This window comes from Enhydra lutris, unplaced genomic scaffold (assembly GCF_002288905.1).
Source record: "Enhydra lutris kenyoni isolate GAN:26980312 unplaced genomic scaffold, ASM228890v2 scaffoldscaffold21, whole genome shotgun sequence".
NCBI lineage: Eukaryota > Metazoa > Chordata > Mammalia > Carnivora > Mustelidae > Enhydra > Enhydra lutris.
In genome coordinates this window covers 23,998,496-24,142,674 of record NW_019154105.1, presented here as the reverse complement: position 1 = coordinate 24,142,674, position 144,179 = coordinate 23,998,496, and the positions used below count along the sequence as shown (strand labels likewise).

Genomic DNA, 144,179 nt, shown 5'->3' with positions numbered 1-144,179 from the left:
GGTGTTGCACAACCACAGAACATAAGATCTCCATACAAATGAATTCCTTAGATAAACCCTATTATTTCACAAAATACAAACATTTTTTAAGCCACTACTGCTAACTTCAGGATGTAAGGGAAGATTTTTGGCTTTCTGATAGACATAAATTTGGTGTTGATTTGCATTTCCTTTTATCAAGGTTTTTCATAAGTACTATATTCATAAACAGTTTTGTAAATCTGCTACTTTCCCGTTTGTAGGTATTTAGCCAATTGATGGTGGTGTGCCCACCTGTAGTTTACAGAAACAATCTCTACTTGGTAGTAATGCATGGTAAACTTTAATGACCATAAGAAATCACCTGGGAGATTTGATTTTAAAAAAAGATACTCGGGGCGCCTGGGTGGCTCAGTGGGTTAAAGCCTCTGCCTTCGGCTCAGGTCATGATCCCAGGGTCCTGGGATTGAGCCCTGCATCAGGCTCCTTGCTCAGCAGGGAGCCTGCTTCTCTCTCTGCTTCTGCCTGCTGCTCTGCCTGCTTGTGTTCTCCCTCTCTCTCTCTCTCTCTCTGACCAATAAATAAATAAACAAAAACAAAAATCTTAAAAAAAAAAAGATACTCAAGATTCCTTTATAGTCTAGAAATTCTAATGTGGTAGGTCTGGAGTACAACCTATGTTCTTAAAAGGCTCTCCAGATTATTTTGACGAGGACTACACTGCAAGAAACACTGTATTTGAGGCTAAGAGCAAACATTATTTATTTAGTTTTTTTATATGAGTAATGTCTGTGAATGATGGAACAGAATATGTTTTATGAAATATTAGGAAGTCTAAATAATTTCCAATTTTCAGTTAGTAATTTTATACTACCAAGATTTCTTTCTTCCTTGAAGAATACCAGTATAAATTCTATGTTCTAAATTAGATAGGTATCATTACAAAGGATGTTAGTGAGGAAGATGGCAGTATTATATATAGCAAACAACCCCATCCCTGAGTGAACAGTGAGAAGGCCTAGCATTTGTTGTTATGAATTAATTAAGTGATCTTAGAAAATCACTTAATCTCTACCTCCAGTTCCTCATTTATAAAACAGGATTAACTTATACCTACATACTTCATAAAATGTTTTAGGGGAAAATATAATATATAACAGTGATTTTAATTGCTCATGAGGAAGATATTTTATAAATAAAGTATTGGGATTTTGCCCTACTTCAATAAACCTGATGCTGAGAAGCAGAGTTAAAAGCAGGAAAGCTCCCATCAGAATAACTCTTCAAACTAAGTAAGCCTGCCATAATTTCTCGGATGCTGACAGAAGATATGTGACTCTTGAGTCAGAGACAAAGGACATTATTAGTTGCAGCAAAGGGAATCATGGGAGTAGCAGTATGGTTGTACCAGTGCCCAAGTCCCACAGGGCAACATGAAGGGCCCAATGGAGCCTGTATATGCAGAGCAGTGGGTTCCAGGGGAGAACTTAAGCTTAAGGAATCTGCTGCTTGTATAACAAACAATAAGCAAGCCTATAGGTCTGGGAGAAGATCAGATGTAATACAAGAATTGCAATGTACAATCAATCCAGAGACGTGGCCAGATGTCAGAACAGCCAAAGCCTTGGGATTTTGGCACAAACAGCAAGACACACAGGAGCACAAGAGGCACATATTTGACTCTATCCAACATACAGGGCAAAATTTTAAAATAAGGTTCAAAGTTTATTTAAAGAATTATGATTCTAGTTCCAAAGGAAGAATATGCAAGGAGGAAATTTTACCATGCTACATTTTTCACTGTCTTTGGAAAGAAAATCACAAGCTTAAAATGTGAAGACTCCTTTCTATTCTATTGTTTATTCTAGTGTTTCTTCCTATTGTTTATGTTAACAGGGAACAACCTGAAAAACCACTGCTTGAATCTGAAGACTGGAAAAATGATTAAAACTTGCTGAAGTAACTACCACATCACAGAAATATCCTCAAGAGAATGGCTGGTTTCTACGAACCAAAAATAGGAGAACAGTCGACAGGACCACCATGGAATCATGAAAATGAAGCCAAGAAGAAGTATGGGGTGGAAAAGGAAAGAGAAGTCCTGTGGAATGGAGAAGCAATATATGGATTACAAGTGGTATAATAGAAAAAATCTGGTTTCCAAGACTCAGTTGCATTTAAAGCAGCACAGAAAGAGCAGGAGGATCCACATCCTGTCTTCTCCCCTTTACATTGTGAAAGGGTGGATGAGGGCCAGTCATTCTCAGCCAGCTTTTGAAATAATGCATCATTTGGCTGCCAGATGCCCATTATACTAATTGGATCACCAGCCTCCTATCTCATTGACACAAGGATTCCGGGGCACCCATTTCTTTTGCAGCATTAAAATTTAAGAATACCCACCCATACAATAAACTATAAAATATTCACATGGGTCTGTACTCTACCTTTGTATTATAAAGTAACTCCAGAATGATTCCTCAGTAGCCTGCTTGAGTGATGTGAAGGAATGCCAATACTAAACAGGATTTCTCATGCTAAAACATTTAATTTTATACTTCTGTATAAATACTTTAAAAAAAACTTTAAATACTTTAAGCATTTGTAAATATCTACAGTTTTATTGAAATCATCATCTTTCTTAAGAATTTCTTTCTTGTTAAGCCTATTCATACGATTGTTCTAAGTCAACAAATACAAAAATTAGAGTATTTTTTGTTAGGAATACAAAAAGAAAGATGTAATACCTTCACAATCAGAAATCAAAATGTTGGGGCGCCTGGGTGGCTCAGTGGGTTAAAGCCTCTGCCTTCGGCTCGGTCATGATCCCAGGGTCCTGGGATCGAGTCCTGCATTGGGCTTTCTGCTCAGCAGAGAGCCTGCTTCCCTTCCTCTCTCTCTGCCTGCCTCTCTGCCTACTTGTGATCTCTATCTATCAAATAAATAAATAAATAATCTGAAAAAAAATCAAAATGTTTATAAATGTATGCATATGGCCATATAGGTATATTGTATATCGTACTCTAAGAAGAATCTATGAATATCACAAACTAGTTATAGATACATTAATTTTGTTTTATCCTCTATTTAAAAGGGTAAATTTGAATAAATATTAATATCAATCTTCATTGAATCAACTGGTGCTTAATGAAAGTAACTTTCCATAAAATTTTCTAAATATTCATGATTTATAAAATGAGACTTTCCGTTAATGCAACATCATTTAACTTTTTCCAAGAAAGACTCACATACACACTCTTAGACTAAACAGAGTTCTGGGTTGCAGACAACAGAATCCACTCTGATTGGTTCAAGAGAGAAAGGATTTACTACAGGTGTTAGATAGATTTACAGAATCTTTGGAAAGTTTAGTAAAATAGTTTCTAAGCCAAACATCCAGGAACAACTTGGTCAAGATGCTGAACAGATCTCAGATCCATACTGTTCCCACCAGTCAGGAAATTGGAGCCACCACATCTGAACAAAGAATCATGTGGTTTTTGCCAATTCCTACAGCACCAAAATGGATGCCCCATGTCCTACCTTTTCCCCTACATATATTAATTTCATGAAAATTTATCTGTTAGAATCTGTATCATGTATCTTTACTCTAAAAGAAAGGTCAGGGAAGGGGCTGCAAAAGGTAGGTTTTTGCTTTGTTTTGTTTTAAAGGTTTTATTTATTTATTTAACAGAGAGAGAGAACACAAGTAAGCAGAGCAGCAGGCAGAGGGAGAGAGAGAAGCAGACTCTCGTCTGAGCCTGGAGCCCAATGTGGGGCTCGATCCCAGGACCCAGGAATCATGATCTGAGCGGAAGGCAGCTGCTTAACCAACTGAGCCACTCAGGCGCCCCCTTTTGTTTTGGTTTTATATTTCTCATTGAGATGATGGAATTTACATTATTGGGGACTATAAAAATGTAACCATTTTAAAATGTAGTCATATTCAAAAGATTGTACACCACCTCAAATTGTAAATGTCAACTTCAGATTTTTATGACAAAATTTAAGGTATTTCATAATGTTTTTCTTATTCTAGATAAATAAATAGATTGTTCTAGTGGTCCAGTCATTTTTTATTGTTTTTTTATTTTGCTTATAATAAACTTTGTTCTTTATCCTATTTTCAGTTTCAGTCTCCTTTAGATTAGCTTGAAAATTCATCATTACATTACAGAGTTCCAAGCACAAACCCCAAACCACTACATATTTCTTTTGGTCAATATTGAATTTGTAACATGCCTTTTGTATCTGAAGTTTTGTTAACCTCTACATACCATTAAGGGTATAAGTAAGAGCATAAGGGCAGCAACCCCATTAAGGGATTGCTAAGACCTAGGTAGAACATTTTTGTGTCGCTTACTCTTGATAGAGCGTTTGTCTGCCAAAGTTGGAGCTGTACTTCATTTTGCAAACTATGAAATGACCTATTCTTCTTTAGATATGGCTGAATCTTTAAAAAAAAGGAAAGAAAGAAAATAAATAATAGCTTAGAGAAGGGCTAAAAGAAAATGATTATGAAGCTTTATATTAGCTCAGATCCCATCAAAGTTTCTGATAACCAAAACCAGAGTAGTTTTTTACATGTTCTCCAAAGTTTAGCCATTTTTTATATGGTAGATGTTGGCAATTATAATCTCCCTTATTTGGGGGGTATCTGTGACTCATTCTGACTCTTGATTTTGGCTTAGGTCATGATCTCAGGGTTGTGGGATTGAGCCCCATATTGGGCCTCAAGTTCACTGTGGAGTCTGGGATTCTCTCTCTCTCTCTCTCTACCCCGCTCCCTTCTCTAAAATAATAAATACATAAATCTTTAAAAAAGAATCTTCCTTATCTGGGTTCATGAGAAATTGGTATGATCTTCATAGAGCAAAACCTCTCTTATAGAAGGGAAGGAGAAGGAGACATTCATGGTGAGGAGATGGTCTTCACAAACATTCATGAAATTCCATGGTATTAGGCCCCTACCTCTTTGATGAAACTGGTAAGGAACACATCAGAACCTAATTTGCTCACCAAAGTAATCAAGATAAATCATAAGCCAGAAAAAATTAAATCTAATGGTGCCTGGGAGTTTTTCATTGGAAGATATTAACAGTGAGAAATTCAAACCTGCCTTTTTCCCCCTTTTCCAAAATATTAGTTTTTAAAATATGCATTAATGGGGCACCTGGGTGGCTCAGTGGATTAGAGCCTCTGCCTTCAGCTCAAGTCATGGTCTCAGGGTCCTGGGATTGAGCCCCACATTGGGCTTTCTGCTCAGTGGGGAGCCTGCTTCCCCCTCTCTCTCTCTGCCTACCTCTCTGCCTACTTGTAATCTGTCAAATAAATAAATAAAATCTTTAAAAAATAAAAATAAAATATGCATTAATATTGCATCTGTCTGGGGCGCCTGGGTGGCTCAGTTGGTTAAGCAACTGCCTTCAGCTCAGGTCATGATCCCAGGGTCTTGGGATCGAGCCCCATATCAGGCTCCCTGTTCAGTGGGGAGCCTTCTTCTCCCTCTCCCTTTGCTGATCTGCCTGCTTGTCCTCTCTTGCTCTGTCAAATAAATAAATAAAAATCTTTTTTAAAATATTGCATCTGTCTTCTATCTTTAAGAAAAAACTATAATGTGACTACTAAATCTTTAAAATGTTTGCATTTTCAAAAGGTCTAAAAAAGAAAGATATGCTCATACCACCTCATACCATATACAAAGATTAGCTCAAAATGGATCAATGACCTAAATATAAGACCTAAACACTATTAAACCAGAAAACATAGGGGTAAACCTTGGGTGTGGTAATGGATTATTAGATAGAACACCAAAAGCGCAAGCAGCAAAAAAATAAATTGGGCTTCATCAAAATTAAAATTTTTTTGTATCAAAGGACATTATCAAGAAAATGAAAAGACAACACATAGAATGGGAAAAAATATTTGCAAATCATATATCTGACAGGGTTTAATATCCAGAATACATAAAGAATTCCTATAACTCAGTAACAAAAAGACAAACAAGCTAGTTCAAAAATGAGTAAATGATTTGAATGGATATTTCTCCAAAGAAGATATGCAAATGGCCAATAAGTATACAAAAAGATGCTTAACATTTTTAGTCACTTGGAAAATGCAAATCAAAACCACAATGAGTTAGTATATCATACTAGGATGGCTATAATTTAAAAAAGAAAAGAAAGTAAAACAACAAGTGTTGGTAAGGATGTGAAGAAAGTGAAAAACTGGAACCCTGGGCATGCTGGTAGGAATGTAAAAAGGTGCAGCTGCTGTGGAAAACAGTTTGGCAATTCTATCAAAAAGCGATAGAATTATCATATGACCAGCAATTCCACTCCTTGGCTAACCCATTCTCCAACTCCGAATTCTGTCAACTGCTGATTTGTTTTCTTTCCCTATGGTTTTGCCTTCCACAATATCATGTAAATAGAATCACAAAATACATTGCTTTTTCTGTCTGACTTAGCAAAATGCATTTAAGATCTGCTTGTCTCGTGTGAATCAACAGTATATTTATTTTTATTGCCTAGTTGTATAGAGGTATCAGTTTATCCACTCACCAGCTAATCCATGATTTCATGGATAAATAACTTTGTATAATAGAGTTTTGATACTATCAGGCTAAAGACAGAAGTCTAAAGACAAAATATTGGACTCTAGTTGGTAAGTATGTATGTCACATAGGTCCAGTTCAGCAATTATGAAACTATTTTCCACACATACTAGAGTTGAATAACTAAGTAAATATATTGTAGATAATGACTGCCAGGTTTGTGAAACAAAGAATCTGTGAAACAAAGAAATTACAAACAAGCAAAGGGGAATGCCAGAATAAACCCTGTAGTAACAGGCTGAAGTTAAAGATACCAGTGTGAACAAATGTTTATTTTAATATATATACACAGATGGAGATATAAAGAGATAGATACGTGTACACATACAAACATTTGCTAGCTCTACGCACTGAAGGGGTCTAGAAACAATGACTCTCTAGTGGCAACAAGAACACCAAGAAGCCAGATTTAGGTTTCTAAATACCATTCTCCAATCAGAGGATCCACAATTCTTCAAAAAATACTGATTCTTGGGCTAGGACACAAAAAAATACAAAATAAGAGCCAGGAGGAGTATCTTATAGCGCCAGAAAGTAAGTGCATAAAAAGAAAATGAGAGAAGAAAGAAGATATGGGTTCCTCGAATTGACACAGGAACCAACTCTTAAGAGCTTCTGCCGGCCAGAGCTGGGATCATTTAGGCAATACAATAAACAATGATAGTAATTATACCCCCAAAAAGAAAATAAACACCCCTAAGTCAATAAATATCCATGAGACCATACTGATATAAATAGACAAATGAATGAACAAATGAAGAGGCAATTCTTCCTACAGAAGAACTATAATTACAGGAACAAAGAGGAAAATAGAACATCATCATTAGAGTACTACTGGCCTTCAAACAAACAAAAAATGAGCCGTTTTATCAGCAAAATTAAGCTTAATCAAAAGTAACAGAGAATTACCATGCAGGACAAACAAATTATGGAGAACCAAAGGCAAGACCAGAGAACAGAAGAGAGGGGTTTGCTTTTAAGGAGGAAAGGAAGACGTTGAGAGGGGCTGTTTCAAAGAATTCAGGGTGGTAACAGCTTCTCATTGGAGGAGTGTGGCAGTTTCCCAACGGCTGGCCCGTTGCTGAATGAGGTGAAATTCTTCCTTCTTCATACTGAGGTATGTAAAGTAAGTTTCCTCCTGTTTAGGGTTGTTGAGAACTTCCCCTTCAGGATTTCTGGACTCCATCTTTAATAAGGTTTCCATTATTTGTTTTCACAATACCAAAGTAATAATTGCTGCAGGCAACATCCACTGATGAATGCTAAAATTTGTGAGTGAAACTTTAAAGAGGAACAGGGTATCCACATTGACTCATAATATCTCTCATCTAATATTTATTAATAACTGTGGTGTTTTCAACATATGTCTTCAATTTCTTAAATACTCCTTCCAGGAGATGGATCTCAGATCCCCTAGACTGGACTTAATAACTCTAATGGTCCAGACTTAGTAACTTACTTCAAAAGAACAGAGTATGGGAAGAGGAAACTTGTAACTTCACAGCAGAGAGACCTAGCACACAACCTAAGCCAAGTGATCAAGGTTAAGATCACCATTAATAAGATCTATTGATCTCATTGTACCCCAAATCCACAACCTCAGTCTTATCATGTGGAAAAAAAGGCAAACCCAACCTGATGAACATACTACAAAACATCTAACCAATACTCTTCAAAAGTAATTAAAGATAAAAAATCTGAGGAGCTGTCACAGATTAAAGGAGACTAAGGAGACACGACAACTAAAGGCAGTGTGGTATCCTTACCTGAACTGTGGAACAGGGGAGAAAAAAAGTTATTTAGTGGAAATACCAGGGAAACCTAAATAGTCTGCAGTTAATTGCGTTTGTTGAACTAATCTTAATTTCTTAGGGTTTTTTTTTTTTAAGCTTTTATTTATTTATTTGACAGAGACAGAAACAGCGAGAGAGGGAACATAAGCAGGCAGAGTGGGAGAGGGAGAAGCAGGCTTCCCGCGGAGCAGGGAGACGGATACAGGGCTTGATCCCAAGACCCTGGGATGGGACGGGGCTCAACACCAGGACCCTGGGATGGAGCCTGATGCGGGGCTCAATCCCAGGACTCTGGGTTCATGACCTGAGCCAAAGGCAGACGCTTAACGACTGAGCCACCCAGGCGCCCCTCTTCGTTTCGATCACTGTAGCATGACTACATAGAAGTTGGGTACAGAGTATATAGGAACTGTCAGTACTATCTTTAAAACTCTTCTGTAAATCTAAAACTATCAAAATAAAAAGTTTAATTTTTTTTTTTAAATTTCAGGTAAACTCAGGGCTTACACTCAGTAACTCGGAATTAGTGGGTCTCACTTCCAGGTGACTCAAACCAAAAATAAAAACATACCACCAGTAACCCATTATTACTATCTACCTGTGCAGTTTGCATGTGCAAGTTGCCCAAACTGAACTCTCGCTGGCGTCGGGCTGGGGTAGCTATCTGAAGGTTGCTCTGCGAGCTGGCCCTATCGCAACGCACCCAGCTGCAGACCCCAGAGGACACTACAGACAATCAACCCGTTTCTCCTCCCAGACGCTGCGACACGGATGTAGATCAGCACTGGCGGCTGGATGGGTGGTGCATCCCACTGAGGGGGGTGAAGCAAACGGAAGCTGGTAGCTGGCACTTCGTAGAAAGGTGGTTAAAGCACAAGGAATGTAGTTATGTTCACCTCGGGGCTTTCTCCTTACCTAAAATGCACGTGGCATTCAGGTACACATCTACCTTTAGGACCATGTAGAGAGGCTATTCTCTGGTTTACAACCCTTTTATTCCCTGAATTACTCCTATCTGATTCTGTACAAACTACTCATCCCTACCAGTGTCTTGCTGACAACAGCCAGAACAGGGATTTCCAATGTGTCACTTCTAGAGCTAGTTAAAGAATTAAAAGGGGTCTAGGGGTGAGTAGGGATTTTTTAACTTTGAATATTTCCAACGACCTAATGAGATCCCAAATGCCCTGTAATAAAGCTGCCCAGAAGATTATTACTCTTATTTGCTGGCTGGAATCATGGCAACTTGGCATGAACCAAAGTGCTGATTGACAGATACATTTTTTTTTTTTAAAGATTTTATTTATTTATTTGTCAGAGAGAGAGGGAGAGAGAGCGAGCACAGGCAGACAGAATGGCAGGCAGAGGCAGAGGGAGAAGCAGGCTCCCCGATGAGCAAGGAGCCCGATGTGGGACTCGATCCCAGGACGCTGGGATCATGACCTGAGCCGAAGGCAGCTGCTTAACCAACTGAGCCACCCAGGCGTCCCAGTAAAATACATTTTTGATTTGGAAAAGCAGAGAGCTAAATTAAGTATTAATAAATAAATTTGTTAGTAGGCCAAAAAAAAAAAAAAAACCCACAGGGGGTTCATGGGAGGCAATGATGAGGAGCTAGTGTGCTACTTAGTTCATAAGATACACTGCCCTCAGCTCTTGACCCTACAAGTCACCTACCATCAGAATTCTCATCCCCCCAGCACTTTTTCCTACCCTGAAAAACCTCTTCTGGTGATGTCTGCCAGTACAAGTGCTCGGTAATTTAATGTCATCCTGACTGCTTTATGCATATTCAAGAAACTATATACTTCATAGGATGTCTATGATTCATAAAGAGTGGAGTAAATATAGAGCCTATTTTTATACCTTCAGGAACATATTTCTCCACTTAAAATAGGTTCCATGAGAAAGATAAATTTAACTTCCATCATGTTTGTTTATACTACTTTTTCCAAGTTATAAATTCACTATTGAGGACGATCTGTACCCACACGAGAATTTCAGCTCTTAGTAACAAGAGCTTCCACGGCTATGATATTTACTAGGGTTAGATCTTCCCAGACTAAAATGGCATAGGTGGATTCAAGCTAATTTGACAAGCACAGAAAATATTGACTTTTAGAACTGTCTGATGCCAAAGATGATGAATACTTATAATACAGCACTTTATTTTTTAGGATACTCTGAAATGCTTCATATCTTAAAATGTCTAAAAATCAATACCTCTTTTTACTTTATAGCTGGTTTACAAAACATCCTCTAAAGGCTAAAAAATGACAAATGTAAATCCAATTTACCTAAGTATATTAAAATTTTAATAGAAGCAGAGAAGGTCCACCTAATCTCTTAGAAGCAAAAATCCATATCTATGTAATAGATCACTAAAGTTTGTTCAAAGATAAGTAAATTAAAATTACAGAAGACATTTTAATAGGCTTAAATAAATTTATTTATACTCAAAATCAATTATTTCAAATATAGGCCTCAAATGTAATACACAGTAGCACCCTAATGATAAATATTTCTTTAATCAAGGGATAAAATAAATGAAAGAAAAGAACAACTTCATCAAACCAAAATAAAATATAAACATTCCAATCCTCTTTATTTAATCCCATTTTGTTTTGCACAACCCTAAAACTAAGACAAGGATTAGAAGAGTAAAAATATAAGAAAAATAATTTGGCATTATGCTTTTATAGTGTTAATCTGCATTTGCTTAAAATGATAGAAAAGCATAATGGATAACATTAGAATAATCTATTCATACACTGGAATAATCATATATCGAGGAAAAAATCTATTTCTTCACCTCTCTGAGATTTTCCTTCGTTTCTTTAAGTTGAATGAACAACAGTGTTTTCAGCTTTTTAAAAATCTTTTCTCAGTAAAACAAAGTATATTTACATTGAATGCATTCTACCTGGTCCTATAGACCCAATTTCTTCCAAAAATTTGGGCAGGATCTATAGTCTAGGGAACATGTTATGTTTATGTAATTTTAACTTTACACATAAACTTTGTTGAAATAACCTTTAAAAGCAGATTTACTTAAAAGAATTGAAGTACCAAGTATGGAATTCACTGATATTATAGATAGACACGTTTGATTATAACAAAGACAATAAAACCATTATAGCAAATTGAGAATTGCTTGGATGATGAAAAGCTACTTGAATTATGGATATGAGTCACCCTCTGAATGTAGATGAATCTCATGTCAACTCAGTTAAATAAGGATCACAGTCACCAAAAAGACTCCATTAACCTATTCAAGAGCATCAACAGTCCTTTTGGCCTAGGGAATTCAATTTCAAAATAGTGTTACAAACTAAGGATAATGCTATAAGGTGAAATGCAACTCAGTTCAGTTGAGTTCATTTATCCCAACAGAATATGTTTCTTTAACATTTTATTCCAGGTCTTAGGCATTAACATGAAACAGTATGACTGCCTTGCAACATCTTGATATCAATTTACTCTTCACGTCCCATACCCAATGATGAGAATCTGAATATAGATCTAAAATACTCCTAGCCTTATTCTGATAGTTTGTTTGCTCTTATTAACAGTAGTAGTAGTTATAACAGTAATTATTAAGCACTTAGTATGTTTCAAGACTTATTCCAAGCATTTTGCATGTTTTAACTGAGAAGAGCAGTTTACATTTTTAGGCTCCCTATATAAGGAGGAAACTCTCCTGGTTATTTAACATGCTATGAATGACATACAGAATTTGCTGACTTAATTCTCCTGGTTTTTAGCAGCTATTTTAAAAAAAGGAATCCATGACAGCAGCACCATAGTCTACCAAAGTCAAGGAACTTTGCTCCACTATGCCTCCTGCCGACATTAGGTACTACATTGTACAATGTGAAGCAAGTTAACACTCCCACCTTGGCTAGCACTGTTCTAATGAGATCTCATAATATTATTCACATGAGCCCATAAAAAATGAACTTTTAATCAGTTTAACCCTGTAATCTCAAATGAATACCAGAAACCAGAAAAAAATTACTGATATGATTAACATGTAATAATTTAATTGCACCAAATTTTTTTAAAAAACAGAGAAAAGTGAATTGTTTTATTTGATGTCAATATATTCCCCCAAATACACTTAGGAATTTAGCTCTGAAAGCATAATAAACTGTAATTTTCAGAAATAAATTTCACTCTGTGATATCACTCTGTGATATCACTCCGTGATATAAGTAGTAAGCTCAAATTATTTTTAATATTAAATATATTAAAATTTCAAACAGAGCTATGAAACACGTATCATTGTGAAAAGAGCCAGTACATTAATATGCATACAAAGAATGGCGGAAAATATACCAAATTGTTACAACTGACCATCTGTCTGTCATCTTGAAGACAGACCTTTTAGTCATTTTTATTTTCTTCTTTATAATCTTACTGTAACTGCCAAATTTCCTACACCCAGCTTGTATTATTTCATTTTATTTCAAATTTTTAAAAAGCTACACTTCTTTCTGATTGTAGAAGTAATATATTTACATTTAAAGTGAAAATCTAGCAAAATTCTACTTACCATTATTCACCGCCTCATCAAGTCTGCGTTCAGCTCCCTTTGCATGCACTTCAACCACAGTTTCTATACCATTAGCTCTGCAATGCTAATGCTAATGAATGTTTAATTGGCTGTCTTCTTTCCTATACCATAAACTACATGAAGACAGGGACCAACTATATCTGATTAATTCTTATAGCCCCGTACCTACTACAATGCCTAGCATAGGTAGGCACCCAATAGTTGTTGAAATACGTTGTTTCCTTTAAAAATTATTAACTATAATAGGATCAACATTCCTGCACATACAAAGTTGTGCACTTATCCAATTACTCTCTGGAGTAAATTTCTAAAACTAGAGTTTCAGATACAAAGGTATGTACATTTCAAATCTGAATATACATTGTCAAATTGCCTTCCATAATCCCTGGAGAAATTTACATTCCCACCAACAATGGATGAAAGTGTCCATTTCCCCACATCCTTGAAACACTGAATATTGCCACTGTAAAAACAAAATTAAAAACAAAAACAACACACTTTTCTGAAGGAGATATCATTACTCTCCATCACTTTTATATTAGAAAAAAATTAAGATATTGCAGATTTTGGCTAATCTTAAAACTAGTTATTAAAATGCAGATAAAAAATACTAAGCAAATTATATTTAGAATGATTGCTCATGCTGAACAGTAGTTCATTAGTGGAATGATTCTTTATGTTCAAGTAAAACTGCTCTTCTGCTCTTCTGCTCAACTCTCTTCAATGTACCCAAAGGGGAGATAATAAAAATATGTAGGAAAAAATATATAAGTTAGAGTAAACATGTAAGAAAACAATCTACCATGGAGATCAACTGACTGGAATAGAAGATACACAGGTTCATGCGCAAGTTAGGATCTGGGAAAAAAACTCTAAGGTATGGATTCAAAAAACAAGGTGAAATGGGTAACCTACTGTGAAGGTGTTACATGTTGCTCTGAAAAATGAAGTTGGAAAATGCTCTCTGTCTTCCTGCTCTAGAACTGCATTTCCAAAAGCCTACTGTTAAGGTCCACAGGAATGCTTACCCCAAACTCAGTGTGTCCAAAATAAAACTCATCTTCCTCCTCTATTCCCCAGAACATCTAATTAATTTTGGATGCAGGCCATGATGCTATATCTAGACTGGCACAGTCCAGAATGTAAATCGGGCTGGTCCAAATTGAGGTGTGCTATAAATGTAAAACACCCATTGGATTCCAAAGACTTAGTATAACAGAATGTAAAGTATATCATCAATAATTTGTATATAGATTACCTGTTGAAAGGATCACATTTTGGAGATACGGGGCTGAAAATACATTATTAAAAATAATTTCACCTACTTCTTTTCTCCCGTTTTAAGTGTGTCTACTAGAAAATTTAAAATTATTTAAATGGCTCCCATTTGTGGATTGTGTTATATTTCTATTGGGCAGAAAGGATCTAGACCATGAGGTCAAGGGCCAGATGAAGTTAAGCATCAGTTGTTGTGCCCTAAGAATCCTCCACAAAGTAGCAAAAAAATGAGAGGAGAAAGAAAGAAAGAACTGGGCCTGGCTTGGATATCAAAGAACCGATGGAGATTTCTAGGCATGGGAGACAGTATAGAAGCAGAGCAGGAGTATAAAGCAAAGACAACAAAACTATGTTTTGATGCCAGATCATCTAAAACAATTGCTCTCATTTTGTTCTCTCTGTGTTGCTTTTGCCAGAGTCTCTGAATATTCTAACCACATTTAACTACACCACAAGGTAGCAAACTGGGATGAAGGGTTACAATGGGAAAGCATGTCTCTCACACTCAGGAGTGACCAAGAAGAAAACCAAGAGGATGATAACTTGAAGGACAAAAATCACCTGCCCCACCTACCAGGAATTTCCCTTTCTAGTGCTATCCTTGGAATTCCAGGCTTTGATGGTGAGTTTTACTTATATGTTTTATTTGGGTTGTGCATTACAAGGATCACTCTCCCAAGGCCTCCTTTAACCTGTAACAAAATCCCAGACTGGCCCAATCCCAAAGTTTGCCCGAACCTTATCTGCATTCGCCTCACACTTTGGAGTATGTGTCTTGAATGCCAAAGTTGTCACCAGAGTCCAGCTTTGTACTTTGTATCTATTTCCTTTCCCCTGAGCAGATGGCACCCGCTCCCAGTTATTTCAACTTCCCCCATAGAAGTTTCACGGAAATCTTCATATGCCTCACGCCTGGGTATGCTCAACAACTCGGTGACCCAAACTGCAAGATTTCTAAGGTCTTTGTCAACCTTATATTACTATAACAAAAGCAAATCAGTGATTGCCTGGGGGCAGGATAGGAGGTATTACAAAAGGGCTGAGGAAACTTTGGGGACTAATGGATAGTTTCATTATTTTGACTGTGATGATGGCTTATGGGTATATAATGGATCAACTTACCAAATGTACACTTTCATTATGTCAACTATACTTCTACAAAGATGTTAAAAATACTATCAACATGTTTCCTTCTCATAATCCATTTCTTCAATCAAGAAACCAATGAACAAACATTTATCTATCACCCACTCTGGCTATCTGCATCCCTGATAGGAATAAAGTATTCTTCCAAACAGCATCTCAGGGAAGTCATTCATTCTATCATTTCCTTTACACAAATAAAGCACTATTTTAGCAGCAAAGCTTCCATAATATATTTCGTTATGTTAATCAAAAGAGAAAGTCATCTGATACAGGTTTGAAACCAGTGGATTGTCTGTCTTTCCAGAGAAAAATACATTCCTAGTGAATAAAGAATAAAACTGTGAAAATTTTACAACCCAGGGTAGCAGAGTAGTTGTGTTAGGCTGGGTTTCTCAGAAACAGAGCCTGAGATGATGATTCTTTTGCAAATGATTTGCAGTTCTCAAGTAAAAACCGTAAGTAGGGTAAACAGGATAAGGAAAAGGGAAAAGCAAGGCAAAGATGTGGGTCCAACTGCAGTCCACCCCAGCCTGATCCACAGGAGGCTGTCTAGCACATGGCAAAAGGGCTCCTCTTTAAGGCAGAAGGGATGGTACCCCAGGATCTGTCATCTTTTAGCCACAGGCCACACCTGGGAGTCTTGGGGTGTAACCTCCTGGGCATTTCTTGGCAGGGCAGCTTCCATCAACAGGGAATTCTAGAGAGAAGGTACAGCTGTGAGCTGTTGGCAGCCCGTATTCATAGCACCTGGAGAATGGGGAATCCTACATACCTGAAAAACTATCTCAGTTTTCCTGGGACTGAATGAGAGCAGCTCTAATGACAGCAGCTCTTTCATATGCTTGTCAAAACTAAGTACTAATGGATGAAAGTATTCAGAATGCCATTTTATATTACATAGTGTATGTAATTCACTTAGAATCACACATAGCACATAGTAAATATTGCTCAATAAATGTTACATTACTGTTGTTGCTGTTACTATGTCCTCAGAAATACCTGTACCAGGTGTCTCATTGCCCAAGTGCTATCCAGGGGTCCACAAAGTGAGATTTCTATTCAAACATTAGTTAAGGGCAACCTAAAGATTCCACATCTAGGTGACTGCCTAGATAAATGTGCACATCATTTTTATCTGACATTTTCTCCAAGTTCAAAATCAAGTAAGTATAACCTTTTTTGTGCCTGTTATTAAAGAATAGGGATTGGTGTGAAAAAGAGAGAGCTTTTCCTCTAAGATCAGGAAAAAGACAAGGATGTCAACTCTTGCCACTTTTATTCAACATAATATTGAACATCTTAGCTGTAGCAATCAGACAAGAAAAAGAAATAAATGGTAATAAGTTGGTAAGAAATAAGTAAAACTCACTATTTGCAGATGACATGATGCTATATATCAAAAACCTTAAAAACCTCACCAAAAAAATTCTAGAACTGATAAGTTCAGTTACAGGACAGAAACTAATATATAAAAATCTGTTGTATTTCTATACACTAATACAGCAGAAAGTAACACAAAAGAAATTAAGAAAACAATCCCATTTATAGTTTCCCCAAAAAAGAACAAAATATCTGGGAATAAACTCAACCAATGAGGTAAAAGACTTATACCCCCAAAACTGTAAAATATTGATGAAAGAAATTGAAGATGACACAAATGAATGGACTGGGAGAATAAATATTGTTAAAATGCCTACAGTACCCAAAGCAACCTACAAATTTAATGAAACTCTATCAAAATACCAATAGCAGTTTTTACAGAACCAGAGAAAACAATACCAAAATTTGTATGGAACAACAAAAGACCCTGCCTGAATAGCCAAAGCAATCTGAGGAAGAACAAAGCTGAAGGTATCACAATCCCAGATTTCAAAATAAATGACAAAGCTACCATAATAAAAACAGTATGGTTCTGGCACAAAAATAAACACTAGAACAATGGAACACAATAGAGAACCCAGAAGTAAATCCACACTTATATGGCCTATTAATCCATGACAAAAGAGGCAAGAATATATAATAGGAAAAAGACAGTCTGTTCAACAAATGGTGTTGGGATAACCGGACAGCTATGTGTAAAAGAATTAAACTGGACCACTTTCTTACACTATACACAAAAATGAAGTAAAAATGGATTAGAGACATAAATGTGAGACCTGAATCCATAAAACTCCAAAAAAAGGCATAGGCAGTCATTTCTTTGCTGTCAGTTGTAGAAACATTTTTCTAGTTGTATCTTCTCGGGCAAGGGAAACAAAAGCAAACACAAACTACTGGGAATACACCAAAATAAAAAGCTTTCACATGGAAACCATCAACAAAACAAAAAGGCAACCTACTGAATGGGAGAAGATATTTGCAAATGATATACCTGATAAAGGGTCAATACAAAAAAAATACATAAAGAACTCATACACCAAAAAAGAACTCAACACCCCCAAAAAAAAAAAAATTTTTTTTTATTTTAAAAATGGGCAGAGGAGCTGAATAGATTTTTTTCCAAAGAAGATGTACAGATGGTCAAAAGACACATGAAAAGATGCTCAACATCATCAGGGAAATGAAAATCAAAACCACACTGAGCTATCACCTTACACCTGTCACAATGGCTAGAAAAAAAGACAAGAAAAAACAAGTGTCAGCAAAGATGTGGAAGAAAAGCAACCCTTGCGCACTGTTGGTGGGAATGCAAACTGGTGCAGCCATTGTAGAAAACAGTATGGAAGTTCCTCAAAAACCAAAAACTTAAAAACAGAATTACCATATGATCCAGCAATCCCACTACTGGGTATTTACCCAAGGAAAAAACAGAAACACTAACTCCAAAAATTATATGCATCCCTATGTTTTTGCAGCATTATTTACAAAGCTAAGATAATGGAAGCAACCAAAGTGTTCATCCATGGATGAATGGAGAAAGATGTGGTATATCTATACAATGGAATAATACTCACCCACAAAAAATGAGATTTTGCCATTTGCAACAACACGGATGTACCTAGAGGGTATAATGCTAAGTGAAATAAGGGAGACAGAAAAGGACAAATACCATATGATTTCACTCGTTTGTGGAATTTAAGAAATAAAACAAACCAAGACCCAAAAAAAGAAAAAAAAAAAAAAAAAAGGAGGATGACTCTTAAATACAGAGGAAAAACTCCTGGCTGCCAGAGGGGAAATAGGAGGTATGGGTGAAATAGATAAAGGGATTAAGAGTACACGTACCTTGATGAGCATTAAGTAATGTATAGAACAGGTGAATTCGTAGACTGTGCACCTGAAAGTAATATAACACTGTATGTTAATTATATTTCATTCTTTTTTTTTTTTTTAAGGGAAGTGCAGCTGAATAAAAGAGCGGGTACTATCTCCACATTGGCTGAGATCTGCTTTTGCCGCAGACCCTCACTAGACGTCTTCTTCGCCTAGCTCCTAACGGAAAAACCAAAACCAAAAATAAAACCCCTCTCTCACCTATGCTGAGTGACCGCAATCACAAGACCAGAGTCTTCCTCAAAGGTTTCCACAAAGCTACACCCCATACTTGGAGGGACACTTAAAATCAATCCCAGGGGCCAGATCTCTGATTCTCGCACTCTCCAGAGGCAAATATAGAAAATCTGGACTCTTCTTTCTCTTCCACCTCCTAGTTTTGGAAACCAAACTGACCTCTTAGTCACAGCTGACTCAAGAGGGTGGGAAGGGTCTGTGGCGAGTAGGCACGTTCCCCCGCAGAAGGAAGGCAGCGATTCTCCCGCCCGGGAATGCCAGCAAGTCGAGGAGGGGGCGGGCTTCGCCGCGACGGCCGCTTCCCCCCGGGTCCCCGTGAAGGAGCCGCGCGCTCCGCCCGGCTTTCGGAACCAGCACGCCAAGGGGAGTCCCCACGGCAGAGGCGGCCCTGGCCGGGGCGGGCGGGCGCCTGGGCGGCTGTTACCTTTTCGTCTACCGGGTCAGTCCGCAGAGGAGTGTCAGGGTCCCGGCCCCCAGCCCGCCGGAACTTCCCTCTCGACCCCGCAGGACCGGGACCCGGCCGTTGCCACTCGGGAATCTCGGCGCTCGCCCTCCCCGGGGACGCCGGCGTCGGGAGGGAGGGGGCGGGGCGCCGAGAGGACCTGCCTCGGCCCCGCCCCTCCGGCTGAGCAACGCTTTAGATATCCTCCCCCCTGGGCTCCTCGGGTTAGGCTGCCCAACAGTGAGCCCGGGATGGGGAGGGAGGTGCTAGCGTGGCCACGCAGCGTGCATAGAGGTGGGGCAATTTGAACCTTTACTTTTATTTGGAAACTACTAAGGGTACACTGTGGAGGTAGATGTAGTATTTACATTCGTTCTTAAAATAATGTGACTCTAAAATAAATTTTGCGGGAGTGAGGGAGACCCTCAGGGTGGCGACCAGCAAAGAGGTGCCCTCACGTGCAAGTTTGAGAAGCGGCGTTGGGTACGCGGGTGTTTCTTTTAAGCGCTAGTGCCTGCCTGGCTGGAGCTCACAGGGTCGGGCTCTAGGACACGCCCTCCTCTTGGAGCCTGGCCCCCGCCCCGCAAGCCCCGGTCCCCAGGGGAGCGCGGACCCCCCCCCCCCCACACACACACACACAAGTCAACCTCCTCTGAGGGGAAGTTTGAATCTGGGCCCTAACGGAAAGCTCTGGAACGGTGGGGGATAAAAAAAAAGCCATAAAAGAACTTCGTGGAAGTGGGCGGTGCAAGCCAGAGTCTTTACTTGGCTCCGGGATGAATGGTACTGACGGCTCAAAGGGGCCTGGAGGTTCTCTTCCTAGGCTGATTTATAAGTTACCGCTTATAGTTTTGATGGAGCAACTTAACAAAATTTGCTTTCCATTTCATGGGAAACGAAGTTAAATACACTTTGGTTGTTTTTTAAGTACCTATAATGCCATCTAGCCATGGTCGCATAATGAGCTGGTCCCCCGCGGTGTTCCCGGGGTGTTCTGTTGGAGAGGCCTCAAAACAGAATCATGCCAGAAATGGAGGGAATGGCGATGGCAACGTGCTTGACCGGGAGAAAATACACATGTAGAAAGAGGTAGCCTTTTTACGTTCCCTTGGCAGAAAGGAGTAGCAAGTTTAAAGTTTCATGAAGAGTGAAGTGTCTTTTCGAAGACCCTCCAAATGCGAAGAGCCTTAGGAGAGAAACACAGTGAACTGGAGAAATCTGTTCTCCTCCTGTATCTTCCTCCTGTGTTTCTCCTTTAGGACTCACACAAAGCACTTCATATCTGGTCACCAAACGTACAGAGGTTTTTTTCTATATCAAGTAATTCTCGGTGACGCAGGCTGGGAGACCTACAGTTTAACGGGATTTGAGCACTATCTATGTGGACACGGTGTCAGATCCCACAGTTGAAGGGCTCAGTTCCACAACACCGGACCCTACTTCAGATGCCCATTGCAAATAGGGCAACAAAATCTGTCCAATCTGGCTGCAAACTGGAGTTTCCATGAGCTCCTTCCCTTTGGATTTGATTATTTGCTGGAACAGCTCAGGGAACTCAGGGGGAAACTTACATTTACATTTGCTAAAGGGTATGATAAAGGATACAGATAAACATTCAGATGAAGAAGTACAGGGGGGAGGTCTGGAAGGGCGCTGACCACAGCAGATTCTGTGCCAGTGGAGTTGGGGTGCATCACATTCCCTGAAAGTTGCCCAAATCCTATGCTAATGGCATTTTCATGGAATGTGTGGGCACAATCGATTATTAACTCCCATTTCCACCCTTCTCCCCTGTCTGGAGAAGTGGAGGGGAGGCCTGAAAATTCTAAGCTTCTAATTATGGCTTGGTGCTCCTTGGGACCAGCCCCCATCCAGGAGCCATCTAAGAGTCCACTCGGAGTCACCTCAAAAAAACAAAAGATGCTTCTAGTGCTCTTAACACTTAGGAATGGACAGGTTTTAATGAGCCTCGTGTCAGGAATGGTTCTGCATTGGCCTGAGGATCAACTAACTCTCTCATTAGATTTTAAAGGCTCTTTCTAGTTGGCCTCACTCCTTCCACTTTCTTCTTTAACCTCGCCTCTTTTTTCCCTCCCTGCTTCTCCATCTCCTGCCACACCTCCTTCCCAATGGCCCTTGTTAAAATACTCTGATTTCCCTAGGTATAGGAATGCCTCTTTGAACGATCAGCCTGAAATGCTCTTTGGGCCTTTTTTTCCTGGCTGGCTCCTACTGTTCCATCAGTAGGCGATTTTCTCCAGGGAGTTTCCCAGGCTCCGCTCCATAGGCTCTTAGAACCACACCGGCCCTCCACCACACGCCTATCACACAGTATTGTAATTGCCCATTTCCCCCTATTTCACCACCAGACTAAGCTACTAACCTATGCCCAAAAGGAAGCTGCACTTGTAAAGAGCCTGAGCTTTCAAGTCCAAGAGCCTAGTTTCAACCCCAGTTCCTGCATTCATAAGTTGTGTGCATTTCAGTCAGTTTCTAAACCTGTCTGAGTGTCTGTTTCCCGTCTGTAAAGAAGGAAAATCACTATAAAGATTACTGAGAATTCATGTGAAGCATTTGCATACAGCCAGGCAATTTAGTAGATGCTCACTAAATAGTCGTTATAAATCGCAGCAGTTCTGTTCCAGAGTATCCTCCCTAGACTGAACTCCTCTCAAAAGAGTGGACACCTTCTCATCACCACCAAGTGGACAGAGGGGAAGAAAAAAACTATGATTTTCCTGATTCCCCCCCAAATCCTCATTAGCTATATATACTTACAGAGATTACTTGGTCTTTCATTCCTCAGTTTCTTTATCTGAGCATGCATAATTAATACCATCATAGGATAGACATGAAAATATTTTGAGCAGATACAGCATTTTGAAACAACACATTTTTTTCCCTATTTTTTTTTTTTTTTTTTTATTGAAAGCAATGGTGGTTTTCGAACTTTAAACTAGTGAAACCAGTTGGGGGCTAAGAGACCATAAATAATGTAAAACAGCAAACTCCCACTTTCAGCTATGACTCTTAACATTTTCCTTCCTGCATTTTTACCAGAAAAGAAAAGTTGTAAAACAAGTTGTTGGGAACTTCACCACACTTTCTGCCCCCATCTACCAAGATGGTAGTGAGACAAAGCAAACAAATGAGCAGCTTGTATAAAAAGCCTCAATAGTCAGGAAAATCTGTATCCTGCATAACATAGCCTTAAATCATTGAGATCTGATTTTTTTTTTTTTTTACAACTCATCATCCATCTTAAACAAACTATTAGAAGTGAAAAATGCATTAGCATCCAGGAGAAAAAAAGAAGATCAAGCACACACATACCTAATTTTGCTTCTTCTAATTTCTATAAAATGCTAGTAAAAAGGTTGTTTTAAGACACATGAGATAGGGATATGTAGGTGGCTCAGTCGGTTAAGCATCTGCCTTCAGCTCAGGTCATGTTCCCAGGGTCCTGGGATTGAGTCTGGCATCCGCCTCCCTGCTCAGCGAGGAGTCTGCTTCTCCCTCTGCCTGCTGCTCTCCCCGTTTGTGCACGGTCTCTTTCGCTCTCTCTCTGACAAATAAGTAAAATCTTAAAAAAAAAAAAAGAAGAAGAAGAAGAAAAGAGACACAGGAGATAAAAAGAACAAGAGAGGAAACAGGCAACAAGGTCTAGGAACTAGAGAACAGTGAATGAGTGGTAATTGACTCAGAGAGCTGACCTAGACTGAATTACTAAGCCTGCAGAGAGAAAGTTCAGAAGCAACAACCTAGTTCCACTACAGAATCCCAGAAAGATCTAGAATTGGCAGCAGCAGCTACCTCTGAAAGTCGGGGCAAAATTGGACTATGGGAAGACTGAGTAATGACTGTTTCAGGAGCAAGTAGATCTTCAGATCACTTTCTCCCACTCTGTGCAGCAGATCAAATGTTTCTCTACCAGCCTATCCAAATACTGGAAGTTTACTCTCTGGAGACGGATAGTAGAGTTTCTGAACAAGGTGGCATTAGGCACAGATAAAGACAGAAGTATTGTAACCAAACCAGAAATATTAACAGAAATCTTATATACCGAATATTGTAAACGCCCTGTACCCCTGTCCAATCTCTCTCTCTCTCTTTTTTTTAAATGAGTTCTGGAATGAAGTGAACCAGGGCTATATCTTTCAAGTAGGGAATTAGAAAATACTTCTTTAGGGAACGTGAGTAATCCAAATCAATATATCTAAAGATACCCACAAAATTTCCCTGCCAAATCACCCTGCAGTGAATTCCATAGTCAAAAGCCCAGAGATTCCAATCAGTTCAGGGCTCTCAAATATGAGCAGATGGCCAAGGATTACCAAATATCTGGAAGAAAGCCCTGTAGCATAAAAGTCAGGTAAAAACAAAAGAGAGACAATTTGGAGAAGCAGAGACCACGTAGGTCAAATAGTGACATAATAATTATTATTAATGTGCTCAAGTAGAGAAAGTTATTTTACCCATACAAAAAGAACATGACACTATTCCACTTCAATACTTATGATAAAGTTATAGTAATAAAGACAATGTGGTATTGGCAAAAAATAATAATAATAAGCAGTTATATCAATGGAACAAAATAGAGAACCCAGAAATAGACCTCCATAAATGTAGTCAACTGATCTGTGACAGAGAAGCAAAGATAATACAGTGGAGCAAAGATAGTCTCTTCAATAAATAGTGCTAGAACAACTAGACACTCACAGGCAAAAAAAAAAAAAAAATGAATCTAGACACAGACCTTATACCCTTCACAAAAATTAATTCAAAATGGACCATAAGCCTAAATGTAAAAGACAAACAATGAAACTCCTAGAAGATAACATAGGAGAAAACCCAGGTGACCTTGGGTAAGGAGAGGCCTTTTTAGGTACAACACCAAAGACAAAATCCATGAAAGAAATATAAGCTTGATAAGCTAGACCTCATTAAAATTAAAAACTTCTGCTCTGTGAAAGACAAGATCAAGACAACAAGAAGACAAGCCCCAGACTGGGAGAAATGAGAGAAAATAATTTGCAAAAGACACATTTCATAAGGAGCTGTTATACAAAATACTTTTATAAAAAAACCTCTTAGGGGCACCTGGGTGGCACAGTGGGTTAAAGCCTCTGCCTTCGGCTCAGGTCATGATCCCAGGGTCCTGGGATAGAGCCTCACATCGGGCTCTCTGCTCAGCAGGGAGCCTACTTCCCTTCCTCTCCCTCTGCCTGTGTCTCTGCAGACTTGTGATCTCTGTCTTTCAAATAAATAAATAAAATCTTTTAAAAACATATATATCTATAAATAAAATAAAAAACCTCTTAAAACTGACAATAAGAAAACAAAAAACTCGGGGTGCCTGGCTGGCTCAGTAAGTTATGTGGCTGCCTTCGGCACAGGTCATGATCCCAGGGTCCTGGGATCAAGCCATGTGTCGGGCTCCCTGCTCAGTGGGGGAGTTGGCCTCTCACCCTTCCTCTCCCTTTATCCCTCTTCCCTGCTCATGTTCTATCTCACTCTCTACCTCTATCTCAAGTACATAAATAAATAAATAAATAAAATCTTTTTTTAAAAAAACTCCATTATAAATAGGCCAAAGACCATAACAGAGACCTCACCAAAGATGATATATAGATCACGAATAAGCACATGAAAAGATGCTCCACATCATATGTTATCAGGGAAGTGTAAATTAAAACAATGAGATACTACTGCCATCTATAAGAATGCCCAAAATCCAGAACACTGACAACACCAAAGAATGTGGAGCAGCAAGAACTCTCATGCATTGCTGGTGGGAATGCTTACTGGTACGGTCACTTTGGAAGACAGTTTGGCAGTTTCTTATGAAACTAAACCTACTCCCACTATATAATCCAGCAATGGTGCTCCTTAGTATTTAACCAAAAGGGTTGAAAACTTATGTCCACCCAAAAACCTGCACATAGTGCCTATAGCAGTTTTATTCATACTGTTAAAACCTGGAAGCAACCAAGATGCCTTTCAGAAGGTGAATAGGTAAATAAACTCTGGTACATCCAGACAATGGACTATTATTCAATGCTAAAAAGAGATGAGCTATCAAGCCATGAGAAGACATGGAGGAAACTTAAATGCATATAACTAGGTGAAAGAAACCAATCTAAGAAGGGTATATACTGTATGATTCCAATGATATGATATGATATGATATGATATTCTGGAAAAAAAATCAGTGGTTTGGGGTGGGTGGAGGTTGGGGTGTGTGGGGAGAGGAATAAGCAGACCACAGAGGATTTTTAGAACAGTGAAAATACTATGTATGATATTACAATGATGGATACGTGTTATACATTTCTCTAGACCCATAGAATACGCAGCACCAAGAGTGAATTCAAAGGTAAATTATGGGCTTTCGGTGGTTATGATATGTCAATATAGGATCATCCTTGGTTTAAAAAAAAAAAAGGCACCATTGTGGTGAGTGAGGGGTGTTGATAGTGAGAAAATCTATGCAGGTGTGAGAGCAGGCGCTAAATGCGCAATCTGTACCTCCCTCTCCATTTTGTCACAGGCCTAAAACTGCCCTAAAAAATAAAATCTTTGAAAAAAAGCAATCTTTAAAAAGAAAGAATAGGATATTCTTTTTAAAAAGGAACATTCAGAAAATCAAAAGTTTTTGGAAATTACACGTGTAAGAACAGAAATTAAAACTCAATAGAAGGATTGGGAGATGAAATTTAAAAAAAAATACCACAAGTTAAGCCTCTGCCTTCGGCTCAGGTCATGATCTCAGGGTCCTGGGATCGAGCCCCGCATCGGGCTCTCTGCTCAGCGGGGAGCCTGCTTCCCCCTCTCTCTCTGCCTGCCTCTCTGCCTACTTGTGACCTCTCTCTGTCAAATAAATAAATGAAATCTTTAAAAAAAAAATTCCACAAGGTATAAACAAAAATACATAGAGTGCTCATTTCAGCAATATGTATATTAAAAGGGTTTAAATTTAAATATAGGGAACAGCATGGCCCCTATCAAACGTAACAATACACAAATTCATAAAGTATTCCAAATAATAATGATAATGTTAATGGCAACAAGTTCTAGTGAGGAGGTGGAGAAACCAGAATCCTTGCGCACTCCTGGTAGAAATTTTAAATGGTGGAGGCACTATGGAAAATAGTCTCACAATTCCTCAAAAAAGTAGACCACGGAGCACCTGGGGAACTCAGTTAAGTGTCCGACTCCTGATTTTGGCTCGGGTCATAATCTCAGGGTCATGGAATCAAGCCCTGCGTTGGGCTCCATGCTTAGCACAGAGTCTGCTTCTCCCTCTCCCTCTGCTCCTCCTTTCGCTTGTGTTCTCTCTCTCTCACATAAATAAAATCTTTTTTTTAAGGTTTTGTTTATTTATTCGAGGGGGGCGTGAAGGGCAGAAGGAGAAGCAGACTCCCCACTGAGCAGGGAGCCCCGAGCAGGACTCTATCTAGGACCGCAGGATCATGACCTGAACGAAAGTCAGACACTTAAACAAGTGAGCCACCCAGGCACCTGCAAATAAATAAATAAAATCTTAAAAAAAAAAAAAAAAGTAGACACAGAGTTACCATATGCCCAGCAATTCCGCCTCTGGGTATATATCCAAAAAATCTAAAAGCAAGGACTCCAACAGATATTTGCATACGCATGGTCATTACAGCTTTATTCACAATGTTACACATTGTGTAAACAATGTGTAACAAAATACAAAATACAAAAGCAACCCAAATGCCTGTCAATGGATAAATGACAAACAAAAGGTTGTGTGTGCATGCAGTGGAATATCATTCAGCCTCAAAAAGGAAGGAAATTCTGACACATACTACACCATGGATGAACCCTGAGGACATGATACTCAGTGAAATAAGCCAGACAAAATATGATTCCACTTACATGAGGCACCTAGAGTAGTCAAATTCCTAAAGACGGAAGCAGAATGGAGGTTACCAAGGACAGGCGACAGGTGGTAATAGGAAGTTACTGTTAATGAGCCACAGAGTTTCAGTTTGAGGTGATGAAAAAATTCTGGAGATAGATAGTGAGGACGATTCCACAGCAATATGAATATCTTTAATTCCACTTCACTGTATACTTAAAATGGTTAAAATGGTAATTTTTAAAATTATTTTTATTAACATATAATGATTTGCCCCAAGGGTACAGGTCTGTGAATCATCAGGCTTACACATTTCACAGCACTCACCATAGCACAGACTGTCCCCAGTGTCCATAACCCAGCCACCCTATCCCTATCCCCCTACCCCCCAGCATCCCTCAGTTTGTTTTGTGAGCTTAAGAGTCTCTTATGGTTTGTCTCCCTCCCGATCCCATCTTGTTTCATAAAATGGTAAATTTCATGTTATGTATATTTTGCCACAATTTTTAAATCTAGCAATTCAACATATAACTTAGAGCTACAGAGACAAATATTAAAAGTAACAACTCTGAGAGTTGAAAGTGTTTTCCTCTGATCTTAGGAAAAGGGCAGGGGGGAAGGGGAATGGGACACTGGTTTTCAAACAAGCTTTGTTAAATTACTTATCTCTTTAAATTATGTGCATGTAAAATTTTGATAACACTGTAAACAAATAACAATCAAAATAGTTTGAAACAATTTTACTGAAGTCTATTAACTTTATAGATAAGAAATCATAGGGTGGGTAGGACCATTGGCCAAGGTGACCTAAAACAGTAAGTAGCAGATTAAGAAGTTGAACAAACATGTTCTAAATCAAAGTTCAGCTTCTTACCACAACATATTGCACCCCATAATAGCATCTTCCTGAATGTCCTAAAATAAACTTCTGGGAGTCCTGCCTTAAGCCTTCTTAAATTACGTTTCTTCATGTTTTATTAAATGCCTAATAATACTACAGATTTTTCCATTTTGCCTAGCACTATTCGTTAAAAACGAACTTTTTTTCTAGTCCAGACACACTTCTGAAGTAACATACTCTTCCCAATTTTCTTCTCTATCTTCATAATTCAAAGTGAATGGAATTTTTGAGCAGGCACTTAATATCACTCCTTGAATCGTTGGAGAGTCTTAGTTATTGATGACGAAGACACTGTCCTTTATTTCTTGTGTGCAGTATTTTGCATTGAGTCTAAAAGCCTAACCATGGTAACCTTTATGGCAATAGAGAGCATTTCCATTTCAATTCAATGCAAGTCACCAATTTAATATTAATTTTACTGTCATTTTTCTCCTTTAGAAATATGATATCATTATAAAGAGCAGTTAGACTAAGCAATGATACATAATTTACCATGCTTCAGACTTTAGAATAAAACCCTGTGTAGACACTTCTTCCAATAATACTCCATTAGTTATAAGTTGAACATACACTTTGCATCTATACAATAATTTTTTAAAGAACTGTAAGGACCTGTCATAAGCATATTCTTCAACACTGACAAAGTGCTTTTTCCCAGAATAATGTGCTTGACAAGTCATCAATCTTAGAACTCTAAATAGAGATTTATTATGCTTTTAAGATAGCACTCCCTATCACAATAGTGCAGATTACTATGTATGGATTCTAGTCTATGCGATGGTCTCAACCAGGCTGTGTGCTTCCTAAGGTCAAAGCAGCACGGGGCTACATACAGAATAAATGCTCATTAAGCACTGTAATAACTAAGTAATGAATCAGAGTATGGGATCATGGAATGTTAAAGCTGGAATGGGTCCCAGGGATCTATGGGTCTGGCTACCCTTTTTGTACAATTGAGGAAATACTAATGAGCACTTGACTGTGCACTTGGGTCAGACATTTCATGCATATTTGCTCACAGCAGCCCCACTAGACGGACAAAGAAAGAGAACTAGAGACTTCAAGTAATGTGACCAGGATCACACACCTGGTCAGTGCTCACACTGAGACTCGAACCAAGGTGACAGGAGACCAGAGTTTCTGCTTTGATGTAGCACAGAGACGGACGTTGACTGATTTACATGTGATCATATGGCTGGCTGCTGACGTCAGGCCTAGACTTCAGATTGGCTGACTGCCCAGTATGGTAACTTGTTGTCAGATCCACTAGTGCAAGTATTAAGTTAAAAATGAGTTTTCGTCTGCTGATGTTCTTTACTATAATTCCTTATTTTTGTATAGTGAAATTTGAGAAGGCCATACATGTACATTATATCTGCAAAATTGTTTCTCTGAAATGCATATCTTAGCATGGAAAAACATCAGCTCTGGTTCTCTTTCATTTCTTAAATAAAGCAACGGAGGCTCAGAGAGATGAAGAAACTAATCCAAGACCATGCCCAAAATGCCACAGCTGAGGAAAGACAGGGAAGTGGAACGAGGTCTCCTGCCTCCTAACAAAGGGCTGCCCCTCCTACACACTCTGGTTCCATGTGCTGACGGAAATCTGTTTCCCATGATCTATAAATCCATATTCCAGATATATCCTTCTGGAACTTCCCATTTCTCCAATGATATTCATTTGTATTTACAAATATTTCCAATCTCCGGTTTACTTCTTACCCAATACTCTCAGTATTCGGGTCTAATTTGTACTCCTCCTCACGTTAGTTCTCTGCCACTTGCCACTTGCCACTTGCTCGGTGGAAAGTTCCAGCTACCTCCCCCACTGCCTCTCCTCCTCACATTGCTGAATTTCTCCTTCTTGCAAGGGGAAAGACTGGAACTGGCATGGCCACCGTCATGCTCAGAATCGTAGCAACCATGGCAGCTCCAATACCAAATCCAGTCTTCGCAGATTCAAAGACAAACTCTGTGCTGCAAAGCATGAAAATATGAATTTCCCATCAGCTGTCTGAAGAGGTCAATTAACACAACAAAAATGGGACAAACTTTTTACAGATGAGAGTCAAAAGGAAGGAGGGAGCCAAGAGATAAATTCATTTCCTTTCTTTCCTAGAACAAATTGTCTCATGTACAATGGTTCCATAAAGCCTATCTGAAGACATCCTACTCCAAGTACAAGCTGTGTTTCTTTTTGAAGCTTTGTCCAGTGTGGTAACATTCTACCCTCCTCTGCCTCACGCTCCTTTCCCCTCACTCTTGCTGCCCTGGGACTGCATTCCCAAGTAAAACATTCTCATGAACACTTTGTCTCGGGTTCTGTTTTCTATCCCACTCATACCATAAAAGCTTAATTTTTGAAGGGATAAAGCTCTTACAAAGTAAAAATATCCTTTCACAAATTAATCTGGAAATTATTTAGATGAATACTCTTTTCTGAGATCTCCTGAGTCATGGCGATGGGGAGAGGAGACATATAGGAGGAAGCAGAAGAGTTCGTAGAAGGTGAAGGTAATGCCCATTTAGCCTTATGTTTCTCTCCACTTTAAAAGTAGTTAAACATCTCTGCTCTCAGCAGACACGTGGTATTTACTAATGAACCTAGAGCTTTGAAGATCTTCAAGAGAGGTGAGGAAGTGGATGTGTACATTCCTCTAAAATATCTAGAATATCTAGGCTAATGGAAATTCTTTGGATTGTTGTTAAGTTCGATGATAAGGGCCAGAAACTCCCTTCCCTTTGAAACCTGGATATTAGCTACCCGCTCTGAGCTTGGAGGAAGAAAGAAGTTTAATCTATGGGAAGAAAGGCCCAGAGAAGCAGTTGGCAACCCTCAGAACTCAAAAAACACCAGCCTAGGGTATTAATCATGATTTTTATTTTCTTTATTTTATAATGTTTGGACATTGTGGGGGTCTTGCAGATGTCCCTCCTAGGGTCAAGCTGATTTCTAAGGACTCTTTTTTATTTTTATTTTTTTAAGATTTTATTTTTAAGGAATCCCTACATCCAACATAGGGCTAATCAAGAGTCTCGTGCTCCACCAACTGAGCCAGCCAGGTGCCCCCAGGTTAGTTAATTTTTAAAGATAGCAAACAACTCATCCCTGAACATGCCCTCATATGCAAACCAACCAACTCATGGCCCACACCCCAATCACTTTCTTTATCATACTCTCACTCACCAAGCCAATATTCCCCCCGCCCTAAATCACTCCAGGGCCAGGTACTTGATAGCTAGAAACCACTTCCCATAGCCCAGAGCCTATAGAAACGATTCAAACCATCTGATCCTAATAATACGCCCTGCCTTGCTTTTCCCGAAGATAACCATAGCAAAGCTTTGTACCCATGCTTTCTCCTCCTCCTTCTGCCTCCTGACGCACTCTGGTGCTTCCCATGTTGTCCTGCATGGAATGCTATGTCTCCTTTCTCCAGAGGTCTGTGAATATGAATTTCTTCCTTCATGAAAGTCATGTCTATGTCTTTGTGTTTTGCCATACCTGATGAAAGACAATCCCAAGTACACTGGGGTGGGGGGGTGTTAAATTTTTATTTATATTTTAAATTTCTTTTCAGTGTTCCAGAATTCATTGTTTATGCACCACACCCAGTGCTCCATGCAATACGTGCCCTCCTTAATACCCACCACCAGGCTCACCCAACCTCCCACCCCCGCCCCTCCAAAACCTCAGATTGTTTTACAGAGTCCACAGTCTCTCCTGGTTCGTCTCCCCCTCCAATTTCCCCCAACTCCCTTCTGAGTACATTTTTTTGACACCAGCCCAATAGCACTCCTCCTCAGAGACCTGATTTTCGGCTGCATGGGGTCTCTTCTGTAAGTTTCTAAGTTTTAATCATCTCAACCTCCTTCCTTTGCTTCGCCAGTCCTAGAGGGTGGTGGTTACTTTCAGCAGCTGCTACATCCGGGACACGGTGCTTCTTTTAACTTTTCAGTTGAAGATTCTTCTTATCTAGTCAACAATTCTTCATATTAAATCTTCTCTGTCAAAATAACTGTTGTTTTCCGTCTCTTGACTAGACCCTAATGAATACACAATTTTATGGTTAGTCCTGGCACTCGGATTTGCATCAGAGCTTAATAATTAATCAATAGCTCATGAGATATTGCCAAGGTAAGGGTAAGGTGCGTGTGGCATAAACCCAGCCCGCGAAAATTCTGGGAAATCAAAGAGATTCAGATCAACTTATGATGTGTCATTCTCAAGAAAATAATGCTAAATTCCTCACACTTGCCAATTCCTCATCTCAGGCAGCAGTGAGGTTCTAAATCTTCACCTTTTATTAAATCAATAGAGGAGATATATCCAAGTCTCTATCGTCAACAAAAGTCATGATACATTTCTGATCTCATGAAGATCAAGAGGGTTTCAAAAACATGTCTTTGTCACTGGGCCTCTGTAACAAAATACTATAAACTGAGTGGCTTATCAACAAACATTTATTTTGCACAGTTCTGGAGGCTGGAACTGTGAGCTCAGAGTGCCAGTGTGGTCAGGTTCTGGTGAGAGCTCTCTGCTGGGTTGCAGACTAAAGACTTCTCTTTGTACCCTCACATGGAGGAAAGAGAGTAAAGGATCTCTCTAGCCTCCTCTTGGAAAGGCACTATACCCATCATGAGGGCTCTACCCTAATGACCTGAAGAGCACCCCCAGCCACCCCACCTCCAAATACCATCACATTGGGAGTAAAGACTTAACATACGAATTTGGGACGTAAGCATTCCGTCCACAACAATGTGTATAATAGAGAACAAGACCTTGCCCTGTGACAAACTTCTCAATGACATCCTTATGTTCCTAGCACATGAGAATCACTCAGTTATGCCACCTATTATTGTGATGATGGATAATGGGAAATAGAGGTATCCCAGGCTTATCAAAAGTTTGCATTAAGCCACTTTGATTTTTATGAAAGACCTACATTATTGCCTGTTTTTGTTAACTGAGAAAAATCCAAAGAGCATTTCTGCTTTCATGCAAAGGGGGTGAAAGAAAAACAGAACGCAGCAGTTTTTGCAGCAAGCCATTACAGGGGCAACGCACATCTCAAGCAGCAAAAGCAGAACCACCAAGCTCGTTCTCCAGGAACCACACTCAGCATCTCACCTTCAAGCTGAGATGGTTCCAAACGGTGCCTGGGAGCATCTGTGCTTTATCTTGATTTATTTTGTGTATCTCCCAGCAAGTCGTGTCCTAAAGTTAAGAATGCCAACAAGAGGCTTTTGGGGGGGAGGGGGTCTAAGAATGCTCCAAAATTTTCCCATATAAATTAAAAATTGCCTCATGGCTTCTCACCATTTGGCTCATGAAAGTTTTCATAGGCATGTTCCACTTTCAGACAGGGGAAAGGCGTGCTCTAGAGCGGAGGCACAGTACCTGGGTTCTAATCCAGCTATACTATTGCATACTGACTTGAAAATTTGAAAACCTTGGGGAAAACGTGAATTTCTCTGAGCTTCAGTTTCTTTATCTGTCAAATGGGATTATTAACACTAAGTATTCCACTTACTTTACAAGCTTACTCAATTCACTGAAAAGTCATAGATCATCTATAGGTAAGATCTTATTTAAGGCATTCCATGATATGCAGAGAAGTAAAACATGTTCCCTGGCCTCAAGAAGTTTATAATCCAGTATTTGTCTATCATTCAACAGTTGTGAAATACCTCCTACCAGGCATTGTACTAGGAGCTAAGAATATAGAGATGTCTAAAATATGGTTCTTTCCTTCAAGGGGCTTAAAATCTGATAGAGAGATAAAACACAGATAACTAGAACAAGAGGTAGAATGGACAATGAAAGGTTGAAAAAAATCAGCATGGCAGTTAAAGGAATCGAAGTCTACACCTAGTTGAGAAGGTCAGGAGAGGTTTGGTGGCTCTGGTGCCATTTGAATAGACCATGAATAAAAACCTGAAAGAAGAAAAGATGAAGGAAACGAGCAGAAGAGTGAGGCAAGTTAGCTGTCATAAGATCCTGAAGTGGAGTGGAGGTGGTAGAAATCAGAGAGAAGGAATGAATGTAAGTGATATTAGATGAACAATGCTTGGAAATCCACATAGGACAATTATAGTAGTAACTGAGAGTTATGGATGAGGATATAACGGTGAATAAGGTGAGCGCGGTCTCTGTTTTCAAGAAACTTCAGATTGGTTGGGAATATAAAATGATTTTAAATTTCCCCTAATAGGGTCTCTGTTTTAAAATAGAGTTTAGAAATAGAACATGGGAAGTTCAGTATGGCTGACAGATAAAGAAACAATGGCCATTGAAAAGATGGTTTGGTACATTCGCAGGCACCAAGGGGAGGGGCCATGCATGCCAAACCATAGGGAGACGCACGAAGAAGCCCTGGGTTCTGTCAAGACACAGAGGAAGAGGGGGAACGTGTGGGCAAGAGTCTTTATTGTGGTTTGCACAGGGAGAAATGGGTGAGGCAGGGTAAGCAGGTTTGGGATTAGCTAGTTTGATTAATTTCAGTGGCCTCTGGGGTTTAGGAGCTGTCCACAGATGCCTGGGACTTGGCCCTGGGTTAATTACGACAGGTGGGCCTGTGTAAGAGAACCTGATAAGGAAGGTGATGGGATTATGAACCACCCCGCCCAGGGTCAACAAGGCGCCGGATGTCAAGGCATCACGATACAAAAAATAAAACACATCTTTCATACAATCTCCTTAAAAGTGGAGAAGTTTAATTAGTTTTGTATCCCTGGCACCCACCACAATACTTTGTACAGGAAAGACTCCATAATGTTTGTTGAATGATCAGGTTAATATATTCCTTCTTTGACTCTTTCACTTTATTGATGTTGGATGACTCTAGCACATCCTTGGGCATCAGCTGGGTGGTCACTTTGTTCTGGAGCTGGAGGTCTTCTTTAGATTCTTCAGACTCAGCTGGGTACCCTTGGAATGGGTACTGCCATGCATTGTCCCAATCCCCCTCCAGCGAAGGAGGGCTGTTAGCAAACAGCCTTCAGAGATTGCCCTCAGGAGATTGTGAATAAAAGCTAAATAAATAAATGATCCTTTTGAAAATTAAAGATACTATGAAAACCAAAAATGAAAAGTGAATAATATTTCTTTTGTGGCAAAACTACTTTATATTCTGGTTAGTGTTCTTTCAATTTCAAGGGACAGAAATCCAACTTGAACTTGCTTAAGAAAAAGAGGGAATTTATTGGTAATATGACTGGAAAACTGTCTTTAGTCATGGCTGCTCTTCACTTTCCTTTGTCTCTCCTATCTATTTATCTCTATGTATGACCTCATCTTTTTTTTTTAAACTGAAAATAGCCTCTCTCTGTTTGGTGACAATGGCCTCAAACAGCTCCAGCTTATCTTATACTTAGAGCTCTTGATCCAGTAAGGGGAGAGAGAAACCATCTTTTTTTTTTTTCCCCCAGAATCTCTACATAAATTTCAGAGGGAACTATTGAGTCCAGTCTGGAGATGGAAAACACACTGGTTCCTTGAACAGGGAACAGGTACAAAAAAGCAGTTACTAACTTGAGACTAGGATGAGTGAACAATAAAATACTAAGGACTAAAGGAGTCCTCTCCCCATCAAGCATGAGATTCAGGCCTTTTGAAGGGGGCGTGGCTAACACAGGAACCAGAAACTTACTGGTGGTGAAAGAGACTTACCACATGGTGCTGGCCAGGGCCAGTCTCCAGAAGCAGCTTGCCATGGTGGGAGAATGTGGACAGGCTGCAGCTGATTTGTAGAGGAAATAAAGAGCTGCCAGAAGGTATCAGAAGCTGCTGATGGGGAGAGCATGGCCCAAGGGTACACTTAGAATTCCCCTGTGTAGCCACTAGGTTTCCATCCTGGATAACAGTAATAATAGAGAACCAGAACCTGGAAGGGACTTACCTTCCTACTGCTATTGCCTTGCAGGGTCACTTAATTGTCCTCTGCCAATGAAGTTTAACATTCCACTAGGTAGCTGGTGAAAGAGATATGTTTACAGGGGCCATCTATAAGATCACAAAGCAAGGCAAAGAAGGGTAGATTGGGAGCTGAGAGGCAACCGGTGAGGTTCTGTCCTACTTGGATCATATGCCCAGCCCTGCACCAATCACTGTGACCAGGGGAAAGAGTATTCTCATTAGCTAAGATGAGGCCAGGGCCATGTGCTCGTGCCTGTGCAGTGGTCAAGCAAATGGCAGGGGAAAGCAGCCCCACTGCCACACGTGGAATGGCTTCTCCATGGAGAAGATGGATTCTTCCACCAGAATAAAAGAGAGTGCAAGGCAAAGAGAAAAAAAAAAAGAAAGTAGATTTCCTTTGTATATTGTATGTTGACCTGTAATGTCCAGTTCCATTTGGAGCTGTTGGTATAGCCAAGGGAAAACCACGGCCTTTCCCTAAGACTGATAACTACATTTTCATTCATTTAAGAGACATTTATTAAGAACCTATTAAGAGAGGAACTCATCTTACTGTCCCAAACTACTGGCATTTTTGTGGACACAGGTTGAATTCAAAGTTCTAAAAATGAAAAGGCTTTTAAAAAACAGGTTGAGACAAGAAAATAAGACCTTTACTTACAGATTAAACTGTCCTAAGGAATTTGTCTACAACTTCATAGCAAAGTTTTAAAATACTATTCATGTTCAAGTTGGAACAAGGCAGTATGGACTTGTGGTTCAGAGCACATATTATATAGCAAGACTGCCTGCGTCCAAATCCAGCTCCGCTACAATGTGAGATTGGGCAAAGAACTGACCACTTGTGTGAAAGTCTTCTCAAACATAAACCTGGAATAACAGTAATACCCACCTCATAGGACTATTGGGGAGATTAAAATAAGCTAACATCTATAAAGTTCTTAGAACAGAAGCTGGCACCTAGTAAGCATTATACAACTATCATGCACTTATTATGAATTGGCTATTATTAGTTGGATATCAAGTAATGTGTGTTTCTCTCTATCAACTAATTTGAAATGGCCTTATCTCCAAAATATGAAAAAAACTTGCTTAAAAACATCTAACTGCTACATATATATACATATATACGAGCACCCATTCTATAGAAATAATTTTATTTTTACTACCTTATGGCATTGAGGTATTCTCCTTTTGAACACAAGTCCTATATTCCATGGAATCAAATTAAGGCAAACAAAAATTTGTTCTTGGTGTTATTCTGCAGCATTCGAAGAAAATAGAAAACTTTTCTTTATAACCTTTCTTTAAATGTTTGCAAAATTGTATGAAAAGATGAAATCTTCCCTATAAATAAATTTGTGTATATAAAAGAATACTTTTTATAAGAGCACTTTTAGGATTTCTTTTTCTTTTTTCCCTTTTAATAGGAAACTGCCTTCTATAAATCCAGTGTTTTAAAATGACACTAGAACATTCCAAGCAAGAAATGTACTCCATCTCTGGCTGAGTCAGAGAAACCCGTTCTTAATGAGGACTCTGGCACTGACTGTGAACCACTGAAGCCTTCCTATTATGACATATTCTGCAATATTAGTGATAAACTGAAGTCTGAAATATCAAGTATCTCAGCAAGTCCTCATCAGGGAGTGTTAGAATGTCGGAGAAACTCTAACACCATCAGAATGGTGGTGGGCACCATCAGAAGGAATTCTATTTATTTTCCTTTCAGGGATAGGGCTGTATGCTCTAATAACTCTTGCAACAGAGTTGTGGGACTATATGAAGCATCGATAACTGGGAAAAAACAAATGGAAACCAGAGAAAACACTGGACAAAGTACATCTATTTGGAATTTATCCTAAATCATCAAAATGTGTCCGTGTGCATGCGTGCGCACGCGCGCACACACACACACACACACACACACACACACATACTGTCTTAGTCCATTTGGGCCACTATCACAGAATACCATATATTGGGTGGCTCAAACACAAAACATTTGTTTCTCACAGTTCTGGAAGCTTGGGAAGTCCAAGATCAAGGCACTAGCAGATTTGGTGTCTGGTGAGAGCCTGCTTCCTGGTTCTTCTCCTCGTGTCCTCCTCATGGAAGGAACAAGGGAGTTCTCTCTAGCATCTCTTTTATAAAGATGATCCCATTCATGAGGATTCCACCCTCATGACCTAATGAACTCTCAAAGGCTGTACTTCCTAATTCTATCACATTGGGAATTAGGATTTCAACTTAGAATCTGATCTACATTCTAGATCATTGTGCACTCACGTACACACACATGCACACACAGTATTTCTAGACTACAGTTACCAAGAACCTCTTTGATTAAAGAATATTTCTTGGATTAAGTAAAATATGATCTAATACAGTAATGGAATTTTTATGTGTATCTTCTTTATGTGTAAAAAAGATTAAATATTTTCATACTAACATTGTCCTGATTCCTAAAAATGAAAGTTTAAGAAATATAACACAGAATGGGCAGTTTTCAATATGTATGTAAAATAACATTAAAAGTATGTTCAGGACTCTCATAATGAAAAAGATTTGGTTACAATAACATATTATTAATAAGATATTCTTACCAAAGTTAGAAGCAATAAATATGGGACAGAGATGCATTACCCTTCTTGTCAAGCATTAAGGGGGGACTACCATGTTTCCACAGAATACTGTCCCCTCCGAGGGAAAATGGAGACAACCATGTACCTACCTCTTAGCTTTATTGGAAGACTAAATTAAACAATGTATATTGTAATGGCCAACACTTAGAGTCTCGAATTGATTAGTGCTGATAAATATTTTCTCTTCTCTCTTGGAGGACGTTCCAGGACTTAGTGATATGAGGGCATACACAACCACAGCCTTTTGCTTAAACAAAAGGCCTCAGAGTGTGGGTCTAGAAAGAAGACACAGTTGGGAACTAGCCTGTATTCACAGTGTTTACCACCACTTCCTCATGCACCTTCAGAGCAGACTTGAGAAGAGCAGAACTTTGGTCCACAACCTCTCAGTTAAGCCAACTCTTTAAATCCAGGGAACAATTACTCTTAACCCTGAGCTCTGTGTAAGCCTACACTCCCATAATTTGTGAACATGCAAAAGAGAGAATAATGTTATCTCTTGTACACATTATAATCCTGTTATTATGCACAGGTAGGACACTTACTCCTAGGTACCTTAAGCAAATAAATTATTCTGTGGTTGCAAGAGAATGTAAAATTTTTACAGTCTAGGTTGGGAAGTGATTACAGCAACACTCCGAAACTGAAAATTGAAAGAAAAATAGTTCCTTGATATCTGGGGAAAAAACTATGAGAATAAAATAGATCCAGACGGTTTATAGACTTAGAAATTATAGTCCACTCTTCTAGTTGTTGATTGTGTAGAATCCAGGCTTCACTTCCCCCAATTAAAACAAAAGTTAATTAATCTGTGAGTCTTAAGGACTCACAAGGAGGCCTTTTCTTCTGAGTAATTTACCCCCCTGTATAGCAGCTGGGCTAATCTATATAGATATAAGTTTCATTATTTTACCCAGGATGGTGGACTGGCTGGACCTCTTAATGAAACAGTAGGTATTAAAATTTCCTTCTCTAAGGACACCTGTGTCACTCAGTAGGTTGTGTATCAGACTCTTGATTTCAGTTTGGGTCATGATCTCAGGGTCATGGAATCAGGCCCTCCATCAGGCTCTGTGTTCACCATGGAGTCTGTTTGGGATTCTCTCTCCTTCTCCCTCTGCCCCTGCCCTCCCCCCGACTCACTCTCCTTCTCTCTAAAATAAATAAATAAATCTTTTTTTTTTTTTTTTAATGTTGCTTCCCTGTAGGAAATACATTTAGGGGATGATGGAGTTTTAAATATAAGGGTTTCCAAAAAACATCATTTTTTCCAATGGTTTTCCCATCATCATCCCCATTCACAATTCTGTAGGATTTAAAAAAATAGATTTACAGACTAGAATAATTGCTGGCCATGAGGAAAGAATGTTTTTATAGCTCCATTAAATATCTTTAAAAAAATTTTTTTTAAGTACTCTCTACACCCAGCATGGGACTTGAACTCATCACCCCACGATCAAGAGCCACATGTTCTACCGACTAAGCCAGCCAGGAACCCATTATAGTTCTCTTAAATATCTTAGTGAACATTTTGGGGGGTCTATTTGTTATTTCTCTATAACCTCTTCCATTGATGTTAGTTTCTAAAGGTTTAGTACTGTATTCCTTTCAATTGACAAAGAAATTAGGATATCTAGAGAGTTTCCTTGTTTCCCTTTTTATGATGAATCGCCATTTGTTATTTTCTTAAGGTTGAATCCTTTGATTCTTTATAACTTAGATAATGTTTTGATGGATTGGCCTCATAGAATGAATTAGAATCTCAAAAAAGACACTTATTAGCACTTTAATATGACTTTTCCCCTGGACTTTCAAACAAATCAATACAATAAGAATATTGAAACCAACTTGCAAATTGTTCCTGAACACACTTGTTGACAGCAAACATTTCAATTCAGAACTAAAAGGTCACTCTGTCAGTTCCTGAATCTCTACTTTCAACATTACTTAAGACCATACCACAATACATAGCCACTCTTCACTTATGAACTTTCAGAGAAGATTGTAGCAATTTCCTTCAGAAGTGCAGTTGAGACTCTCACAACTGAAGTGTGTGCATTCATGGCAATAAGAGCAAATGGATATTGATACAGAGTAAGTCATTGGTAAGACTGATAACTGTCGAGTCCAGCTATGAGGATATATAATTGCAAAATCGGCTGTGCAAAAAAGGAAGAAAGTCATTGTAAGACTGTTTGATTCACTGATTTATTCTTTTTGTAAATATTTACAGATAAAGTGAGTGAATAAATGAATGCAAGAACATTGAGGTTGTGCTAGACACTGCATATCACATAGCCTGATTGTATGGTCAGGAGAAAAAACATGGTTCCTGACCTCATAAAACTTAAGTCCAGCAGGAGAGAAAAACATTTTTAAAAATCACATAAATAAGTATCTCATTAAATTTCAATGACGACGGTGTTGATGAGCGTTCTGACTGTCATACATCTCCATAAGAGGACTAAAACACCCAGGAAATAACTTTTCAAGCGTAAAAGCTGGAAATAATATTTTCTCTGAAAATCTCTCTCTTGTAATGTGGATCCATTATCTCATTCCCTTAGTGTAAATGGAAAGCTGCTGTGTCATATTGCTTTTACCTTCCACCTTTCACATCTAATTAAGTACCATGGTATGTTGATTTTATCATCCCAATATATCTTCTATTCATGCCCCTTCTCCTTTTTTTTTTTTAAGAGAAGGGAGAGAGAGAGTGAGAGGGACAGAGGGAGAACAAGACAAAGAACCTTAAATAGGCTCCACACGTAGTGTGGAGCCTGATGTGGGGCTCAATTTCACAACCCTGAGATCATGACCTAAGCGGAACCTAAGAGTCAGATGCTTAATCAACAGAACCACCCAGGCACCCACCTTCTCCATTTCCGTATTTGAAAACATAGTACTAGTTCTCTGGTACTCTACCCAAATTCTTTTACTAGACTCCCGAATAGGAGATATTAAAGTAAGAAAGGACCCTAAAGATCATTCTTCAGATGGGGAAACTGAGGATCAGAAAGACAAATGTCTCACCCAGGACCCCACAATTTGGCCTAGCCACAGCCATGCCATTAATTTTTCTCTAGAGCAGCTAATATGGAAGCCATGGAACACTATTTATTGACTGCTTACGGTCATTCCCGGCCTCTTCTTCCTTGTTAGAAAATCCCCTTTCCTGTGGTAGGAACCAAAAATAACATATACTTATTTCCTAGGATGGCCATGTGACCCAGTTTGGGCCATCGCACTATAAAGGGAAGTCTCTGGCTGCTTTCTGAGAAAGAGTTTGCTTCTGACATAAAAAGAAATCAAAAAGTTACCAATCCCTGACACCCTGTCTTCCTGTCCTTGGAGCTAAATGACAACAGCCTAAGGACAAAAAGCCAACAGCTGAGGGCTGGAAGAATCAAAGCACTTAGGACCCTCATCTATGAGCCCTGAGCTGATCTTGAAACTGTCTCCTTGCAGACCTTTTATTATGAGAGTTTGAAGTCTTTCCTCCGTACAACTTTATGTCACGTGTTCTGTTACTTGCAGCTAGTGCGTCCTGAATGGTCACTGTTTCATTTCTTTATTTTCGCTTTACCCCTCTAAGCTCTACAGGAGCAAGGAATTGACCTATCTTTTTCATTGTGTATTCCCTGGCACAAAAATCAACCCTTGAGAAATATTTGTTGAATGAATGAATAATGAATGCCCCAAATCTTCACTGGCTCTCTACTTCTACAGAGTATAGTCCAAAGGGTTAATCTGGCATTCAAGGCCCTTTCTGATCTGGCCCCAGTCTACCTTTCCAGTCTTATCTTTTACTTTTCACGCAGGCTACCACTCAGGAAAACAGACTACTTCCTCTCCTCCCAAAGGCCCCCTGAGTTTTCTGATGAAGGCCTTTGGATCACAGAGTCTGTCTGTGGAATAGGCTCCTTCCCTCTCCCCGACCCCCACCCCCTCCCAACCTGGATACTTTTCACTCATTCTTCAAGCTCCAGATAGACCTTCTCCTACAGCACTTCCTCTGATACTTTTCAGGTACAAATATCTTCTCCATTCGTTCCCTTTTCTTTTGTGCCACATATCACTTTCAAACACTCACGCTAATTATTATGGTGTACTCCTCTCTATCAGATCATAAACTCCTTGGGGATAGAAGACTCACCCTCTCAAGAAACAAATAGAAAGATTTGCCCTGGTAGATACCTACTACATTTTTTCTTTGTGAGCAGGAGCATAAACAACATCAAAGGGAGCCCATTTAAACAATAATTCGGACCCAGGAATTGGTGCTGACTTTCACAGAAGCAAAGGTCTGATGAGTTGCCGGAGGGGAAAGAAGGAGGGCAAGATACTTTTTGGAAGTGTCGCCAGCGAGCTGTCTCTGGCCAATGATAGCAAAGTTCTTAATGGAAGATGATCCCAATCAATAGAACCAGACAGCTGGTTTATATAATGGAATCAAGCCGAAGCAGTGGTCTTCCTCTGCAGAGCGGCGCGAAAGGGAAAAGGCTATAGACTAGAATAACCAAGGGACTCCACAAGTAGAGCTGCCGGTGTTCAGAATTGTGATCCCCATCAGCAAACCACAGGAGAGCTCCAGAGAGCAGCCTCCTTGAGCCTGGATGCTGAGGAGTGACGGTGGGGCGGGTGTTGCCGCCGCCTTTTTGGCCGCTGCCACTGGGCACGCAGCGCAGTGAGGGGTCCGACCGCGCGCGCCGACCGCTCTGCGGAGCCCGGGTCTGACTGCGAATGAGAAGTTAAAGGGAGTGAGGGCTGGGAGGCGCAAAGCCCAGCAGGAAATCTAGGGAGCAAAAGGCGAGCGAGGGTGATCTTGAGCCAAGACATCAGGCCAAGTGGACCCGGAGGAAATGTCATCATTGGTGAAGGAGGACTTGGAGAAGAAACTGTTTAAGCCACTCTCGCAGCATCTGTACGAGTTTATTGAAATCGAGTTCTCAGTCCAGGACAGGTATTACCTCTGCGTGTCAGGTAATCTGTTCTTTCTCTTCTCACTTCGGAATGTAAATACCTCCCAGAGGCGTGGGTGATGAAAGGACAGGTTTGCATTTGTTTTCCGCTATAATAACAGCACGTGTATCTTCTGGTGATAGAGCTTAACCCTGCCAAGTTTAGGAATTTGGATGCCACAGGATTTTATTTTCAGTGCTAAAATGGAAGACAGAAAAATGATATCGTAGTAAGACATATCTTGGTTGATCGTTCAGAATGAAGCCAGGTATGTATTTTCCTGCTTTGATTATTTTGTCTCCAATTTTTTATTTAATTTTACTTGCATGGTATGTAATCTTAACGTGTAAGAGCTCATTTTTAAAAATTCAACAGAGAGCTTTCTGTATATTTTTAAATACACCGGAGAATTGAGTTATTCGGCTCTATTTCCAACCAGCCTGGACAACTAAGAGGTGCTCCTTTTTCATGCCAGGAAGGAGAAAAAGACCTTAGATTTTTCTTCTAAGGGCTTTTTTAGGCTTCCTGGGGGCTTATTTTGAAAAGAGAAATGATCCTCTAAAAATTGTTTCTCTTCTAGGAAGTGTGCTCACAGAAACAATACTTTAATTGTAGAAATTAGTTCATGAAGATGGAACTTCAAGGATAAGGGTCTGCTCTCTAAACTCTCTGCTCTCTAAACTACTTAACTAAAATATAGATATAGATACAGATTCCCTCATGTTCTTAAAATTCACAAAAATTTCCATACGTGGGAATAGGCTTTTGCGCTTAATTATGATTTGCCTAACCTGCCACGTTTGTGAATTAAGGCAGAAATGTTTGTGCCATTATTGAATTTAATATATAGCATTCCCTTTTCCCAATCCATGTCTTTTACTACTTCTCAGGAGCTTAGGAGGAAAGAGCTCAGAAACTCTCAGCATTTTCAGAAAACAACTTATTATAATTCTCTTCCTGATAATTGCCTCAGAAGGACTCTCTAAAGTTGTCAAGTTGGAGTACTATAGGGAAAGTAGAACAGCTTTCAATAAAGTGCTAAGAATTTTTTAAAATTCTATCATTCTTAATAAGAACAATATTTACTCAATAATAGGCATATTAATACTTATCTAACACTTTATCTAGCATGTGTTGCTATATAAATACAGAGTAAGAGGACTTGGCATATCAGCAAGGTAAAAAACTTAATTGGCCCGGAAAAAGAAAGAAATTAAATTGTGGAAAAAAGTCAAATGAAATAATTTTAGAAAATATATTGTATCTTAACCACAAAATTACTAAATTTTTAAGTATTTTGACTTAATATATTAAAGAAGATGTTTATTCCAACATTAACATTTAATTATTTTATTCCTTGATGATCCTCTTTATAAAGTTAATTACTTATCATGTAACATTAGTATATAAATATTTTTAAAGAAAACTTATAAAAATAAAATATCTGAACAATACATATATCTAACTTACCAAATATAATTTAATTCTTCTCTCTAATCATATAAATAACTAAACTTGTCCTATCTGACATGAAAAGAAAGGCCCCTAGAATTAAACTTTCAGAAATGGATAATGTCTTTTTTCTCTTGTTCTTGTGTTCTAAGGAAGATGCAATGGGCTAGGGTTATCTGCTATCTTTTTTCATAAATGACCTGAATCCTTTTAACAAGGTTCAGAAGGTCAAGAGGTTAACATTCATAACGTGTGAAGACAACCTCTTTAGGGTTCAATTTTCTCATCTGGAAAATGACCAAGTAGCGTAGATGATCACTTTCATTAGTAAAATTCAATGATTCTCTTCTGTAAGAAGTAAGGAAGGAAAAAAGAATGAAAAAAACAACAACAAAACAAAACAAGGTCTTCTCAGATGTGACGAGAAAGCAAGATTGTGATATTTCAGATAAAAGTTAACATTATAAGTCATAATTATTCCCAGTTTTTCATAGCTCTTCTCTATATTGTATCCATTAGTTTGAGAGCACTTTGACTAAATGTAACATCTCTTTATGACCCTTTCAAATAATTTAGGCAGAATGGTAATTGAAAATGAAGTCAGTGTAATGATTGATGGTCTTTAATCTTTGATCATGCTTTACTTAGAAGATTTCTAATGATGTGAATCAAACAGGTCATATCACAATTATTGAGGCGAGTAACTCCAAATTTTGAATGTTGGCCACCTTCACAGAATAGAGGCTCATAGTTATAATTTTCTCTTTATATGCTACAGTCTAGCAGTTCTAAATTTGTAAGAAGTGAAGGCAGGACCAACTGAACTCCATCAGGTATTTTTCAAACTAAAGAAGAAATGTTTAAATAAGTTAAATTTTCTACTTATCTAATCAGAATCTGTCTTTTGCAGAGGTCTCACAGCCAGATGATTGGGATGTACTGTTATCTTTTTTTCTTTAAGATTTATTTATTTATTTACTTATTTATTTGACAGACAGAGATCACAAGTAGGCAGAGAAGCAGGCAGAGAGAAAGTGGGAAGCAGGCTTTCGGGGCTCGATCCCAGGACCCTGGGACCATGACCCAAACCGAAGACAGAGGCTTTAACCCACTAAGCCACCCAGGCACTCCAGGATGTACTGTTATCTTGATACTTCACCTGATTGATGTCAAGAATCAGATGCCATAAACCTAATCTCCTTCTCTGTATCTTGCTAGGATTTACTTTGAGGATTTCTTGGCACCTCCTTCCAACTCAGAGTTTGCATGGTCATTTCTCCTTGAGTTAAGCTTCCCCTAGCCTAGAGCATCGTTATCCCTGTCAGCTAAAAGCAGCATGTTCTTACAGAAGACAAAGGAGCCCTATTTTATGCGGGCACTAGAAAGGGATAAGTCACTTGTGCAATGATGAGTGCAAATGAATTAAAGAAATTCTGAAGGGCTTGAAATAGTATATGCAGCATTCACCATAACCGAATAGGAAGTAGCAAGGCATGGTAGAATGGACCCTGGGATGCTCGCAATCAGACAGGTCTGGTATAAAACCTGACTCTACTTTGTCCACCTGCCAGCTGTGAAATTTGGGGCAAATAATTAGCCTCTCTGGCCTCAGTGTTGGTATCTCTGAAATGGAAATAATGACACCTACATTTACACATAGTTTTCTTCTGTTAAAGCCTAACTAGGAGAAAAACAAACATGGTAAATTATGTTCCAAATAAATAAAATAGAAAGTAGGGTTATATTTTTTAAATGTGCAGAAAAATATATTTACTGTGAAAACATGCTGAAATATATTTGTATAAATGTATATACTATAAACATTTATAGTAAAATGAAAATAGACACTAAACATATGTATTATATTTAATATATAATGAAAATTGAGATATATATTTTATAAATATAAATTATATACATATTCAGAAAAAGATTATTTTAAGCGTTCTCATCTATTTAGAAAAGCATTTTTCATTTATAAATGTTAATTTTAAAATAAATGGCATTGTCTAGAATTATGAAAACTGTGTGTATAAATTATCCATATGTGTTATATTTTAATGTCAGAACAGAATTTCTGTGAACCAGGGAATCTAACAATTTTGTCAAACCATTTACAATAAGAATGGTAACAATAAGGGTGTTAAATAAGAATAAATTAACAAGAAAAAGAAACAAAATATTAGAGACTGGGTGCCTTATAAACAACAAATATTATTTCTCAGTTTTGGAAACTGGGAAGTCCAACATCATGACACCAGTAGACTCAGTGTCTGGTGAAGACCACTTCCTCAGAGACCATCATCTTCCTGTAACCTTACATGGTAGAAAAGGCAAGGGATTTCTCTGGAGTCTTTTCATAAAGGTACTAATGCCACATCACCTCCCAATGTGTCCACCTCCTAATACGTCACCATGGGGGTTAGGATTTCAAAAATGAATTTTGGGAGGACAGAAACATTCAACCTATAGCGCTCAATAAGCCCCAAAATTGATTTTATAAAAATATTTCTAGAAAAAAATACGATTTGAAAATTGCTTTTTAAATGAAATCAATAATAGCATTCTCAATGACCCTAAGACATCACTGATACATTGAAACATTTTCACTGAAACTTCCTATCTTTGATATCTCCTGGTGGTTTTTTTCATATTATTTAATTTCAATGATGAAAACAATTATGTAACACTAGGATTGTGAAATAGCAGCCATTTGTTTATTTAAAACATTTCTGTATAGCTTATTTGTGAGCTAATTTTTTTCTCCATTCAGCAAAATTGTATTGGTTCAATTAGCCAACCTTCTTCCCATTTAGTCTTATGAATTACAGTGACTGTTTTATTGTGGCAATAGAGGCAGTTATTAATGACTGTTTCTTTTGTTATTAAAAGTGAAAATAAATGGTTGGTGTGAAGTTAATTTCATAATTCTGAAAATGCTGACTAAACTAGTAATATTGGAGCAGGTTATTTTGAAGTTCCCTTAGTCTATAGATATTACTCACTAAGTCATAGTTGTATAATGACATCTCTGATGTTACTGAAACCAACTCTCTAACACGTGGACTATATAAACACATTTCTGTTTTAAGACAATGTGGTAAGTTTCCACTTTGCCACTGCATTAATGTGGATATGGCCATTTAATTTCAGCTGTAAGCAGATCCCAAGCATGGAAATTAGGGATTGGGTCCGCTCCAGCATGAGTAGACTTCTTTGACTCTTGGCTAAAGACAATTCTTGGAGCCTCCTTGACTCCAGAGGAGGCTACTTTTGCCAAATTGAAGAGTCTGCACTGTGTCTGTGCTGCATCATTGCCTCAAATGGTTGCCTTTTAAAGTGTGCTTGTTTTCTTAGTTTGGTGTTAATGAGACAGTAACCACTAATGTGAGACAGTAACCATTAACGTAAGAAAACTTGATAACTGGTAGGTCCTCTCTCCTTAATGTCTCTTTCTGTCCTTTATAGAACTGCTCAAGAAAACGTTCTAGAATTTAAAGCTCAGCCTATCACTTAAAATCCTTCAGCAACAACCCTTTTCCCAAGACCCCTCCACACACACACAGCTTTTCGGAGAGCATTTCAACTCCTAAGCCTAGCATTCCAGACCCTTGAAGAGCTACCTCCTGCTTTCCCTGGTTCCTACCACCTATCCACCCGCACACTTCATGCCAACAATACCAAATATCTATCATGACTCAAAAGGGTCAAGTACTTCATGCTTTTGTACGCATGCTGTTCCAGAAGTCCCTCAACTCCTTTCTTTATTCTGCCAACTCCCACTGCCCTTTACAACTCAGGTGACCCTCTTCAAGAAGCTCTCCCTCACCCCACCAGTCGGGCGAAAATGTCCCCTCTCCATTTTCCTCTATTACCCGGTCTGTGCTTCCCTCATTCACAGTACTGTGATCACCGGTGTTCTTTCAGAGCTTCCTGAGCTCTGTGAGAGCAAGAATGGTGCCTTATGGGAATTCATTGTTTTCATGCCTGCCAGAGGGCCTTATACAAAAGGGGAACTCAAATATTTATCAAATTAATGAAATGAATGGGTGGGCCTACAGGCAATCAGCTAACTATCAGAACATGTAGATGAGGCAGTGGAATTTGCTTCCAATTACATTTCCACATACTATTCAGTTATTTCTCCCCACACCCATCCTCTCCCACACCCTAAGTAGCGAGTGAGACAGCAAACCAGAACAGGAACATTGTCCTTTTCCTGAGGTAGAGCCTTTGCCTGAGCAGACACAGCTGCCTCCTGGTGGAAGGAACTGCCTCCAAGATCTTGTCTTTAGTAAGCCTGAGAGCATCAATTCTGCCTCCACTTCAACATGCCATCCTAAAGGTTTCCTTTCTGATCCTTTCCTCTTCCCAAAGCTAACATCCAGACCAATGGAAATAGACCTTTCTTAGAGCTGGAGAAATGTACGGAGAAATGTACAGAGAAACCCACCAATTTTTGGAGGCTCACAGACTCTGAGCCAGTTTGCTGGTACCTAGTTGAAATCTTCATTTCCGAATCATCTCAAGGACATACTCTTAAATCACTCCCTTCATCCCCCAGAATACACGATCCTTCCTCTTCCAAACTCGTGGAATATGTGATCTAAATCATAGCCTTTAGTCTCCTCCTGTTTCTTGTTTTAATCCTACCTAATCCAGGAACTGGCACACAGTATGTACTCAGTATCAGTTCATGCATGAAGGAGTCTTCTACAAATTGTTCTGCTCTCACCATTCCCGAGAAACTGACCTCAGGAAAGAAATCAATGCTATTTCCCAAGTCAGATTCGGTGCCAGGTCTGAACTCTGCTTTACCCAACAAAGTGACTTCATGGGATGGTCTCCAATTTTTTAAATCCTCTGTCCTCTTGATTTCCACAGCATCGCATTATTGGGCTTGTCTCTTCCCATGGCACTTTCTCAGACCTCTCTACTGATACCTTTTTCTTCTCTGTTCTGTCTCACCTCTTTCCTCTGCTCTTTTCCCTATAAACTTGGTCTTGGAAATCTGTCCACACAGAAAAATCCCAAGCCCCCATCTCCACCCCTAAACTATAAACTTCCATCTCCTTCTCTTCTGAGATTGCTTATGGACACCTTCTCTGAATGTCAAAAACTAAACTCATTATTCTGCCCAAGCAGGTCACTATCTGTACTCTCCTGTTTAGGTTTCCACCCAGTGTTGTCAATGCCTCATTTGAAATCTTACTTAGATCTGCCACATCTATTACACTGCCCACATCCTGTGCCTAGTTTACCACAGCCTCTTAAAACAAAATAAAATACTTTAGGGACGCCTGGGTGGCTCAGTTGGTTAAGCAGCTGCCTTCGGCTCAGGTCATGATCCCAGCGTCCTGGGATCGAGTCCCACATCGGGCTCCTTGCTCAGCAGGGAGCCTGCTTCTCCCTCTGCCTCTGCCTGCCATTCTGCCTGCCTGTGCTTGCTCTCTCTCCCTCTCTCTCTCTCGGACTAATAAATAAATAAAATCTTTAAAAAAAATAAAATAAAATAAAATAAAATACTTTACCATTTACTGACCCCAGGCACTATCCTACCTCATTTTTATACTTTATCTTTAGCCTGTACATGCCATGAGTTTGTAGAACTCTGATCTTGCTTTACAACTTGACTGAATGGAGGTTTAATCTCTCTGGACATGAAGTAGTTTACTCAGACCACACTGTACAAAGTGGTATCATGATTTGAATCCAAACTGTCTAAAGCCAGAGCCCACTAAGCCTTTCAGTTCTTCTCCAATGTATCGTGTGCTCCACTGCTCCCAGAAAAATACTCCTTTAACAGGGCCCCTCTGTACTAGCCCCTGCTCCAAGGAAGAAAGAGACTTACTGAGTAGGTATTACTGCATGAGCTTTCACTGAACACCTGATGGAGAGCCTTCTTAGATTGTCGACCTGTAGAGGACTGAAGTCACTGAGAACTGGTTGCCTTAATTTCAGTCTCACTTGCACCTTCAGAGGTTAATTACTCCCTTCACCAGGCCCGAATCTGGAGCCCTCACTGTCCAGACCAGAATCCCATCCCTTCCACCAGAGGGAGGATTCAGAGATCACAAGTCCTCGGTGGTTTCTATCCCTTTTCAAATCCATAGTTTTTCAAAACATTTTCACAATCTTCTCTCAACCTAGTTCACCCTATTGCCCACCCTATCCTCTCTCCAACCAGTCTATCCAGTCCACCTGCTCTAATTCTATTTGTGAGGTTCAGCTTCTATTGTCATCCTTTTCCTCATGCTGTCCTTCACATAGAGATGCTTTCAGTATCACCCCTGCCTTCCCAAATAGGACGGATTTAAATCCTTTCTAAAATTCTATTTCTCCCAGAATCCCTTCCTTAACTATCCCGAACCTCTCCCTCCTCAGGACTCCCATTGAACATATTGTCTGCTGCACATTGTTTATCTAGCATTATGATTGTATTATCATGTATTGCTTTATACCTTCTTAACCAAGAGGATATGCCAAAGTAGCACTTTCCAGAACCAAAAGAAAGTTCCTTAAAGACAAATTCCAACCTCACTCTTAGGGGACAGAACCAGTTTGCAACTCTCGAAGTGACATCATCCGTCTGGAAAGAGGCTTTCAGATATTCAATTCCCACCCCAACCTCTTTATAATATACCTATATACCATTATATACCATCATTATGTATTTCATGTGACTCACATGTATTAGAATAGTCTCTTCAACAAGCCCACAGTTTCTAGAAGGCAGGGACCATGTCTCATACGTGTATCCCTTTTGGCATCTGTAATAGCTCTATCAGGTAAATAGCAGATTCTCAGTAAATACTTCTTTATTAATTCATTGATCATTTTCAATCCAGGAGCTCCAACATCAAATGTTGATTCTTCTGATGTGTTCAGATGAGACCAAAGATTTTAAGTCCAGGAAATTATTTCCCTCATTTTGTTCACATCAAATAAGCAATGATTTTTCGCATGCTTTTTAAGGTATAGTACTAAAGCTTTTTGTCTTGATGGCACACTTTGAATGCTAAAATTTGGAGACATTCTAAAGAAGATTAAAAGTCTCAAACAATACCAAACAGGCCAACAGCAGCTGCAATCCAAGCACTTCTACATCAAAAATCTTACAGCGACTTTAAAAGAAAGCATGCAGTGTGTTCGTATGGTCACTCTTCAACACTGTGTTGCTGTGTGAGCAGAACTGTTTGCTTTCCTGACCTCACTTTCCATATTGTCATAAATTAAAATTCTAATTTGTTCTGGTAAATACTTTGGCACTGACTGTATGCTAACTCTCTTATTTCCTGTCATGAGTCGAACCCCATTCTCCACCCCAAAGCTCATAGCTGAAAGCACATAGCTCAGTGCTCCATCTGACTGACATTACCACAGCAGTATGTAACCACAGTTGTAGCAAAAAATAAGTTAACATATGGAGCAAATTAGGGGGCGTACTCATGAAGGTTCAGATACATCAGGGTTCATCAGTGGGGTACAGATATAATGAAGCCTCAAACTTGGTTCTATGAAAAGGAGATATATAAATACTGAAAAGTGTAAAAAGTATAACTTGATGAATAATTTATTACCTTCTAAGAGTTCATGTAAACTAAATGTTTTTCTGCCCTCCAGTGACCAAAAATGAAGAAGTAAAAATAATTATGGTGAAACACTACAGAATAGGTTTAGATGAAAAATATGAAGTAACAAAAAAGTGGTCTTTGAACGATCTGCAGATGATTGATGGAAAAGAAGCAGATACCGTAAGTGTTATGTTTTGCAAGGGAGATGTGGGATCAATATGCTAGAAATCTTTACGTTCAATATCCTACTTCATATTATTCTTGGCATATACTAAGTGTTAAGATGACATAGTGTTCTTAAGTGCTATAGGTTTTTCTGCTGGGATAATCCACTGGATTTTTTGTTGTTGTTGTTCCATTTTTCTGAGCTGAAGTTTGAATTTTCGTCTTTTAAATTTAAAAGCATCTTTCTCAAGGGGTTCTTAACAGGTTAAACATGATCTACCAGTCAATCCTAAAACTTTATATGATGCTTCCACCATCACCCTCTCCCCACCCCAAGTTCCTCCATTAAATGTTGGGGATTCCTTCCTCATCTTCTTCAAACTGCTGTTCCTTAACCACTTGAACCTCCAGAAACTATTAACTCTTGGAAATCCTACAACCTTAGAGTTGAAAGCGGGGGAGAGGGTGTATATGCAAATGTCTCCACAGGACCACTTAACACGTGATTTTCTCACTCTTCTCTTGAACTCATCCACTGATGGGGAACTCCTTATCATGTAAGGAAGTCCATTCAACTTCTGAATCACCATACTTTATTTTTAAATTTCCTGCTATGTTTAACCAAAAATTTACTTCACTCCTAACATCCAGCCATCAGTCCTGGTTTTGCCATTCAGAGCGATTTAGGAAAAATCCAATCCTCCTTTCACATAGCAGGCTTTCCAATATTTGAAGATGATTATAATATTCCCTCAAGGTTTCTCTTTTCTAGGTTAAATGTACCCATTTCATTCTTTAAATAACTTTCATATGAGGATCAAATAAGGTAATATGATGGGACAATACAAATGCTAAGAGGTAGTAGCTTACTTGTGATTTCTTTCTGATGACATTGCTTCAACACCCTCCCTCCACCTTTTTCTCTCCCCTGGAATGCTCCAGCTTTTCAGAATTAAATACAATAGTTTAGAATTAGTGTGACTAGTTTGTATTTCCTATGATCTAAATTCTTTATTTCTATTAAACACTTACCTGAAACCTCAGGTCTTTTGTGCCTGAATTACCATTTAACGTGATCTGCCATAGCCTCTACTTACATAGAATAAAATTTAAATTAGGGCTCTTGGGATCTGGCTTCTTTATTTCTGGTCATTCCCCCTTAAACTATACAAATCCACAGTGCTTAACTACTGATTCTTGAGGTTTAAAATGCCCAGTCACCTCCATCTCTCACCCCATTCCCAGATTCCCCATTGGATAACGTCGTACTCATGTTTTCCTTCCCCAAAACCCCCATTGCATTTTGCATGTAAGTTACAGACATAATTCTACAAACTGCAATTGTTGGCTTACTCTGTCTCTCTTCTGGATGGAAACCCCCTAAAAAACTGAGACCATGACTTTTCATCTTTTATCATAGTCTTCTGCCTTGTAGATAGTAAGCATTCAATAAGTGTTGGTGGTTTTGTTGGATCAATTTAAGCTTTTTTATTCTTTTTTTATTATTATGTTCAATTAGCTAAGATATAGTACATCATTAATTTTTTATGTAGTGTTGAACGATTCATTAGTTGCATATAACACCCAGTGCTCATCACCGCATGTGCCCTCCTTAATGCCCATCACCTGGTTACCCTATCCCCCCATCCGCCCCTTCCTTCTGTAACCCTCAGTTTGCTTCCTGGAGTCCAGAGTCTCTCATGATTTGTCTCCCTCTCTGATTTCTTCCCATTCAGTTTTCTCTCTCTTCCCCTGTGGTCCTCCACGCTATTCCTTATGTTCCACATATGAGTGAAACCATATTATAATTGTCTTTCTCTGCCTGACTTATTTCACTTAGCGTAATCCCCTCCAGTTTTATTCATGGCAGTGCATTTGTTCTTAATCCTAGTGAATACCATATTCTTAGTTTGGCCTATTATTCCCACCTATCAAATCTTTTAACACCTGATTTTTTTTAATATTCACTGTATTATGATGCAGATTCAATGAACACAATATGTAGGACTTGATTCAAATCAATAATAAAAATGATGAAGCAGGCAGAGCTAAATGCCATTTGGGTAACCTCTAGGTAATTGTTAGGTTACTATTACCACCACTTGTAATATCTCTCCCTGATACCATCTCACATTTAGTTGAACTCTTACCAGATACCAGGAACCCATGAAGCTCTTTTCATATATAATTTCACATAATCATCACAAAACCCTATAGAATTAGATTCTGTTATTACTTCCAATTTACAGATGAGGAAAACAGAACTCAAAGAGATTAATTGACTTGCCCAAGGTCACAAAGCTATTCAGTGATGGAGTTGGACTTTGCCCAAAAATCTATTAATTTGCCTTCTTTGGACTGCTTGTTTAACATCTTTACAAGTTCATATATTCATTCATTCATTCATTCATTCATTTAGAATTTGTGGTATACCAAATTGTGCTAGGCTCTGAAGATACAGTGGTAAAATGGACAGACATAAGCACTTAATTCTACCTTACTTACTTATTTACTTAATTATCTGGTCTGAATGCCTGAATTTTGCCATTATGATCTTTACTGAAATCAATATATGCTATCTGCCATTATCTTGACATCACCTAGGAATCAATCCTATTTAAAAATTTGGTATGTTTGGCATAACTTCTTGGCCAAAGCATGCTGGATATCATTGTTTTTTTTTTTTTTTTTTTTTTTTTCCTGTACTCACATAACATTTTTCTGATAATATATTCAACTTAAAGTTTCAGACACTTAGGAAATAATTATTATAGCATATCTATATGATGGAATGTCACATGTCATTAAAAATGATGTTTCTGCAAGAATGGCTCAGAACACAGTTGTTCACCACTTAATAAGCTTTTTTTGTTTGTTTGTTTGTTTGTTTTAAAGATTTTATCCATTCACCTGAGAGAGAGAGAATGAGAATACAAGTAGGGGGAGAGGCAGACAGAGAGGGAGAAGCAGACTCCTTGCTAAGCAGAGAGCCTGATGTGGGACTCCATCCCAGTACCTGGAGACCAGGACCTGAGCCAAAGGCAGACGCCCAACCATCTGAGCCAAATTTTAATAAGTTTTTTAAAAGTCAGCCAAATACAAAGGTTTTTTTGCTATTATCTCATTTTGCATATTTAGAATATTTCATATTATTGAAAACTAATATCTGAAACTTAAATTCAATTACAAAAAATACATACAGGTATACATATTTACACATGTATATGTATAGATGAAAGAAATAAGTATTTTAACAATAATTACCTCTGTGTGATGGAATTTCATATTTTTTTAAAGATTTCATTTATTTATTTGACACAGAGAGATCGCAAGTAGGCAGAGAGGCAGGCGGGGCAAGGGTGGGGTGTGGGGAGCAGGCTCCCTGCTGAGCAAAGAGCCCAATGTGGGGTTTAATCCCAGGACCCTAAGATCATGACCAGAGCTGAAGACAGAGGCTTAACCCACTGAGCCACCCAGGTGCCCCAGGATTACATATTTTTAAATTATTATTTCTTCTTTACACTTTCATGTACTTGTCAAAATTTCTATACTGCATTGAATTTTATCAGAAATCAATATCAAGGGGCTCCTGGGTAGCTCAGTTGGTTAAGCATCTGACTCTTGATTTCAGCTCAGGTCATGATCTCAGGGTGTGAGATTGAGCCCTGCATCAGGCTCTGCACTGGGTGTGGAGCCTCCTTAAGATTCTCTTTCCCCCCTCCACCCCCTACTCATGCTCTCTCTCACACTCTCTCTTACTGTGCTGTTTAATAAATTAAAAACATTTAAAAAAAAGAAATCGAGGGATGCCTGGGTGGCTCCGTTGGTTGGACAACTGCCTTCGGCTCAGGTCATGATCCTGGAGCCCCGGGATCGAGTCCCGCATCAGGCTCCCAGCTCCACAGGGAGTCTGCATCTCCCTCTGACCTTCTTCACTCATGCTCTCTCTCACTGCCTCTCTCTCAATAAATAAATAAAAATCTTTAAAAATAAAAAAAAAAGAAATCGATGTCAAGTTCACTGATCTAGTTTCATGACTTAACCATCCCTGTCTCTTTTTTGGGCCATTTTTCTTTTCTTAGTTTTCTCTCAAGTTCTCAAATATTACTGGTGTCATAATGATTTTCTACAAGCTTGGTCAGTGCCTGAGGTTGTATTCAGCAAGGCTGTCAATGTAGATTCCCTGGAAATAGCTCGCTGTGGTCTATTTCTTCCTTACCTTCTGGCCTTGATTCCATCCCAACCTTGTTGATTCTTCCCTTTCCCGTGGAAGATCATCATGAACTAGATACAAAAGAAAAGTTGAGTATTTCTTATTTTCTCACCTAAAACTTTAGGACCTAAAATACTAAACTGCCAGGAATTAAAAAAAAAAAAAAAACCCTTATCATATTCAAAGAGCATTTTTTTCAAAGATTTGGTTTCTGTGGATGAAATGAAAATATCCCAGATGTTCTGGGAATTTCTATGTCTCCTCTCTTTCGGAATTGAATCCTCAGAAGTCAGCATTTATTATATTTTTCTCAACAACAATGATACGGTTTTAAATAGAACAGTTTTGAGCCAGAGAGTTATCAACTTTAAAGTGAAATGGAATTGAAATTGAAGTCAGTCTATAATGCAGAAATCAAAAGGACTGGGGATTTGGAGAGTGATGTGGTATACCAGGAGGACGGGTGGTGTAACAAAACATTGGGCTGGGTTGATTGAGATCTTGGTTCTTATCCTGACTCTGCCAACAACTACATGTGTGACCTGGGCTCCACCTCTCTGGAAACTATCATCCCAGCCATAAACAAGAGGTCACTGAGTGATCCATGAGATCCCCTGCTAGCTCTAGGATTGTATGGGAAGAAAGAACAAGAGAAGAGAGAGAAAGAGAGGGAAGGAGGTACTTGTATTCCATGTGCATGCCTCCTCCGGCTTCAGTTATTAGGCTAAAGGAGAAAAGTAATCTCTGAGTATCTCAAAGGCATACGGATATTATCTACAGGATAAGGAACAAATGTTCCGGTGAGAAAACTATATAAAGAACATGATTAGTATGGTGATAGAATGGGAGTGATTTCCTTTTATTGGGATTTCCTGCAGAAGTGTCTTTCAAGCTGAAATTATGACAGCCAGGAAACTTTTTGCAAGGTGTGGCTCAAGGGAACACTGTGTTTAAAAATCACATCACTTTTGTACAATCTTGTTTGAAAGCATTGGGTTTTTTTTTTTTTAATTTAATGGTAGGAAGCAAAGTAGCATTTACACCAGTATCACAATCTATGGGGGAAGATTAGGGGGAAAAAAGAGCTATTATTTATTACACCCTACACATGCAGTTTTTATAATTAATCTCATATAAATTTCATAGTAACTTTTTCTAAAATGAGGAGAAAACTGAAGGTCAGATCAGGTAAATATTTTGCCCATGGTTACATCAGAGATTTGAAATGGTTATCTAACTTCAAAACTCATGTTCTTTCTCCTGCCTCCCACAAGAATTTTCTTATTTAAAAGAGAAATTGCAAATGCATAAGCTATTTCTGTATAATGTTTATACACTACATGGTAACAAATTATTAATAGTCTGGTTTGGTCTCTCTCTACCTCCTTGTCATTTAGGGCAACACTTACTCCTCCTGTCTTTTTATAGGACTACTTCTGATCCGTTCAACACACATTTGTTGAGAACTTAGTAGTTGCCATGGATAAGCACTAGGAACACAGAGATAAATAATTCAAAACCTCTGACCTCAAAAAGAGTTAGGGGTTAGACAGTTAATGAATGTGGAAGCATTTTGTAATGGAAAAGCATTTTATAATTGCAAGGCATTGTTGTTACTGCTCTTAGTAACAGCAATGATTATTTTAACATATAGGACCTAGATGAGATTCGGTGTCCACTTTTTCTCAGAACACCTCCGCTAGATGTATGGCAACAGCCAGGAGGAATCAATAGAGGCAGTCTTAAGTAATTTGACAGTTTCAGTCAAATGATTTAATGATCCCAGCTATTAACTTCAAAGATAATTCCTTGCTATTAACTTCAAAGTCAGCAAGCTGGTGATCTGTAGCATGGCAAAACTAATCTTGCCATCTTATATTACCCCCTTCTACCACTGGAATATCACAAGGAGCCAATCTCCTAATAAAGGAAAGGAGAAATCTTTTTATTCTCTTTTTCCACCCCTACTTATCCTCTCAAACTTACTACTGTGGGAAGAGTTGGTAACTCTGCATCTTGAGACATGTTTTATTTGAATCACTGAAAAATCACAGAGGCTTCAGAAAATAATCTTCTGTATTATTGTTCTCTTTAGAAGCAATATGTTTAAACCAGATAGCTTTGGAAAGCTCATTTGTAGATTTTAGGAATATGTTTGATACTGACATTTTAGGATCAATAAGCATATGTAAGAGAATATGAGAGAATCTCCAGGAAATCTAGCTACTTTCCTGGCGACAAGCTTAATCATGCCTCTCTTTTTCTTCTAGGACAATCCATTTTTTGATCTGCATTTCAAGAAAGTGTACAGCTTAGAAGCATACAGTTGTGCTTCTAAATATGCCTTTGCTCGAACTGTAAATAAGCTGAATCATGCCTATCTTAGGAAGGACCTACAGATTGTGAACTTTGATTCTACTTACATTAATGATGATTCCATTTGGTCCTCCAACAACAAGGATTGCTTGGTTCTTATGAGAATATGCTTTTATGCTTTCAATCTAGTGTGCTTGTCCCTGTGTCCCCTGCCACTCTGAAGATGTAGCCCATGTTCCTCCATCAGTGTTCCATGAAAATGGTTCCCTAGGTAAATATCGATAGTTGTGATTTTGTTTTTTCCCTTCATCAGTGACTCTTATTAATATGAAAATAAAATGATGCTTTTTGAATGCAGTGAAATATGTTTTGATGCAATCATTCAACATTTAGGACTTTTCCCTGTGTGTTTCTTAGTAACTTAGGAAGGATCTGGATGGTTTTGCCTACATTTGTATTCTGCTAAAAAGTATCAAGAAGTATCTTGAAAGGCCTGAACAAATGGAAAGACATCTGTGTTCATGGATTGGAAGAATTAATATCATCAAGATGTCTGTACTACCCAAAGCAATCTACAGATCCAATGCAATCTCTATTAAAATTCCAAAAACACTTTTAGCAGAACTGGAAAAGGCAATCCTCAGAATCATATGGAATTGCAAGGGGGTCTGAACAGCCACACGATCTTGAAACGGAAGTACAAAGCTGAAGGACTCATATCTTCCAATTTCAAAACTTACTACAAAACTACAGTAATCAAAACAGTGTGGTACTGGCATAAAGATAGCCATATACACCAGTGGGATAGAATTGAGAATTCAGAAATAAATCCAAACACCAGTGATCAACCAATTTTTGACAGGGGTGCCAAGTTCATTCAAAGGGGAAAATAATCTCTTCACCAAATTGGGCTGGGACAACTGGATATCCCCAAGTAAAGGAATGAAGCCCCCATCTTACACCATATATAAAAATCAACTTAAAATGGGTTAAAGACTTAAATGTAAGACCTGACACCATAAAATTCCTAGGAGAAAATATAGTGGTAAATCTTCAAGACCTTGGATTTGGCAACAGAGTCTTATGAAATCCAAAGTATGGGCAACAAAAGAACAAATAAATTAGACTTCATCAAAACTGCTTTTGTATCAAAGGACAGTATCAAGAAGGTGAAAAACAAACCTACAAAAAGTGGGGGAAAATATTTTCAAGTCATATACCTAAAAAGACAAACAACCCAATTCAAAAATGACTCAAGTAGACATTTCTCCAAAGAAGATAAACAATAAGCTCAAGAAAAGATATTCAGGGGCGCCTGGGTGGCTCAGTGGTTAAAGCCTCTGCCTTCAGCTCAAGTCATGATCCCAGGGTCCTGGGATCGAGCCTCCTATCGGGCTCTCTGCTCAGCAGGGAGCCTGCCTCCTCCTCTCTCTCTCTGCCTGCCTCTCTGCCTACTTGTGATCTATCTGTCAAATAAATAAAAATCTTAAAAAAAAAAAGATATTCAACATCTTTAGTCACAGGGAAATACAAGTTAAAGCCACAATGAGATACCACTTCACACCTACTAGGATGGCTTTAAAAGCAAAAACAAAACCAGAAAATAACAAGTATTATCCAAGATGTGGAGGATTGGAGTCCTTATATGTTGTTGGTGGGAATGTAAAATGGTACATTCACTGCAGAAAACAGTTTCACATTTCCTCAAAAAGCTAAACACCAAATTGCCAAATGACCCAGCAATTCCACTCCTACCTGTATACTCAAAGGATTTGAAAGCAGGAGGCTTGAATAGATGTTTGCACACCAATGTTCTTTATATATATATGTATATATACATATATATATATATTATGTTAGTCAGCATATAGTACCAATGTTCTTTGCAGCATTAATCACAACAGCCAAAAGATGGAAACACACCAAGTATCCATAAACAGATGAATGGAGATGTGGTCTATGCATACAGTGGAATATTTTTCTGCTGTAAAAAACAATGATGTTCTGATTCATACTAAAATATGGATGAACGTTGAAAATATGCTAAGTGAAATATCAGACACAAAAGAACAAATATTATATGATTCTACTTACATGAAATATCTAGACTAGGCAAATTCAGAAACAGAAAGTAGGTAAGAGGTTATCAGGGGCTGGAAGGAGTTGTTGCTGAATGGTTACAGAGTTTCTGTTTGGGATGAAGAAAAAGTTTGAAACAGATGGTGGTCATGGCTGCACAACATTGTGCATGCGCTTAATACTGCTGAATTGTACATTTACAAAATGGCGAAAAAGGTAAATTAATGTTATATATATTTTACCATGATTTAAAAAATAATAATGTAATATGCTAAAGTCACTGAACTGTACACTTTAAATGAGTGAATTGTATGGTATTTAAATTATATCTCAATAAAGCTGTTTAAAAAAAAGACTACATTTAGTCTACTGGAAGTCTTCTAGAAGAAAACATGAGTGAATTTTTTATAAACTGAGACTTGGAAAAACTGTTTGCTATCACTCAAATCCAGAAATAATGAACAAAAAAGTGATTAATTTGACTATGTAATTATAAGAAGGCTTTGCATGAAAAAATATTATAATCAAATAACAAATGACAAAGTTAGAAAAAATGCAAATTATTACAACATATTAATATTTTTCACAAATGGAGTTCTCCTAAACTTGAGGGGTTAAAAAGACCAACAATGCTGGGCCCCTTGGTGGCTCAGCTGGTTTAGTGTCAGACTCTTGGTTTTGGCTCAGGTCATGATCTCAGGGTCATGGGATTGAGCCCCACATCTGGCACCCTGCTTAGTGCACAGTCTGCTTAAGTTTGTCTCTCCCTCTCCCTCTGCCCCCCCCCGTTTTCTTTCTCTCTAAAATAAATAAATCTTCTTTAAAAATTTGCTAAATTTAGCAATTCACTAAAAAATTAGGGAAAAATTAGGAAATGATATAAACAGACATTTCATTAAGAAGAACCGCAAATGACACTTAAACATATGAAAAGATACTTAGGGGCACCTGGGTGGCTCAGTGGGTTAAGCCTCTGCCTTCAGCTCAGGTCATGTTCTCAGGGTCCTGGGATCAAGCCCTGCATCAGGCTCTCTGCTCAGCGGGGAGCCTGCTTCCCCCTCTCTCTTGGTCTGCCTCTCTGCCTACTTGTGATCTATCTCTGTCAAATAAATAAATAAAATCTTTAAAAAAGAAAAAGAAAGAAAGAAAAAAAGAAAGAAAGAATGCTTAACATTGCCCATAATAAGAGAAATTTATTTTTTAATTTTTTAAAAGATTTTATTTATTTATTTGTCAGAGAGAGAGACAGAGAGCATGAGCAAGGGGAGTGGCAGATAGAGGGAGAAACAGGCTCCCCACTGAGCAAGGATCCCAATTCGGTACTCAATCCCAGGATCCTGAGATCATGACCTGAGCTGAGGGCAGATGCTTAACCGACTGAGCCACCCAGGTGTCCCAGTAAGACAAATTTAATTTAAATCTACAATGTGATCCTGTTTCTCACCTACTAGATGGGCAAAAATCCAAACTTTAACAATATTTTACTGAAAGTGGGAAAACGGGCTCTCTCATTCATTGTTGTTAGAAATGCAATAGGGTACGAATCCTATAGGAGAGGAATTTGACAATATCTTGCAAAACCACATATGCATTTACTCTTTGACCCAGCAATTTAATTTTTTTCCTAGGACTCTATCTCAAAATCTCAAAGATATTTTAGCAAAGATACAGAATGACACACGCACAGGCATGTGACATTGTTTACCAGAACAAAGTATTTCAAATAATTCAACGGTCCATCACTGGAGGATGAATGGAATAAACTGTGGCGCCCACGCGCAATCCAGTACCATGCCGCAGTACAAAGTTAGGAAATAGTGAAGGCACCAAGGTGTGTTCTGTAAAGGGGCTGTTGGCATGGAAAGCTGCAGGTGGGCTGACTGGAAGCAGGGTATCTTAAATGACTGGTTAAAAGCACATATTTGGCTTTCTCCAATAGGTCCTAAGTTAGACGTGGGAGCCAAAATTAAGGAAGTTGTCAATTATTAATCAAGTCCAGGCCACTTGGACCAGGCTATTTGACTTTCTAGGCTGATTGTTACAGATCGTACTTTGACTTCCTGGACTGGTTATTGCACCTACTAAGTTGGCTTCCCACGCTGACTGCTGCAAGTTTGGGTCAGAGTTCTATTCCTGTGTGTAGTCTGGTCACGGTCAATTGCATATTGAAAAATATCTTAATTATGGTGGTAGTTACATGACTATATATGCTTGTCAAAATCCACTGAATGTAAACCGTATTCTGAAGTTTAATTATTCCTAGTAATAATGTTAATGTTATTTTGACACAATTGTGACAGTAGTGAGTATTATAAGATAAAACATATGTTATCATGTTAATGTCATTAGAAACTGAGACTTCAAGCTTAAGAGTGAGAATACATTCAAAGAAATTAAAATCCTGAAAGAGTAATTTAACTGAAAATATTAACATAAACCTGTCTTTTAAAAAATAAGCATGCATTTTCTAGATTTGTCCACTGAGACCTTGAAGCAAAGAAATCAATGAGCAATAAGCATCTTAGCTTTCAGGAGTCATCTATAAACACTATTCCTTACTGAAAAGAATGGGGATTACTTAAAGAAACTAGTAATTCTAAGCCTGGGGCAGAAAATGCACAAGATGAACATGGGACATCCTCATACACCAGGAAGAAAGGAAGCTATCAAAGTCGATTGGGATCAAAGGACAAAGGAGCCAACTTGAAGTAACTCCCACTGACCTAAGAGGGAGAAATCTAAGCATAACAAAGAAAATTACTATAATAGAATGACACAGCAAATATATATGTCCATGAATTTCATAATACTAAAAATCTCATGTATCATCATTGGAATATCTGAAGGTTGATAAATAAAAGAAAGACTCAAGCGTGTATCTTGCCTTTTCTGTAGGAGCTGTATTGCGGGGAAGATTTAAAGTAGAATTCCAAATACTAAATGCCATAGGAATGATAGAACTAGAAAGTTGCTGTTTTGCAATCTCTAATGAAATAATGGATTTAGGCAACAATTATCAGTGAATGCTAAAACCATTAGGGGAAAGTTTATGGGGAACTTACAATGGAGGGATCAGACTGGCAACACTTGAACCCAATGAGCCATCTTAGTATCACTAGAAGTGGATGAGCTAGCTTGAAGTACTCATGAGGCGATGAAGTATGAACCCAACACTACCAATGAAGGAGTCTCACCTGAAAAATGAACCTGAATCTAATCCATCTTCTAGGTCTAGCCACAGGAAATACGGAAAATGGAAGAATGAGCTAAACGACACCCAAATACAGAATGTGAAATTCTACAACACCAGGGACTCATTTTCTCTAATGAATCAATTATTTTGATGGAGTGTGAGGAGGAGCAATGTTTATTATTATCTTATTTCTTAATAGAAACTTAAGAAATATGGTGTCCAAATACTACACACACACCTGGTTTGGATCCTGTTTTGAATATATCAAGTATAAAAGGACAGTTTTGAAATAGGGAAATAGGAATTTGTAGAGTATTAGATATCAAGGAATGGATTGTTAATTTTGTTAAGTGTGAATAGAATGTGGTGGGTGTGTTTCATTAAAAGTCCTTATACAGGGGGTCCCTGGGTGGCTCAGTGGGTTAAAGCCTCTGCCTTCAGCTCAGGTCATGATGACAAATAAAATCTTAAAAAAAAAAAAAAGCCTTATACAGGATGTCTCTGTCTGTTAAGCAGCTGCCTTTGGCTCTGGTCATAATCCCAGGGTTCTAGGATCAAGTCCCGCATTGGGCTCCCTTCTCAGCAGAAAGCCTGCTCTGCCTACTTGTGCTCCCTATCTCTCTGACAAATAAATAAATAAAATCTTTTAAAAAAATCCTTATGCATTAGACAAGATAGTTAGATACTTGGACATTTATTGGTAATATGCCATGAAGTGGGGATTTATTTTCAAATACTCCAGGGAGCAAAAAATGGAAAGCTATAAAAAAATAGGATGGGCACAGTCATTATCAAAACTGGATGATGAATCTATGGGAGTTTATTATACTAGTCTCTCTACTTTTGTGTACATTTAAAATTTTCATAATAAAACATTTAAAAATATCTGCATCTATCATCTTGAAACAAAAGTTGGAGCTCATTTTGGAATACCATTGTCCTATAAAAAGAGCCAGAGTTCCTTGAGAAGAGCTCAGCAGGGAAAATACTAGATAAGCCCAGAACATCTTGTGCCAGAGGATGAGGAAGCACTCAAAAAAAAAAAAAAAAAAATCCATGGATGAGGAAAAAAGACTCGAGAGACGACTTGAAATAGCTCCCAATGGCCAGGGCTGGAACAATTTGAGCAAAACTAATAATGGAAGTATTGGAACCTGACCCAAAGAATTAAGTAAATATTAAAAAAGAAGAAGAAGAAGGTAAAGATGAGCACATACTGATAGAAATGAATGAGTGAGGGGAGCAAGGACAACTCTTCCTTGCACTATAATTCCAAATAATAAAAGAAGAAGGAAACAATGGGACTAGTTAATGTAGGAAAATGAGAGAAATAGAAAATCACCAGTAAAACACCGCAGAGTAATAATCGTTACAGGCAAGATCAAGAGATGAATGCTTGAATTAGTGAGTGAAAGTGTAAAGAGAAATGGGTTGCTTTCATAGCCTCAGAGTGTTTCCCTTAAAATATTTGTTGACTAAAAAGGAGAAAAAATAGTAACTTGACATTGGCAGATACCTGATACACACTCCCTTAACCAGGGGATTCAAGGTCAACATCAGCAGCAGCAATGGGACGTATCAATGTTGTATGCCCCCTGACATGATGCAGGAGAAAGGCGCATCACTTCCATAACCTTATTCTAACCGTGAGGAAACGTCAGAGAAATCCAAATTGAGAGACCTTCTACAAGGTAACACTCTTCAAAAGTGTCAAGGTCCCAAAAGATAAGAAAAGACTAAGTGTATTTTCTAGGGTTGCCATAACCAAGAACCACAAACTAGGAGAAGCAACAGAAATTTATTGTTCCACAGTTCTGGAGGTCAAGATAGAAGTTAGAAGTCAAGGTGTCAGCAGAATGGATTCCTTCTGAGAGCTGCGAGGGAAGGATCTGTTCTGGGTCACCTTCTCCTGTCTCCATGTCATCTTCCCTCTGTACACATCTGGGTTCACATTAGCTCTCTTTATGAGGACAATAGTCATATAGGATTAAGCCCCATCCTAATGACCCTGTTTTAACTTCATTACCTCTAAAAAGACCCTATCCCTAAATAAAGTCATATTTTGAGGTGCTGGGATTTAGGGCTTCAACAAATGATTTCACACAAATTCAACCAATATTAACACTCACAAACAGATGGAGGAGGTTAAGGGGATATGATAACTCAACACATTATAGGATCTTAGAATGTATCCTAGAACAGAAAAGGGATATTAGTGGAAAAACTGGAAAAATCTGAATAAGATCTATAGTTTAGTTAGTATACTGTCCTAAGGTTAATTTCTTAGTTCTTATAACTGTGTGATGGTGTGTGAGATAATAACATTGGGGGAAGCCAGACAGGAAGTATGGAGCTCCCTGTACTATCTTTGCATTTGCTCGGGAAGTCTAAATTTTTTTCCAAAATAAAACTTTTAAACCCTATATGAGTTGACTTCTATGAAGCAGCTAAAAGATGAACAGGGCCATGATGTACAAACAGCATCAAAATGTGGAAAAGTTAGTGGTGTCTCACTCCCTGAAACCAAAGTTACTTAGTTATCTAGTTGCTTTGAAAATGGAAATGCCCTCTAGTTAAGTACAATCTTGAGTACATCTTTTAATCAAAGCAGGCAGTTCAAATGACGATATGCTAGAAAAATCTCATATTTCCTGTGCCAAGTCTTACGTTGCCCTTTCCAACTAATAAAAACCGATCCATATAGCTCACATGTTTCCTTCTCAGGTAAAGAGTTCAGACTGTGGTTAACAAAAGTGACCACTTCCTACGTTGGAGTGATGTCTTTATAGAGAGAATAGAGATAGTATCTTATTCACTTTTAGAATATACACAGGAGGCACTCAAGATATATGTATTTATTTTCTTGACATGCAATCCTTATAAAGGAAGTCTGACCCTTTAAGTACTTATTGAAAACCTCATCAAATAAACATTATTTTGTGTTTCTTCTCTCTTCCCTTTGCCTTTTCTGTGTTCTTTTTTCCAACTTGTTTTTAGTTGAATTCCTCTGCAAACCAAAATGTCCTATTTCTCCATACTCTGTTCTTAAATATGTTTTCTTGTACTCCTCTTTATTTTCACCACTGTAAGCAGTTTGAAACTCCCAGAACCTAGTTCCCAAGACCAGCAGGGTCACCCGTACAGGCATTCATGTTGCACACTATACAAGAGTACCACGTCTAAAGAGGAATTTTGGATCACCCAGCTGAGTACTGCGGCAGTGGGGGGTGGGGGGATGCTGGGGTTTAGGCCTGTCTGAATTGGGCCAAGGTGGCCTCCAACCTTCAGATGAGTTCAGGTTTGCTCCACATCTCTCTTCCTCCTTGGACCAATGACTACCCAAGATTTTGCTTCTTATGGTCAAAGACAGGAAAATCTTGAAAAATTTTTTAAAAGGGCAAGTCCAGTTGTGCAAACAGATTTCAAAGTTCTGCTCATATGATCTCCACTACCAAACCACTGGTCAAAGCAAGTCACCGGATCAAGTCCAAAGTCAAAGTATGGGGAAATATACTTCACTCACCATAACATCACCAGGAATATAAAGGTATAATAGGAATCCAGGGGAATGATAGAGACCAATACCACAATCTAACAAACTCCTCATATTGCTTCTCTTGCTCACCTTTTTCTCTCAGAAGCCTAAGCCATTCTGTCTTTGTTTCCTCACCTAGATGGATATTGGAAGAACGAATAGTAGCACAATATGCATTCTGCCTGCCTGGGCTCTGGAAATCTCTCTCAGGGGGAGTTACTCAGTTGTACAATAATATACCACCTAAATTATTTTTTTTTGAGAGACAAGAGTGTGCAAAAGCAGAGAGTAAGGTAGGCAGAAGGAAAGGCATTGAGAGAATCTCAAGCAAGCTCCATGCTCATTGCAGAGTCCAACACAGGGCTCAATCCTACGACCCTGAGATCAAGACCTGAGCCAAAATCAAGAGTCAGACCTTTAACCAACTGAGCCACCCAGGTGCCCCATATACTATTAATCAAAATTTAATTTTTGGGATGCCTGGATGGCTCAGTTGGTTAGGTTACTGCCTTCGGCTCAGATCATGATCCTGGAGTCCCGGGATCGAGTCCCGCATCGGGCTCCCTGCTCGGTGGGGAGTCTGCTTCTCCCTCTGACCCTCGCACTTCTCATGCCCTCTCTCTCTCACTCTCCTTTCTCAAATAAATAAATAAATAAATAATTTTTATAAATATATTTAATTTTTTACTTTAAATTAAGTAAAGTAAGGTAAAATAAATTTACTTTAATTAAGTTCATATCAAGGCATTGCATGGGTGAGAAAGTGATAGGCTCACAGGGTGGATATGCCCAATGGTCATCAGTTTTCATTCTAAAGTCCTTGAAGGCATGATAAAAGCTGTTCATCTGTGGGTTCCTCAGGGCACATAATACAGTGCCTGTCCCCACCAATGTTTTATAAATATAAAAGTGAGGTTTTATTTGGAAAACCAGATTTGTTTTTTATAATACAGAGACCTAAATTGTAAAGGCATTTATTTGATTGATTGCTGTCATACTTCCCATTTGCAAATGATACACATTTTTTTTATCCTTAAATAAGTAGCAAATAAGTCTATGATCCTATAAGTCCATTAACGTGTTGCCCCTGAAGGCTGGTTGTAGAAGAAACTTGGAAATTTTCAGTTCTCAAGTAAGTGAAGCCAAGTCCTGACAGAATAGAACTAATGGACATTTCAGCCACTTGTTTCCACATCCTCTGAGAGTAGCTTATTCATTAAGTGAAAGCAGCCACTTTTCCCTTCTTGGGAAATTCTGAGCCAGGAAATTATTCATTAACATAATTACTTCCCAGATATTATATGTAGGGTACTTAAAGAGATACAATTTTTAATCTAATGTAATATTTTTAATCATCTAATTTTCTGTTTTTAAAAAATCTCATTAAAAGAAGACATCAGTAAGAATAGTGATGATTGGGGCACCTGAGTGGCTCAGTCTGCAAAGTGTCTGCTTTCGGCTGAGGTCATGATCCTAGGGTGGTGGGTCAAGCCCTGTGTCAGGCTAGAGAGCTCAGCAGGGAGTCTGTTTCTCCATTTCATTCTCCCTCTGTGCTCTCTCTCAAATAAATAAATAAAATCTTAAAAAAAAGAAGAAGAAGAATGACGATTGCCGGGGACTTGGGGGAGAGGTCACGTGATAGGGAGCTATTGTTTAATGGGCACAGAGTTTCAGTTTTGCAAGATGAAAAGTTATGGAGATGGATGGGGTGCTTGTTGCACAACAGTATGAATGTACTTAATACCACTGAATTGTACACCTAAAATAATAGAGATGGTAAATTTTATGTTATGTATATTTTTACCACAACGTTTAAATATTGGGAAAGAAAAGAAAACACTGAAAATGTTAAGGAAGTGAGTAATCCACTGTGTTTTCAAAAATTTTCCTGCCCTTACACAAACAACCAGATAAAATAAAAACCGTAAACTGTCCTGATAATTAACACTGATCAGAATATTAAGTCAAGTAAAAATACTTGCAATTCTCCACCAATGCAGATATTAACAAGCTCCAATTGTTTTACCATCAAGAAAAGAGAAAATAAATTTTGTAGGCATCCATAGATTTCAGAAACAAGTCTTTGATTTCAACCATGCTGATGGAAATGTAGTCCAGGTGAGCTCATGTTTCTTGGATGGTTAGTCCTCATACCAAGTTTTTGTACATTCTTCTTATATAACCATTCTAGGTTGGACAACCTTCTGGAGGCCACTTTTACTGAATTTCTCATAACCGTTGTGCTTTCCTATTTCATGGTTTGACTATCCCTTCTCTGCTCACTACCAATTTAAATATTCTTCCTGAAAGACTGAAGATGCTGTGAAAAAATAGGTAATCACTTTACTGCAGAAGTACCAGATTTTATATACATTTCTAAGGGAAAAGCAGTCTTGGAAACTCATTTCATGCCTCTCCTAGGAAGTCCTTGATCTTCAAGAGACTTCATTAAAGGTAAAAACTAATTATCTATACTCCTTGCCACTAAGTAATGACAGTAACAGCAGTCTTACCTTTGTACAGTAAGTGCTACTTACTACAAAGTTACTTATTGACTGTTGTTTAAACATATTACTTAGTATATGTGAAAATATATTGCCATTGAGTTAAATCCATAAAATGACTAACAATTTAATAATGTCTTGGAATTAAGGAGGGTTATAAGTCTGAAGCAGTTGGAGTATTCAACATGAAATCTGATTTTTAGCAAAAATTAATGTGGTCAAGCCCATGTATTCATTTATAGTTCTATTAGTTTCCTTCACTTCTAAGGTGCAGGTGTAAGTTTGCCAGTGGCGTTGTTCCTGAATTCTCCAAGTGCAGAGAGAAGAAAAATCCTATGTCCTGTGCTTGACCCAAGTATATTAATAAAGTCATGCTGAGAATCATTAACTTCAACTTCAAGCCAAAATATGTATATTTTTGTCCATGGTGGCCAGTTCCCAGAAGAGATTCAGAATTAGTTAAGAGCTGATCTCTGCACTTCTGAAAGAACCACTCTGAGTGTGTGCAGGGAACTTAGCACCATGTCTTTTATTGTAATATCACCCCACAATATGTACACTGAATAAGGCAGCTGCATTAAAAAAGCATGAGACACAATGTGATTCTGCAAGCCAAACTTTTCTTCCTTGTATCTGTATATCTTATTGTGTTACTTTCTGTGTTGTTCAAATGTGCATCTGTTACGTAGCAAATATTCATTTTTTATATTTACTTAATTAATAGTGGCACAGAGAATTATCACTGTCATTTAATAGTTCCCTGACTTCCTTCACTAAAGCTGCAAAGAAATGAAAAGTATTATCATGGGATATTTATATCTGTTTCTGATAAAGCTTAAAACAAACACCAATTATTATATTCGTAAAAGTAGACACTGTTCTGTCATCCTGACACTTTTAAAGCCATTTATAAAGAAAGAGTGTGGGAAGTGGAGCACTGCGATTCTCATTGTTCCAAAAAATACTACTTGGTTTTCTTTGTATTCATACTAATGATCTGACATCTCTGAGAAGTTGTTCTTCCTTCCTTAGACAGAAATGTGCCTAATTGAATTGTGAAAAAACAATGCTAAGAGAAAGAAAAGAGAGAAATCCAAATAACTGACATAATCAAAGTCCCCAAAGTCAGGAATAAGGAAAAAATGAAACTATATAAACTTATATGATTTCTTTAAACATATAAAGGCCTCTTGGCCTCATATGCAATTAAAATCAATCAGATGTCAACTAGGGGACAGTTGGACTGCAGTGTTAGTGGGCTATGTGAAAGTCCGTTTCTGTGAGCCCTGTGGTTTCTCACTAAAGAAAGTCCACAGAGTCAGTTGTGCTATCCATGGGTGTATCATCGAGCAGAGCCCTGGAGAAGGACACTTCTTTTGTTCCTCCCTCAGGGTTTCAAACAGAGGAAAAGGGCTTCCCCCCTCTGCCTCCAAGAGGTGGGAAATGAGGAAAAGAGTTATTCGGAGTGCTCCAAGATCATTAAGAATCCACAAGCTTCCCACCTCTGCTTTTTTGGAGCAAGGTATCAAGAGAGATTTCTCTGAGGAAGCAATTAACCTTAGTAATCCCGCTAATGCTGTCATCATCAATATTCACCCCTCTTGGCTGCTTGGAAGAAACTTCTCCCTCAGAGTTGTTTTTTTTTTTTTTCCTTTTTAAAGATTTTATTTACCTATTTGACAGACAAAGATCACAAGTAGGCAGAAAGGCAGGCAGAGAGAGAGAGAGAGAGAGGAGGAGGAAGCAGGCTCCCCAAAGAGCAGAAAGCCCAATCCCTCAGAGCTTTTTAACAATGAAAAAGTTATTTCATGCTATCCAAACATGAGATTACCTCCTATGTGATCTATGTTCATACATGTGGCCTTCTGTCTATGAAAAGGAAGCAGGATCTCAGAGCTTGAGTGACTATCGCTCATTTTTCAAGAACCTCAATCTACCTGATCTAATCTTCTAAATCAACCAGCATGTCATAGCAGTTATCAGGTTTTGACTGCTTACTATGTGTCAAGCACTATCCCAAGTGCTTTACCAGAAATATCTCAGCAAATTGCATGAGAGTCCCAAAAGTTGGGGATTATTATTTTGAACTTACAGATGAGAAAATTGAGGGTCGGTAGAATTAATTAAGTAACTTTCCCTGTGGTCACTGAATCAATAAAGACCAGACTTAAACCTAGTTCTGCATGACCCAGTGATGATAGTAACGTAAAGAGATATTCATTAAAATACTACTATGTGTTTATTATGTGTCCTGGGGCTAAGTAATTAATCTGTGCCTCCATTTTCTAGTCTTCAAAGTGAGGATCATAAAGATTCTTACCTCACAGTATTGTAGTGAAGATTAAATTAGTTAATACATGTAAAGTGCTTACAATAGTATATAGAACATAATAAGCGCATTGGTATGAGTTCTCAGAACTGGGAATACAACTGAACAAAATGGATAAAAGTCCTTGCCTCATAAAGCTTCATTCTAGAGAAAGAGAAAGAGCAAGTAGACAAATACCATATATGACAGGATGTAATGTCATAGTGTTCCAGGATGTAATAAGAACCATGAAGAGGAAAACAAAGCAAAGACAGAAGATAAAGAATGCTAGGTTGGGACACTATTTTATTTTATTTTTTCTTAAGTAATCTCTACACCTAGTGTGGGGCTTGAACTCACAACCCCAAGATTAATAGTTACTCATTCTACTGACGGAGCCAGCCAGACACCCCTGGGACACTAATTTAAATAGGGCTATTGTGGAAGCCATCACTGAGGTGACATTTGAGCAAAGACTTGAAAAGGATGCAGTAGTGAGTCATGCAGATATTTAATGGAAAATCACTCCAAGCAGAGGAAAAGGCAAGCACCAAGGTCTAGTTTGCCTGGACTTTTTGTGGAACAACAAGGAGGTCTGAGGAACTAGACTAGAGTGATCAAGTTGGATAGTGGAAGATGCAGTCCTGGCAGGTGGACAGAGGATCAGATTGTGTAGAGGTTTGTAGGTCATTGTGTGACCTTTGGTTTTTACTCTGGAGCCACTGGATGATTCTGAACAAAGGGTAACATAATCTGACTCATGTTTTTAAAAGGATCGCTCAGGAGGCTGTGTTAAGAAGGGACTGTGAGGAGACAAGGATAGAAAAGCAGAGCACAAGGAGCTGTAAGAGGTAGTTTGGACAGCAGTAATTCAGGAGAGATGTGATACTGGCAATAATCAAGGAAAGAATAGCCACGAAGATAGTGAAAAGTGGTCAGATTCTGGATTTACTTTGAAGGTAGAAGCCATAAGATTTCTTGAAATATTGGATGTGGAATGTGAGGGAGAGAGAAGAGAGAGATACCAGTAGTCCAGATAGAGAAAACTGAGGGAGAAGCTGTGTTTAGAAGCCTTTCACACATCATTTTATTTATTTTTTTGTACATTCTTCAGCTGAGGCATCCTATAAGTACCCACCTCCAAGTCATGCATCATTTTAAATCCTTCAATCTTCGCCTCCTATTCTAAGCGTTGGCCAGTGAACAGTTCTGCGCAGGTATCGACCAGCTTCTCTCAAGAGCAACAGAACAGCACCTTGTCTCTCTCACTTCCTGCTCATAGCATGGGATACTTGCAGAAAACAACCCTCCACACCCATGTGCAACCAGAAGCCTGCGAAGCAATCTTGACCAATGATAGGTAGACAAGAAGGGATGGATAAATGCTTTCCTCTTTCTCCTTCATTCCAGTGAAGAATTCTGAAAGACATTCCATAAGGCTTCTCAGAAGGCATCATAAGATCAATCAAAGTAGGCCATAGCTTAGGCCACCTCAATAATGTACACTTGTATTGGTTTTTCCTCCTCTATTTTATTTCCTCTATGCCCTCACTCTGTTTCCTGAACTCATATTCTCAAATAAACTACAAGCATGTAACCCTTCATCCTGGGCTCGGAAGCCTGGGCTCTAAAACTGGCTCTAGACAGGAAACCTTCAGGAGCAGATTTTGGAGGCTGAGCCTATAACATGGATCACAAGACAATAAGGACCCCTGCTGGTGTTAAGTGGTTGGTGGTAAATCCCAAGGGGTGATAGCCGCTGGCATAGAGTAACGTCACAATTACCAAGATTCTCAGCTCCAGTAGATTGGAAGGAGGGACAGACAGAAGATGTAGCATTGGGTTAAGTGGTACATACGGTACTTCAGCATTATGGCAGTAATAGCAATTCTAAGATGGGCTGATGTCTGTTAACTGCTTTGGAGAGCTTAACGAAAGAAAATGACAGGCTGTGTGCAGCCGATCATGGCACACTGTGAAAACCGTAAGTCCTCTAGGACCATGTAGCCACAGAGCAAACTGTGCTAAAAATCAGCTACAACAAATAATCATAAGTGTGGCAGAATTATGAAGAAGTCTGCACAGCTTTTGAAACATCACCCATGTCAAAGCCTGGGTCCTAATGGAAAAATAATGGGACCTTGAGGTCCAGCATGTGGACATTTTTGTGGGCATGCCTTGTACTCCTAAGCCCTCAGATTTTTTGTTATCCTCTGTGCCAACAATCTCTTTCCTCCTGATAAAGCAGCCTCTCCTTGTCCAGAAATTCTGCAGGGAATATATCTGAGGCAAGGGCTTCCCAATATAATCTTATTTCCCTCAATATCCACCCCCATTACCTTCATTACCTCAAGCCTGTAACCACAGTCAGATCTCAGCACAGCCTATGCGGGCGTTGGCAATTCCTGCTGTAAGGGTAACTAGACCAGGATTTCTCAGTCTCAGCCCTTATGACATCTGAGCTCGATAATTCCTTGTTGTGGAGGGCTGTCCTGGTATTGCAGGTTATTTATAGCATCCCTGGCATCTCACTACTAGATTCTAGTAGAACGCCTCTAATAATGACAATCAAAAATGTCTCCAGACCTTACTAAACGTCCCCTAGGCATCAAAATCACACCTGGTATAGAACTACTGAACTAGACTAACTCATAAAGAATTGCAAGACTGCTACAACATACCAATGTGAACCAGGGGAATATTGGTGAGAGTGACGATTTAGAGTGTTATACCAGAGGGATCTGGTTATAAGGCTGTACAGGGGAGAATTTATATCAGGGGGCCATTTGCCTGTAATTCTGGATTTAATGTTCCACGAAGTCATCTGGAGTCAGTTCTAATATAAAACCTCGATGTCTTCTTAAAGCTGGATATGATGATGGCCTGTGCTAAATGAGATGTTAGAACAATCCTTTTTTTTTTTATAAATAATGACTCATTTAATCCCCTAATAACCTTATCAGCCCCATGTTATTAGAACAATTCTGAATGAGTATTGAGAAAGGAATCAGAAAACAGAGAAACAGAAATGTTAGAATGAATTTATTGAGGTGTCTGGGTGGCTCAGTCAGTAAGCCTCTGACTTTGGCTCAGATCATGATCACAGGGTCCTGTGATCGAACCCAACGTCGGGCTCCCTGCCCAGCAGTGAGCCTACTTCTCCTTCTCCCTCTGCTCCTCCATTTGTTTGTTCTCTCTCTCTCTCTCAAATAAACAAATAAATAAATAAAATTTCTAAAAAAAGAATAAATTTATCACGTGAGACTAAAGAACCACCACTAGAATGTGTTTCTCAGAAGTAAGGATGTTGGAATGAACTTGTGAAACGAAGTACCCATCGTTTAGATATGCTCTCATAAGGGCTGTAATGCAAGTTACTTAATGCTCAGGTCATTCGTTTGAGCAGATCTCATGGTGCTAGAGGGATCTATGATAGATTTAAAAAAAAAACACAGTTTGACATTTCTGGAAAGCCTCCAGTAAGAGAGTTGCAGTACAGGTCCCTCATGTTCTACAAGGTTATGGTCTCTGAGGCAGAGAACTAGTCCCTGGAAAAACGAGAGCTATTTGTCATGACCTGCATAGGATCAGACCCATCACCCATCAAGTCATAAGCACATGGATACAGCAGGAATGAATGAAGTATGGAAATGGTATAGAATTGAGCCTGAGCAGATCCAGCAGACACAAGTAAAAACTACATGACTGAGTGGATCCGACTCCTGGCACTTACTTCTACAGCAGTGACATCTGTTCATCAACACACTCCTACGTCCTTTTAGGATGTCCCTATGTCCACCTAACACAGAATAAAAAATTTAAACCTGGTTCACAGATGAGTTCGCATATTATGTTGGTAGGGAGACAGGACTGGACTGCTGTTGCTCTATAGCTCCACTCCTCTCTGATCTAGAGAACAGAGGTGAAGGGAAATCTTCCCAGCTGGCAGAGCGTGAAGGATTATTCTTCGTTATTTGCTTTGGAGAGAGAGACAAGTGGCCTGAAATAAAAATCTTTACAGATGTCTAGGTTTTTCTCTCCTGCCTGCAGTGACTCTGCCAATGTCTATGACCACCAGAATTATAATATTCGTGCTCAACATTATCTCAACCAAGGAGACCATTTCACAGCTAAAAACCAAACCAACTGCACGGTGACAATATACACATCACCATGGAATCCACTGATATTGCAATATCCCTCATCGCTCAGTAGCAGCCAGTCTTATGAAAGTAGTAAAATGTCTTGCTACAAACCCAGTTTGTAGCTGCTGGGAGTCGTGGTGTTGTCATAAAAGATGTGGTTAATGCCAAAACCAACCAATAAAGAGTATCTCTGGACACTCAAAGACATGGCTCCAGAAACACAAGAATTGAAGAAGGATTGGCCCATCTTATCAGTGACTTACTTATAGATTTATGCTTCCTAACTCTCAAATCTAGGTTTTGCTAGATAATAATGATTAGTTCTCCAGGGGTTGGGTGGAGGGATATTTCCACCAGAATACACAGCATGGAATTCAGTGAACTTGAAACTCTCACTATTTCTTGGTCACTTCGGTCTCCATTCTTGCCTTCAGTAGGCAGTTTTGAGACTTATCTCATGAAATTTCTGAGAAGGTCTTAAGGGATCAAGAAAACTTTCAAATGTGGTGATAACCAATTCAATAACACATCATTACATTGCCTCTCCCTCTTCCTTCTTTTACTTTCCCTCTCCCTTCTCTTACTCTTGCTCTCTGGGGTCAAAGCCCTAACAAACTTCTGTACACAGATCTTTGTTTCAGCCACTTTTTTGGGGAAAGCCAAGAGGGGAGAGGGGAAAGAATAATTTAATTTTGGACCCGTTAGGTTGAGATGTCTGAAAAGACATGCAAGTGGAGATGTTAGGGAGGTGGTCTGTACCCAAATTTGGAGTTTAAGGAAGAAGTCCAGACTTTTGAAATGCAATTCACTTTCCAGCTTTGAAGAGAGCCACAAACATACAGTTGTTTAAAAAAAAAAGCATAATAGGACAAAAGAGCACATGGAATTGTCACCTAAATAGGGTCCATGGTAAGAGTTCTAGGACTGAACACGAAGGGCCAAATGGGTCCCTCTAAAGATAGGGCTAGATACAGATCCTGCTTTTAAAAGGAAAATAATTTAGTGAAATTGAAAATCATTCCAAGTAGCATTAACTAGAGCATATTAATCTCAGCAGCAAATAGGTCCTTATTAATTCTGAATTTTTCCAACAAATTATTTATTCAGATAAACACTGAAAGATGCTTTACACGGTTATCTTTCTCTTTCTCAGTGACTCCACACCTGAGAGAATTAGTCCCTTCTTCTTTTACAGTCCCATGGTAGTCTCTTTTGTGTTTACTCCACCAAACTATAATTTATCCATGTGTTTCATTCTGTTTCCCCAATCAGAGTGTGCCCTCTTTTTGAATGGAATCCCTGCCTTTGTATCTCTAGCTCCTGACACAATGCCTGGTATAGAGATGGCATTGTTTGTTCAAATAAATTGAATGCACACATAAACGGATCCCTGCAGAATGCCTGCAAAGGACTGTGTTGAGCAGGACCAAAGAAGTCACACCTTTGAATTCCCAGCACACTTATCTCACCTGCACATCTCTTTGGTCCCTTATTTTGTATCTTTTATATGTATTTGCACCTACCAACCTGTGAACTTGTCAGCATAGAATTCACGTCTGAATCACCTCTGCACCTGGGTTAAGGTGCCTGGCATAAAACCAGGATCAGGAACATGCAATATGAATTATCTGCCTGCAAAAGCAACCTCGGCATCATCTGTGCTTCTCAAACTTAAATGTGCATAGGGCTCATTTTGTTAAGATGCAGATTCGGATTCAATATATCTGAAGCGAGCCAGAGAGTCCGCAGTATCTAAAAAAACTTCAGATGATGCCCAAGCAGCTGGTCTGCGAACCACACTTAGACTGTCAAGGTCATCAATTGTTCTCGACTGTAGCTGCATTTTAGGCTCTCCTCGGAAGATACTGAGAGTACTGAAGTCTGAGTCCCGCCCCTCAGAAATTCTGATTTAAGTCATTTAAACTCCCCATGTTGTAAGTAGCAAGGACCTCGGGTTAACAGACCTTTACATATACAAAAAAAGAAAACACTTAATCGGATAGCTTCCTAAATGAAATTGCGGGAAATATCTGAATAAATAACTCTTCTAAAGAGAGTAATAGCACGCAACACCAAATTCCCCGGAGCCAAGGCGGTCTCGGAGCGACAGAGGCCCCGCCCTTGCCTATCCTTGACACGCCCCTCCAGTGGGACCGCGACGGCTTTGCCACGCCCATCACCGCCTCTCCTTCCTTTTCTACGGGGTCGACTTCCGGCGTGGGGTTTGTCACGTGCCCGGAAATGGGAAGTGGTGGCGGAACGGCTCAGGTGACGGGTTCAGGCTAGGAGCGGTGGCCGTTGCGGCCCTGTCCGGTCTCTCTCTTGGAGGACCCGCCTTGGCACGGGCCGGGCTCGGTCGGGCCTTGCGGTAAGCCTTGGGCCGTGGCTGCCCAGTACTTCCGGCGGCGGTGGACAGATTGGCAGACAGGCGGTGCCCGGGTCTGAGGCGGCGCTTCAGTCCCGCTGCTGGCTCCGCGTCCAGGGGCGGGTACCTGTCTCTCCGCCGTCTGGCCTCCCATCCTTTCCCCCTGTGTCTGGGTGAGGCTCAGAGTCCGCTAGGAGCATCCGCCAACTCCTCGTTGTCCTGGGGGCTGGGAGAACAATTCCCACACATCCCTTCCCTGTTTCACCCATAAGAAGCAGGTTTCATTTGTGCAAAATGGCCCTGATCATTCGCTGTTTGGCGCGGACCAGGAGAAAAGGACGTGACAGTGCCGCCTTCTTTGTCCAAATCCACATTTTCTTCTAGATCTCTGAAGCGCATTCTCCGGTCTCTGTGCACAGTTTTCTCTTCTGGATGACAATGCTTGACTTGCTCAGTTGCCTCGATAGCATACAGGGCCCGACCCACGCGGACACTCAGATTGACAAGCTCTTTGTCACGCAGTGTAATGGCCCAGCTGATTTTGAGGAAACAAGAACCCGTACGGAGAACAGTAGCTCACTATTTCTGGAACGTGGTCAGACATGGATTCTTAAACTGGGGAAATAGTTTTATTTGAGGATCTCTAGTGATTTATTCACTGACTTACAGAAAAGTACTCTAAAGACTCGACCCTTGAATGTAAATGCCACTGGGGCACGATGTTCTTGTCTTCCTGAACATGTCTGTCATATTCACCTCTAACGTAGAACAGTGCTTGGCACTTAGTAGGCATCATTTGCTGAATGAAAAAGGGTGGCATAGTGCTTTCCCTTATGCCTAACTCCTTTATGAGGTATAACCAGTCCCCTCTTGCTTTACATATCCCATGCACTCATTGTTGCTTTTGACCTAAGAGGGACTGTGTGGTAAAGGTTGGCCACTATTACTCATTTGACCAGTTTTTACTATTCAGTTCAGGTTACCTCAAGAGGCATTTGCTGAGTACCTGCTAAGCAAGAACACAGAACTATGCCCGAGCACCTTCTCCTCTTTCTCTCTTCTTTCAAGAGCATTCTTGAGATCTACAAGCTGATGGTCTCATGAATCAATTGGACAGCAAGTGCTTGATTATTTAGTAAATACAGAAAGTGCTCTAGCAATTGAGAGGAGAGATCGGTTTGGATTAAAGTCATTATTGAATCCATTCACATAAACCATGAAGTGTAATTAGGGTTTGGATGGATGATATTCCCTGCATGGAAAAGCACTAAGCAAAGATGCAAAGACTGCGCTGAGGGCTTGGACCGGAAGATCTGTATTTGGGAACCTTGGGAAAATGTTGAGCAGGGGCATGTTGTGATGAAAGCTATGTTTTAATATTATTTGTTTATACAGGGTTTGGGGATTGTGGAAACTTGCAGAGAGATAACCAGATACTGAAGTGTTAAATGGATATAGTTGGTGTGAACCTGGGTTTAGTGTGGTAGCAATGAAAGGAAGGGTAAACTATATGTAGATGAGGGGAAATCAGCAGAACGTGGCAGCAGATTTCATGTTGACAAAGGAGAATAAAATAAGACAGATTTTGAACTCAGACATTCGCTTACAGATGTGAGAGTTGGAAAAGGGAAATCAGGGAAACTATTGTTGTCGTGTCATTTGGTGCTATCATTTTTGCTTAATTTTGAAATGCCTGCTATGTCTTTGCCAAATTCTAGGAATATGAAGATGAAGAAGATATAGTCCTTTCTTACAAAGAGCTATCTTTAATGGGAGATAGAATACAACTAATGAGAAAACAGGGTTTGTGTTATGTTAGCAGAGTAGAGGTGAAATGTTTGAGAAGTATAAAATGATTATTCTCTTTATGCGTGTCACTACCTCACAGAAGAGTTGATATTTTAGTGGGATCTTGAAGAATGAGTTGGAGCTTCCTGGGGTGGGGGGGCGGGAGGGGGAGAATTCCAGGAAAAGGAAATTGCATGAACCAAGCGCAGAGATAGAGAAAAAAAGTGGCCATTATCCAGAGTTAATTTCCTAAGCAAGTTCACATGTATGAAATAGCACACATTTGCATTGGAAAATAGTAATATGTATATACACATAAATATATATATTTAAAAATAAAGTTGAAAAGAGATTTTTAAAAATATTTAGCCTAAGTTGATATTTGAAAAAAGGTATTGAATTTAGTGAGAAAAAGGAGTTAAGTGGAAACCTTTTTCTTTATAATAGCTTTATTGAGATATAATTCATATGCTATAAAATTCACCCTCTCAAGTGTATAATTCAGTAGTCTTTATTGTATTTACAAGGTTATATAACCATTTACTACTATCTAATTCAAGGACATTTTCATCACCCCAAAAGAAGCCCCATACCCATTACCAGTCCTTCTTGCTCCTTAACCCTGGCAACCACAGATCATTTTGTCTTTATGGATTTGTCTAGTCTGGACATTTCATGTAAGCAGAATCATAAAATATGTGGTCTTTTAACTGGCATCTTTCACTTAGCATAATGTTTTCAAGTTTCATCAATGTTGTAGCATATATCAGTACTTCGATCCTTTTTATGGCCAAATAATATTCCACTGTGTAGATATACTTCATTTTGTTGTATCAGTTCATTAATTAGGGAATATCTGAGTTGTTTCTACTTTTTGGCTATTGGGAATAATGCTGCTAGGAACATTCACGTACAAGTTTTTGTGTGGACATATATTTTCATTTCCCTTGAGTATATACCTAGGGATGGAATTGGTGGGTCATATAGTAATTTCATATTTAACCTTTTGAGGAACTGGCAAACAGTTTTTCCAAAGTGGCCGCGCCATTTTACGATCACCAACAATGTATGAAAGAGTTCTTTTTCTCCACATCTTTACCAATACTTGTCTTTTTATTTTAGCCATTCTAGGGGGTGTAAAGTGGTAGTTAGCACATTTGGTTTTGGTTTGCATGAGCATCTTTTCATGTGCTTATTGGCCATTTGTATATTTTCTTTGAAGAAATGTCTAATCAGATCCTTTGCTCAGTTTTTAATTGGGTTATTTGGTTTTTTATTGTTAAGTTGTAAGAGCTCCTAATATAGGAAATTTATATGTTAAGGTTGAGCATAGGTTTTTGTTTTTTGTTTTTTGTTTTTTTTCTTAAAAAATTTTTTTGTTATCATATGGGTAGCATTTCAAAGATTATGGAATTTGATAATGCTGGTTCTCTAATTTCTTTTCCAATCATAACGACTTTTTATTTTTATGATGTTGGTATGTTGATGTATGAAATCATCCTTCCTATGCTTACTAGCCATAAATAAGATAATTTTTAAAATCATAAATGGAACAATATGAGATAGAATGATTTTGAGAATGAGCTTAATATCAATACTCTCAATTTTTTTCAGCTGATTAAAAATGACAGCAATCAAGCATGCATTACAGAGAGACATTTTTACACCAAATGATGAACGCCTGCTGAGTATTGTCAATGTCTGCAAAGCAGGAAAAAAGAAAAAGAACTGCTTTTTGTGTGCCACAGGTGGGTGTTTAGTAAGAAAAAGCTCTTGTTTGGCATTCTTTTATTGTTTATTACCCAGGGGACTTTCCCCCTTGTTTTTAATATTCTCATTGTCTCAGGATGTCTGGATGGCTCAGTTGGTTAAGTAACTGCCTTCAGCTCAGGTCTGATCCCAGGGTTCTAGGATTGAGTCCCGCATTGGGCTCCATGCTCAGCAGGGAGCCTGCTTCTCCCTCTGCCTGTCATTCCCCCTGCTTGTGCTCTCTCTCTGACAAAATAAATAAAATCTTTAAAAATATATATATTCTCACTGTCTCTATAATTGGAAAAACTGTTGGGCCAACAAATTCATTTTTAAAATTGTCTTTAATTAAATATTGAGTAGTTACAACAGAATCTATATTATATATATAAGATGCAAAGACTAACCATACAGGGAACACTCACGTGCTTACCACCCAGTGTAAATAGAATATTACCATTACCTTTGAAGTGTCCTGTGCACCCTTCCCTAATCCCATTCTCTTCCCTCACTCATTAAGAGGTAACTAGTATCCTGAATTTGGGTTCAATCTTTCCTTGCTTTTCTTTATCATTTTACTATATTTGTTTATAGTCTCAAATAACATATTGTTTAGTTTTGCCTGTCTTTGAAATTTACATGAATTGAATCATAGTGCATGTATCCTTTTCTGACTTTTTCCACTCAATATTATGTTCATGTTCATGAGTTTAATTTCTGTTTCTTCACATAGCAATAATTCTTTCATTTTCACTCCTATGGAGTGTTCTACCCTGTGAGAGTAGCAGTTTACTTACGCATCCCACTAAAGAAGAACATTAGGTTTGTTTTCAGGTTCAGACAGCACTTCTGTGAACATGTTTGTCCATGTGCCCTCATGTATACAGGCAAGAATTTTCTAGGGTTGATACTAAATGTAAAATTGCTGGGTCATAGGCATGTAAGTGTTCAACACTACTCTAATACCAAACTATTTTCACAAGTAATTACACTGGTTTTCAAGCCCACAAGCAGTGTGTGTTTGGAGTTCTTTCTCTATATCCTAGTGAAAAGTTGGTTTTGACATTTGGTTTTGACAGGCTTAATTGATTCCAATCTGGTGGAAATGGTATGTAAAATAGTACTTATTGTGGTTTTAAATTTCATTGCCCTATTAATGATGAAATTAAACATCTTTTCATGACTTTATTGGCCATTTGGTTTCCTTGTCTTAGAAATTTGCCTTAAAGCCTTCTGCTCATTTCTCTGTTGTGTTGATTGTCCTTTTACTGATTTGTACAAGTTCTATATATTTAATAATCCTGTGTTGGTTATATGTATCCCAGTATGTAGCTTGTGTATTAGCTTTTTGATACTTTTTAATGAAATTTCTAATTCTAATGAGATCTCATTAATCAGTCTGGTCCTTTATGGCTTCTACCTTTTTATCTTATTTAGGATATGTTCCCTAGAAGGGCACCTCTTGGTTGGCTGAGCATTTGACTCTTGATCTCAGCTCAGGTCTTGACCTCAGGGTCGTGAGTTCAAGCCCCACATTGGGCTCCATGCTGGGTGTGGAGCCAAATTTAAAAAAAAAAAAGATAAACTTCCCTGGAGTAGCAAAAGTATTCTCCTATACTGTATTCTTAAAGTTTTATAATTTTGCCATTCACATTCTGATATTTAATTTACCTGTTTCCATGTTTGTAGTAATGAATATGAGTGTGCCTGTTTCTTGGTTCTCTCCTGTATCTGGTTTTTATTATGTCTTGTTTTGATTCTTCATTCTTCTACCTAAATTTTAGAATCCACTTGGCAACTGGCAGATTTTCTTTGGATTTTAATTGGAATTGTTTTAAATATGTAGTTCAGTTCAAAGAGAACTTGTATTTTCATGATACTGAGTCTTCTTTTTTTTTTTTAAGATTTTATTTATTTATTTGACAGAGAGAGAGAGAGAGATCACAAGTAGGCAGAGAGGCAGGCAGAGAGAGGAGGAAGCAGGCTCCCTGCTGAGCAGAGAGCCCGATGTGGGGCTCGATCCCAAGACCCTGAGATCATGACCTGAGCCAAAGGCAGAGGCTTAACCCACTGAGCCACCCAGGCGCCCCGATACTGAGTCTTCTTGTCCATGGACATGGTATAGTTCTCCATTTACCTTGGTCTTCTTTAATGCCTTTCAGTAAGTTTTACAGTTTTGGAGTGCCTGGGTGGCTCAGTGGGTTAAAGCCTCTGCCTTCGTTTCAGGTCATGATCGAGCCCCAATTCGGGCTCTCTGCTCAGCGGGGAACCTGCTTCCTCCTCTCTCTCTGCCTGCCTATCTGCCTATTTGTGATCTCTCTCTGTCAGATAAACAAAGAAAATCTTTAGAAACAAAATATTAAAAAAATAAAATAAAAGTTTAAAAAATAAGTTTTACAGTTTTAAAGGCTTTCAATAATTTTGCACATACGTTGTTTTATTCCTAGATTTTTTGATACTATCATAAAAAGTTATTAGCACTAATATATCTTTAAGACTTTAATTATTTTTTAAGATTTGTTTATTTATTTGTCAGAGAGAGAGAGAGAGTGTGCACACAACCAGGAGAAGCAGCAGGCAGAGCAGGCAGAGGGAGAAGCAGGCTCCCAGCTGAGCAAGGAGCCCGAGGTGGGACTCAATCCCAGGACCCTGGGATCATGACCTGAGCCCAAGGCAGACGCTTAACCCAACTGAGCCACCCAGGCATCCAAGACCTTAATTTCTTAGAGCAGTTTTAGGTTTACAACAAAACTGAGGAAGGAAGTACACAAATATCCCCTACCCTACATATGTGTAGCCTCCCCCTTTATCAGTACCACTGGCAACAATGGCAACAGTTAGCAAGAATGAACTTACATTGACATATTGTAATCATCCAAAGCCCATAGTTTACCTTAGGGTTTACTCTTGGTGGTGTTCATTGTATGGGTTTGGACAAATGTATGATGAAATATATCTACCATTGTAGTATCATACAGAGTATTTTCACTGCCCTAAAAATCCTGTGTGTTCTGCCTTTTCATCTCTCACCCAACCCCTACCCTTTCAACCACTGTTCTTTTTACTCTTTGCATGGCTTTGCCTTTTCCAGGATATCATATCGTTGAAATCGTACAATATGTAGCCTGCTCAGTGTGGCTTATTTCACTTAGTAGCATACATTTACGTTTCCTGCATGCCTTTTTATGGCTTGATAGCTCATTTCTTTTTAGCATTGAATAATATTCCATGCCTGGATGTACCACAGTTTATCCACTCACCTATGGAAGGATATCTCAACTGTCAGTTGGACAGTTATGAATAAAGCTGCTCTAACCACCCATGTGTGGATTTTTGCATGGACATAAGTTTTCAGCTCCTTTGGGTAAATACCAAGGACTGCGATTGCTGGATCATATGGTGAGAGTATCTTTAGTTTTGTACGAAATCACCAAACTTTCTACCAAAATGGCTGTATCATTTTGCAGCCAGCAATGTTTGAGAGTTCTTGTTGCTCCACATTTTTGCCAGTGTTTGGTGTTGTCATGTTCTGGAATTTGGCTGTCCTAATAGGTGTATGGTGGCATCTCGTTTTAATTTCCATTGCCTTGATAAAATATGGTGTTGAGTATTTGTTCATATGCTGATTTGTTATCCATATACCTTCTTTGGGGAAACATCTGTTAAGGTCTTTGGCCATTTTTTAATCAGGTTTTTTGTTTTCTTATTGTTGAGTTTTAAGAGTCCTATGTATAGGGGCACCTGGGTGGTACAGTCAGTTAAAGGTCCAACTCAGTTTTAGCTCAGGTTGCAATCTTAGGGTTGTGAGATGGAGCCCATGTCAGCTCTGCACTCAGCACTTAGTCTGCTGAAGACTCTTTCTTCCTCTGCCCCTCCCCTACCATGTGTGCAGGTGCTCTCTCTCAAATAAATCTTTAAAAAAAAAAAAAAAAGAGTCCTTTGTATATTTTGGATAACATTCCTTCATTAGATGTGTCTTTGGCAAATATTTTCTTGCAGTCTGGCTTGTCTTCCAATTCTCTTGATGTTGTCTTTTACAGAGCAGAAGCTTTTAATTTATTGAACATTAGTATATTTTAAAAATCATTTATTAGAATCTGGAAATACAGTTGGTTTTTTATATGGATTTCTTTATCAATCTTGCTAGACTTTCTTATTAATTCTGATTATTTGCCCACAGACTCTAAGTAGTGATACTGTCTTCCTTCCTTTATAGTCTTTATTTTTTTTTTAAAGATTTTATTTATGTATTTGACAGAGAGGGATCACAAGTAGGTGGAGAGGCAGGCAGAGAGAGAGGGGGAAACAGGCTCCCTGCTGAGCAGAGAGCCTGATGTGGGGCTCGATCCCAGGACCCTGGGATCATGACCTGAGCTGAAGGCAGAGGCTTTAACCCACTGAGCCACCCAGGCGCCCCAATAGTCTTTATATTTTTTATTTATTTCTGTTGCTTTAGTCTGCTGGTTAGGACCATCAATACAGTGTTGATCTCCAAAGGAATGGTTTCACTTTTTAGTATAATTGCTATTGGGTTTTTTACAGTGCAAAGGAAGCTCCCTTCTATTCTTGACTTTTCTTTTTGGGTTTTTATCATTGAAAGGATGTTCAATTTTATCAAATGCTTTTTCAGATCTTTGAGATTATCATATACTTCCTTAATTTATTAGTGTGGTGAGTAATTGTTCAAATGATAAATTGAATTCTTGGAATGACATAACTCAGTCATGATGTACTAGATACCATCAATTATATCATATATTATTTTACGTACCATTTAAAAAGTGCTATGATATTACATCAATTGTTAAGACATACTCTGATTTCAGAAATATTAAACTGTGGAAAAAAGTGTACATCTCAGAATTGTTGAAATGAAATACTGCCTTTTGTATATGCCCTTGGATTAAGTTTGCCAGTGCAGTATTTGTTTGTAGTTACTTGTATATTTGTAGTTGTAAGATTTTTCACCCATGTTCATTAATGACACGGTCCTGCAATTTTCTTTTATACACTGTCTTTGTCCTTACAACCAAAGCAATAAAGTAAGTTAGGAGTGTTTCCCTGTTTTCTGTACAGTGCAATAGTTACGTATGTTTGGAATGTTTCCTTGGAAAACTTGGCAAAAGATACCAGTAAACCTGTGTTGGACTAGGTTTTGGGGAAGAGATTTTTCTCTTACTAATGCACTTTCTTTAATACAAAAGATTTTCCGTATTTTCTGTTCTTAAGTCAGTTTTGGTAAGTTACATTTCTTAGAGATTCAACCACTTCATGTAAATTTTTAGATGTACTGGCATTCACTCCTATCCATCCACTATTCTGCTGACACAGTAGTTTTTAGAAACAAATTAGAGCAGTTCATTTCCCTAATTAAAGTCCTCTAAGAGCACTCCACAACCTCAGATGAAGACCCTTCGTGATCTGAACTTTCACCTTTTTTTGTAACTTCATTTCCATCCACTTTATTGCATAAACAATCCATATTGAACCACTTAGCACTGTTCTGAAATGGTATTAGGCTCTTTCAAGCCCCTTGGCTTCACTTAGGTCAGTCATTCTTTAGGGCTCATACTGTTCTTTCAAAACTGGTCTGAAGCTTTGCTTCTCAAGGAATCTGGCTCTGACCCTTTTGTCTGATTTAGATGTTCCCTTTGATGCTCTGTGCATTCCTCAGTCGTGGCATGTATCGGGAAATACCACTCCTGTTCTAGTACCGTGTACAGGCACCTGACAGCTGTATTTGCAATGAGTGGATGAATGGGTGAAGAATAAGAATATTTCTGATGAAAGTGTGTTTTATTCAACAGTGACAACTGAACGCCCTGTGCAGGTGAAGATGGTCAAAGTCAAGAAATCTGATAAAGGAGATTTCTACAAAAGGCAGATTGCTTGGGCCCTTCGAGACCTTGCTGTGGTAGATGCCAAGGATGCTATTAAAGTATGTTTTTCTTAGTGCTTTGACCTGTGTTCAGAAAGTGTCTTTCATTTTCTAACGTAGTACTCTGTCTTCTAAGATGATCTAAACTTCTTGTTTTATAACCCTCTCCTCTACCAACTCACCAAGAATTAGTCTAAAGTGTATTATTAAACCTTCCATTCTCCCACTCTTCAGTCTCACACTACTAAAATAAATCTGTATGCATGTGGTTTCATTGTTTTTGCTTTTTTTTTTTTTTGAGCTGTAGTTATGTTTGTGCACAACTTACATACACTGGAGCAAAATAACTATATATTTTGGTGTTTAGGTTAGGTATATTTAATATAAAATCCACATATTAGTACACATTTGTAAAGTGTTGTGAGTAGTTTTTTTTAAAAGCCTTCATTGTTCTGATAAAACCTAGTTCAACATCATGTGTAATGCTATAACCAAAGTGAGTCTTCCTTAGTTTGTCTTCACAAATTAATGTAGAATTATCAGCAGAGGCAACCAGGCTGGCCTTTGAGGCCATGGTTTCAAAGTTGTGGCTCAAGTAAAGGAAGTGATGGTGAGTTACAACCCTTATTTTAAGGAACTTAAAGAATAAGATACAAGAATGTAAATACCTATACTTTTCCCTGAAGCCACACTCAAACTTTAAGAAAATTAAATAATGTAATGATCGTGTTAAAGGACCATGTTTATTTTTGACAAGTCCAGGCTTTTCACAGCAATACCCTTTTTTCAGAGAAATTAAGTAGTGCTCCTCTGGTGAAATTAGGTGCTCCTTCCCCCTCAGCCTCTCTCACCCTGCCCCTCATCTTCCTTCTGCAGGAAGGTTTTGCATCACACCCACTTGTGATGGGGCCGATAGCAAGGCTTAATAAATGTAACTGCACGTGCCCTTTGACTGAACCCTTCAAGTCTCACACATTCACTTCAAAGACACAAAGAAGTAGAAGCTACCTTTGTAGAATAATCCAATAAAATAAAAGTCTCATTTCACCCTTATCCTGGTACAGACCTCTGAGGAACTAAAGGCTGGACAAAATGACAGGCTGTTGAGTTGAGTGTGAAATACTTTTTAAATGAAGCAAAAACAACTTAGGAGTGCTTTGCATGACCAAAATACACAATTCAGAATTCAGATTTCTAACAAAGGTGGTGAATGCCTTTCTAGAAGTTTTTTAGGCACACTGGGTTGCAGCTTTATCCCTAAGGGGTACCCAAAGCACTTTAATAACTTATTTAATATATTCTGTTACCATGGGAAAAGAGCAAGAATAGAGACTTTTTTGCTAGGTTTCTATTTAAGAGAAAATACAGTAAGAGCTTTTTAGAAATGTGTCTTTATTAAAGAGGCTTTTTCCTTCAATAGTTTTGCACTTGATAAGCTCACTGACTTGCATAATTCACTAACATTGCTGATGCTTATCTGCATGCTTTCTCACAGCTGATGCCTCCTATTGCTGGCTTTCTTAATGGATATTATTGTTTTTTTCATTTTATGTAGGCACCTTGGCGTGTGCACCCTATATATGGATATAAAACATAAAATTTTTAAACATAGCCTAACATTAGCCATTTAGTGTCACACATTGATCTGTGTGAGTGTTGCCACTGGAGCACTCAGCTTCTTTTATGGCATTATGGGAAGTATTCCCAGGGAAATGATCATTTCCCATCAAGTTTTAGATTAGTTGCCAATACTCTTAGATTTTTTTTTATAAGTAATACAATTACCTTTTTATTGGAAATGCAGATTTTTAGTCTTCTGATACATCAGTTCTGCTTATTGAGCTAATTAGTAGTTCCATGCTGCCTTTATGTGATTGTTGTACCAGGTCAAGTCCTGATCCCTAAATTATCCCCACTCTTCACAGTGGAAGTCTGATATCATCTCCTTTACCCTGGAGGCGATTATTTACACTCCCCCACCCCAAAATGACACTTTGAATGAATCGGATATACTAGTAGCCTTCCGTAGGACATTAAGAACATTTGAATCTATTTTTAATTCCTCCGATGTGAAGAAGAGCATACATCTATATGGTTTCGTGTTTTAGATAGCAGTCAAGTGATTCTGCATTCAGTGGGAAATATTAGCCTGGTACGAAATCACTGCTGCAAGCTGGCTGAAGAGACAGGGAGCGGACTGCACTTCTCCCACAGGTTGAGCTTCTTGGTCGTTCGAAAGAACTTCCAGGCTAGCCAGCATTTTTTAATTTTTGAGGCACCTTTGATCTTTCTCTGTTTGCAGAATTGAAGACAGAATCAGTCCCTGCTTTCACCTCTTTTGTTCTTGGGAACCACACCAGGGTGTAGAATGTATTTCTTATATGTTATAATTAGAAGACCTATTCTTTATGAAGGAGTTAGTGTCAGATCACAGTTAGGAATAATCGTGCATTATCATCAAAGAAGAGGTATAGCTCTAAAACCCCAGAGGCGGTTAAAAAAGAAAAAATAGGTCCACGTCAAAACTGGAGACCATTGTCATCTTATAGACCAGGAAGCTTGGCCACAAGGCTTTTACCTAGACATCCTATACTTCTACTCATATACCTAAGGGGCATAGGAAGGAAAAGACCGAAACACTGTGTTGTTTTTTTTATCCAGCTTCTTTTGGGAGGTAAAGTTTTTCCTATAAATTGAATTCTCTGAACTGTTCTCTGTAAGTCACTTAGCTGATGTTTAATGGTGATTTTTTTTTTAAAGAACAACTTCTTTTCATTTTATAGAAATATAGACTTCATAATAATGCAAAAGGGATCTGATCCAAAACAATATCTTTTGTGTATTTTTATTTCAGGAAAATCCTGAATTTGATTTACATTTTGAAAAAATATATAAGTGGGTTGCCAGCAGCACTGCTGAAAAGAATGCATTTATTTCATGCATTTGGAAATTAAATCAGCGATATCTCCGGAAGAAAATCGATTTTGTCAATGTTAGCTCACAGCTCTTGGAAGGTAAAGTTAAATAAAAATGCTTATGTGAAATCAGTATTTCTGTAAGTGAATGTATAATTTGACATTACTCAAAATGATTAGCTTACTGATTTACCTTAAATTGCAGAGGAGTTGAAAAATAATTTTTCTTGTTGCAGAAATGATACTTGCTCATTATAGAAATTGATACATTAAACTAAATAAATAAAAATCACTTATAAACTTAATCTTCAGATAACTGCTGTTGATGTTTTGTTAGACGTTCTTCCAGTCTTTTTTCTATGCATATTTAAAAACTTTTTTAAAATTCACATTCTGTTTTCTAACTTACTTTTTCTTATAATGAGCATTTTTCTTATAATGAACATTTTTCATGTTATTAAATACTTAACCCAACATTATTGTTAGTAGTACCATAGTATTCCATTATATGAATATATCTTATTTTATTTAACTAATCATTTATTTTAAAATTTCCAGTCTTTGCTTACTTTAAATAATTTTGACATGAATATTCTTGTAGTTGTATTTTTGTGCAGAGTGTAAGTGTAGTGGTTAAGAACATAACTCGAGTCACACTGCTTGGTTTCAGATCCTGGCTTTGTCACTTACCAGTCATGTGACCTTGGATTATTCTATGTTTCCGTTTTCTTTATCTCAGAAATAGTGATAATCAGTAGTATCCACCTCATAGGATTGTTGTGAGGATTAAATTATTTGATATATGGCAGTGATGAGAGTAGTGCCAGGTGTATAATAAGTACTCAACAAATATTAGCTCTTATTATCTTATCAGGATAAAATCCTTAGACATGAAGTTAAATAGGATATTTTTGATCAGTATATCCTTAGGGATGTTACTATGGATTATTTTGTGTTAGAAGATGAAAACTTATTTATTAAAAATTCACAATGAAATGTTATTCCTTTAAAATTTCTTTCATAAAGACATAAACATTGTAAGAAAATGATTCTGTATGCCTTGTGGATACAATTTGTGTTGTATTCTTTATCTCAAAGAAAGCAGTTGAAATAACAGCTAGTATGCAGAAGAATAGAGTTGTTGCTCCTCTTTATTAATAAAAAAAACCAGATTTATTCCAAATAATATATATTAGTAAGAAAACTTAGATTTGTCCTAAGTTGTATATTAGCATTTTAAAATAGGAGCTTTGTTCTGTTCAGTTAAAACATCTGAAATAGCCAATATTCAAACATTTTGACCTATAAACATGGTGTTTCAGATGCTTCAAACTATTTGCTCAGCCACTTGCCTCTGTCCTTTCTCTATTCTGTTTTACTTGCTCCTTTTCTGTTTGCCTGTGGATATTTCCCTGAAATATAGTATTCCTTCCCAGCACTTAGTAATTAGTAAGCCCGTTATTGGTTTCAGGTTTGATGCTCTGCTGGCAGAGGCAAGTCCCATCTGTCAGGCCCTGTGCTACTTCCCCCGGTGAAGCCCTTGCGTAGCCCTTGGGGTCACCATCTCACCAACATTAGATCCCAGTGTCTTGTCAATTGAGTATATTGAGGGAATGACCTTAAAGAAATTGATGGTAATTTTTCATGCCTTGAATAGTGGTTTAATTTGTTTTGAACAGCTTTTATTTTATTTATTTACTTTTTTGCCATTTCAGGGTTGAACATTTTATTGAGGGAATGATTGCCATTCTGTCTTTAAATATTGTGTATTTCCAGATGTTATTTATTGCCTACGACATGTTTTAAACCAATACATTTCATTGAGTCATGGGAAAATACCTGGTTTTCTCCTCATTAAGAAATATTATCTGTTTTCCCTCATTAAGAAATATTACCATAATCAATAAAAAGAGTTGCTGTTTTTTAGAATGAAATGTCTAGCTTAAAAAAAAAGACATTTAATTTTTTAAGGCCTAAAGCAAAAAATGTAGACATTTTCATGTTTATAGAAGTTATAAGTTCAGACCAATTTTAGGTGTACTGCGAAGATCCTTAAGGATCTCACTATTAATATCATTTTCCATAAATCAATAACTGTTGCTTTGGTTTAGAGGAGTCCAGAGAGTAGTTTTCTTAATGTCTGCAAATTTGTGTTAATGTTTTAATGGATTTTGAAATCATAGCAGTTGATTCCCATTTAGAAAAAAACAATAAATGTATCTAAGTTTTGGGTGATGTTAGAAAACAAGTAAGAAATTATCACCATATACTTTTAAGAGATAAGTAATCATCCAAGTAATACTTCACTGTGAATGCTAACACTGGCATCTTTAGTAGTTTTTATTGGTGACAATTGAATGTTTACGCTAGTAAGTAGGGTTTCTCAGCAGAAGGCTTTTAAGGTTTTTAAAGGAGGATTTTTGTTAGCAGTCGAAGTAGAGTCAGGTTTTTGTTTGGCTTTTTCTTTTTCATTCTTATAACCATATTTTAAAAAAGAAATCTTTGACTTGAATCCTTAAAAGCCAGCTTGAACAGATATCTCGTGTGTTGTGGTTTGTTTTTTTTTAATTATTTCAATCTCGTCCTTTCTAACAGTGTTTTATGACTAATCTATTATGAGGGAGTGTCTGGGTAAAGTTTTGGGGCCTTGAGTGAAAATAACTAGACTAAATGCATGAGTCACAGCTGACCTAAAAATAATTCTCAGGAAGTGATCTATTTCCCAGTTTTCTCCAAGGACTAGTTGGTGCTGTTTCTTAAAAGAAAGGAAAAACTAGGAAGATAAATGTATTTTTAGTCATTGTCAGAAAAAGAATAAGAGAGTTAACTTTGGAAATTTAGTTTCTGAGGATCTTTCCATCTTGTACTTGATTTGGACATTGTCTTTTAAACTTTGATGTACCAGAAGTTCAAATGAAATATGGGTAGTATTTAAAAAATTTTAAACCTGTATACTTTTCTACCCAGCTAATATTCTTTGCTTACTTTCCTCTGCTTTTTTCATACCTTTTTACTCTCCAGAACTGCCTAAAGTTACAGAAGGTGCGTAACACCTTTTCTTTTTATTCTATTCCATATATATTTTATTACTTGCCATTGTTATGTACTGTTGGTTGCATATTTTATGAAATTGTGCATAGGGACAGGTTTATTACCACAAAATCCATATAGTAATAAAATTAATGATAGGATTCATTATTGACTTTCAAAGGACTGTGTTTCATGGAAGAAAAAATACTTCTGAAGCAGTTATGGTCGTTTAAAATATTTATTTATTTTAAATATCTGCTTGTGTAAGGAGCCGTATAGTTTGGGGCAGTCCCTGCCCCCTGGTGGCTAATAACTGTCAGATGTGACAATTTGACATTTCCAGAGTGAGCTAAAATGGACTTGTTCAAAGGACAGGGAACTAGGTGATACCTGTCTAAAGAACTATTCATATACTGTAATCTGTAATTGCCTGTACCAAGAGTTTTATTAATTTTATTCCCCTCCTTTTTTATTCTGGGATATTATCTAAATCTGCCTAATTATCATTCATAAATCATTTATTACTTTGAGTTAGTTGGTTTTTTCCTAGAACAAATTAACCTATGTCAAGTCATGCAGCCTGTAAATGTTTCATTTGCATACAAAATAATGAATAGTTAAAGTGTCCAAAGATTGTGATTTAAATCATGTCTCATTAAGTTTATGAAAATCAATAACTTTATTTAGAGTTTTAGTTAGGGGATAAAAAAAATTTTTTTTTCATGTTACCTCTCCTAACCTCACACTTTATATAAAATCCCACAAGCTAAGTATATTTTCTCAAAAAATTGAATTGAAACAAAAAATTGAATTGAAACACTTATCCGGAAACAACTTACATTTGACCTCTTGGTCTTTTGTAAGAAGCATGAAGACCATTTAAGTATTTGTAATTTTGAATAGCCATGTTATTGTTGCTCTTGTTACTCTAGACTTACTGAGAAAACTTTTATACCTGATCTTTAGAAATTTTATCAATGCATATGAAAGTGTTTTAAACAAAGAAATGGAAAATTCAGTTAATGTTTTTAATACCCAAAATAAATTGTGAATACATTTTTCATTTCAACTAAAAGTTATTTGGAGAAAAAAGCATAACCAGGACAAAAAAAAAAAAAAAAAAAAAAAAAAAAACGGAAGAAAAATGTTACCGGGGGGGAAGAAGGAAAGCAAATTATTTTTTATGTGCCCTAAATTCATAGTCAATGTTTTGTTAGACTAACAACCACCTCAGATAGGAAAAAAAGATTAGGCTGTTCCCACATAGTTTGTTTCTGGTTTTGTATTTGTTTTCATAGTTTAAGAATGTTTTGGGGAATTGTTATAAAGCCTATTTTAACACTTAAAAGTGAGTGAATTAGACTGCATGTTTGTGTTTGTTAAAGTAAATGTTATAGTAAAAAATATATTAACATATGCAGTTTTTCATAAAAATAAAGTTTTTTTAATATTCTGAATCATTCTTTCCTATTTTCCAGCCACTAAATGTGACCTGTGCTTATAACTGACTATAAATACCATGTTATTGTCCTTCCTCCTTTTTTACTACTTTATTTTTAATTTTTACCCTCTTTAAGAGTCTGTTCCAAGTGGAGAAAATCAGAGTGTGACAGGAGGTGATGAAGAGGTAGTAGATGTATACCAAGAGTTAAATGCAAGAGAAGAGCAGGATATTGAAATAATGATGGAAGGCTGTGAATGTGCAATCTCTAATGCTGAGGCCTTTGCAGAAAGGTTGTCCAGAGAGCTGCAGGTGCTGGATGGGGTAAGACCTTTTTATAATCTGTAAATGACTGATATGTAGTGGATTGAGAAGACCAGGGATGTGCAGATTTTACTTCCTCAGCACCTAAGCCTTTATACTGTGATTATTGCTGTCTCTTTCCATAAGCGCATTACCGGATGCCTTATCTTCTACTGCTCTTGTTCAAAAGACAGAACCATTCCTGTTAATCAGGCCAGCGAAGGCAGTTGGCTGAGGTTGGGGATTGGGGGAGGTTCTTGACACAAAGTGATGGAAAAAAAATAGCCAACCAGAAACTGACTTGGGGTCGCCTCCCCCCAGCCTCTGAAATACCGCAGAATAGTTCAGTGCAAAAGAATAGCATTTTTGTGTTTCGGGGGGAAAAAAAAAAGTACAAATTATAAATAGAAAAATTAGTTTGAAATAAGTGAATCGTGTGCCCAAACGGAGCAGAATAAGTATAGTGAAAACAAGGAGCCAGGGGAAAAGGATGTTTGGCTCTCCTGCTAAAATGTTTTGGGATAGCTCTTTTTAATTTGTATGCACAGTTTCTGAGTCTAGAAACTAAAGCACATCTTTAGAAAGTAAAAAGCTAAAAGACAGCTAAAAATAACACCACTAATGTCAGTAAAGTCTAGAATAAGAACGTGTTTTTTGTTTTGTTTAGACAAAGTAAGCATTTAAGAAAAACCTCAAATTTGAGAGGCAGGGAGGGGGGTTGTGGGGGGGCAGGGAAGGAAAAAATGAAACGAGGGGATTGGGAGGGAGACAAACCATAAGAGACTCTTAATCTCACAAAACAAACAGGGTTGCTGGGGGATGGCGGGGTAGGGATAGGGTGGTTGGGTTGTGGACATTGGGGAGGGTATATGTGCTATGTTGAGTGCTGTGAATTGTGTAAAAGTGATAATTCACAGACCTGTACCCCTGGGCAAATAATACGTTATATGTTAATAAAAATAATTTTTTAAAAAACCGTCAGAGAATGAAGAATATTTTAAACACTTAAAGAATTTTGACATATTATACATGAAAGTTGCAGAATTTATGAGGTTGAACTCAGGCCCTGAGATTACACAAACAGTGCAAGTTTACAAGTTTATAAAATTCACCGGAAGCTAAGCCTAGAAGAAACTTAAAGATGTTACAGTGGAAATTGTCCTGGACAAGGTCAAGCCCCGGGTCTGCTTCTTGAGAGATCTATTAAGTGGCCCAGAGCCCTGCTGACTCTTGCGGTTGGGTTGCACTCACAGTTGAGTTATTATGAATAGCATACAAAATATGTGTGAAATTACAGTATCTACTGTCCTGTGAAATTCTTTTCATTCCTAGGCCAAGTTTTTTCCTCATACCCCATTACCTGCCTTCTTAGTGTGGCTTAGTGATTTATAATTTCTTTTCTAATAAATATTGCATGTATGTTACAAGTTATCACATTGCTTCCCAGTTTTATTTTGGATTTGACAGCTTCCATATTTCAGGAAATTTAGAATCAATAGTCAGAATCACTTAGAAAACAATGATAAGGGGATGGTGGTTTGTTCCTGCTTTGCCTGGAAAAAAAACGTACAGTAGTTGCAAATGAAAGAGAAAAGAAAGAAGACAATAGAAGGAGCTTTCTTATGGATATATAGTCTGTGGCCATATGGTCTTATGGTCACGGCTCTTCCACATCACGTAAGTACCAATTATACTACAGTTTTACATTAGTTCAGTGTATCCTTCAAAGACTGATATACCACTGCTACCCTCTTGATTAAAGTATTACACCAGTGATTAGGCATATTTTTTTTAGCATTTTACAACAATGTTAAGAAGTATAGAAGATTTTTATAGCTGGTAGAATTGGAAATATCAGAAATGGGAAATATCGACACTGATGATACATTGTGGGGCAAAACCCTACTTGTACAGCCTGGGGAAATATGAAATACTGAGGCATGGTCCCTAACTTTGATAAAGAGGCAGGTGTATCTGCTTGAAATACTGTGTAAAAAGGGAACATAAACATAGAGTGATAAACTAAAAGAAATGTATAGATGCATACCAATCTTTGTTACTCGGCTGTCAAAGGGATCTTGCAATATTTCATCTTCTACTTCTTTTATCCATTTAAATAATGGGAAGAGTTACTTTTGTTTTTCATTTTGTAGGCCAACATCCAATCAATCATGGCCTCTGAAAAGCAAGTGAACATACTGATGAAGTTGTTGGATGAGGCTCTAAAGGAGGTAGATCAGATTGAGTTGAAACTGAGCAGCTACGAGGAAATGCTCCAAAGTGTGAAAGAACAAATGGATCAGATCTCAGAAAGCAACCACCTAATTCATCTGAGTAACACTAATAATGTAAAGCTCCTGTCTGAAATAGAGTTTCTTGTGGTAAGTATGTTGGTAAATTGCTCCCACCAACAAAAAATTAAAAAAGATAATCTAGTATATAAAACCTATTTATGGGGCGCCTGGGTGGCTCAGTGGGTTAAAGCCTCTGCCTTTGGCTCAGGTCATGGTCCCAGGGTCCTGGGATCGAGCCCCACATCGGGCTCTCTGCTCAGCAGGGAGCCTGCTTCCCTTCCTCTCTCTCTGCCTGCCTCTGCCTACTTGTGATCTCTGTCTGTCAAATAAATAAATGAAATCTTTAAAAAAATAATAATAAAAAATAAAATAAAACCTATTTATGAACATTTTCTAAATTCCTTATGAGAATAAGATTTGAGATAATTCTAATACCTTATGATAGGATTGAGTAGCATCTTACCTGTAAATTTCCCAAAATTACATGTGTAAATGGTGTATTTATATGTAAATTCCAGAACCATATGGACTTGGCCAAAGGTCATATAAAGGCCCTTCAAGAAGGAGATCTCTCCTCTTCTAGAGGCATTGAGGCCTGCACCAATGCTGCTGATGCCCTTTTGCAGTGCATGAATGTAGCTCTTCGTCCAGGTATGTTCATTAGAAATAGTAAAATCTGACCAAGAATCTGAGACTAAGCCTGTAACATGGTATAAAGCTTTTAACAGGAAATACATAGCGCAAGTGGTGTAGGGGTCTGTAGTATTAGCTCCTCAAACCAGTTTCACATCTTTCCAAACATGTTTCTATTGGCACTAAGAACTTTTTCCTTTTTCTGTGATTGATCATCAGTGATTCTAGTCAACACCATGATTTTTCTCTAATACTGTCTACAGAACCTAGCACAGAGTCAATGCTTTGATTAGACCAGAGAGCAGGAGGTTTTCTTAGGCCAGTGGTTCCAAAACTTGAGTTTGCTCATGGAGAGGGTTTGTTAAAACACGTTATTGCCTGGCCCCAGCCCCAGATTCAGTAGGTCTGGGCCAAAGCTCCAGTATCCCAATTTCCAGCAGTTCCCAGACAATGCTGAGGCAGGACCACTCTTGGAGAACCACTGTGCTATACCATTTTCTCCTCTTTTTACCTTCCTTTTATAAAGCAAACGAATAAACCAATAAAACTTGGGGTTCTTCAAAACAAAAATATAGAGACTGTTATAAATGTATTCATTGAAGAGCAGAGAAATCTTTTTATGTCTTAAATCAGTCAAGAAATGTTCTGGTTTCAGGTCACGACATGCTCCAGGCAGTCAAACAGCAGCAGCAGCGTTTCAGTGATTTGCGCGAGCAGTTTGCCCGGAGACTGGCCAGTCACCTCAACAATGTTTTTGTTCAACAGGTAATTTTATTTCATTAATAACACTGCCATGTTTCTATTAGCTTTTATATATATATTTCCACAGAAATTGTAATGTGTTTAATTGAGATCACAGTATTCTTTCACATGTTTATTCAATTTTGAGATTTTTAAATAAGATTTTTTTTTAAGTATTTGCTCCTAGGTGTATTTTGGGCCTCAACTGTCTCAGGTAGACAGTCTAGTTCCTTTCAACTGAAACTCTTTTGATTCTAGAAATCAGATAAATAACTCTGCCTACTTGTTACATATACCACTTATATGTTCTTATTTATGAAAGTAAGTCCAAACTTGTTACATGTTTGCTGCTTAGCCTGTTTTATTTTCCAGTATTTTGAGGTGAGAACCAGGACTTGACTCAAGTGTTTTTAATGTTTCATTCAAAAATACTCAAGTATTTTTATATGGAAGAAAACTGACTATAGCTGAATTGTAAATTCCATTTGATTTACTTTTATAGAAACCCTTTGTCTACATTTTTATATAGAAAAGGAGGTTATAATTAAGGTTGTGGCAATAATATAAATAATATAAAGAGTACCTTAAAAGGATTTGAATAGAAGGCATTTTAATCTGGCATAATAAATTAGGTTTCTTATGTTTTTCATTTCTTATTAGGGTTATTGGACAAAAAAAGTTGAGAGAAATTTTGTTCATCAAGAAATGCTGTCTGAAACATTTCACTTTGCAGTATTCTGAAACAATTGTATTTACTATATTTTATTTCTGATTAGTTTACTCAGGCCCTCCTTCAGCTCTATAACAGGTCCTACTTTCTTTCGGTGCCTGTGAGTACATCAAATTTGGCTCAAGCTTCTCTGATTCTTTTTTTTTCTATAAAGTTTGCTAAACTTAACAGCAGCAGAATCTTTATATATTATAACTTTACTGACTTAAGCTGCCTGTTAACCATATTTATAGCAGTTTTTTAATATCCCATAGCAAAAAGTTTATTTTGTCCAGAAAGGCATTTCATCTCCTTCTGCTTGCCTCTCCTCCTGTCATTCTTTCACTCACTCACTCCTTCATTTATTTAGAAATCTTTTACAAAAAAAAAAAGGAAGAAAGAAACCTTTTACCAGGTGACTGGGATACACACCAGACATTTACTTCGGATAAGTGAGAGGCTGATCCTGTTCTCAAATGACTCACAGTCTAAGGGAAGGAGGTAGATATACTTAGGAAGGGTAAATGTTATCATAGTGGTCACACATGCAAGCATAAAGGGAGACCATCTAGCTAAGGGTATGAGGGAAACATTGGGAAAGACTTAACGTTTCACTTGACCTGGAAAGTATCAAGAAAAAAGTAAATCTAGAAGTCATACAAGAAATACTAATCATATTTTTCTTACATTAGTATTTTAATATTTATTTCTGCCCAATTCCGTAGTTTTTAAAAATGACAGCGTTGATAGTGATGTTATCCACATTTGTAGATGGCATTAGAAATGTTGGAATGTTGGAATGTTACTGTAGGTCAACAGTAGTCCTTTCTGCACCTTCATTGTTTGTTGTAACATGCAGTTAATTTATGATTTTGCTTCCTTGCCTTGTAAACTAATGGCTTTGTTTACTATGAATGCTTCAAGTTCTGAAAATCTAATATGTATTGTAACATGTGTGTGATGCATGTTGAAAAACCAGAATGTTGTAATGACCTAGGATGTGCTGAAGAAAGTGGAGGAGGGTGTCTCAAGTACAGAAAATAGATTTTTCTGTGTGCCGAATTCAGTGCATCAAGCCACCTAGCAAAAAAGGTTCGGAAACATGGGTATTTCTATTCCTAGTTGTGGAACAAATGAGCTGGGAAAAGTTGATTACCATATTATAGTACATCTCTTTGTCAGTTAGCAGATTTTCATTGTATGCCTCTTAAATACTTGTTGCCATATGTAAGAATAAGAAATGCCTCCTACACTCCAGATGCTTCTAAGGAGGCATTAAGACTAAAGTACTTAAAGCTCTATAGCAATGCATATATGAAATTGTTAATTGTATGACTATGTATACATAGTTTATGTATATATATGTACCAGTGCTAAAAAGTTTTAATATAAGTGAGTTTACAGAAAATTTAGGTAGTCAAATATGGCATCATGGATAAGATAAGAAGACTTGAACAGAGTCTGCAATGCGGTTTTTGTCAAATGTATCTATATTCAGCATCTATTAGTACCGTACAGAAGACTACAGTGGAAATAATCTGTTGATCACAACCTAACAGTAATTTAAGAGCGATGACTCCCAGTCTTTAAAATTCATACATCAGTAAAATTAAAAGAAATAAAATTTGGAGACTTACTAAGTCACCAATTTTTTTTTTAAAAGATTTTATTTATTAGAGAGAGAGAGATAGCGAGAGAGGGAACACAAGCAGGTACAGAGGAAGAGGGAGAAGCAGGCTTCTGCCTGAGCAAGGAGCCCGATGTAGGGCTCGACCCCAGGACCCTGAGATCATAGCCTGAGCCGAAGGCAGACGCTTAACAACTGAGCTCCCAGGCCCCCCTAAGTCACCAATTTTTTATTTTACCAAGTAAAAACTTTCAAAAAAAAATCCTGCCATCTACTTTCACTATCTTTTTATCTTGGCACTGAAAGAAAAAATACAACTTCAAACTTCTCAATTGAATACATTTCCCTTTGTGAGAAACTCTCTACCATCATTTTATTTGTTTCTTAGAGACGTAGGCCAGTAAAAAACATCTTCGCATTTGGCAATCAGTGATCTGGAGCACGCTGTCTATGATACAGCTTTCACATGAGGACTTCCACAGAGCTGTATTTTAATGAAACTTGAAATGCATTTTTTTAAAGATTTTATTTATTTATTTGACAGAGAGAGATCACAGTAGGCAGAGAGGCAGGCAGAGAGAGAGAGGAGGAAGCAGGCTCCCCGCAGAGCAGAGCCCAATGTGGGACTCGATCCCAGGACCCAGAGATCATGACCTGAGCCGAAGACAGAGGTTTAACCCACTGAGCCACCCAGGCACCCTTGAAATGCATTTTTATTTAATATTTACTTCTTACTGTATATACACATAGTAGAGTAATATTTTTAACAGTTGCCTAGATTCTTCTGGCTCTTCTAAATCTTCTTATACACTCAGCTTCTATTGAAATTATAGACTCTTACCTGTAATTTTTCACATTTACGAGTGATTTGTATATCTGAGAAGATCTTCAACTAGAGACTCAGGTCAGTTACGCTGATTAGCATTCTGATACTGAAAACAGGCAGTCAAATTAAGGTTAATGAAATTGAGGGAGTACTTGCATAAAATGTATGTATTTAAAAAGTTCTTTTGGTTGTCTTTTGAAAGAGTCAGCTTGAAAGGATAACTCTGCTCTGCCTCTTTTGTCCCCCTTGGGTTCTACAGAGACCTCATTATTTTGTACATTGTCTTTTGCAATATGATGAGAACTGATTACACACTGAACTAAAAGTACAACTGGAAAAAACTGAGATTGTGTGGGTTTTGCTATATGCTTAAGCTTGGGGATTTTTCTTTCAACATGTATTTATAGAAACATGGTAAAATAAAGTCTGTGAAATATACCACCAGTATTCAGTTCATTTCACAAAAGTTATGATCATTTAAGATGAGTTTTTGTGATGTTTCTTGGAATTTTCTCAGACTTCCTTTTTTCTTTAAGAAAACAAAAATAAATGTGCCATAAGACAGAAAGAGTTCCCAAATCTTGAGAATTTAGTCACCATTTGAAATGAGTGAATCATTTCTGTTTGAAAATCAGTTAGAGTGGTTAAGAGTACGATGGTGGAGCCAGACTTCCTGGATTTAAAACCCTGACTCTCTATCTCCTAGCTGGGTGAACTTTAGCAAGTTACATAACCTCTTTGTGCCACAAATTCTAGTAATATATACAGTAACGAGAATTCATAATTTATTAAGTTTGTAGAAAATGCATCTGTCTTAGATTAACTTGGACAAAACCTACTATAATATTTTTAATTATGTTAATAATAGAGTTCTGGTATTTTTTAAAAAGATTTTATTTATTTATTTATTTATTTGATTGAGAGAGAGAGAGAGTGTGTGTGTGTGTGTGTGAGAGAGAGAGAGAGAGAGAGAGAGACTGGGAGGGAGAGGGAGAGAGAATCTGAAGCAGACTCCATGCTGAAGACAGAGCTCAACACGGGTCTTAGTCCCACAACTGGATGATCATGACCCCAGCCAAAACCAAGATCAGACACTTAACCGACTGAGCCACCCACGTGCCAAGTTTTGCTATTTTTTAAATGAGGAGGAGAGTACTTTACAAGGTTATTATGAACATTAGAATTTATGTAAATAGAGAGAGCACATCTAGCATGACAACAGGCATTCAATAAATTGTTACTAGTTTTATTATTTATTGCTTATTATTAATTATCTATAATAACATATTTTTAATTTAAATTCAATTTAATTAACATATAGTATATTATTAGTTTCAGAGGTAGAATTTAGTGATACAGCTAGTTATATACAACACCCAGTGCTCATTCCATTAAGTGCCTTCCTTAATGCCCATCACCCAGTTACCCTATCCCCCCACCCTCAGTTGTTTCCTATAGTCAACATATAATAAGAAACTTTAAACAATGCCTTAATTTTCTTAATATATAAAGAATAAAGTTGTGTGTACATGAGAGTTCTAGAAGTGACCGTAACTTATATTAGTGATTGAATTAAACAGTTAATGTATAGTTATTTTAGAATAGTTTCTCTAAAATGAAATCTTCTGTTAGCACTAATCACATTTACTCTATCTAAATAGTAATGGTTTGAAGGTAATGATGTTCTTCGTATTAGAAGGCAAATTTTCCGTTGATGGTGATCTTAAAATGCTGTTTGCAAAAGAATAGTTACTTTGAATAGTAACATGTGAAAGAGCTTTATAAACTGTAAAATCCTCTATGAACAATAATTAGTTCTTCCATTTTTAGGGGAGGAGAAGGTTTTTGGGGTTTTTTTGTTGTTGTTTTTGTTTTTTAAGACTTTATTTATTTATTTGGCAGAGATCACAAGTAGGCAGAGAGGCAGGTGGGGTGGCGATGGGGGGGGTGGGAAACAGGCTCCCCACTGAGCAGAGAGCCCGATGTGGGGCTCGATCCCAGGACTCTGGGATCATGACCTGAGCCGAAGGCAGAGGCTTAACCCACTGAGCCACCCAGGCGCCCCAAGGAGAAGGTGTTTTTGTTTTTGGTTTTGTTTTTATAAAGATTTTTATTTATTTATTTGACAGAGAGAGATCACAAGTAGGCAGAGAGGCAGGCAGAGAGAGAGGAAGGGAGCAGGCTCTCTGCTGAGCAGAGAGCCCGATGCGGGGCTCGATCCCAGGACCCTGGGATCATGACCTGAGCCGAAGGCAGAGGCTTAACCCACTGAGCCATCCAGGTGCCCTGAGGAGAAGGTTTTTAATTGAAGAACTTTCCTGACACTAAATTAAGTAATATAACTTAACATGTAATGGCCTGAGTAAACAGTTGCAAAAGAACATAAACAATAATCAGCCATGCAAGAGAGAATGTTCACATAGGTCCATGCTCCCCTATCCAAAACTCTTGGGATGTTTTTAGAATTTTTCAGATTCTAGTAAAGTAATATAGTGTACATACTAAATATTACATAGCCACTCCAGGAGGGGGCTGGAGTAGGGCCCTGTGATGAAGCACACAATGTTCCTACAGCAAAAAAATATGAATAGTCATTCCAAATTCTATAAATAGCCTCATGTCAGTTCAGGTCAAGTTTTGCCACTAAAATAGATTTGGTACCTAATTTAAATGGAGCTTTGAGAGTTTTTTGTATATTAGAATTGCTGAAAGGGATTGTAGACCTATGTACGTAGTGTACCTTGTGTATAACATCTATAATAGCTGTGAACTTGTGTTGCCTCGCCATTTCTGGTTCTTGTTTTGAATTGGTCTAGTTTTCTGATACTTTTCTGCTGTCTCTGGTACAGTTTCCTAAGTAGGTATCAGTAATCTTAATCTTAAGTAATATCAGTAATCTTAATCTTTGTTTTTTTTTGTAATCTTAATCTTAGACATATATTGATTGGAGCGCCTGGGTGGCTCAGTCAGTGGGGCATCTGTCTTCAGCTCAGGTCATGATCCCAGGGTCCTGGGATTGAGCCCCAGGTCTGGCTCCCTGCTCAGCAGGGAGCCTTCTCCTCCTTCTGCCTCTCCCCCTGGCTTGTGCTGTCTCACTGTCTCTCTCAACTAAAATAAAGTCTTTAAAAAAAGAAATACATTGATTGTTCTACATAGTTTTATATGGAATTTCTATATGGGTCCTTATTTTTCTTTTTGCTCTCCATTTTTAAATTGGGTATATAACCTTACAAGAAGAAAATTCTCCCAACAGGCTGATTTGAAAGCTTTAATGAAAAAGGTACTCAAGTAACAATGGTTTTAGTACTCGGCATGTCTTATTCTCCTGCCTTTCTTGCTCTAAAAGTACTTCTCAATTGCTAGAGAATTCTTCATTGCCTTAAACTAAGAATTTTTTCTGGGTACTCTGTAGTTAAATTGCTTAAAAAATCCATAACCACCCAGTTCTTACTTTGTCTATATAGTAAAGCATATAAATTAGATAGAGGAAAGAAACCTGTTTTAACTTAAAAGAATTTAAATTCAGGGGCACCTGGATGGCTCATTTGGTTTAGCATCTGACTCTTGATTTCATGACCCTTAGATCATGAAATCAAGCCCCGCATCGGGCTCCTCGCTCAGCACAACAGTCTGCTTAAGATTCTCTCTCCCTCTGCCCTTTATCCCAGGCTGAATAAATAAATAAATAAATAAATAAAATCTTTAAAAAATAAAAATAAAAGCATTTAAATTCAGGATATTTATAAGCTAATCTATATCAGCTAGTATAATACATATATAATTAGGTTCAGGTAACTTTACTAGGAAATGAGTTAATGAGTGCCAAAACTCAATCCCTGTGTCATTTTAACAGAATGCTAACAAGTAAGTTTTAACTAAGCAAATTAGATTGAGTCAGAATGAACATCAAATTAGTCCATCTTTTTCCTTTTCCTTATTCTTGGGAATTTATATTTTCAAGGGGAATCTACTCCTTTAATCTTTCAGTTCCTCATCTCTTAGACACTGGCTTTGAGTTTATGACAAATATTGACCAAGTAGCAGAGAGCTAGATTGTTTCTAGAGATGGCTGGGAAGATTTTTAGTGTTTGTTTTTTTGTGTGTTTGTTTTTAGATACCAATAACTAGTAAGCATTTGCAGTTTTTGAATCTGGTTAAAATGATTTTGTTAGATATGTTTTTAAAAGAAAATGGAAGTGAGACTCACATGACTGAGGTTCCACTTCTTCCCTCCATTGTGACCTGAGCAAATCACTTAACCCTTTAAGTTTCCACTTCTTCTAGAAAATAAGGTCATTGGAACAGATAATCTTCCAGGCCTATGTTTTTCAAAACAAAAGTTAGGCTGCATCATCTAAGACTGACTGATAACTCACAAGTTTATTTACATAAAAACCTTGTCAAGGTTTTAAAATAAAATCTTGTGTAGTTATTTAACAAATTCCCAGAAAAACTAAAATGACACTGTTATTAAGTATTATCCAGGAAAGCCCAGGATATCATCATCTGTAGTGCTTCATAGTTTTAAAAGTTTATATCCTGTATGTTCTTATCTGTTGTTTTAAATATTGTAAACTCTAATAGTAGAAATACCATAGATGTAGACAGTTTGTTTTGAATGACTTCCCTATTTGATGTCTTTCTCAGTACAGTTGTATCATGAGGTTGATTTGCTTAGTAAATAGTAAAATGATACGGAATGGGAGAGACAGCCTCGATTAAAACATTTATTCTCAGCTTCTTTAGAAGATGAAATGGTTAGTTGCTGTATCCCAGAGTGCCATTCTTGCATGTTTATGATTATTTTATGGTGATGGTATACAGTAGATTTATGTGAGATGATGAAAGAAGACAAGTAAGTACTCAGTTTTTAATCCCTCTATCTTCTTTTGCTCTTCTTTGGCTGCATTTGGTCACTGTTTAGAATTTTCAGTTACAGCATGTGTTTCCTTTACTGTCATTGTATTTATTTACTTATTTACTCACTCTAGGGTCACGATCAGAGTTCAACTCTTGCTCAGCACTCTGTGGAACTGGCTTTGCCCAACCATCATCCATTTCACAGAGACTTGCTTCGATATGCCAAGCTGATGGAGTGGCTAAAGAATACAGATTATGGAAAATATGAGGGACTTACAAAGGTATGAGTTTGATATCAGTTACTCACTGCGTATGGAACATAGTCTTCTAGAAGCAAGACGTCATGTATTCAGTTCCCCAAGTAACATTTGAAGTACTGTAGTACTTTCTTAGCAAAGCAGAAACTACTTGCATTTCTGAGTGCCCATTAACCAGGCAGGATATTTATTTTATTTACTTGGGTAAGGAAGAGCTTAATTTCAAACTTCAGTTTAGTGTAGTAATGGGCCGTACTGTGGCCTTAAGCATCATTCAGTTTAGTTAAATGCAATAATTATCTCCTGCATTTTTTTAAATGCATTATAGAAACTAGAGACTAGATGATGTATAAGTGAGGTGTTTGCCCTCTAAGAATGGATAACCTGTTCAATGAAGCAAATGCAGAGTACCTCTTTATTAAGCAAGCATTTCACTATTCAGGCACATGGGCCCTAACAAACAACCCCTGCTTCTAAAGAGCCTTACATCTGACAAGAACAATTATACTTAAAACAGTCAGGAAAACATTAAGTACCAAACTGAAAATGAGTTTAAATGCATGGCAGTTATAGAAAAGAGAAATCCATGTCCTAAAGCCATGGGGGAAAACTTTAGAACAGAAATTGGACTTGAATTGAGTTTTAAATAATGAATGGGATTAGATAAACCAGAAAAAAGAGAAAGGGCATTCTGGGGATGAGGAGCAAGACGTGCAGACAAAGGTGGGAAAATACACCCTTTTGTCAGGACAATGGAGGATGGAGGCCCATGAAGCAGAAATTTCATATTCTAGAGCAGCGAGAAATTATGTTGAAAAAGATGAGCCTTGAGACCTAACAGTATTCCTCATACATGGGAAAAGACTAGATGAGGCAAATTCATTAAGAACCTAATATAATATTCAGATGAAATGAAATCTGAACCAGGAAGATAGTGGTAGAAATAGAGAATAGAAACCAAAAGAGAGACTCCAGGGATGGAAGGGACAGGATGATGCCAAACTTTCTAGACTTGGAGACTAGAAGAGCGGCGGCAGCAACATCAGCAATTGGAGAAGATGAGTCATTCATTCATATACGAATTTACTGAGCACCTGTTGTGTTCTAAGTAAGTGCTAGAGATACAGCACGGAAGGAAATAGGCGAATGCGTTTTCATAGCGCATGTTTTGGTGGAGGAAGACTGACAAAAAAATCAGTTGTATGGTAGATTAGAAGGTACTACTGAGTGCTCTGGAGAAAATAAAACAGGGAATGCTGGGACTGGGGGAAGACTGTAGCTTGAGATAAGGCATCATGAGAAGATAACATCTGAGCGTAGATTTTTAAAATGAGCAAGGGTGTGGGGTGCCTGGCTGGCTCAGTCAGTAGAACATTCCACTCTTTGATCTCGGGGTTGTGAGTTCGAGCTTCATGTTGGGTATAGAGATTACTTAAAAATAAAATCTTAAAAAAAATAAATAAGCAGAGGTGAGCAGGGGGAGTTTCTTGGGGAAAGCGTTCCAGGCACAGTACAGCTGTTCTATGGCAAGAGCATGCCTGTGTACTGGGGGAGCAGCAAGGCACTGTGGTTGGAGCACAGAGGACCAGGAACAGGACCTTAGAAAGAAGGTAGGGGAGGTGAAGTGGGGGTGGGGTGGAGCAGATCTGGAAGGGACTGTGTACCCATGGTAAGAACTTGGCTTTTACCGTGAGGGAGATCGGGGAAGGGGTTTTGGTGGGTTGTGAGCAGTAGAACGACATGATCTGATTTAGCTTTAATAAATGGCCATTGTGGCAGAAAGCCATGGGTATAATACTTTTCTGGCATTTCTGCTATGACCTTTAGTATTGAAATTGACCATGTCACTTAGGGAACTGAAGAATTGCTACCTAATTCCAAAATATAAAGAGCTGTATTGATATATCATATGTAAGAGCACTTTACTTAAAATTCGGAAATACCCTGGAAAACGTGAAATCTTTTAAGTTTTTATGAAAATTTAAGTAAGGCATAAGTTATTTTAATAATTAGTAATAATTTAATTATGTGGACAATATGACCTTAAAAGATGTTCTCGAATTGGAAAGAAGGACGTATTTTGTTTCTTAGAATGAAAACAAAAATATTGAGATTGTTAATATAAAAGCCCTTCCCCTTAACCCATATGCTTGTGGCAAAAAATTTTCTAACAGAATTTAGATAGCAAAATCATCTTATTTTTCGCTAGTTTTGCTAGCCAGAGTTTTTCTCGGTTTTATTCAAAAAGTGGTGCTCTCTTTCAGAGTGTTTTATAATGAAGCTTATTCTCCCTCAGGAAACTAATGTTTATACATGAACCCATTTTATCTTCATACTTACTGAAATAATTATTATAACTTCCTCTAGTGTTAGGTTCATACTTCCTGAGAAGGCAGAGGATTAGGTAGAAATTTATGAGAACTATGATGATAAGAAAAAAAGCAGGTCGTACATGCCTATCAGTGTATCAATTTGAACACATTTGGCATAAGGACATTCTTGTATATCAGTCTTTATGTGTTTCAAAGTGCCTTTGCCCACTTAAAGTAAGATCTGGTCCCTTTACTTCTAAATTGCGATCATAAGAAAGGGGACATAAACCTTGGTAAAAATAAATAATATTTTAAAGTATAATTTTAAAAATGTTTTTCAAAAAGAATATAAGTATCCTGAGGTATTTATATATATATCTTATCTGGTCAGTTATTTTTAAGACTACTTTTGTTCCTCAGAATTAGTCTTTTAAGTGTTCTGCAATTCTACTGTTGTGTTATATTTTGTTTTGTTCTGTTTTGTTTTCATTCAACAGAATTCTGATTTGGAGATATCTTAAGGAAAAATACAGTACTGGAATTCTTTGCCTTTTGAAGTTTTAGGAGGATTAATATTTTGAATAATTAAACATTATTATATCTCCTTAAGAGTTTTGTGCCAACAAGTGCTCTGTCCCTTAGTAAATATTCAAATAAGTAAAATAATCAATAAGCTTTTTGCCTAATTGTGTTCTCAGTGAGTATTATTGCCCTATCTTTATATATAATGCAGTATTCATGAATGTAATTTAAGTAAAGAAACAAGATGATAGCCAACCTAGCAATGATTTATGGACTCATTCTCTGCTCATAGTATAGTTTTGATTGACAATATTAATGAGCTTTTTAAATGAAATTGACTTATTTCCCAGGAATGTTACTTGATCCTGTGGCTTGAACTTTTGACAGACTATGTATTTTACCTCATAATCTAATTTGGTTGCTGAAGTCAAAAACAGGAATTTGACTAAAAAGGAAGAAGGAAGAGAGGAATGAAAGAAGGAAAGAAAGAAGGAAACAGACAAACCAGTACTTCTTTAGTAAGAAATAATAACGAAATGCTGTTTGCACTGGATTGGGTGTACATAGCTCTCCTGCTTTCTGGCAGGAAAGAGAAAAGCCTTTTTCTGTTCTTTAAGGGATAAGAATCACTAGGCACTGCCCAGCTGTGCTTCTCATCTAATCTAAGCAAAGCCCCAAGTTTTAGTATACATAATTAGAGCTTAGAGAAATAGATAACTGCCCAGATTCCTTCCTCCCCAGGACTACAGCCCCTCTCCATGGCTCTGGATTATTCGTGTAGGGCAGTTAAGAATAGAGATGTTCCATCCATGCTTAGGGAGGAAATGAGCTTTCCTCTCCCATTAATTTCCTTGAAGATTACTCAGACGTCTCCTTTCAGCCCCAGTTCTGCATTTGTGGAATTTACCCGTTTGTGTAAAGAAAAAGTAAAATATAGAGATCTTGGTAAGACTGCACAGTCAAAACAATGAAAGTTGAAAAGACTGCCTGAGACAACAGTATTTAAACTCTTGATAGTTAAATGTAAGGTGCTATATACAAGGTGCTAAGCTCCTTCTAAGAGACATTCTTCAGAATTTGGTAAATGAATGAACTGATGGTTACACCTGTCTGTGGCCTCACCCACCAATGAGTTCTGTTACGTAGCTGGAAAAAGTTATCTAGTCATTCAAGCTGCATTGGAAAAGGGGGTGATTTTCAATAGTCTGCTCATGTCACTGTTTTCTAGATACCAAAGAAGCTGTTTTCAAATGGTTTAAATTGCTTGGGTGGTAATGTGCACTTTAGACAATTTGGGTATTGGAATGCAGTCTGTTATGTTGAATGATTTGAGTAGAAACCACCGATGAAGATTTCACAAATTATGTGAAACTGATTTTCTGTCTGTCAACTCTTCACTGATTTTCAGTGCTAATATTTTTTTAAAGATTTTATTTATTTAATTGACAGAGATCACAAGTAGGCAGAGAGGCAGGCAAAGAGAAAGAAGGGGAAGCAGACTCCCTCTGAGTAGAGAGCCCGATGCAGGGCTCGATCCCAGGACGCTGAGATCATGACCTGAGCCAAAGGCAGAGGCTTAACCCACTGAGCCACCCAGGCACCCCTTGACTAAGTTTTCTTACAGAGACTACATGGGAAGTATATATGGCCTACAAATTGAAAAACCAAGGATCTATATGTTTCATCCAAATATATTTTATAAGGAAATATCTATGAACTAAGAAAATCAGTGGTAAACTATGAGTCAGGATACAAATATTCATATAATATATACCCTTTGAAAGGTATACTTGATGTTTAAAGCAACATAAACCTGCTCTAAAGCTGCCTGTATTGGGGCACCTAGGTGGTTCAGTCAGTTAAGTGTCTGCCTCCGGCTCAGGTCCTGATTCCAGGGTCTAGGGATTGAGCCCCACAACGGGGAGCCTGTTTCTCCTTCTCCCTCTGCCTCCTGCTCCCCCTGCTTGTGCTCTTTCTCTCTCCCTGTCTGACAAATCTTTAAAAAAATTTTTTTAAAAGTGAATATTAATTTGAACTCATAAAGAAGCATAAGCTTAGATCCCAGGATAAATTTAAAAGAATAGCGAAGTACAGTGGATTTATTTACATTTCGTCAGACTGTGTAAGGCATTTAATTTAGGACTTGGTAAAATGCATGGTTTCCCACTAGTGAAGAATCCTTCCTGAGAGCATAAAATATTTTTATGTGATAATAAGCAGATATGATGAAGAAATGAGTCTGTATGCTAAATTATAGATGAGATGTTTCCATTTGAGCTAGAATAAATCCAGTTTGTTTCTAAAAAATAATTGTGAAAACTGTAAGATGTACTAGTTATAATTAAACTCTTATTGAAAATAACTTATTTTGGAATACCTAAATACCCTAAGCTTATTGAAAGATTATTTTTTAAATATATTTTTTAAATTTTTTTACTTTTTTTTTTTTTTTTAAAGATTTTATCCATTTATTTGACAGAGAGAAATCACAAGCAGGCAGAGAGGCAGGCAGAGAGAGAGGAGGAAGCAGGCTCCCCGTTGAGCAGAAAGCCCGATGCGGGGCTTGAACCCAGGACCTGGGATCATGACCTGAGCCGAAGGCAGCGGCTTAACCCACTGAGCCACCCAGGCGCCCCTAAATTTTTTTACTTTTTTAAAAGATTTTATTAATTTGACAGAGAGGGAGATCACAAGTAGGCAGAGAGGCAGGCAGAGAGGGAGGGGGAAGCAGGCTCCCCGCTGAGCAGAGAGCCCAACGCAGGGCTCCATCCTACAACCCTGAGACCATGACCCGAGCCAAAGGCAGAGGCCCAACCCACTGAGCCACCCAGGCACTCCTTGAAAGAGTATTGAAAATAGCCTATTTTGATATGCCTTAACTACCCCTAAGTTGGCAGGGGACACTGACACTGAATGTCCCCCTTTGTTGCCATTGACACTGTTGGTATGATTGTTTTTAATAGCAGCATGGCAATATGGAGGAAGTTACAAAGATTCCCATTTTCTTTGGCCCTGTATTTCCATCCTTAGGAAATGATTCCAAGAAAACAATTCATTAAAGATGAAAAGGTTATTATAACATTGTCTATCATAGCAAAACATTGAAACCACTTAAGTGGCCTCTGCTGGGGGATTGATTTGCTGAATTGTGGTATATCAACAAAGCATAACACTGTACAGTCATTAAAGTGTGAGGCTGGAAAAACATGATTGCTCAGACCCAAATATGCTATACAGTAGGATTACAACTCTATTTGAAATCTCTGAAAGAAAATACATAAAAATGAAAATATAAGTGTGATTATATTCGATTTTATATTTTTATAAATTGCTGTTTTGATGCCTGTTCTTTTTTTTTTTTTAAAGACAGAAAACAGCCAATTTTTTTATCCTATGAAATACCTCAGGATTTTAGACCAGAAAATTTCAAGCAAGCACGAAGGCTTTGGGGGGACTGAATTGTTATATTTGTTTAATTAATAAGAAGTACCTCTTACTTTTATTTTAAGAATTACATGGATTATTTATCACGACTATATGAGAGAGAAATTAAAGATTTCTTTGAAGTTGCAAAGATCAAAATGACTGGCACAACTAAAGAAAGCAAGAAGTTTGGTAAGCTTAGACACCTCAGTTCATTGTTTTCTTTTCTATTCTATTCTATTAAAAGTGGTTTTATTTATGACAAATAAGTCTAAGACATTTTAGAGCAAGGTGGAAGAAGATATGGTAGAATTGATGAAAAAGTAAGTCTGATGTGTTGGTTTGATTTATAGTTATTTCACAGAACAAATGTTTATATCTGTAAATACAGCTTTTACCAGAATTCTCTGGTAAATGAATCTGACAGCAATTGTGTATTCATGCCATAAATGAAAGCATCTATTCATAAGAAAAGCAGTTGACCAGAAATGAAGTGCAATCTGGTGGAGAAAGTATTAGGCTCAGAGACAAGTTGAGAGTTGAGTTTCCGACTTCCTAAAAGGCCTTCTGTAGCAGTTGGTGGCAAGTCATCGATCTCTTAAGTCATTGCTCTTTACAGGGAAATGAAAAGTAATTCCTGGCTTCTTACTTCTCACTGGCTATTTTGAATCAAAAAGAAAGTTTGTGTTTCCTCCCCGGTCAAGGGGCTATAAAAGTGTCCTCCAAATTTCTCCTGGGATTATACCTAATTTTTCCAAAGGGATATTTTCCAAGCATGTTATTTTTTGTTGCTTCGAAGTATGTTAAGCGGACAGAAACGTGATTTGAAAAGATAACCAGTGAAAGTCTCAAGTTGCGAGGAAGGTGATTTGCCGAGGCCACATTCTGCTCTTGCATGTGTACCCATCTCTGGAGTTCCTTTTGGATGGAGTTCTGTGCCTACTCAAGTCAAAACCTGGCCTTAAATGGCTACAATGTGTACTCCTCAGTGTGTCTGCCTAGTTTCCCTTTAGACCAATGAGTTTAGCATTTGCTTGTTGAAAGGAGCCTATGCCCTAAGCAACTTCTGGTAATCAGGAAACAGGATTGAAATTGATAGCACATCTTTCCATTCTTTTCCTTTAGGACAGAGAAGACTGTCTTTAGTGGGTAATTATTTAGTAATTCACTGTTGTTGTTGTTATTGTTGTTGTTTTAATTCAACACTAATATATTGATTATGCTAGTCCAGACTGTTGAAATGTTTTGAATCTGTGTACACATATGTTACACTTAGGTAAATACACTGATAAGTATCTTGGGACCATAGGCTTTTGGAAACAGAAATGCTAACTCATCCTAAAGGTTAATTGTTCTGAAACAGCAGTGTGTTTATATCCTTGTTAATGTTTCACTGTGGGTATGTTATGCTTTTTTTTTTTTTAAGTAAGCAACATATTAATTCAGTTACATGTTTAATGTTTTCATTTAGTATATTTGTCACCACTTGTTAGTGAACCATTTTATTTTGAGAGAACTCTTCTAACAGAATATGAAAACTGGAGGTAAAAAGGAAATCTTTCTAAAATTATCTCCTTAGGAGGCCGTTAATCCCAGTATCATAATAGTTTATCAAGCCTAAGATTCACATTGAGATAAATGACATAACAAAAATGTAATTTAAAACAAGTACAACACTATCTTACTGGTATCATTGCATTAACCTGAAAATTAATTTTTTTCTTTTTCTCCCTCCTGGGAAGTTCTTAAATTATCTTGTTTAAAATAGTTTTAAATTAGAAGTTTAGAAGGCACTTTTATAGTTCTAAAATAGCATTAAAATCACATTTCTTCCTATGTATAAAATAATAGCAGGAGAGTAATTTGTGATGGTTGATGGCACCAGAAAATCATAGTTTCAGTTATCTTGATAACATCAACTACAAAAGAAGAAAAACTAAATAGTAAACAGAATTCAGAAGACAAGTTTAAACAGATGATTTAAATTCTAAATAAGGTAGAGTGAAAATTTTTTTAAATATCTTTTCATTCAAATTGTGTTTAAATCAACTTTTAATAGTAATATAATTAAAATAGCTAACTGAAATTTTAGAAAGATAACTTGTCCATGAATCAAAATGAAGTAATTATAAATAAAATCTAATTTTGTTTTGTTTTTTTAAAGACTTAATTAATTCATTTATTTGACTAAGAGATCACAAGAAGGCAGAGAGGCAGGCAGAGAGAGAGGAAGGGAAGCAGGCTCCCCAGCAAGCAGAGAGCCTGATTCGGGGCTTGATCCCAGGACCCTGGGATCACGACCTAAGCCGAAGGCAGAGTCCTTAACCCACTGAGCCACCCAGGCACCCCTAATTTTGTTTTGTTTTTTACTTGCTCTGAAAATTCTGGGTCATAGATGCTAGTAAGAATAGAAGGTCAGAAATGTATAGTCAATATTGTTATAGAGATTCAGGGGCACACTCTCTTTTTGAACCACTTTGACTCAACTTTAACATCACTTTAGCTCAGGTCATTCAGAATAATGTTGAAATACCAACAGACATCTTTTCTTTGTAATAAGATCTTTAGTAGGTGATTGCCTTTTTTAATTAATAGGTTTACCTTGATAAACTCAGAGGCATGGAATTTTCTCCCCAAGAATAATACTTTGGTGGAGTTTTTCCCCTTGTGTTCTACAAATATACTTAATGAAATGGCAGGCAAAGAAATTTAGAAATTATTTTTTAAATCACCGATTTTTTTCTTTCTATAGCTAAGATAACACAACACACACATGCATATTATTTTAGGCCCTTAACATATGCATTTATATAATTACTGCCTCCCTTGTATTTAACATTCCAAAATTTTAATAGTGGTATGTCAAAATTGTTTTTCAATCTGTGTTGTTCCAGTAAACTAAGAATCTTGTTGATTCCAAAAGGAGTCTTGAATACAAGACTAAATTCAGTGCTGGCTAGAAAATTCATTTAATAAATACTGATTATTATATAATAAGCACTGCTAAGTACTGAGAATGCAACAATAAGCAAAGACCCTACCTCATGAAGTTTACAGTCTAATGGGGATTATTTAAAGATACTTAAGATGTTACCTGAAGGGGCGCCTAGGTGGCTCAGTAGGTTAGGCATCCAGCCCTCCATCTCAACTCAGGTCTTGATCTCAGGTTCATGAGTTCAAGCCCCACATTGGGCTCCATGCCCAGTGTGGAGCCTACTTTACAAAAAAAAAAAAAAAAAGTTGCCTGAATATTGCTTGTCGCTGATAAATAATATAAGCTTTGATGAGCCCCAAATCATTATTAATTGGCACTGTTAGTAACTCTGTGTTCCTTATTGGGTACAAAAAAAAAAAAAAAAAGGTGTGAACTTAGTATAGTGACACCTTAAGGCCACTAGGAGGTACTGTTCAGCTTGGCCCACTAGTTGATCCAGCACGATCCCTGCTTACCACTTAAATCTCTAGCGTTGGTGTTTCATTCTTCTTAAGCTCCACATAGCTAGGGCTGCAAAGATGACAAGTCAGTAGCTTTTACTTGGGCTTTTGCCTCGAAGTTTGGTAGGGATGTTGACAGTTTGATACATTGTTCTCTGTATTTAAATTATTTCTAGGTTATAGTTATATTCTTTAATTTTCTCTTTCTATAAGTTCTTTCTTTGCCTTTCACATTAACTTCTAATTTGAGTTGAGAATGTTTCACAAGATGATCTCTACAATTGATCTAATAAATATTATATAGAGAGAAGTTTTAGAATAAAAGAAATGCCAAATGATCCCAAAAGAACTCAGATTCCTGTATTAAACCTGTTCCTTTGGCTTTAAGCCTTCCATCCACCCATCTCCTGATAATTAGTATTTTGATATCTAATTTTCATTCTAGGTGTTCATAAAGCCAGCTACTAAGTAGTTCAGGTTGATATTTTGAAATGATTTTAACACCCCAACCATGTAATTTTTTATCAGATGTGGCCATAACATTATTCAGTACAGTGGAGACTCCTCTCAGGACTTCTCAGGGAGCGAAAATGTTGATGTGCTTAATATCTAAGTCTGCAACTTCATTCTAATAAATTTCCACTTTATTAAATTTTTACTTGACCATATGATCTCACTCGTATGTGAAATTTAAGAAACAAAACGAATGAGCAAAGGAAAAAAAGAGACATCCAGAAACAGACACTTAACTATAGAGGACAAACTGATGGTCCCCAGAGGGCAGGGTGGGTGGGTAGGGGCTGGGGATTAAAGGGTACACTTATGATTAAAATAAAATAAAATAAAATAAAATAAAATGACTTTAAAAAAATTCTAAAAACACTTTTACTTCAACTGTTTTTTTCCCAGGAACCAAAACTTACAAATATAATCTTTTAAATTTTAAGCGCACTAGCTCCATAAACTTTAAAAAAAAAAAAAAAAAAATCACTTAAAAGTGTTGGGGGAGGGGCCGACAAATACAGACATTTTTGCCTATTTGAGTAAAAACAAACATTAGACCAGTAAAGTTTTTTCTCTCAGAATTTGTCAAACAGTAGCTGACCAACTAAACATACGTTGCACACCTCTTGTTACTTGATGCTCATGGTTCTTTGCATGTGTCTTTTAAACTAGAGCTTTAACTTCCTCTTGTGCATGGTTTGTGCAAATTGCAGTTTATTAACTTGTCTTTGTCTTTGATGCTTGCAACCTAATCCATCACAGCTACACTGCCTCGAAAAGAAAGTGCTGTCAAACAGGAAACAGAGAGTGAGTATGCTTAGTGTATTAGTAGGTATTCTCAATGCATGTTTGTTTAATGTCTAGAAATCAGTTTTTTGTCTTGAAAAAAGTTACATCCAAAAATATTGATTGCTCTGAGTTGCCAGGTTCGGTGGAAGAAAACCAGCATGATGGTAGTGGTATGGCTACATTCAAGAAATGTAATTCAAAATATATGGTGGGTAATCAGAAATTATGAAAAGGCTTAACCATTAAACTTCTGTTTTCAGGCTTTGTTTAGAAACTATAAAAATTCTTACAAATATGGTCAGATTTTTGCATAATGAAACTAAGGTGTATCTTTAATTGTCCTTATTATATCTTCATCTGTCCCTTCTGACCATCAGCAAATAATATAGGTTAACTGAGAAATACTTTAGAAAATTAAAAAAATTATTCATTGTTTATATTTAATTCTGAATAAAAATATTACATTTTCTTGTAAAAATGGAAGCCTTTAATTCCTTGATGGATATGGAATATTGTCCAGCCACATTGTTCTCATTTTTCCTCAAAGATGTCTCATATGATGCAGTTCATGATGTATATATTACATATTATTTATTTTTTAAGTATAGCAAGTTTTCAGGTAGTTTTTTTCTCTTCACTTGTTTAGTTTTTAAAGAGCGGTAGATAATCAGTTCACTTGCTGTAAAAACAGTTTCTGGATTCAGGAATGTGTTAAGTTACATCATATGTAATCTGCTTTTTGTACGGCAAGAATGATGGCATATTGGCAGTTTTGTATGGTTCAACCCAATATTTTCATTTAATGTGGAGGCGTGTAATATTGGGATATGGCTGTTTTCTTCAGAAAGAAAAAAAGTCATTAAAAAATAAAAATAAAAAAGACATCATAGCTAGTACACCAAAGAGTCATTGGCCTTCATCCATATTTATATCTTTTGAGTAACTCAGGAAGGAAATCTTCATCTACTTTAGCCTAGAAATACTAGGCAACTTTGGTGGTACTGCGTAGGGTATAGATCATGCGATCCTTAAGACCGCTTTTGGTCCTATTCTGTAAATCTGTGTAGTTTTTGCTACTCCTTACAGTATGCTCAGGAATAGGACACAAATGTTAATGAGAGAGCAGGACACGCTACCACACAGCCCATGTGGTCGGCTTGTGTGATAACTGATATGAGCACTGAATACCAAGACAGTAGGCAAGAGCCCTCATTCACAATATGGGTCTTTTATTCATGAAGGTCACAACTTTCAAAGTTTTATTATTTCTTAGGTCTTCATGGAAGTTCTGGGAAATTAACTGGATCTACTTCTAGTCTAAATAAACTCAGCGTTCAGAGTTCAGGGAATCGCAGATCTCAGTCATCTTCTTTGTTGGATATGGGAAACATGTCTGCCTCTGATCTCGATGTTGCCGACAGGACCAAATTTGATAAGGTAAAATAATGTAACAAGTATGTCTTAAACACGAACATTTGTTTTCTAATAGCAGTTTGTTATTGCTTTAAGTGTGTTCCAGGATTTGGGCTATGTTGGCTCTCTGAATTAACCATATCTTTTGAATTCTGAATCTGAAAAAAAAAATACTATTCAAATGGCAACTGAAATGTGTATTATCAATTCATTGACATAACAACTTTATTAGAATTTATTTTAAATCATTAAGAGCTTGTATCTTGGGGCTCCTGGGTGGCTCAGTGGGTTAAAGCCTCTGCCTTCGGCTCAGGTCATGATCCCAGAGTCCTGGGATCGAGCCCCGCATAGGGCTCTCTGCTCAGCGGGGAGCCTGCTTCCTCCTCTCTCTCTCTGCCTGCCTCCCTGCCTACTTGTGGTCTCTGTCTGTCAAATAAATAAATAAGATCTTTAAAAAAAAAAAAAAAAAAAAAGAGCTTGTATCTTTAAGTTCCTTGAGCCAAACTACAAAATAAAGTGGAAATAACAGCTTGTATGAAGCTAAACTGTTCTTTGCAATGCATTAAGTTTAAAAAGTTTGTCTCTGTGTTCCTCTTTCCAGATTCCAAGTGAATAATTATTTTGAGTTTTATTTTAGGTGTGTCTGGCCCTGTTAAGCCTTAATACATCTGCATCGTCCTATCAATCTTGGAATAGTTTCTTTTGGGATTCTGTTGAGATTATATGTAAAGCATCTATGATCTCTCCAGAAAAGTGAATTAAATGTAGAAGATGTTTTCATGCGTTTGGTGCAGTTCATTTTTGTTTTCTTCAGATCTTTGAACAGGTACTAAGTGAACTAGAGCCCTTGTGTCTGGCAGAACAGGACTTCATAAGTAAATTTTTCAAACTACAGCAACATCAAAGTATGCCTGGAACTATGGTATGGCTCACATTTATTTGTTGGCTAATATTTATAATCAGTAGTATAATTAGCCTAATTAATTTATTGTCACAATTTCAACATCAGAACAGAAAAAGAAAAAATTTACAATGCAAGGATTTTTTCAGTAATTTTTGTCATACCACAAGATAATGAAAACAGTGATAGTTGGCTACTCCAGACATTTAGGTCTAAGACAATACTCCAAATTGTCTTAGACCTAAATAGCCTCTAAATTAGTAAGAGGGAAATGTCTGAATTTACTTTGTAAAAAACACTCTTCAAAAGGAAATTTTAGCATTTTAGTAGTCACCAAGAAAAAATACAATTTTCAAAAGAAAAAGATATATGAGTGCGTATACCAAGGTCTAACAAAAAAAAGAAGAAAGAAAGAAAGAACCAGGCCCCAAATCTGAACCTTTCCTGTGCCTTTGTTACTAACTAGGTATGAGACCTTAAACCAATTATTTAATCCCCAGTTTTCCTCATCTGTACAATGAATAATAACTGTTCAGCATGCCTCTCAGGTGGCGTAAATGTAAGAAAATAAAATGAGATGCTGTTGCAATATTTTGAAAAACTTACAAATACAAATAAAGTGATTTTTAAATTAAGGTCATCTTGGGCAGCTCGCTGGCTCCGTTGATAGAGCATGTGTCTCTTGATCTCCGGGCCATAAGTTTGAGCCCCATGTTGGGCATAAAGCTTACTTGAAAAAAAGTAAGGTCATCTTAATATACAGAACCAATATATAAAAAGCAATCATAAAATGAATTTGTTGTTCTAGGTGATGTTGATAGTAAATTTGCTTATTTGTTAACCTCTCTAAGAATTTTTAATAACATTGTTTAAATGCCAAAGTTTTATTTAAACGATTGATGAAATTCTTTAATTTTTAAAATTCTTTCTTAAAAGTTGTTTCTGTTTTTTTGAGCTTCCCTCCCCTTCTGAGCCTCCAGTACCTTCTCTGTCCCTGCTTTCCCCTCATATGCATACACACAGGCACATCTTCTCAGCCCACAGTAATTCTCAGATAAAATCTAAGAACAAAACATTTCCTAACCATTCTTAAACAACATACTAAGTTATATAGTTTTATCAATAGTACTGCCTTTAAAAATCATTATTTTTCATAATGTATTCTCTCCTAGGAATTTTAGGACTGAGCAGGCTTTTGCTATATAAACTAGTCAAATTGTTGGTCTTTTATTATGTAAAGTACCCGAATAATTTTTGCAGACTGAAGCAGAGGACCTAGATGGAGGAACGTTATCCCGGCAACATAATGCTGGCGTGCCACCACCTGTCTCATCTGAGTATGTGTGTGTTAATATCTGTTGTTTATCTGGGGAGGGGGACACTTAAAATTGAACCTCAAGGGGTGCTGGTCGGTGAGGAGCCAGGTGATTCTGGTGATGTGACAGCACTCAGAGCACTGACATGTGCGCCCAGTGCCTTCTCAAACGTCTTACTCAGTTAAAATTGGTCCTGTTGTCTGACCCTTCAGCTCTTTTTGGCTCGTAATCACAAAAAAGTGCAATCAGTTTAGTGTTTGCTGGTAAGAAGTAGCATTTGAATTGTAGGGTATTTCTCAGAAATTACAAAGCACTTTTCAGGATCCAGCTTTACAAATGACATGAAGTTATATTTTGAGTAATAAAATTTCAAAAAATATTTTTATGTTGGAAACTGCTGTAGAATAATTAGTTCATCCTATCTGGACGTTTTTTGTTGAAATGTGAAATTTTAGTCATTTTGTATATCTGTAGTGGATTAAAGTTAAAGATCAAGATATGAAACCTATAATCAATTCCCATATTTTGTTTGTTTCCTGAACAGGAAAGATATGATCCGTCAGATGATGATTAAAATATTTCGCTGCATTGAGCCAGAACTGAACAACCTGATTGCATTAGGAGACAAAATTGATAGCTTTAACTCCCTCTACATGCTTGTGAAAATGAGCCATCATGTGTGGACCGCACAGAATGTGGACCCTGCTTCTTTTCTGAGTACTACATTGGGAAATGTTTTGGTGACTGTCAAAAGGAACTTTGACAAATGCATTGTAAGTTGTTTTTTGTTTTTTTTAAATAACTTAGAGTTCTAATCATTGCAAAAAACAGGTAAATGTATTTAAATCAAGAGAGAACTGGGTGTGGGGCGCCTGGGTGGCTCAGTGGGTTAAAGCCTCTGCCTTCGGCTCGGGTCATGATCCCAGGGTCCTGGGATCGAGCCCCGCATCAGGCTCTCTGCTCAGCAGGGAGCCTGCTTCCTCCTCTCTCTCTGCCTGCTTCTCTGCCTACTTGTGATCTCCGTCTGTCAAATAAATAAATAAAATCTTTAAAAAAAAGAGAGAGAGAGAACTGGGTGTTATATGCAAATAATGAATCACGGAACAGTACTTCAAACACTAATGATATACTGTATGGTGACTAACACAACACAATAATTAAAAAAAAGGAGAGCGGGATTTTCAGTTTTCCATTGAGTGTCTACTGTTCACATCCCTCAAAGCTCTGAAGCAGAGTGTGGGCTGCAGTTTACAGGCACAGAGTTCATGGGATTGCTACTATGCCAGCTAGCTGCCCTTCTCCCCTGTGTGTGAGTCTTGGCAAATTCTGGAGTAAGTGGCATAGAGGCAGCAGCTGCTTGAGAGATCCACTAAGTAACTGAAATCGCATTTAACTGATCGGTGACCATAGGTCCCATGAAACAACTGAAACTCTCATTTGGATTTATTGTTGTTCTTCTTCTTAAAATATGCTCTGATAAGAAAATTAATAATTGGATCATTTTAATTGATTCTTTAAATTATTTAATTAGGTTTATTAGTTTGCTAGTTTGAGAGCTTTAATTAATAATCATATTGTTTTATTTTAAGAATACATTGTTCTTCAGGGCACCTGAGTGACGAAGTCAGTTAAGTGTCTAGCTCTTGGTTTTTGCTCAAGTAATGATCCCAGGGACCTGAGATGGAGCTCCATATTGGGCTCTGCGCTCAGTGCAAGCCTCTTTGTCCCTCTCCCTCCCCATGCGCCCTCCCCTCCCCAAGATAAATAAATAAACCTTTAAAAAAATGCCTTAACCTGTACCCCTGGGGCTAATAATACATTATATGTTAATAAAAAAATTAAAAAAAATTTTTTTTAAATGCCTTAAAAAAAAATAGAGAATCCATTGTTCTTATAATAACTTCCAGCAATCATTATGTTCTATAGGAAAGAAAAATAATTAATAATTTTATTTTGTCTAGGTTTTGGTAAGCTTGTAGGTATGAATTGGACAGGGCCAGGTTCTAAAATAAAAGCTTGATTTTATTAATGTAGTTAGTATGTAAAAGTGGATGTCTATCATTTGAATATTTCTACTGTGTAACTTCCAAGTCATATCCAGCTCTTGAATATCCATAAAACAATAGGAAATAAAAATATTAAGGGCAGTTAAAATCCACATCACTTCTGTACTTTTGAAAAACAGTATTTATTGACTTTTTAAAATACAAAGGCAATCTATGTTCATTTTTTTTTTAAGATTTTATTTATTTATTTGACAGACAGAGATCACAAGTAGGCAGAGAAGCAGGCAGAGAGAGAGGAGGAAGCAGGCTCCCTGCTGAGCAGAGAGCCCGATGCGGGGCTTGATCCCAGAACCCTGGGATCATGACCTGAGCCGAAGGCAGAGGCTTTAACCCGCTGAGCCACCCAGGCGCCCCAGGCAATCTATGTTCATTATAGAAACTTAAATGTCGCCTCAATAGGCTTGTTAATCCTCTTTTCTTACCACGTGACTTCACTTGACATTTGAAATATTATAGAATTTGGCCACTTGAGACGTCTTGCCTCTCCCACCTTCTCTAGCAGTGATGCTCAGCCTGGAGGGTCTGACTGCAAGCTGGGAGCAAAGGGCAAAGGAGGAGCTGCCAACGGCTGAGATAATGAGTCCCGTGTGACACAGCAGGAACACTAAATCATGAGGACTCTACATTTCCAGACTCTGAAGGCTTTGTTGCTTTTATTAGTAAAATATAGCTCTGTGTAACACCTGTCAGTCCAACCGAACGTAATTGTTAAAAGCATAGGATGGAGTGTCAGGTAAATATAGATGTGGCTTCATATGATGTGCTTACTAGCACACTGCCTTACGCGGAAGTGACACCTTACTAACTCATCGCTCGTAATGGTGCTGCTGCTGTTGCCGCCAGTGCTAATAATTCATAATAGTTTTTTAAACAACATTCATGTTATTCTCAAGACCGAATAGTGGAAAAACAAAGTAAGTGAACTTAGACAAAGGTATGAACTCAATATTTTCTCATAAAATTACATGTATTTCTCATAAAATTACAAGTATTTCTAAAGGATCTGTCTTTTCTCACTAAAGGGACATCTCTCTCTTATTTTAACTCATGTCTTCTCAGTGTCTGATGGGTAGTATGTACTCAGTAAGTTATATTACTCAGTAAGTTGTATTTTGGTATTTGGGACAAGATTAGACCCTAAGGTGTACCTTGAAAAGGTAATAAATGGACCTGTTTGTATTGAGCCAAAAGCATGAATGTCAGATGGCTGCAGAAAGTGGAAGAGATAGCATCGGGTTTGGCTCTTTCATCTGGTGGCTAAGCTCAGAGCACCTGCTGTTCTTCAAAGAACAGGACTAAGAAAGCTAGCCCAGCCCAAGCTAAAACTAAAGTTAGAAAGTAAGTGACATACTAAGTACTACCAAAGTAGGCTCTGCAGTCCCATACATTCTTATCTGCACTCAGTTTGCTTTTCAGGATCCTTCACACTATAGTGATGTGGACTTGCCCTCTTAAACCTTTGAGAATGTTATGATTTGGCTACATTGCCATGGGCAGAGAGGACGGATAAGTAATTCAATGATCTGTGCCTCGCACCCAAGTTCTAGTCTTAATCCCCGAATAACCTCTGTGTTGAGCAGTCAGCTGCAAATAACATGAGTTGAGCTTGAGAGAAATTTTATTTGTGTAAGATTTAGTTCACCGATGGCTTTGTTTTGAGAGATAAAGCGTGCACGTGTGTGCAAGCTGTGGGGAAGGGGCAGAGGGAGAGGGAGAGAATCTTAAGCAGGCTCCATGGCCAGTGCAGAGGCCAGTGCAAGGCGATCTCTCAACCCTGAGATCATGACCTGAGCTGAAACCAGGAATCTGTTGCTTAACTGATTGAGGTACCCAGGTACCCCCTGATGGCTCTTTTCTTAAACAAATGTGTTGTTTCTATTCTACCAGTTATAATGCTAGAACAGTCAACTGTCATTTAGAATATTTCCTGTTGATGTTTAAGTATATTCAGGCTATAATTCTATCCTGTGCCTTTAAATGCCACACTGAACAAAAATCTTCATGCAGCTTAATAACTACTGTAGAGCAGCGTTCATAAATTAGTGCTTCCTGGGTATCAGTCACTGGTCTGAGCACCTTGCACGTTTTATGACATCTAAACTTGACACTGTCCTTCCTGCTACATTAAGTAGACTCTCTGAGGGGTTATGTTACTTTGCCCAGGTCAACAATAAAAAGTGATGGAATTAATATGCATACCCAGACCGTCTGGTTCCAGCACCTGCAGTCTTACACTGCCCTCTCTGCTGCATCCATTTTTTACTTTTCACAGTTATCGATACCGATGAAATGGAACACAGGGATACCTCAGAGAATCTTGAGGCTCAGTTGGCCCAAGCTCCCGCAGTAAAGCGAGAATCATAATGAAGCAAGTTATTGAAATAAAGTGAATTCTGATGAATTTTGTGGTTTCCCCGTACATATAAAAGTTTTGTTTATATGTACATAAAAGTACATAAAAGTTATGTTTATCATACTGCGTATTTATCATACTATCATACTGTAATCTGTTACGGTTCAGTAGCATTTTGCCTAAAAAACAGTGTCCATAACTTAATTTAAAAATACCTTATTGCTAAGAAATACTAACCATCATCTTAGCTTTCGGCGAGTTCTAAGGTTTTTGCTGATGAAAGTTCTTGACTCTGTGTTTTTGGCCGCTGACTGATCAGGGTGGTGGTTGCTGAAGGTTAGGGTGGCTGTGGCAGTTTCTTAAAATCAGACAACAGGGAAGTTTGCCCCATGAATCGACTCTTCTTTTCTGTTTCTCTATAGCACGCAAAGCTGTTCAGTAACATATTACCCACAGCACATTACCCACCCACTGCTTTGTCAACTAAGTTTATGTAATATTCTAAATCTGTTGCCATTTCAACATTCTTCATAGCATCTTCACCGGGATTAGGTTCTATTTCAAGAAACCACCTTCTTGACTCACCCCTAAGAAGCAACTCCTCATCTAGTGAAGTTTTATCATGAGATTGTAGCAATTCAGTCATATCTTCAGACTTCACTCGTAATTCCAGTTCTTTCCCCATTTCTACCACATCTGCTGCAGTTACTTCCTCCACTGAAGTCGTGAACCCCTCAAAGTCCTCTGTAAGGGTTAGAATCCTGTTCACATTATACTTTTGCCCTCTTCCCATGAAGCGTAAATGTTCTTAGTGGCATCTAGAATGGTTAATCCTTTCCGGAAGGTTTTCACTTTGTTTTTCCCAGATACACCAGAGGAATCACTATTTATGGCAGCTTAGCCTTATAAAATACTTTTCTTAAATAATGAAACCTGGAAGTTGAAATGACTCCTGAATCCACGGGCTCCAGAATGGATGTTGTGTTAGCAAACACGTAAACAGCATTAATCTCATTGTCCATATCCGTCAGAGCTCTTGGGTGGCCAGGGACATTGTCAATAAGCTGTCCTATTTTGAAAGGAGTATTTTTTTCTGAGTACTAGGTCTCAACAGTGAGCTTAAAATAGTCAGTAAATCATGTTATAAAAAGATGAGCTGTCATCCAGGTTTTGTTCTATTTATAGAGCACAAACAGAGTAAATTTAGCATAATTCTTAAGGGCCCTAGGATTTTTGGAATGATAAATGAACATCGGCTTCAACTTAAAGTCACCAGATGCATTAGCCCATAACAAGTCAGTCTGTCCCCTGCAGCTTTGAAGCAGGCATTGATAATCTCTCTGGCTATGAAAGTCCCAGGTGGCATCTTCTGCCAACGGAAAGCTGTTTTGTCTCCATGAAAATCTGCTGTTTGGTGTGACCACCTTTATGAATTCTCTCGGCTGGGTCTTCTGGGGAACTTGCTGCAGCTTCTCCCATCAGCACGTGCTGCCTCACCCTGCGCCTTGTGTTCTGGAGATGGCTTCTTTCCCCAGACCTCGTGAACCAACATCTGCTAGCCGCCAGCTTTCCTTCTGCAACATCTTCACCTCTCTCAGCCTTCCCAGAATGAGTCTGGGCCTTGCTCTGGATTAGGCTTTGATTTAAGGGAATGTTGTGGCCGGTTTGATCTTCTATCGTGACCGCTAAAACTTTCTCCGCATCAGCAAGAAGTTTGTTTTGCCTTCTTACCATTTGTGTGTTCACTGGAGTAGCACTTTTAATATCTTTCAAGAACTTTCCTGTGCATTTACAACTTGGCTTTGGTGCAAGAGGCCTAGCTTTCAGCCTGTCAGCTTGTGACATGCCTTCCTCCCTAAGCTTAAATCATTCTTAGCTATTGATTTAAAGCGAGAAACATGAGACCCTTCCTTTGACTTGAACACTTAATTGGCCTCATGTCGATATTGTGTCTCAGAATAAAACTGTGTCTGGACCTAAGGAGAGGGAAAGAGAAGGGAGAATGGCTGGTTGATGGAGCAGTCAGAATACACACATTTATTGATTAAGGTTGCCAGCTTAAATGGGCACAGTTTGTGGCACCCCAAACAAAAGATCACTGATCACAAAGCACCATAACAAGTATAGCAATAATGAGAAAGTTTGAAATGTTGCCAAACAGTTACCACAGTGTGACACGGAGGCATGAAATGAGCAAATGCTGTTGGGAAAATGGTACTGACAGACTTGCCAATACAGGGTTGCCACAGACCTTCAATTTGTGTTAATAAATAAATAAATAAATAATCAGTATCTGTGAAGTACAGGAAAGTGAAGTACAATAAAATGGGTGTGCCGTAGTAGGAAAGATAGTATCAAGTGGTTGACAGTACTCCCCAGGACTTTCTAATACGAATGCCTGTAGCCTACAAAGAATTACCTTTTTTTTTTTTTTTTTAAGATTTTTATTTACTTATTTGACAGACAGAGATCACAAGTAGGCGGGGTGGGGGGCGGTGGTTGGAGCAGGCTCCCCGCAGAGCAGAGAGCCTGATGTGGGGCTCGATCCTAGGACTCTGGGATCATGACCTGAGCTGAAGGCAGAGGATTTAACCCACTAAGCCACCCAGTGACAAAATTCTTTGGTGCCCCCAAATAATTACTTTTCTAACCCACATGTCATATGATTTTCAAGTTACACCACAAAAATCATTTATGAGATTTAGGTAGAAGTAAAAATGTCTTAACAGTATTTGACAGAGTAATTCTTATCTAGATCCTCTGAGAAGTACGCAGAACCGTAACTGAATCCATGGATTTTTTTGAAATCAAATGTCTAGGTTTTGTCTGTGTGAGACATCCCTTTTGTACTTTGTCACCATCATATACGAGCACTTTGCTGAAATAAATAGAGAATAAGTAGGATAAGTAACTGATAGTTACAAAGCACACTTATATAGTATAAATCCATTGTGGAAATGCCTGTTCTCTCTCTCTGTTCTCATATCCAGAAATTAAAGAACTGGTCTGTCCAAACACGGATTTTAGGCTGATGAGAATTGGAAATAACTATGATTCTCAACTAGAAATAACCCAGAGAAATCCAGTGTGGGCTCTGGTATCTGCTCTACGCCAAAACGAGCAATCGCCTTTTTTTTTTTTTTTTTTTTTACCTTTCATGAATGATAGAACCGTTTATTGCTTGTTTTCACTTTAAACAAAAATTTGAGCTTCACAAAGTTTAATTGTTTCTTGTTTTAAATAATTTGGCTTTTTTCGTCGACTTCCTTTTCTTAAAATATATGTCCATTTGGAGCACCTGCCTGGCTCAGTTGGTTAAAACTTCCGACTCTTGATTTTGTCTCAGGTCGTGACCTCAGGGTTGTGAGATTGAGCCCCAGGTCTTGCTCTGGGCTGGCCGAGGAGCCTGCTACTCTCTCTCTCTCTCCCTCTTTAACAACAACAATAAAAAGATATGTGTATGTTCTTTTTAATCTATAAAAATAGTGTTTCTTGGTTACCCCTGTTATATTAATCTGTAATTAGTAAACATCCAAAATGTTCTAGCTACTAAATTATGCCCTTCCTCTATGATGTATACATTTACTTATAATTATATGTTTCTAAGTTGCTTGTCTATTTCTCTCTCTCGCTTTCTGCCTAACTGTAGAGTAATCAAATAAGGCAAATGGAAGAAGTAAAAATTTCAAAGAAGAGTAAAGTAGGAATTCTTCCATTTGTTGCTGAATTTGAAGAATTTGCTGGACTTGCAGAATCGATCTTTAAAAATGCTGAGCGTCGTGGAGATCTAGATAAAGCATACACTAAACTTATCAGAGGAGTATTTGTTAATGGTAAGCCTTTGTGATGTACTGAAGAATTTTTTGGTTGGTTGGTTCACTATTTATGGTCACTCAAGTTGGGAGATAGATATGTTCATTATTTCCATATTCTATAGACTTATTTAAGTTTTTTGAAAGTAGATATTTCTTGAATCTGAAAAAATAAGAAGCAGTACATTAAACCCATTCATATTCATCAGGAACCGCTTCTATTTTAGGGTTTATATGGGATTATCACTATGCAAAATTGGAATTCCTTTTTTAATCAAAAAAAAAAAACAACCCTTTTAAAAAATTTAAAAATGAGATTTTACATTTGCATTTTAGCGAGACTCTTTGGGAGATGATAGGCAGTGATGTCTGTGTAATATTAAGCAAATCAACTTACTTCTTTAGGCCTTGGTTTTTTTATCTGTCACGTAAGGTAGATTAATGCTAAACTACGGTCTTCCTGTGGCAGATCCTACAATTATGTTACAGAAACAGTATGATGGGCCATTTAGTTTGAAATAAATGATCTGACTGCATATATTCAGGAACTTTAAAAGCTGAAACAGTTGACAGGAAGTGGAATCATCTTTCCAATCACATACAACATTTTCAGTGGAAGCAGGCCTAGGGGAAAGATGGATAAATTATATGGTTGGTCATTCATTTGTTCATTCATTCATTCATTTTGAGGAGTATTTCTTTTAAAATTAAAAGTAGCTTTGGGGCACCTGGGTGGCTCAGTTGGTTAAGCATCCAACTCTTGATCTCAGCTCAGCTCAGATCTTCATCTCAGGGTCATGAGTTCAAACCCCAGGTTGGGCTTCATGCTGGGTATGGAGCCTACTTTAAAAAAAAAAATTAAATTCAAAGTAGCTTTGCTTTGTCTGACTGTAAAGTAATATATGCTCATTGTACACCCCCCAAAATGAAAAAACAGATTTTAAAAATCAAGAAAAAAATAAAAATAATTTGTAATTTCATTAGGCAGAGATAACATTTAATTTTTATTCTTCTAAGCTTTTCAATATTTCTCCTTCATATGTATGTGCCTATTGTATATATGTGTATGTGTATTCTTGAATATAAAAGTTTTTATCATACCTTACACTCTGTTTTGGAACCTGCTACTCTATAATTCTAATACCTCTCCTTGTCAATTTATATTATGACTGTAATCATTTTTAATGAATGTAATAATTCTTATATCATTATTTATCAAATCTTCATTAATAGGCATTTAGTTTGTTTCCAATTTTTTGCATATATTTTTGTATTCTTGCCCTTGGGGTAAATTACTGGAATTGGAATTACCAGGTCAGAAGGTTTGCATATATCTCAAGGCCTTTGCCAGACTGCCTCACAGAAAGGTGAGTTTAATGTGCCAGGCTGTTGATGAAAGTTTTCATCACATCTCATTAATGCTGAATATTAGTAAGTATTATCAGTCTTTTTATTGTTTGTCAACTTAATAGACTAAAATTGATTTTGTTCATAGTATCTTTTCTTTTGCCATGCAAGAGCTTTGGAAATTTCCTCTCAGATTTATTCATCTCTCCTTTTATGATTTCTAAGTTTTGGATTATCTGTAAAAAAATCGTGCAATCACAAAATTATTTTTTGTAAGATTTTATTTATTTGGCATAGAGAGAGACAGAGCACAGGCAGGGGAAGCTGGAGGCAGAGGGAGAAGCAGTCTCCCTGCTGACAGGGAGCCCGATGTGGGGCTCCATCCCAGGACTCTGGGATCATGACCTGAGCGGAAGGCAGACGCTTAACTAGCTGAGCCACTCAGGAGCCCCAAAATTATTTTTTTAATTAGATTTATTTTCCTTAGTACTTGTGATTATATTTGTTTATTTGCTTTTTACATTTTTAAGTACTTAAGCAATTTAGAATTTGTTTGGCTGAAAATGGGAAATAGGAATCCAGATTTATTAGTGTATTCGAAAGGACCAGCTAGTTGTCCTACCACATTCTGAATAATTCATCATTTCCCCCACTGATTTGAAAAGCTACCTTTATTATATACTACATTTCCATTTATATGTTTATAACTATTTTATTTTTTTATAACGATTTTATTTTATTTTATTTAAAGATTTTATTTATTTGACAGAGAGAGATCACAAGTAGGCAGAGAGGCAGGCAGAGAGGCGGGGGGCGGGGGGACGCAGGCTCCCTGCTGAGCAGAGAGCCCGATGCAGTGTTCGATTTCAGGACCCCAAGACCATGACCTGAGCCGAAGGCAGAGGCTTAACCCACTGAGCCACCCAGTGTGCCCCTGCACACTATTGTAGTGTGATTTTTATATTAGGGCTAGGTGGATATGGAGACCCTTCAGAATATCTTAAGTCCAGAAATGTACTTACTACTTAAACTTAAAAATGAAAAAAAATCATGTAAGTATTTTATAGCTAAATATGGTAATCCTCATGTCAGGATATTATTATATATTTTCTTCTTTTATTTTAGTGGAGAAAGTAGCAAATGAAAGCCAGAAGACCCCCAGAGATGTAGTTATGATGGAAAATTTTCACCATATTTTTGCAACACTTTCTCGTTTGAAAATCTCATGTCTAGAAGCTGAAAAAAAAGAAGCCAAACAAAAATACACAGATCACCTTCAGTCTTATGTCATTTACTCTTTAGGGCAACCTCTTGAAAAACTAAATGTAAGTATATTTTCATTCAGTATTATTTTCCTGATTTTGAACCTCTGTACATATGTTTACATATGAAAAACACAAGACATTTATCCTAAATTTGCTCGTGCATTGATGGGAAGGATAAGGAAGGAGGGACCCAGTTATCAAAGGTTCCAGTGTACCAAGATACTGCTAGATGGTCTATATTATTTCTTTTAATTGTTGTAAACAGTGACGTGGGGTAAGGTGGTATCAACCCATTTTACAAATGAAGAAACTGAAAGTAAATATACTTGCTTGAAGTTACAACTGGCAAGTAGCAAAGCTGGGGAATGAACCCCAGGTTAGGCTTTTCCATTATTCCATACTCTCCTATTTCATACCTCACAAATGGCTGATCTTTAACCTTAGTTCAGATGAAGATTTCAAAAACTTTATCAAGATGAAAGGAAAAAGCAAAAAAATTCCCCTTCCTTTCCTGAACTGAGTTATTCCCCAGAACATATTTGACTAAAATTAAGAAAGGATGGTTTGGGGGCACCTGGGTAGCTCAGTTCGCTGAGCCTCTGACTTGGTTTTGGCTCAGGTCATGATCTCAGGAGTTGTGAGGTCAAGTACCACATCAGACTCCACACTCACTGGGAGTCTGCTTGACGATTCTCTCCCTCTGCCCCTCCCTCTAGGGTTCAAGGTCTGTCTCAGACCTAAATCCTGTGTGATACTTAACTGCAACATCAGAGACATTCCCTGTGAAATCAAATTTAAAGCAGAAACATTGCTAGATCCTTTAATATTTAACATTGCTGTGGAAGCTCTAGCCAATGCAATAAGACCTAAAACATAAATAAAAGATATTGAAAGAGAGTTAACAGGGCACCTGGTGGCTCATCTGACTCTTGATTTCAACTCAGGTCTTGATCTCAGGGTCATGAGCTCAAGCGCTTGCATTGGGTTCTGTACTGAGAGTAGAACCTACTTAAGATTCTCTCCCTCTCCCTCTGCCCCTCCCAACCCTGCCCACATGCACACACACTCTCTCTCTCTAAAGAAAAAGAGAGTCAAGATTATAATTACAGGTATATATGTTGAAATTACTGAACTATAATAAATAACAGGATTCAAAATAAAAATATAAAAAACAACTTATTTCCTATATGTCATAATAACCAATTAAAAGTTTATATAAAAACAAAAATCTAAAAGCACCAGGAATAGACTTGTCAAAACAATTATTAGCAAAAACATAATAATAATAATTTAATGAAGAATAAACAAATAGTAATTGCCAAGAAGATTTTAGAAAAAAGTAATGAGAGGGGAGTTTGCCTTTTCAGTATTCAGAGTGTATTGTATAGTGATCAAATACAGACTTGCCAATCAATAAAATTGCATTAAAAACAAATATAAAAAATTTTAAAAATAAAATAAAAAACAAATATATTTCAGAGACAACCTGAGATGAATATTTGTAACAATCCAGTAGTCAGTAATATAAAATATGATACCTTTTTAATTTTTTTAATTTTTTTTTTAAAGATTTTTATTTATTTATTTGTCAGAAAGAGAGAGAGAGCGAGCACAGGCAGACAGAGTGGCAGGCAGAGGCAGAGGGAGAAGCAGGCTCCCCACAGAACAAGGAGCCCGATGTGGGACTCGATCCCAGGACGCTGGGATCATGACCTGAGCCAAAGGCAGCTGCTTAACCAACTGAGCCACCCAGGCGTCCCAAGATACCTTTTTTAAATCAGTAAGACAACCACTAAAATCCCAACGTATAAATGGGCAGGGGTTCTGAATATACTATGAAACATATGAAAGCAAGTTAACTTCATTTATAGCCAAAGAATTGTGAAATAAAGAAACCAGTCTTTTTCACTCATCAAAATGCAATGATTTTTTTTAATTGTGATAATATGGTAAATAGCAGTCTCTTCTGTACTATTGACAGAAATATAAATTGTTTGAACTTGCCTGGGAAGCAATTTATGTACATTAAGAATCTTCAGAATACTTAAAATTATACTTTTCAACTGAGGAATTATAGTCATAGAAATTTGTGTCGAAAAGTAATCAGTAATGTGGGTAAATAGTTGCGTATGAAAGATACTTATGACAATTGTGTTTAAAATAAATTTCTTTTAATCTGAGTAGATTCTGCCAACTTTAAAAAAAAAATGAAAAATGTTAAATATCCAGTACTGGAGGAATGAATGTATAAGTTGTAGTTCAGTCATTAGATGAAATATTATATAGCCATTACAATTTATACTTCAGAAAAAATAAATATTACAAAATATTTTTAAAAATTTTATTTTTTAAAAAATAAAATAAAATTTTAAATTAAAATTAAATTTAAAAAATAAATATTACATGGAAAATATAACATACAATATTATTATCTCACCTATGTACTCATTAGAAATAGGGGCGCCTGGCTGTCTAAGTTGGTAGAGCATATAAGTCTTGATCTTGATGAGTTCAAGCCCCACACTGGGTGTAGAGACTACTTAAAAAAATAGAATCAAAAATAGAATCTTGGGGCACCTGGGTGGCTCAGTCGTGTCTGCCTTCAGCTCATGTCATGATCCCAGGGCCCTGGGATCGAGCCCCACATCAGGCTCCCTGCTCAGCAGGAAGCCTGCTTCTCCCTCTCTTGCTCCCCCTATTTGTATTCCCTCTCTCACTGTCTATCTCTCTTTGTCAAATAAATAAATAAAATCTTTTAAATAATAAAATATTAAAATAAAAATATAGAATCTTAAAAAAAACAAAAACAAAAAGAAGGAAATCTAAAATGTTAACACTGGTTATCTCTGAGTAGTGAATAATTATTTTATCCTTCATACTTTTATGTATTTTCTGAGTTTTATACAGTTAATAAAATAAACTGTTTTCTAAGCAGGACTTTTTGATTTAAGTGACAATAAAAGCAGTGCTTAGCCATTATTTCTTTTATTTCACATTTTTGTTTTTATTTATTTTGCCTTTTTTTTTGTAGTTTCACGTTTTTATTTAAATTCCAGTTAACATACAGTATAGTATTAGTTTCAAGTATAATGATGCATTACTTACATACAACACCCTGTGTTCATCACAGCAAGTGCCCTCCCTTAATACCCATCACCCCTTATCCCATCCCCTCACCCACCTCCCATCCAGCAACCCTCAGTGTATTCTCATAGTTAAGAGTCTCTTACGTGGGACACCTGGATGGCTCAGTGGGTTAAGCATGTGCCTTTGGGGGAAAAAAAAATCTGTCTTCGGCTCACGTCACTATGCCGGCACCCTGGGATTAAGCCGTACATCAAGTTCCCTGCTTGGCGGGGAGCCTGTTTCTCACTGTCCCTCTGCTGCCAATGCCCCTGCTTGTGTGTACACGCTCTCTCACTCACTCACTCGCTTGCTCTCTGTCAAATAAATAAATAAAATCATAGGGGAAAAAAAGAATCTCTTATGGTTTGCTTCTCTTTTTGCCCCCTCTGTTCATTTGTTTTTTTCTTAAATTCCACATGAGTGAAGTCATATGGTGTTTGTCTCTCTGACTTATTTTGCTTAGCATAATACTCTGGCTTCATCCACATTGTTGCAAATGGCAAGATTTTGTTCTTTGATGGCTGCATAATATTCCATTGCATATGTATTCCACATCTTCTTTTTTCATTTCCTTGAAGCATTTCTTTGAAGGCGTTGAAGCTCGAGTAGCACAAGGTATAAGAGAGGAGGAAGTAAGCTATCAACTTGCATTTAACAAACAAGAACTTCGTAAAGTCATTAAAGAGTATCCTGGAAAGGAAGTGAAAAAAGGTCTAGATAACCTCTACAAGAAGGTTGATAAACATTTATGTGAAGAGGAAAACTTACTTCAGGTATGCTTCCTTCTGTTAACCATTCTAGATTGCACATCTTAAAATATATTGCTTTTCTCCAAACAAGTCCTCTGGAAAGGCTACAGATTTTCTAATTCTAGTGCAGGAGGAAATTTTCCATGAAGTGCTATAAAGTACAGACCAGATCAATGAGTTATGAGGAAGAAAGGAATAATATTTATAATGTGTTTATATGGCTATTCCTGTTTACTTTATATTTCTACTTTATAGTTTTGAGGCATGAGTTGTTTTTCTTTTGTTTGGGGTTGGGGCAGGGGTTTTTTTTAGGCTTTCTGTTTGTTTCTTGAGATTTGAGGGGATTAACTAAATGGAGTAGAGTATATAATACAGTGGAGTGATTCTGAACATGGGAGCCAGAGTTAGAAACAGGTTCATAATGTGGCTCTAGATTAAGCTGCATGACTTTGGGCAAGTCACTTAACATCTCTGAGCCACAATTTTCTTATCTGAAAAGTGGGAATAATACCTCTCTCATATAGTGGACACTACTACTATTGCCATTTATAGATGAGAAAATCCAAGCTTAGAAAGGTGGAGTAACATGACCAAGATCTCACAGCTGATAGATGGTGGAGCCAAATTTAAACCCCAGATGGGGCCATTTTTCTCTATAAACCACACTGGAAGGCCCAGAGATAAGTGAGAATAATTCTGACTTCAATATCATCAAAGCCTTTTTGAGGGCTGTTGCATTTCTGTTGGCCTCTGAAAGTCAGATAGATGTGGATAAAGTGAGAGGAGTGGCAGGTAGAAGAAATACCGTGAGCTAAAGGATATAAAGCAAAAAGTGCAATACTGTTCGGTAAGTAGACTTAAGGTGACAGGATGCAGGATTTATGAGATTAAAGGTTTACAAGGAAAATTCCTGGAAAAACATATTCCCTCATCTGCTGGATAGTAATGATGGTCATAGCACCCACCCTCACCAGGGTGTCATGAGACTTAAATAGGATAATACATGTATAAAGCACTTTGTACTGTGCTGATACAGAGTAAGCCTCGATAAATGTCACCTATTCGTATTAGCTAATGTGTCGATGTATATATCAGGTTCTGCCTTGATAGTTATCTACATAATAGTTTCCACTGCTGAATCATATATATAATCCGTCTATCTCATCTTGGTATCCTTCATGGCATCAAGCAATGTTTTGTATCATCCATTTTGGATAAATGTTTAAACTTCCATCTGGAATGAAATGTAAGCATTAACTGTTGCATTTCACTTAATTACTAGTCTTAGTTCCACATATAATTGTGCATACACACATCTCTATTGGATATTGTAGTAGATATAATAATAGCTAAAATGTAATGAGTGCTTACCATGTCAAACACTGGTAAGCACCTTACAAACATGCACTCATTTAGTCCTCACAAGAAACTTATGAGGAAGGTATTATTGTGACTATCCTGGTTTACAGATGAGGAACTTGAGGCTCAGAGCAGTAATGTAACATACTCCAGGTCACATGTCTTGTAAGTCGAAGGAGTAAAGATGCGTGTCCTTAACCATTACCCTCTGCTAAAATCTTAGAATATATCTTGATATTATTTCTACACACTTGATTATATATTTCCATTCATAATTTAATGACTTTTATTTTCATTTTTATAATAGGTGGTGTGGCACTCTATGCAAGATGAATTTATACGCCAATACAAGCACTTTGAAGGTTTGATAGCTCGCTGTTATCCTGGATCTGGTGTTACAATGGAATTCACTATTCAGGACATTCTAGATTATTGTTCCAGCATTGCACAGTCGCACTAAAAAAGAAGAGATAAATGAAAGGAATGTCTACTATTTTGTGTGTGTGTATATATACTTATGTATATGTGTGTATACATACCTACACATGTATATGTGTGTATACATACACACACACACACACACACACACAAAAAAAAAAAAAAAAAAGCAAAGATTTAGATGCTAGGGAGCCCTGTTGCTTTAAGTCAACAGATTGAGTAGGAGGAATGCTTATATACAGCTTTCCTTATCTGTGTAACTAATAACATGAGAGCTACCTGCTGCAGTGGTCACTTGGCCCTATGTAATAACAGAGACATGTGAAAGGATGAACACCAAATTAAGTGGCCCAGAAAGTGACAAAACCATACTTTTGACAAATTTATTTAATCCACTGTGGTAGAAAAGGTACAACTCCAATAAATGCATCATTTAAATATTTAAAAATTTTAAAACCTTCTGAAAGAAGAAAAAGATAAATGAAAAAAGCACTCTGAGTACACCAGACTTTATTCAAATTATCAAGTAACTGTTTTGAGAACCCAGACTTGGAACTTTATGCATTATTAAATGTCAGATAAATGGGTAATACCATACTACAAATATTCAAGAGCAAAAGTACCAATTTATGTAGCAGTTTTATCTGCCCAATAAGTTGTGTACTAACTTAAAACATTTCTCTCATCATAAAATGCCTTTAGCATTTTTCTATGACTGAGCAGAAAGTCTTCTTTTATTGTCTAGTTTCTTGTATTTGACAATGGTTATCCTGTGTGTAAGGCATTAGGAGTTCTTCAGTTTTCACTAATTCACTATTGCCTACAAATCATGTAACTACTAAAATATTGTACAGAACTTTTTTCCCTTCTAACTAATGTGTATATGGATAAGGAATCTTGTGATGATCAGTTATAAATTTAGATTTTGAGAATTATGTGACTTGTGTGGCAATGAATCTGAAATAAAGAAATTTTCAAAAAAATTTTTTCAGGAAAGTTAAAATTTTATATTCTTAGGTTTGTTATATGCTATTTTTATAAAACCAAAGTCTTACAAAATCAATATACAAAAATTAATTACATGTTCATTTACCACAAAACACTTAAAAGTATAATAAGAAAAATAGAACCATATATAACAGCATCAAAAACATTTAGTACTTAGGACTAAATCTAACAAAAAAATGTACTATATATTGAATTATGCCTTCTCAAAGTTCACTTGTTGAACCCCTAACCACCAACCCCCCCCAACAGTGTGACTGTATTAGAGATAAGACCTTTAAGGGGGTGATTAAGGTTAAATGAGGCCATAAGGATAGAGCCGTGATCCAGCAGAACGGGTACCCATATAAGAAGACACTGGAGCTCTTTGTTTGCCATGTGAGGACACAGCAAAAAGGCCGCCATTTCCAGGCCAGAAAGAGCTCTAGAATCCAACCATGTTGACAGCCTGATCTTGGACTTAGAGCCTCCAAAACTGAGAAAATAACATTTCTGTTAGCCCACTCAATCTATGGTATTTTATTATGGCAGCCTGAGCTAATAATACAAGATGTAAAAGATCTTTAGGAAGGAAATTATAAAAACTATTGAAAGATATTAAAGAAGGCCTAAATAAGTGGAGAATTATTTCATGCGTCCAGATAAGAACACATAACAGAGTAGAAATATCAGTTATTCTCAAATGTAAAGATTCGGTACAGATTTCCAGTTTCCAGTCCTATGCAAAAGAAACTTGGAAGTCACCTCTCCATTCTAATAAGTGAAAAGCTGAACAAACTGAAAAATCAACTCTTCTCAGATCTGTAAGAGAAGTGAAGTCACAGGGCAAACCACTGCCACAATTGGAGAGATCCAGCAGGAGAAGACAGAATCACAACTTACCGGACCAGAAACCCACAAGCTGAAACATCCACAGGAACCAATGTCCAGGTAGGGAAAACTGAACTGTAATTGACAAATTCCTTGAGGCTGAGTGTGGGTTAAGTCTGAGAAATAACTCCCGGTCGTTAGGAGTCCCTCAAATATTTGTGAGCTTTACCTCCTGTAGTTCTACCAGTGAACGTCAGAGAAAAATCCTCTTGTGCTTCTGGCAGAAGGACAAAGAAAGGATCCATTTTGAAATATGGCAGAGTATTCTGCCCCTGACAAATTGTGTTCTCAGGAGAAACTATTTAACCAGAGCTCAAATGACCTGGGAGAAGGGAAGTCCCCAGTTCCAGCTGGCTCTAGCCTTACACAAGGAGGAAGAGAAATACCCAACTTCAGTCCATTGTATGTCATCTTTTCCCACATAAAGGGGGAAGGGCTGAAAAGCACAGGTAAATTTGTGCCTGGAGGTACAAGCTCACTAAAAGACAGACCTATTCATAGGACTATATAGTTTCCTCCAGCACCCCACCTTCACATTACTAATGGCCTACATACAGCAGTTCCTTTTACCTAGCTATCTGGCTATCAAGGAGAAAATTACAAGACAAAGGCAAAAAAAAAAAACACAAACAATTTAAAGAGACAAGCATCAGAACAAGACTCAGATAGGATAGGGTTTTTGGACTTAACAGCAGCAGTTGAAAATAATTAGTATGGTAACTGTTCTAATAGATAAAGTAGAGCACATGTAAGAACAGATGGGCAATGTAAGCAGGGACAAATTCCTTAAGGAAAACCCAAGGAAATCACAGTGATCAAAGCACTGGAACAGAAATTAAGAATGCCCTTGATAAACTTATTAGTAGATTGAACACTGCCAAGGAAGGAATCTCTGAGTGTGAGGATATCTCAAAAGAAACCTCCAAAGCCAGAAAGCAAAAAGAACAAAGACTAGAAGGGAAAAAAAAAAAAGAAGAAGAAGAAGAAGAAGGACAGGGACAGCTACAAAAAGTATAGTATGTATGTAATGGGAATACCAAAAGGAGAAGAGAAATGAACAGAAGAAATATTTGAAAAAAATAATGCTTGAGAAATTCCCTGAGTTTGTGTCCAACACCAAACCACAAATCCAGGAAGCTGTTCCAAAAAAACAAGCAGAATGAATGCCCAAAAAACTATACCTACACATATAATTTTCAAGCCTCAGACAATGAAAGATTAAAAAAAAAAAAAAAATCCTGAAAGAAGCCAGAGTGAAAAAAAGACTTCACTTCTAGAGGAACACGGATATGAGAATTACATTCAACTTCTCAGAAACCAGGCAAGCAAGAAGAGAGTGGAGTGAAATATTTAAAGTACTGAGAGAAAAAACCCACCCACCTAGAATTCTATACCCTGTGAAATTATCCTTCAAAAGTGAAGGAGAGATTGTTTCCCAGATGAGCCAAAAAAGGGAATTTGTTGCCAGTAAACTTGCCTTAAAACAAATGTTAAAAGAATTTTGTGGGGTTCCTGGCTGGCTCAGTCAAGTAAAGGTCCAGCTCTTGATTTCAACTCAAGTCATGATCTCAGGGTCGTGAGATTGAGCCCCACATTGGGCTCTGCACTCAGTGGGCAGTCTGCTTGAGATTCTCTCCCTCTGCCTCTCCCCCAACTCATGTGCTCACTCTCTCTCAAATATATAAATCTTTTTTAAAAATTTGAAAAGAGAAAAAAATAAAAGATGAAACCAGAAAGGGAGTCAAACCATAAGAGACTCTTAATCATAGGAAACAAACTGAGGGTTGCTGGGTGGGAAGGAGGTGGGGGGATGGGGGTCACTGGGTGATAGACATTAAGGAGTGTACATGATGTAATGAGTACTGGGTATTACATAAGACTGATGAATCATTGACCTCTACCTCTGAAAGCAATAATACATTATATGTTAATTAATTGAATTTAAGTAAAAAAAAAAAAATGGGAAAAAAAATTTTTAGAAGGAAAATGGTAATGAAAATGAGTGAATTTTAGATACACACAACAGTGTAGATAAGTACCAGGAAAATAATGGCAGATGAAAAAAAAAGTCACAGAAGAATGCATACAATATGATTCTATTATTATAAAATTCAAAAACCTTCAAAATTAAACACTATGCTGTTTAGAGTCACAAATGTAAAACTGAAGAAAAGCAAGGGAATGATGTCAAATTTTGGAGAGGTGATTAAGGGACAGGAAGGAAAGTATCGGTATCTGACAGGTACACGTGGGATTTATTTTTTTGTTGTGTTGAAGATTTTATCTATTTGAGAGGGAAGGAGCATGAGCAGGGAGAGCAGCAGGGCAGAAGGAGAAGCAGGCTCCCCGCTGAGGAGGGAGCCCGATGTGGGGCTCAGTCCCAGAACCCTGGGATCATGACCTGAGCCAAAGGCAGACACTTAACCAACTGAGCCACCCAGGTCCTCCCAGGTACACATAGGATTTTAAAGGCATATTATAATATTCTTTTTTTTTTTTAAGATTCTATTTATTTATTTGACAGAGAGAGATCACAAGTAGACAGAGAGGCAGGCAGGCAGAGAGAGAGAGGGAAGCAGGTTCCCTGCCGAGCAGAGAGCCCAATGTGGGACTCGATCCCAGG

General features: G+C 37.7%; 2 protein-coding genes across 4 annotated transcripts; both read left to right on the top strand.

Annotated features, from left to right (window-relative positions):
- The first annotated feature begins 43,551 nt into the window (after window positions 1-43,551).
- Window positions 43,552-59,592, top strand: LOC111148902 (exocyst complex component 1-like). The gene is made up of 3 exons (XM_022505678.1): window positions 43,552-43,672; window positions 52,727-52,857; window positions 59,326-59,592. The coding sequence occupies exons 1-3, from the start codon at window positions 43,552-43,554 to the stop codon at window positions 59,590-59,592; spliced, it is 519 nt and encodes a 172-aa protein (XP_022361386.1).
- A 19,796-nt stretch (window positions 59,593-79,388) lies between these two features.
- LOC111149010 (exocyst complex component 1) lies at window positions 79,389-139,723 on the top strand. Of its 3 annotated transcripts, XM_022505886.1 has the most exons (20): window positions 79,389-79,503; window positions 82,903-83,036; window positions 88,845-88,975; window positions 91,770-91,929; window positions 94,852-94,872; window positions 96,438-96,625; window positions 98,758-98,985; window positions 99,417-99,549; window positions 100,187-100,296; window positions 108,426-108,575; window positions 114,895-115,000; window positions 119,510-119,554; window positions 120,810-120,973; window positions 121,764-121,871; window positions 123,111-123,187; window positions 123,711-123,939; window positions 131,235-131,418; window positions 133,870-134,069; window positions 137,714-137,908; window positions 139,551-139,723. In XM_022505886.1, exons 2-20 carry the CDS (start codon window positions 82,913-82,915, stop codon window positions 139,701-139,703), a joined length of 2,706 nt encoding a protein of 901 aa, XP_022361594.1. In that variant the 5' UTR covers window positions 79,389-79,503; window positions 82,903-82,912; the 3' UTR covers window positions 139,704-139,723. The 3 variants fall into 3 exon arrangements, with proteins under 3 accessions (XP_022361594.1, XP_022361595.1, XP_022361596.1); XM_022505887.1 differs by lacking the exon at window positions 94,852-94,872; XM_022505888.1 differs by lacking the exons at window positions 94,852-94,872; window positions 119,510-119,554.
- Window positions 139,724-144,179: the final 4,456 nt, after the last annotated feature.

Coding starts and splice junctions, on each gene's coding strand:
- LOC111148902 (XM_022505678.1), top strand. CDS start 43,552: ATGTCATCATTGGTGAAGGAGGACTTGGAGAAGAAACTGTTTAAGCCA. Junction 43,673..52,726: donor GTATTACCTCTGCGTGTCAG/GTAATCTGTTCT, acceptor TCTGCCCTCCAG/TGACCAAAAATGAAGAAGTA. Junction 52,858..59,325: donor ATGGAAAAGAAGCAGATACC/GTAAGTGTTATG, acceptor TTTTTCTTCTAG/GACAATCCATTTTTTGATCT.
- LOC111149010 (XM_022505886.1), top strand. CDS start 82,913: ATGACAGCAATCAAGCATGCATTACAGAGAGACATTTTTACACCAAAT. Junction 99,550..100,186: donor GAATGTAGCTCTTCGTCCAG/GTATGTTCATTA, acceptor TTCTGGTTTCAG/GTCACGACATGCTCCAGGCA. Junction 100,297..108,425: donor ACAATGTTTTTGTTCAACAG/GTAATTTTATTT, acceptor TACTCACTCTAG/GGTCACGATCAGAGTTCAAC.